The following is a 144,179-nucleotide window of genomic DNA, read 5'->3' as shown; positions in this document are numbered from 1 at the left end:
TGATATATATATCAGTTTATACGTGACAAAATATGAATTGAAAGATTATAAGATTACATATATACTTGCTCTTTACTCTTTAGACTATATAGGCGTCAATCTCACTCCGTGATGCACCAGACTATTAACAATGTCGATTCTGTTTGATGCAATGACTCTTTCAAGCAGTGTTTTAGAAAACTGAAAATAAATATATAGTTTCATTATCAAGTTTGGGATTTATAAATCACAAAAAGTGCTGTTTGGCAGAGGTAAAGCAAAGGTAAACTTATATTAAAAATACATAAAAAAAAATTAATCCAATGTTATGTTCATGTGTATACCGAGTCCATCTAACTTTAGGTGAAACTAAATTTCGTTGACCTAAGACACTATCAAGTTATTTAAATCACAAAAAATGCTATTTAACGGAAATACAGAAAAGAGATTTGGTTAAAGACATAGTCTTTTAAACTATGTCCTTATCAATCTTTGGAGCTGTAATTAGCATGGACACAGAGTAGCTAAGCTTATACTAGAAGTTAAAAAAAATAAAAATATTAATTTTTCGTTTAAATAAAATTATTTGCTGATTTGCTGCGTTACAGTATCGCCACTTGAAACGATATTTTAGTTCGGGGCTTGCATGGCGTAGTTCACATTGATACACTCGGTTGGAATTACTAATATCACATCGTTATTGTGAAATGCGATCGGTTCTCAGCATGGAATAATTGTTCCGCGGCGTGCTTGATTTCACAATAAGTTTTACTAGAACATTTATCAATGTGTTCTAGGCTCAGACCTTTCCTATCAAGATCTATCAAGATCAAGATCCTATCAAGATCGGAGCCTAGAACACATTGATAAATGTTCTAGTAAAACTTATTGTGAAATCAAGCACGCCGCGGAACAATTATTCTATGTCGCAATCTGTTTCTGAATATCAATAATTGTTTTTTCATTGTTTGGTCACAATTAATTTCAAACAAATTTATTTATCGCCATATTTAAACTGCATGATTGCTCTTTTCTTGTCATTGTTATAAACTGCTTGTCTGAGGAAGTCTGATTTTGGTCAGACGAAACGTTACAGAAATATATTTGTGTTAGTGTGCACAGCAGACTCTTGAATTGCATATTATGGTATTTTATTCTTGCTACAGCATCCTTGCATTACATGCATACGGATCCACTAGCGCAAAGGCATAGAGAAAGGATTGGGAGTTAGTCTGGCGCAACCTCTACTGATCGTTATATTAGCCTTTTCGCGTGACTTCTGTATCCGAATGGATCCTGCCAAACTCCGGACTCGACAACTACCACAAAAAAAGAATTTAGAAGCAATACTAAAAAGAATTCAACGCCTTTAAAAGAATCACATTAAATGGACCCTGGCTATCAAGATCTGATCCTAGAACACATTGATAAATGTTAAACACATTGGTAAATTCCACTAGCGCAAAGGCATAGAGAAAGGATTGGGAGTTAGTCTCGCGCAACCTCTACTGATCGCTAATTTATTAGTTGTTGAACGTGTAAGTTCTAATATCTGAGATGAACTGTAGCTAAATTTGCATAATTTGTAGACGGTGTGATAGAAAAGTGCCATAATATAAAACTGTGTTAATTTGAAGGACCCTCGTCGAACCCCTGGAACAGCTCCAACGAACACCAAAAATTCGATTGAACCCAGGTAAAAAAAAAAACTACTGTTCTAGACCAGCGTTTCCCAAACTTTTTCGGCCGCGGAACTTTTACACTTTTTATCTCGCCTCGCAAAACAAAAATGAAAGGGTAAAATTGATAAAGGAAAACGGTCCAATGTAGTGGTTCCAAATGGATAATATTTTGGACATCTTGTGCGATAATTGAAATATTTGCAGCTCTTCCTGACTAGCGGGATTGAACATGATATATATATCGGTTTATACGTGACAAAATATGAATTGAAAGATTATAAGATTACATATATACTTGCTCTTTACTCTTTAGACTATATAGGCGTCAATCTCACTCCGTGATGCACCAGACTATTAACAATGTCGATTCTGTTTGATGCAATGACTCTTTCAAGCAGTGTTTTAGAAAACTGAAAATAAATATATAGTTTCATTATCAAGTTTGGGATTTATAAATCACAAAAAGTGCTGTTTGGCAGAGGTAAAGCAAAGGTAAACTTATATTAAAAATACATAAAAAAAAATTAATCCAATGTTATGTTCATGTGTATACCGAGTCCATCTAACTTTAGGTGAAACTAAATTTCGTTGACCTAAGACACTATCAAGTTATTTAAATCACAAAAAATGCTATTTAACGGAAATACAGAAAAGAGATTTGGTTAAAGACATAGTCTTTTAAACTATGTCCTTATCAATCTTTGGAGCTGTAATTAGCATGGACACAGAGTAGCTAAGCTTATACTAGAAGTTAAAAAAAAAAAAATATTAATTTTTCGTTTAAATAAAATTATTTGCTGATTTGCTGCGTTACAGTATCGCCACTTGAAACGATATTTTAGTTCGGGGCTTGCATGGCGTAGTTCACATTGATACACTCGGTTGGAATTACTAATATCACATCGTTATTGTGAAATGCGATCGGTTCTCAGCATGGAATAATTGTTCCGCGGCGTGCTTGATTTCACAATAAGTTTTACTAGATCATTTATCAATGTGTTCTAGGCTCAGACCTTTCCTATCAAGATCTATCAAGATCAAGATCCTATCAAGATCGGAGCCTAGAACACATTGATAAATGTTCTAGTAAAACTTATTGTGAAATCAAGCACGCCGCGGAACAATTATTCCATGTCGCAATCTGTTTCTGAATATCAATAATTGTTTTTTCATTGTTTGGTCACAATTAATTTCAAACAAATTTATTTATCGCCATATTTAAACTGCATGATTGCTCTTTTCTTGTCATTGTTATAAACTGCTTGTCTGAGGAAGTCTGATTTTGGTCAGACGAAACGTTACAGAAATATATTTGTGTTAGTGTGCACAGCAGACTCTTGAATTGCATATTATGGTATTTTATTCTTGCTACAGCATCCTTGCATTACATGCATACGGATCCACTAGCGCAAAGGCATAGAGAAAGGATTGGGAGTTAGTCTGGCGCAACCTCTACTGATCGTTATATTAGCCTTTTCGCGTGACTTCTGTATCCGAATGGATCCTGCCAAACTCCGGACTCGACAACTACCACAAAAAAAGAATTTAGAAGCAATACTAAAAAGAATTCAACGCCTTTAAAAGAATCACATTAAATGGACCCTGGCTATCAAGATCTGATCCTAGAACACATTGATAAATGTTAAACACATTGGTAAATTCCACTAGCGCAAAGGCATAGAGAAAGGATTGGGAGTTAGTCTCGCGCAACCTCTACTGATCGCTAATTTATTAGTTGTTGAACGTGTAAGTTCTAATATCTGAGATGAACTGTAGCTAAATTTGCATAATTTGTAGACGGTGTGATAGAAAAGTGCCATAATATAAAACTGTGTTAATTTGAAGGACCCTCGTCGAACCCCTGGAACAGCTCCAACGAACACCAAAAATTCGATTGAACCCAGGTAAAAAAAAAAACTACTGTTCTAGACCAGCGTTTCCCAAACTTTTTCGGCCGCGGAACTTTTACACTTTTTATCTCGCCTCGCAAAACAAAAATGAAAGGGTAAAATTGATAAAGGAAAACGGTCCAATGTAGTGGTTCCAAATGGATAATATTTTGGACATCTTGTGCGATAATTGAAATATTTGCAGCTCTTCCTGACTAGCGGGATTGAACATGATATATATATCAGTTTATACGTGACAAAATATGAATTGAAAGATTATAAGATTACATATATACTTGCTCTTTACTCTTTAGACTATATAGGCGTCAATCTCACTCCGTGATGCACCAGACTATTAACAATGTCGATTCTGTTTGATGCAATGACTCTTTCAAGCAGTGTTTTAGAAAACTGAAAATAAATATATAGTTTCATTATCAAGTTTGGGATTTATAAATCACAAAAAGTGCTGTTTGGCAGAGGTAAAGCAAAGGTAAACTTATATTAAAAATACATAAAAAAAAATTAATCCAATGTTATGTTCATGTGTATACCGAGTCCATCTAACTTTAGGTGAAACTAAATTTCGTTGACCTAAGACACTATCAAGTTATTTAAATCACAAAAAATGCTATTTAACGGAAATACAGAAAAGAGATTTGGTTAAAGACATAGTCTTTTAAACTATGTCCTTATCAATCTTTGGAGCTGTAATTAGCATGGACACAGAGTAGCTAAGCTTATACTAGAAGTTAAAAAAAATAAAAATATTAATTTTTCGTTTAAATAAAATTATTTGCTGATTTGCTGCGTTACAGTATCGCCACTTGAAACGATATTTTAGTTCGGGGCTTGCATGGCGTAGTTCACATTGATACACTCGGTTGGAATTACTAATATCACATCGTTATTGTGAAATGCGATCGGTTCTCAGCATGGAATAATTGTTCCGCGGCGTGCTTGATTTCACAATAAGTTTTACTAGAACATTTATCAATGTGTTCTAGGCTCAGACCTTTCCTATCAAGATCTATCAAGATCAAGATCCTATCAAGATCGGAGCCTAGAACACATTGATAAATGTTCTAGTAAAACTTATTGTGAAATCAAGCACGCCGCGGAACAATTATTCTATGTCGCAATCTGTTTCTGAATATCAATAATTGTTTTTTCATTGTTTGGTCACAATTAATTTCAAACAAATTTATTTATCGCCATATTTAAACTGCATGATTGCTCTTTTCTTGTCATTGTTATAAACTGCTTGTCTGAGGAAGTCTGATTTTGGTCAGACGAAACGTTACAGAAATATATTTGTGTTAGTGTGCACAGCAGACTCTTGAATTGCATATTATGGTATTTTATTCTTGCTACAGCATCCTTGCATTACATGCATACGGATCCACTAGCGCAAAGGCATAGAGAAAGGATTGGGAGTTAGTCTGGCGCAACCTCTACTGATCGTTATATTAGCCTTTTCGCGTGACTTCTGTATCCGAATGGATCCTGCCAAACTCCGGACTCGACAACTACCACAAAAAAAGAATTTAGAAGCAATACTAAAAAGAATTCAACGCCTTTAAAAGAATCACATTAAATGGACCCTGGCTATCAAGATCTGATCCTAGAACACATTGATAAATGTTAAACACATTGGTAAATTCCACTAGCGCAAAGGCATAGAGAAAGGATTGGGAGTTAGTCTCGCGCAACCTCTACTGATCGCTAATTTATTAGTTGTTGAACGTGTAAGTTCTAATATCTGAGATGAACTGTAGCTAAATTTGCATAATTTGTAGACGGTGTGATAGAAAAGTGCCATAATATAAAACTGTGTTAATTTGAAGGACCCTCGTCGAACCCCTGGAACAGCTCCAACGAACACCAAAAATTCGATTGAACCCAGGTAAAAAAAAAAACTACTGTTCTAGACCAGCGTTTCCCAAACTTTTTCGGCCGCGGAACTTTTACACTTTTTATCTCGCCTCGCAAAACAAAAATGAAAGGGTAAAATTGATAAAGGAAAACGGTCCAATGTAGTGGTTCCAAATGGATAATATTTTGGACATCTTGTGCGATAATTGAAATATTTGCAGCTCTTCCTGACTAGCGGGATTGAACATGATATATATATCAGTTTATACGTGACAAAATATGAATTGAAAGATTATAAGATTACATATATACTTGCTCTTTACTCTTTAGACTATATAGGCGTCAATCTCACTCCGTGATGCACCAGACTATTAACAATGTCGATTCTGTTTGATGCAATGACTCTTTCAAGCAGTGTTTTAGAAAACTGAAAATAAATATATAGTTTCATTATCAAGTTTGGGATTTATAAATCACAAAAAGTGCTGTTTGGCAGAGGTAAAGCAAAGGTAAACTTATATTAAAAATACATAAAAAAAAATTAATCCAATGTTATGTTCATGTGTATAACGAGTCCATCTAACTTTAGGTGAAACTAAATTTCGTTGACCTAAGACACTATCAAGTTATTTAAATCACAAAAAATGCTATTTAACGGAAATACAGAAAAGAGATTTGGTTAAAGACATAGTCTTTTAAACTATGTCCTTATCAATCTTTGGAGCTGTAATTAGCATGGACACAGAGTAGCTAAGCTTATACTAGAAGTTAAAAAAAATAAAAATATTAATTTTTCGTTTAAATAAAATTATTTGCTGATTTGCTGCGTTACAGTATCGCCACTGGAAACGATATTTTATTTTGGGGCTTGCATGGCGTAGTTAACCAATGCCAAATCGTATAGAATTCACATTGATACACTCGGTTGGAATTACTTATTAGCCAGGAAAAAAAGGATAGTTGTCCGAATCATGATATTATACAGTATTTAGACTAGAGGATTTTCCAAAATAAATTCCATTTGACAGACAAACCAAAGCTGAGCTTATACTCAATATAATAAAAATAATACTTTGCCAGCAGGTTTCCCGAAAAAATTGCAGATATTATTTATTGATAGATATACAAGTAATTTACACGAGACGCGAGATATTCCAAACTTGAACGGCTTAAAATGTTTGTGTTCCACAGGCATTGTGCGTTATATTTACCTAATATTGAGGTCCTCTAAATTAGCCACAGGGATTGTAGACATTCTACATTCATTATAAGAACATAACATATTAATACTCGAAATAAACTATGAAGAAATAGGGAATATATTTCTAGATTTGAAAACTTATGGACATGAGGGGCATGGGTTCTAGGAACACTACCAATGAAGGTCTATACTGGTTATAAGGTATTTGCGGCTATAGTATATCATAGGAAATTTAATTTTAGGACACGAATTTTGGGAGAGGGGATTAACAACTACATTAATACCCTCTGGTGAAAACGGGTTCCAAGATAAAAAAAAAATGGTATATGGTATGCAGAATGATAAGGACATGTTAGCTTTGGTACCTCATGATAAACGATTTGAGTCGTAATATTTGCAATAATAAAGCGTCATACATATTACATACACGCATGAATATAAGATATGAATACTCGCACTTAATAACAGCGCATTAGGAATATTGCCAGCTTCGAACACTTATCAACCTACTTCGAACATTCATAAATATGAATCGTATGATTACTTGGACTACCAAGGATTGCCGGCTTCGAACACTTATCAATATGAACCGTATGGTTACTACCAAGGAATGCCAGCTTCGAACATTTATCAATATGAATCGTATGGTTACTTGGACTACCATCGATTGCCAGCTTCGAACACTTATCGATATGAATTGTATGGTTATTGGTTACTAGGACTACCAAGGGAAGTATAAGTCGGGTGTAAAATTGGCCTAATTTATATATTATCCTTATTGAAAACTTCAGTTTGGGATACAAATTACATGGTTAACCAGTATCGAAGGTAGTAAGATTCACGGTTATATTAATGTACTTGATTAGACTCACTCCAATATTACCAGTATTGAAAATTTATTGCGATTCTGGATTGGAACATGAATGGCATAGTTATTAACTGTTTACTACCAGGTGGTATAAACCAGGGATTCCCAAAGTGGGCGGTTATAATTATATTATAACCTGATAGTTTAGTGAAGAGTTAATCGTTTAACGAGCCTACAATTTAAATATAATACGACGAATGAGAACACGCTGCAATGGGCAGGGGTTCAATAGCGCAGAAAATATTTTATTTAAATGGAGCTCCTTGAAATGCAATGAAATGAGGAAATAAAATCTATATGTTATATTTGAGAAATGCATCGATACGTGATTTTTATAAAGATGTATCTTTTTAATGAAAATCTCTCATAATTTGACAAACCATGCAAAAAAGACAGAAGGCAGAAACCTGGATTCTTTCATTTACGACCTCGTTTGTGGTAGAGAAGGGGTTTGTAACAATGAAACAAGTGCTATCAAAAAAAACATCGCCATTCAATTAGTAAACGGGGTGAGTTGAGATTGGGGCTGACGAAAATGTCACCAAAAATTTAAAAAAAAAATACTCTCTGGAAGACCAATAAGCTTATATATCTCATAGAAAAAAAACACTATAAATTATGATTTACCTTGTTTATTTGTTCTGTATTATATTCGTTTCTGACCTCAAATGTTTTTGTAAACTGGGTGGGTATATATTACTGCGAATAAAAAGTTTAGGAACCACTGATATAGACCATGATAATTTACAGATACATTTCTGCGCTTAGTCGGATTCTTTTTTATAGTATGATACTATTTTGTGAAAAAAAACAAGTGAATTCTACACAGAATATTAGGAACCATGTTGTCAATAAAGTAATACCCATATAAATAAAACATAAGAAATATAGACAAATCCGTGTATTTATTCTATTGGATCATTTATATAGATGTATACACATAATAACCTAACATATTGGTACCTGCAATCAACGATATAGCAATAGGAAATATATTTCTAGATTCAGACAGTTATAAACATGAACGAACTATTACCAATAGGATTTTCGGCTATATTGATACGTTACATCAGTGGTTTTCAAAGTGGGCGTCGTAAATTTTTTTTTTTCTGCGGAATCTCTTTTGCGGCACGTAGAAAAAGTAATAATACAAGCGTGAAAATGATACTAAACAAGAAAAGGCTAAAAACGCAAGTACGACGTAGGCTACATTGACTTTGGATCGTTCAAATAGTAAAATTCCGTGATTTTTGTTGCAACTGGGGATGCGATGATACTAAATGCCGTTTGGGCTTATTAGATAACATGTTTCACTGGCCAAAATCTTGCTTTAACAAAACATTGCTGCTTTTCTTCGTCGTTTTTAAACGAAATCGATGTAAAAAGAAATTTGGATTTTCTTCAGTAAGGATCATCCTTCATTGGTAAAAAACAAAAGCGTTGCGCACTCTGATCCCTTTTGCGATTTCGTATTCATGCGAAGCAAGATTTGCGACCATGGTCGTAATACGAACAAAATATCGATCTCGAGTAAATGTTGAGAGAGAAATGCGTGCGGCTCTCACAAATCTTACCAAGGTTTAGTAACAGTTGTAAAAAGACGCAAGTATTCCCATCCCATTAAATGCAATTTCACTGACTTTGGTTTAGTTTTCTTTGATCGTTTAAATAAAACTCATTGCAAAAAAGGTCCTTTATTGGAAGGTACGGTTTAATACGGTTTCCACGAAAAGTCGCAACTTGAGCATATTTTTTGGAGGGTGTCACGATACGAAGAAGTTTGAGAACCACTGCGTTACAGTATCGCCACTTGAAACGATATTTTAGTTCGGGGCTTGCATGGCGTAGTTCACATTGATACACTCGGTTGGAATTACTAATATCACATCGTTATTGTGAAATGCGATCGGTTCTCAGCATGGAATAATTGTTCCGCGGCGTGCTTGATTTCACAATAAGTTTTACTAGAACATTTATCAATGTGTTCTCGGCTCAGACCTTTCATATCAAGATCTATCAAGATCAAGATCCTATCAAGATCGGAGCCTAGAACACATTGATAAATGTTCTAGTAAAACTTATTGTGAAATCAAGCACGCCGCGGAACAATTATTCCATGTCGCAATCTGTTTCTGAATATCAATAATTGTTTTTTCATTGTTTGGTCACAATTAATTTCAAACAAATTTATTTATCGCCATATTTAAACTGCATGATTGCTCTTTTCTTGTCATTGTTATAAACTGCTTGTCTGAGGAAGTCTGATTTTGGTCAGACGAAACGTTACAGAAATATATTTGTGTTAGTGTGCACAGCAGACTCTTGAATTGCATATTATGGTATTTTATTCTTGCTACAGCATCCTTGCATTACATGCATACGGATCCACTAGCGCAAAGGCATAGAGAAAGGATTGGGAGTTAGTCTGGCGCAACCTCTACTGATCGTTATATTAGCCTTTTCGCGTGACTTCTGTATCCGAATGGATCCTGCCAAACTCCGGACTCGACAACTACCACAAAAAAAGAATTTAGAAGCAATACTAAAAAGAATTCAACGCCTTTAAAAGAATCACATTAAATGGACCCTGGCTATCAAGATCTGAGCCTAGAACACATTGATAAATGTTAAACACATTGGTAAATTCCACTAGCGCAAAGGCATAGAGAAAGGATTGGGAGTTAGTCTCGCGCAACCTCTACTGATCGCTAATTTATTAGTTGTTGAACGTGTAAGTTCTAATATCTGAGATGAAATGTAGCTAAATTTGCATAATTTGTAGACGGTGTGATAGAAAAGTGCCATAATATAAAACTGTGTTAATTTGAAGGACCCTCGTCGAACCCCTGGAACAGCTCCAACGAACACCAAAAATTCGATTGAACCCAGGTATAAAAAAAAAACTACTGTTCTAGACCAGCGTTTCCCAAACTTTTTCGGCCGCGGAACTTTTACACTTTTTATCTCGCCTCGCAAAACAAAAATGAAAGGGTAAAATTGATAAAGGAAAACGGTCCAATGTAGTGGTTCCAAATGGATAATATTTTGGACATCTTGTGCGATAATTGAAATATTTGCAGCTCTTCCTGACTAGCGGGGTTGAACATGATATATATATCAGTTTATACGTGACAAAATATGAATTGAAAGATTATAAGATTACATATATACTTGCTCTTTACTCTTTAGACTATATAGGCGTCAATCTCACTCCGTGATGCACCAGACTATTAACAATGTCGATTCTGTTTGATGCAATGACTCTTTCAAGCAGTGTTTTAGAAAACTGAAAATAAATATATAGTTTCATTATCAAGTTTGGGATTTATAAATCACAAAAAGTGCTGTTTGGCAGAGGTAAAGCAAAGGTAAACTTATATTAAAAATACATAAAAAAAAATTAATCCAATGTTATGTTCATGTGTATACCGAGTCCATCTAACTTTAGGTGAAACTAAATTTCGTTGACCTAAGACACTATCAAGTTATTTAAATCACAAAAAATGCTATTTAACGGAAATACAGAAAAGAGATTTGGTTAAAGACATAGTCTTTTAAACTATGTCCTTATCAATCTTTGGAACTGTAATTAGCATGGACACAGAGTAGCTAAGCTTATACTAGAAGTTAAAAAAAATAAAAATATTAATTTTTCGTTTAAATAAAATTATTTGCTGATTTGCTGCGTTACAGTATCGCCACTTGAAACGATATTTTAGTTCGGGGCTTGCATGGCGTAGTTCACATTGATACACTCGGTTGGAATTACTAATATCACATCGTTATTGTGAAATGCGATCGGTTCTCAGCATGGAATAATTGTTCCGCGGCGTGCTTGATTTCACAATAAGTTTTACTAGAACATTTATCAATGTGTTCTAGGCTCAGACCTTTCCTATCAAGATCTATCAAGATCAAGATCCTATCAAGATCGGAGCCTAGAACACATTGATAAATGTTCTAGTAAAACTTATTGTGAAATCAAGCACGCCGCGGAACAATTATTCCATGTCGCAATCTGTTTGTGAATATCAATAATTGTTTTTTCATTGTTTGGTCACAATTAATTTCAAACAAATTTATTTATCGCCATATTTAAACTGCATGATTGCTCTTTTCTTGTCATTGTTATAAACTGCTTGTCTGAGGAAGTCTGATTTTGGTCAGACGAAACGTTACAGAAATATATTTGTGTTAGTGTGCACAGCAGACTCTTGAATTGCATATTATGGTATTTTATTCTTGCTACAGCATCCTTGCATTACATGCATACGGATCCACTAGCGCAAAGGCATAGAGAAAGGATTGGGAGTTAGTCTGGCGCAACCTCTACTGATCGTTATATTAGCCTTTTCGCGTGACTTCTGTATCCGAATGGATCCTGCCAAACTCCGGACTCGACAACTACCACAAAAAAAGAATTTAGAAGCAATACTAAAAAGAATTCAACGCCTTTAAAAGAATCACATTAAATGGACCCTGGCTATCAAGATCTGATCCTAGAACACATTGATAAATGTTAAACACATTGGTAAATTCCACTAGCGCAAAGGCATAGAGAAAGGATTGGGAGTTAGTCTCGCGCAACCTCTACTGATCGCTAATTTATTAGTTGTTGAACGTGTAAGTTCTAATATCTGAGATGAACTGTAGCTAAATTTGCATAATTTGTAGACGGTGTGATAGAAAAGTGCCATAATATAAAACTGTGTTAATTTGAAGGACCCTCGTCGAACCCCTGGAACAGCTCCAACGAACACCAAAAATTCGATTGAACCCAGGTAAAAAAAAAAACTACTGTTCTAGACCAGCGTTTCCCAAACTTTTTCGGCCGCGGAACTTTTACACTTTTTATCTCGCCTCGCAAAACAAAAATGAAAGGGTAAAATTGATAAAGGAAAACGGTCCAATGTAGTGGTTCCAAATGGATAATATTTTGGACATTTTGTGCGATAATTGAAATATTTGCAGCTCTTCCTGACTAGCGGGATTGAACATGATATATATATCAGTTTATACGTGACAAAATATGAATTGAAAGATTATAAGATTACATATATACTTGCTCTTTACTCTTTAGACTATATAGGCGTCAATCTCACTCCGTGATGCACCAGACTATTAACAATGTCGATTCTGTTTGATGCAATGACTCTTTCAAGCAGTGTTTTAGAAAACTGAAAATAAATATATAGTTTCATTATCAAGTTTGGGATTTATAAATCACAAAAAGTGCTGTTTGGCAGAGGTAAAGCAAAGGTAAACTTATATTAAAAATACATAAAAAAAAATTAATCCAATGTTATGTTCATGTGTATACCGAGTCCATCTAACTTTAGGTGAAACTAAATTTCGTTGACCTAAGACACTATCAAGTTATTTAAATCACAAAAAATGCTATTTAACGGAAATACAGAAAAGAGATTTGGTTAAAGACATAGTCTTTTAAACTATGTCCTTATCAATCTTTGGAGCTGTAATTAGCATGGACACAGAGTAGCTAAGCTTATACTAGAAGTTAAAAAAAATAAAAATATTAATTTTTCGTTTAAATAAAATTATTTGCTGATTTGCTGCGTTACAGTATCGCCACTGGAAACGATATTTTATTTTGGGGCTTGCATGGCGTAGTTAACCAATGCCAAATCGTATAGAATTCACATTGATACACTCGGTTGGAATTACTTATTAGCCAGGAAAAAAAGGATAGTTGTCCGAATCATGATATTATACAGTATTTAGACTAGAGGATTTTCCAAAATAAATTCCATTTGACAGACAAACCAAAGCTGAGCTTATACTCAATATAATAAAAATAATACTTTGTCAGCAGGTTTCCCGAAAAAATTGCAGATATTATTTATTGATAGATATACAAGTAATTTACACGAGACGCGAGATATTCCAAACTTGAACGGCTTAAAATGTTTGTGTTCCACAGGCATTGTGCGTTATATTTACCTAATATTGAGGTCCTCTAAATTAGCCACAGGGATTGTAGACATTCTACATTCATTATAAGAACATAACATATTAATACTCGAAATAAACTATGAAGAAATAGGGAATATATTTCTAGATTTGAAAACTTATGGACATGAGGGGCATGGGTTCTAGGAACACTACCAATGAAGGTCTATACTGGTTATAAGGTATTTGCGGCTATAGTATATCATAGGAAATTTAATTTTAGGACACGAATTTTGGGAGAGGGGATTAACAACTACATTAATACCCTCTGGTGAAAACGGGTTCCAAGATAAAAAAAAAATGGTATATGGTATGCAGAATGATAAGGACATGTTAGCTTTGGTACCTCATGATAAACGATTTGAGTCGTAATATTTGCAATAATAAAGCGTCATACATATTACATACACGCATGAATATAAGATATGAATACTCGCACTAACAGCGCATTAGGAATATTGCCAGCTTCGAACACTTATCAACCTACTTCGAACATTCATAAATATGAATCGTATGATTACTTGGACTACCAAGGATTGCCGGCTTCGAACACTTATCAATATGAACCGTATGGTTACTTGAACTACCAAGGAATGCCAGCTTCGAACATTTATCAATATGAATCGTATGGTTCTTGGACTACCATCGATTGCCAGCTTCGAACACTTATCGATATGAATTGTATGGTTATTGGTTACTAGGACTACCAAGGGAAGTATAAGTCGGGTGTACAATTGGCCTAATTTATATATTATCCTTATTGAAAACTTCAGTTTGGGATACAAATTACATGGTTAACCAGTATCGAAGGTAGTAAGATTCACGGTTATATTATTGTACTTGATTAGACTCACTCCAATATTACCAGTATTGAAAATTTATTGCGATTCTGGATTGGAACATGAATGGCATAGTTATTAACTGTTTACTACCAGGTGGTATAAACCAGGGATTCCCAAAGTGGGCGGTTATAATTATATTATAACCTGATAGTTTAGTGAAGAGTTAATCGTTTAACGAGCCTACAATTTAAATATAATACGACGAATGAGAACACGCTGCAATGGGCAGGGGTTCAATAGCGCAGAAAATATTTTATTTAAATGGAGCTCCTTGAAATGCAATGAAATGAGGAAATAAAATCTATATGTTATATTTGAGAAATGCATCGATACGTGATTTTTATAAAAATGTATCTTTTTAATGAAAATCTCTCATAATTTGACAAACCATGCAAAAAAGACAGAAGGCAGAAACCTGGATTCTTTCATTTACGACCTCGTTTGTGGTAGAGAAGGGGTTTGTAACAATGAAACAAGTGCTATCAAAAAAAACATCGCCATTCAATTAGTAAACGGGGTGAGTTGAGATTGGGGCTGACGAAAATGTCACCAAAAATTTAAAAAAAAAATACTCTCTGGAAGACCAATAAGCTTATATATCTCATAGAAAAAAAACACTATAAATTATGATTTACCTTGTTTATTTGTTCTGTATTATATTCGTTTCTGACCTCAAATGTTTTTGTAAACTGGGTGGGTATATATTACTGCGAATAAAAAGTTTAGGAACCACTGATATAGACCATGATAATTTACAGATTCATTTCTCTTTTTTATAGTATGATACTATTTTGTGAAAAAAAACAAGTGAATTCTACACAGAATATTAGGAACCATGTTGTCAATAAAGTAATACCCATATAAATAAAACATAAGAAATATAGACAAATCCGTGTATTTATTCTATTGGATCATTTATATAGATGTATACACATAATAACCTAACATATTGGTACCTGCAATCAACGATATAGCAATAGGAAATATATTTCTAGATTCAGACAGTTATAAACATGAACGAACTATTACCAATAGGATTTTCGGCTATATTGATACGTTACATCAGTGGTTTTCAAAGTCGGCGTCGTAAATTTTTTTTTTTTGCGGAATCTCTTTTGCGGCACGTAGAAAAAGTAATAATACAAGCGTGAAAATGATACTAAACAAGAAAAGGCTAAAAACGCAAGTACGACGTAGGCTACATTGACTTTGGATCGTTCAAATAGTAAAATTCCGTGATTTTTGTTGCAACTGGGGATGCGATGATACTAAATGCCGTTTGGGCTTATTAGATAACATGTTTCACTGGCCAAAATCTTGCTTTAACAAAACATTGCTGCTTTTCTTCGTCGTTTTTAAACGAAATCGATGTAAAAAGAAATTTGGATTTTCTTCAATAAGGATCATCCTTCATTGGTAAAAAACAAAAGCGTTGCGCACTCTGATCCCTTTTGCGATTTCGTATTCATGCGAAGCAAGATTTGCGACCATGGTCGTAATACGAACAAAATATCGATCTCGAGTAAATGTTGAGAGAGAAATGCGTGCGGCTCTCACAAATCTTACCAAGGTTTAGTAACAGTTGTAAAAAGACGCAAGTATTCCCATCCCATTAAATGCAATTTCACTGACTTTGGTTTAGTTTTCTTTGATCGTTTAAATAAAACTCATTGCAAAAAAGGTCCTTTATTGGAAGGTACGGTTTAATACGGTTTCCACGAAAAGTCGCAACTTGAGCATATTTTTTGGAGGGTGTCACGATACGAAGAAGTTTGAGAACCACTGCGTTACAGTATCGCCACTTGAAACGATATTTTAGTTCGGGGCTTGCATGGCGTAGTTCACATTGATACACTCGGTTGGAATTACTAATATCACATCGTTATTGTGAAATGCGATCGGTTCTCAGCATGGAATAATTGTTCCGCGGCGTGCTTGATTTCACAATAAGTTTTACTAGAACATTTATCAATGTGTTCTAGGCTCAGACCTTTCCTATCAAGATCTATCAAGATCAAGATCCTATCAAGATCAGAGCCTAGAACAAATTAGTAAATGTTCTAGTAAAACTTATTGTGAAATCAAGCACGCCGCGGAACAATTATTCCATGTCGCAATCTGTTTCTGAATATCAATAATTGTTTTTTCATTGTTCGGTCACAATTAATTTCAAACAAATTTATTTATCGCCATATTTAAACTGCATGATTGCTCTTTTCTTGTCATTGTTATAAACTGCTTGTCTGAGGAAGTCTGATTTTGGTCAGACGAAACGTTACAGAAATATATTTGTGTTAGTGTGCACAGCAGACTCTTGAATTGCATATTATGGTATTTTATTCTTGCTACAGCATCCTTGCATTACATGCATACGGATCCACTAGCGCAAAGGCATAGAGAAAGGATTGGGAGTTAGTCTGGCGCAACCTCTACTGATCGTTATATTAGCCTTTTCGCGTGACTTCTGTATCCGAATGGATCCTGCCAAACTCCGGACTCGACAACTACCACAAAAAAAGAATTTAGAAGCAATACTAAAAAGAATTCAACGCCTTTAAAAGAATCACATTAAATGGACCCTGGCTATCAAGATCTGAGCCTAGAACACATTGATAAATGTTAAACACATTGGTAAATTCCACTAGCGCAAAGGCATAGAGAAAGGATTGGGAGTTAGTCTCGCGCAACCTCTACTGATCGCTAATTTATTAGTTGTTGAACGTGTAAGTTCTAATATCTGAGATGAACTGTAGCTAAATTTGCATAATTTGTAGACGGTGTGATAGAAAAGTGCCATAATATAAAACTGTGTTAATTTGAAGGACCCTCGTCGAACCCCTGGAACAGCTCCAACGAACACCAAAAATTCGATTGAACCCAGGTAAAAAAAAAAAAACTACTGTTCTAGACCAGCGTTTCCCAAACTTTTTCGGCCGCGGAACTTTTACACTTTTTATCTCGCCTCGCAAAACAAAAATGAAAGGGTAAAATTGATAAAGGAAAACGGTCCAATGTAGTGGTTCCAAATGGATAATATTTTGGACATTTTGTGCGATAATTGAAATATTTGCAGCTCTTCCTGACTAGCGGGATTGAACATGATATATATATCAGTTTATACGTGACAAAATATGAATTGAAAGATTATAAGATTACATATATACTTGCTCTTTACTCTTTAGACTATATAGGCGTCAATCTCACTCCGTGATGCACCAGACTATTAACAATGTCGATTCTGTTTGATGCAATGACCCTTTCAAGCAGTGTTTTAGAAAACTGAAAATAAATATATAGTTTCATTATCAAGTTTGGGATTTATAAATCACAAAAAGTGCTGTTTGGCAGAGATAAAGCAAAGGTAAACTTATATTAAAAATACATAAAAAAAAATTAATCCAATGTTATGTTCATGTGTATACCGAGTCCATCTAACTTTAGGTGAAACTAAATTTCGTTGACCTAAGACACTATCAAGTTATTTAAATCACAAAAAATGCTATTTAACGGAAATACAGAAAAGAGATTTGGTTAAAAACATAGTCTTTTAAACACTGTCCTTATCAATCTTTGGAGCTGTAATTAGCATGGACACAGAGTAGCTAAGCTTATACTAGAAGTTAAAAAAAATAAAAATATTAATTTTTCGTTCAAATAAAATTATTTGCTGATTTGCTGCGTTACAGTATCGCCACTGGAAACGATATTTTATTTTGGGGCTTGCATGGCGTAGTTAACCAATGCCAAATCGTATAGAATTCACATTGATACACTCGGTTGGAATTACTTATTAGCCAGAAAAAAACGATAGTTGTCCGAATCATGATATTATAAAGTATTTAGACTAGAGGATTTTCCAAAATAAATTCCATTTGACAGACAAACCAAAGCTGAGCTTATACTCAATATAATAAAAATAATACTTTGTCAGCAGGTTTCCCGAAAAAATTGCAGATATTATTTATTGATAGATATACAAGTAATTTACACGAGATGCGAGATATTCCAAACTTGAACGGCTTGAAATGTTTGTGTTCCACAGGCATTGTGCGTTATATTTACCTAATATTGAGGTCCTCTAAATTAGCCACAGGGATTGTAGACATTCTACATTCATTATAAGAACATAACATATTAATACTCGAAATAAACTATGAAGAAATAGGGAATATATTTCTAGATTTGAAAACTTATGGACATGAGGGGCATGGGTTCTAGGAACACTACCAATGAAGGTCTATACTGGTTATAAGGTATTTGCGGCTATAGTATATCATAGGAAATTTAATTTTAGGACACGAATTTTGGGAGAGGGGATTAACAACTACATTAATACCCTCTGGTGAAAACGGGTTCCAAGATAAAAAAAAAATGGTATATGGTATGCAGAATGATAAGGACATGTTAGCTTTGGTACCTCATGATAAACGATTTGAGTCGTAATACTTGCAATAATAAAGCGTCATACATATTACATACACGCATGAATATAAGATATGAATACTCGCACTTAATAACAGCGCATTAGGAATATTGCCAGCTTCGAACACTTATCAACCTACTTCGAACATTCATAAATATGAATCGTATGATTACTTGGACTACCAAGGATTGCCGGCTTCGAACACTTATCAATATGAACCGTATGGTTACTTGAACTACCAAGGAATGCCAGCTTCGAACATTTATCAATATGAATCGTATGGTTACTTGGACTACCATCGATTGCCAGCTTCGAACACTTATCGATATGAATTGTATGGTTATTGGTTACTAGGACTACCAAGGGAAGTATAAGTCGGGTGTACAATTGGCCTAATTTATATATTATCCTTATTGAAAACTTCAGTTTGGGATACAAATTACATGGTTAACCAGTATCGAAGGTAGTAAGATTCACGGTTATATTAATGTACTTGATTAGACTCACTCCAATATTACCAGTATTGAAAATTTATTGCGATTCTGGATTGGAACATGAATGGCATAGTTATTAACTGTTTACTACCAGGTGGTATAAACCAGGGATTCCCAAAGTGGGCGGTTATAATTATATTATAACCTGATAGTTTAGTGAAGAGTTAATCGTTTAACGAGCCTACAATTTAAATATAATACGACGAATGAGAACACGCTGCAATGGGCAGGGGTTCAATAGCGCAGAAAATATTTTATTTAAATGGAGCTCCTTGAAATGCAATAAAATGAGGAAATAAAATCTATATGTTTTATTTGAGAAATGCATCGATACGTGATTTTTATAAAGATGTATCTTTTTAATGAAAATCTCTCATAATTTGACAAACCATGCAAAAAAGACAGAAGGCAGAAACCTGGATTCTTTCATTTACGACCTCGTTTGTGGTAGAGAAGGGGTTTGTAACAATGAAACAAGTGCTATCAAAAAAAACATCGCCATTCAATTAGTAAACGGGGTGAGTTGAGATTGGAGCTGACGAAAATGTCACCAAAAATTTAAAAAAAAAATACTCTCTGGAAGACCAATAAGCTTATATATCTCATAGAAAAAAAACACTATAAATTATGATTTACCTTGTTTATTTGTTCTGTATTATATTCGTTTCTGACCTCAAATGTTTTTGTAAACTGGGTGGGTATATATTACTGCGAATAAAAAGTTTAGGAACCACTGATATAGACCATGATAATTTACAGATTCATTTCTCTTTTTTATAGTATGATACTATTTTGTGAAAAAAAACAAGTGAATTCTACACAGAATATTAGGAACCATGTTGTCAATAAAGTAATACCCATATAAATAAAACATAAGAAATATAGACAAATCCGTGTATTTATTCTATTGGATCATTTATATAGATGTATACACATAATAACCTAACATATTGGTACCTGCAATCAACGATATAGCAATAGGAAATATATTTCTAGATTCAGACAGTTATAAACATGAACGAACTATTACCAATAGTATTTTCGGCTATATTGATACGTTACATCAGTGGTTTTCAAAGTGGTCGTCGTAAATTTTTTTTTTTTGCGGAATCTCTTTTGCGGCACGTAGAAAAAGTAATAATACAAGCGTGAAAATGATACTAAACAAGAAAAGGCTAAAAACGCAAGTACGACGTAGGCTACATTGACTTTGGATCGTTCAAATAGTAAAATTCCGTGATTTTTGTTGCAACTGGGGATGCGATGATACTAAATGCCGTTTGGGCTTATTAGATAACATGTTTCACTGGCCAAAATCTTGCTTTAACAAAACATTGCTGCTTTTCTTCGTCGTTTTTAAACGAAATCGATGTAAAAAGAAATTTGGATTTTCTTCAATAAGGATCATCCTTCATTGGTAAAAAACAAAAGCGTTGCGCACTCTGATCCCTTTTGCGATTTCGTATTCATGCGAAGCAAGATTTGCGACCATGGTCGTAATACGAACAAAATATCGATCTCGAGTAAATGTTGAGAGAGAAATGCGTGCGGCTCTCACAAATCTTACCAAGGTTTAGTAACAGTTGTAAAAAGACGCAAGTATTCCCATCCCATTAAATGCAATTTCACTGACTTTGGTTTAGTTTTCTTTGATCGTTTAAATAAAACTCATTGCAAAAAAGGTCCTTTATTGGAAGGTACGGTTTAAGCGTTTTAGCAGGGTTAATACGGTTTCCACGAAAAGTCGCAACTTGAGCATATTTTTTGGAGGGTGTCACGATACGAAGAAGTTTGAGAACCACTGCGTTACAGTATCGCCACTTGAAACGATATTTTAGTTCGGGGCTTGCATGGCGTAGTTCACATTGATACACTCGGTTGGAATTACTAATATCACATCGTTATTGTGAAATGCGATCGGTTCTCAGCATGGAATAATTGTTCCGCGGCGTGCTTGATTTCACAATAAGTTTTACTAGAACATTTATCAATGTGTTCTAGGCTCAGACCTTTCCTATCAAGATCTATCAAGATCAAGATCCTATCAAGATCGGAGCCTAGAACACATTGATAAATGTTCTAGTAAAACTTATTGTGAAATCAAGCACGCCGCGGAACAATTATTCCATGTCGCAATCTGTTTCTGAATATCAATAATTGTTTTTTCATTGTTCGGTCACAATTAATTTCAAACAAATTTATTTATCGCCATATTTAAACTGCATGATTGCTCTTTTCTTGTCATTGTTATAAACTGCTTGTCTGAGGAAGTCTGATTTTGGTCAGACGAAACGTTACAGAAATATATTTGTGTTAGTGTGCACAGCAGACTCTTGAATTGCATATTATGGTATTTTATTCTTGCTACAGCATCCTTGCATTACATGCATACGGATCCACTAGCGCAAAGGCATAGAGAAAGGATTGGGAGTTAGTCTGGCGCAACCTCTACTGATCGTTATATTAGCCTTTTCGCGTGACTTCTGTATCCGAATGGATCCTGCCAAACTCCGGACTCGACAACTACCACAAAAAAAGAATTTAGAAGCAATACTAAAAAGAATTCAACGCCTTTAAAAGAATCACATTAAATGGACCCTGGCTATCAAGATCTGAGCCTAGAACACATTGATAAATGTTAAACACATTGGTAAATTCCACTAGCGCAAAGGCATAGAGAAAGGATTGGGAGTTAATCTCGCGCAACCTCTACTGATCGCTAATTTATTAGTTGTTGAACGTGTAAGTTCTAATATCTGAGATGAACTGTAGCTAAATTTGCATAATTTGTAGACGGTGTGATAGAAAAGTGCCATAATATAAAACTGTGTTAATTTGAAGGACCCTCGTCGAACCCCTGGAACAGCTCCAACGAACACCAAAAATTCGATTGAACCCAGGTAAAAAAAAAAAAAACTACTGTTCTAGACCAGCGTTTCCCAAACTTTTTCGGCCGCGGAACTTTTACACTTTTTATCTCGCCTCGCAAAACAAAAATGAAAGGGTAAAATTGATAAAGGAAAACGGTCCAATGTAGTGGTTCCAAATGGATAATATTTTGGACATTTTGTGCGATAATTGAAATATTTGCAGCTCTTCCTGACTAGCGGGATTGAACATGATATATATATCAGTTTATACGTGACAAAATATGAATTGAAAGATTATAAGATTACATATATACTTGCTCTTTACTCTTTAGACTATATAGGCGTCAATCTCACTCCGTGATGCACCAGACTATTAACAATGTCGATTCTGTTTGATGCAATGACTCTTTCAAGCAGTGTTTTAGAAAACTGAAAATAAATATATAGTTTCATTATCAAGTTTGGGATTTATAAATCACAAAAAGTGCTGTTTGGCAGAGGTAAAGCAAAGGTAAACTTATATTAAAAATACATAAAAAAAAATTAATCCAATGTTATGTTCATGTGTATACCGAGTCCATCTAACTTTAGGTGAAACTAAATTTCGTTGACCTAAGACACTATCAAGTTATTTAAATCACAAAAAATGCTATTTAACGGAAATACAGAAAAGAGATTTGGTTAAAAACATAGTCTTTTAAACTATGTCCTTATCAATCTTTGGAGCTGTAATTAGCATGGACACAGAGTAGCTAAGCTTATACTAGAAGTTAAAAAAAATAAAAATATTAATTTTTCGTTCAAATAAAATTATTTGCTGATTTGCTGCGTTACAGTATCGCCACTGGAAACGATATTTTATTTTGGGGCTTGCATGGCGTAGTTAACCAATGCCAAATCGTATAGAATTCACATTGATACACTCGGTTGGAATTACTTATTAGCCAGAAAAAAACGATAGTTGTCCGAACTCCGAATCATGATATTATAAAGTATTTAGACTAGGGGATTTTCCAAAATAAATTCCATTTGACAGACAAACCAAAGCTGAGCTTATACTCAATATAATAAAAATAATACTTTGTCAGCAGGTTTCCCGAAAAAATTGCAGATATTATTTATTGATAGATATACAAGTAATTTACACGAGACGCGAGATATTCCAAACTTGAACGGCTTAAAATGTTTGTGTTCCACAGGCATTGTGCGTTATATTTACCTAATATTGAGGTCCTCTAAATTAGCCACAGGGATTGTAGACATTCTACATTCATTATAAGAACATAACATATTAATACTCGAAATAAACTATGAAGAAATGGGGAATATATTTCTAGATTTGAAAACTTATGGACATGAGGGGCATGGGTTCTAAGAACACTACCAATGAAGGTCTATACTGGTTATAAGGTATTTGCGGCTATAGTATATCATAGGAAATTTAATTTTAGGACACGAATTTTGGGAGAGGGGATTAACAACTACATTAATACCCTCTGGTGAAAACGGGTTCCAAGATAAAAAAAAAATGGTATATGGTATGCAGAATGATAAGGACATGTTAGCTTTGGTACCTCATGATAAACGATTTGAGTCGTAATATTTGCAATAATAAAGCGTCATACATATTACATACACGCATGAATATAAGATATGAATACTCGCACTTAATAACAGCGCATTAGGAATATTGCCAGCTTCGAACACTTATCAACCTACTTCGAACATTCATAAATATGAATCGTATGATTACTTGGACTACCAAGGATTGCCGGCTTCGAACACTTATCAATATGAACCGTATGGTTACTTGAACTACCAAGGAATGCCAGCTTCGAACATTTATCAATATGAATCGTATGGTTACTTGGACTACCATCGATTGCCAGCTTCGAACACTTATCGATATGAATTGTATGGTTATTGGTTACTAGGACTACCAAGGGAAGTATAAGTCGGGTGTACAATTGGCCTAATTTATATATTATCCTTATTGAAAACTTCAGTTTGGGATACAAATTACATGGTTAACCAGTATCGAAGGTAGTAAGATTCACGGTTATATTAATGTACTTGATTAGACTCACTCCAATATTACCAGTATTGAAAATTTATTGCGATTCTGGATTGGAACATGAATGGCATAGTTATTAACTGTTTACTACCAGGTGGTATAAACCAGGGATTCCCAAAGTGGGCGGTTATAATTATATTATAACCTGATAGTTTAGTGAAGAGTTAATCGTTAAACGAGCCTACAATTTAAATATAATACGACGAATGAGAACACACTGCAATGGGCAGGGGTTCAATAGCGCAGAAAATATTTTATTTAAATGGAGCTCCTTGAAATGCAATGAAATGAGGAAATAAAATCTATATGTTATATTTGAGAAATGCATCGATACGTGATTTTTATAAAGATGTATCTTTTTAATGAAAATCTCTCATAATTTGACAAACCATGCAAAAAAGACAGAAGGCAGAAACCTGGATTCTTTCATTTACGACCTCGTTTGTGGTAGAGAAGGGGTTTGTAACAATGAAACAAGTGCTATCAAAAAAAACATCGCCATTCAATTAGTAAACGGGGTGAGTTGAGATTGGGGCTGACGAAAATGTCACCAAAAATTTAAAAAAAAAATACTCTCTGGAAGACCAATAAGCTTATATATCTCATAGAAAAAAAACACTATAAATTATGATTTACCTTGTTTATTTGTTCTGTATTATATTCGTTTCTGACCTCAAATGTTTTTGTAAACTGGGTGGGTATATATTACTGCGAATAAAAAGTTTAGGAACCACTGATATAGACCATGATAATTTACAGATACATTTCTGCGCTTAGTCGGATTCTTTTTTATAGTATGATACTATTTTGTGGAAAAAAACAAGTGAATTCTACACAGAATATTAGGAACCATGTCGTCAATAAAGTAATACCCATATAAATAAAACATAAGAAATATAGACAAATCCGTGTATTTATTCTATTGGATCATTTATATAGATGTATACACATAATAACCTAACATATTGGTACCTGCAATCAACGATATAGCAATAGGAAATATATTTCTAGATTCAGACAGTTATGAACATGAACGAACTATTACCAATAGGATTTACGGCTATATTGATACGTTACAGCAGTGGTTTTCAAAGTGGTCGTCGTAAATTTTTTTTTTTGCGGAATCTCTTTTGCGGCACGTAGAAAAAGTAATAATACAAGCGTGAAAATGATACTAAACAAGAAAAGACTAAAAACGCAAGTACGACGTAGGCTACTACATTGACTTTGGATCGTTCAAATAGTAAAATTCCGTGATTTTTGTTGCAACTGGGGATGCGATGATACTAAATGCCGTTTGGGCTTATTAGATAACATGTTTCACTGGCCAAAATCTTGCTTTAACAAAACATTGCTGCTTTTCTTCGTCGTTTTTAAACGAAATCGATGTAAAAAGAAATTTGGATTTTCTTCAATAAGGATCATCCTTCATTGGTAAAAAACAAAAGCGTTGCGCACTCTGATCCCTTTTGCGATTTCGTATTCATGCGAAGCAAGATTTGCGACCATGGTCGTAATACGAACAAAATATCGATCTCGAGTAAATGTTGAGAGAGAAATGCGTGCGGCTCTCACAAATCTTACCAAGGTTTAGTAACAGTTGTAAAAAGACGCAAGTATTCCCATCCCATTAAATGCAATTTCACTGACTTTGGTTTAGTTTTCTTTGATCGTTTAAATAAAACTCATTGCAAAAAAGGTCCTTTATTGGAAGGTACGGTTTAATACGGTTTCCACGAAAAGTCGCAACTTGAGCATATTTTTTGGAGGGTGTCACGATACGAAGAAGTTTGAGAACCACTGCGTTACAGTATCGCCACTTGAAACAATATTTTAGTTCGGGGCTTGCATGGCGTAGTTCACATTGATACACTCGGTTGGAATTACTTATATCACATCGTTATTGGAAAGCTAATGTAATTCTAGCTTGGAACACGAATGACACGGTTAACTGGTTACTACCATGGTCATAGACCATGATACTTTCAAATTACATATATAAGATTAGCCAGATTGGCCCAGAAAATTAAATCAATAAATTCTATGCAAGAAAATAATGACTATGCTATCAATAAAAGAAGGCAATATACATATAAATATGACACAGGATATATAGACATCCTTGTATCCGCAAAACTCAGTGTGTACTCAATTTAATTCATTATACATAGAAATGAGTTTCAATGTTTTAAAATTAATGATTTCCTCTCTATATTATTATTGATACAATGCTGTTCTAGCAGTTAGGTAGACGTTTTCAAGGGAGGATTCAAGGAGAAATCGATAACGAAGTACTGGTACTTATATCTTGAGTATAATTTTTTTTCATAAGTATAGTATAGCTATGAAAATATTTTTTACGAATTGTGGTGATTACAACGTAACTCTTGTTATGAAAATGCTCGCAACAACTCAAAAATAACTAGCTAGCAATAAGCTACATATAACAAATATTATGTTTCATTCAAAAATACCTTGAAAATACGGGGATGGACGGGGATGGAATGTAAATATCCAAAAAATGCACGATTAAGTCCAACAAACAAAAAATAGATTTAATTAGCTACATGCCCCCTCAAAAATTGTCTACGCCCCTGTTGCAAAGCGCGCCCCACCCTTTGAAAACCATTGCCTCAGTGAATAATTGCTGATACTATTAAATTTCATGCCAACGATACTGAGAAATGAACACTGGTCCGGTTCTAAAGACTTTGCCATATAAAATTATTAGCGCGATTGGTGCCTAAACTAACAGTATCACTGCAAACACAAGGAGAAAAGTTCCTTCTCAACAATGACGAAAATTTGACAAAATTTGGAACAAAGTAATGCAAGTTTTATTCCGAATATTGGGCGGTAATATAACAAAAACACGGTTTTTATCGCTAAAATTCATTCTTGTCTTATTCGCTCATTAGCCACAAAAAAACGATAGTTGTCCAAATCATGATATTATAAAGTATTTGGGGGGTTTACCAAAATAAATTCCATTTGACAGACAAACCGAAGCTGAGCTTATACTCAATATAATAAAAATAATACTTCGTCAGCAGGTTTCCCGAAAAAACGGACTTAGTTAACTTTTTATTCATAACTATTATATATGTGTCCATCAGCCCTTTCACGAAGTATATTGTTAATGCTGAATATGTTTTGCTCTTTATAACTAACAAGAGAGCTATGCTCAAATATATGGACACGAAATCCATAACGAAAATTTTTACCATGATTTCCCTGAAAATCATATGGTTTTCATGTCTCACGCGTCCCATGGGAAATACAAAGGTGTGTTATCCCATCCCATCTCACGGCACGTTTCCCACGGACAAGCCTGGACATTAGGTAACTTTGCGATAATGCGTATCCATATTAAGTTTTTGGCCACTCGGAAGCGTTGACACAAAATCTTAATATGGTGAGCTGGAGTGAATATTTAATTATTAGATGCAAACAGCTAATTTTCAAAGAGATGCTAAAATTGTACAATACTCCGCCTAAAACTCAGCTATTAAACATGTACAACGATACTTCAAACACTTTTACGAAAATTTCTTCCCTGGTCTATTAAGGCATAGGTTCTCAAAGTGCTCCGTGGGAGAAACTTAGGAGTTCCGATTACCTAATAAAATACTGACTTGTCCAATTTTGTGACTGTCCAAAGAAGTAATAACACTAATAAAATTTGACATCAGTAGTGTCGAAATATGACAACGAGCGCAAATTCAAATGTGACATTATATATAAGTAAGATCGCAGAGAATAAAAAGTTGTCTCTCGAGTAAAATATTCAATTCATAGCCGGTGCGAGCATTCAAAATATCTTGTCATAGTAATTTATTTGTGTTCTTCGTTACTCAAATTTTAGTCGGGAAAACTTTTACGCTTATTTAATAAATGAAAAATCACTATTTGAAAATTGCACGAAATACGTCCCAAACTGCCAACTATAAGTAGACCAGAATCGTATTTTGAAGTTAATCAAATTTGATTTGTTTTTTCGGCACTCAAAATTATTTTAAAGATATCGACAAAATACGAACGATTGTAATTTAAAATATTGCAAAAAAAAAATGTTCGATATATTTTGCATTAATTATCTTATATATCGTCACATACAGAGAAAAAGTCGTATTGGGCTCCATCGGTAGTTTCAAAATAGACAAAAGGTACATCGCGCGAACAATTTACTGTGTTTCCATTTCAGTTCCTATATGGTATACATTTTAAAGAAATCCTAACATAACACAAATTTACAATGTCTGAAAAGCGTTTTCAATCTGCTGTGGACTGCTAGAACAAAACTTATGGTGATATTTTCCGTTTTAGATTTTAGTTTTAATATTTTATAATGCCGGTTTTCAATTAAGAAATTGGGTTGCGAATTCACCTGGTATTAAGCCTATTAAAATGTTTAGCATTTAAATTAAGTAAAGTAATTTTAACTTATTTAGGAATAGTAATAGATACCAATTTTAAAATTGATTGTGGGGATCCGTGAATAGTGGTGATGAATGTAAATTAGAAAGATTCAAAAGATTTTAATAACATACTTGCTCTTTAGACTCGAGGCAGCCACCTCTCTCAGTGATGCATAATCGGACGAATAACCCCGCATGTCTTTAGATATAATGATGAATTGTCTTTCCCTCTTTCAAGAAGTGTTTCAGAAAGCTGAAATTTATATGAGATAATGAAATGTAGGTAAATTTTGTATGATATTGATTTGAATTATATATAGATGTTCGAACTACGTCATTATTAAGTTTGAGGTTTATAAGTTACAGAAAATGTAATTTGACAGGAGCACAGAGAAACTATGCTTATACTTTAGAGTTTAGATACATAAAAATGAAAATATTAATTGTCAGTTCATTTACAAATTATTCACAGATTTCCCCCTAAATTACAAATATTACTTTGGAATGATTTGTCAGCGTTTAATATTGCAACACATCATATAAAATATATTTATATTCATGAAGAGCACGTTGAAAATACGGCTACATATTCAAAAAAGGAAAATATCGAAAATAAGGCGGGAAAGATAAAATCTAACAAATTTTTCCTTTACGCTCCTCAATAAATTGTCCACGCCCTTGTGATAAGCTATGCTTATTCTAAAGATACAAAGACGACAACTTGTAGCATACTGATATCCATTTACATTCATTCTATATTATTTGCAGATTTTCAATATTATAAATATTACTTATTTTGAATGATCTGTCAGTGTGCTATGTTGTATCTCATTATCTAAATCTTAAATAGTTAATAGTTTATTGGTGTGTTATATTTTACCTTCAAGTTCTCTATAGTCTTTCCCTCCCAGCAACTTCCTGAAAATATAGGTCAATAAATAACTTCAGCCACAGACATTGTAGACATATATTTATATATATATATAAATAAGAACAGGACAGATTATTACTACGGAATAAACGATAAGGAAATAAGAATTATATTTCCAGATTCGAAAAATTATGAACATGGGACGGTATGATTACTGAGACTACTAGCAACGGGGATATAGGCTGACTATAGTAGATTTACAATTTGGTGGGATCTCATGTATATAGTGATCTTTAAACTGGTTATCGAGCAGCGACACCCAAGTTTCTAATATCTAATTAAAAAAGTAAGAATTCCAGAGTTTTGAAACTACTATATCTCATATTGACGGCGTGTGCCGTATAAACGATCCAACTAACACCATTCAGTAGAGATTATAAACGAGAGTTTATATGAATTAAGCTCTTCACACGTGATTAGGCATAACATGACGTGACCCGCACCAACAATAGGGAAAATATGACATATATTCCCATGTCTCTAAATTTAAACAGTCCTGAACATATGAATACTTAGCACTTTTACCAAGGGGATATGGACCAAAAAAAGTTTACACTTGGTTGAATATAATTTACACAGTATTGTTTTTGAAAATTTTAGTTGGGACACGAGTTCTTTAATTAAGGTGTAAGATTAACGGCTATCTTAATACACTTAGTATGACTCACTCTTATAATATCATTATTGGAAATTTGGGGCGATTTCAGTTTGAAGTATAGTTGGGAACATCAATGACATGGTTATCAACTGTTTACTACCAGAGCGTTTACTACCACGATGAGCTACAGTTAAATTTAAGACATTAGTCTGATTACCATTATCATTTGTGGCAAAAACGCTCATCAGATTAATAAAAAACGCCAGGACTACGATTTCAGGGAATTTAGGCATATTATTGTGTATATAGGCACCCCATTATAAACAACAAGGTAAACAATAAGTTTTAATATTTGCATGGTTATTAAGTTGGTGTTGTGTTTTAACCGAATTGCACTTAACGAGGCATAGTTCAAATCCTTTCAGTATCTCTGCAGATATACACTGCTGGATTAACTTATAGTATCACTTTAAAAAAAATTCACTGTTTGTAGTAATCACAACGTGACGCCCTATTGCGATGAAACGCACTTTATTTATGCTGACCCAATGAACTTTACCTAAATTGACATTACAAGATAGTAATTGGTCTTTCGGTTTGGACGATTAAACGAAACAACAGCAGATGGGACAACACAGCAGTTAGCCCCTGAACGTGCAGCGCTATACTGACTACGCCAATATTCACCGGATATTGCTACAGTTAATTTGTAGTACAGAATAGTTAATTTCGCGATTATACTCAAAATATTAAAAGTAATAATTTGTCTGTCGATTTCCCGAAAAAAAAAATATTATTTATTTATAGACATGTAAATTGAAAGATTTCAAATGATATGATTACATACTTGCTCTTCAGACTTGATAGGCCTCCATCTCACTCAGTGATGAAAATCTGACACTTGACGAATTTCTTTTGGTGCAATGATAAATTGTTCTGTCGACTTTCAAGCAGTGTTTTAAAACGCTGAAAATCAATATATAGATCGTGATTTTGTGTAAGTCAATTCTAAATTTGAATTAAACTAAATTTCATGGAGCCAACTATGCCATTTTCAGGTAGTTAATTCACACAAATGTTATTTGACAGAGACACTACAAAGCTATGCTTATGCTAAAGATACAAAAAACCAACTATGTAATTTAATTGAGGTCATTTTCAACTATGTCGCTGATTTCACCAAATTTACATCCTTTAGTTAAAATGATATGTTAGTGTATCATATTGTACCTCATTTTGTATTGTTAAAGTGAGACTCTTTTCTGAATATTTTCTTCTAAAAATATACGTAAGTTTTAATAAAATACGTAACGGGTAAATTTCGATATTTAATTTCATAAAATTTAAAATTTAGAAAGTTTAGACGAATAGACGAATAAAATTTATTCAGCGTTTGACATTAAATTTCAAATATAAACTCTATAACATATCAGGTGTAGTCTTCAAACTGCACAAATTGCAAATATTACAATAACAATAAAATACTCAATGAATTTATTTAACTCTTTCATGGAGTTTATGACTAATTAATTACCTCTGATCAGTAATTTGTAGCATTATCACATTGTTCACGGTAGAGATCGCAAACTGGGGATCGCTATCCAGCAGGGAAGCGCGCAACGAATTTTAGGGGTCGCAAAGAGTACACCAATTTGATACAAGATACTATATTTATAGTACTTTTTTGGACTTCTGCTTTGAAACAATATTATTGAAGCTTGTGCAAAATCGAAATCTCACAATTTCGATAGAATGCACAGGATCAAAAAAGCGGCATAACAATGTTCGGACCTCCTGAAGTATGCGCACCAAGATGGCGCACAACCTGAACTCGGGTTGTGTACCTGGTTAGGATTCAGGTTATGCGACATTTTGGTGCGCATACATCAGGAGCACCCAATGTTGGCTTGCATCAAACCAGTGTTCCCTCTAAGGTGTGCGCGTGTGCGCGCGCACACAGCTTTCAGAGGCTGCGCACACGCATAGATTTACTGCGCACAGACGTATTTGGATGTAATGTGACAATGTTCTCGGTTGGCAGGTTGAGAAAGTTTGTTGTTGGCCCACCCATTACCCAGTTAAAACGCTAAAATTTCTTCATTGGTTTTTGCACAAATATTAGTCATTTCCAAAAAAGTGCGCACACACCAAAATTTCTGCGCACACATACTACAAAAATTAGAGGGAACATTGCATCAAACTATTTAGCATTTTAAACGTGAACGTGGGTCTGACTTTTTTTATATAAATCTTACAATTTCGAGAGAAAACACATGGTCAGATAAGTGGCATAACAATGCTGACTCTGATCGCAAGACCAGAGACGCGGTGCGCTCGCATCGAATTTTTTAGCATTTTAAACAAAAACAGTGGTATACAGGAATCAATAGGCGTCAAATAAAATGTTCAAATAATATTTACTTGTAATATTCCTCGTTCGTTAGTTCGTGTCTTTGAATCTTTAACCTTCAATATTTCTTCATCTGAAAAAAGTTAAGATATTGATAAATAAATTGTCGCAGAACTGTAGCTAGCATAATCAATGGACAGTGGGACTGAATTTATCGGATCTTTTGCACAAAGCTCCCGCCACGTTTTAAAATCACATATTAGTAATTATCCATTTGGGGTTAGGAATGATTTAAAAATTTGAATTTCCAGTGCAATCTGCATTCCTAACTTAAACTGGATAATTACTAATTCTCTTATTTTGAACGTTGGTAGGGTCTTTGTACAAAGATCCAATCCATACACAATAATATATTAAAGTAAAAAGGCTATGGCGAATCTCTATTAAACCATGGATTTTGCGCTACATTTGCGAAAGTTTTGAAAGTGAGTGTATTACGTTTAAGTTTCTTCATGATAAGCTTATGTATTATTTGCGAAAGTTTTGAAAGTGAGTGTATTACGTTTAAGTTTCTTCATGATAAGCTTATGTATTGTCATATAGGTTTTAAGTTTGGCCTATTTGTGAGAAAACGATAGAACCCGCTGTTAGTGAGTTGGATGCAGAAGAGAATCATCCATCAATCTAGACTTCTGTATTAGTTAATAAGTCCAAGTCGTATAGGCCCGAAAACCTCTAATTTACCACTTATACAATAGTAAAATGAAAGCAATATAATAGCAATGAAAACAATGGGTATAAAGAACATTTAACTCACCTGAATATTGTTTCGAACTCGCTGTCCTAACCCAACAGGCAGCCTATCCATACATCCTACACAAAATCAAATCTTATCCTATCACGAACATTTGTGACTGACTGAAAGCGATGTCGCTTGTGGCTTCCCGCGCAAAAATATCTGACGAAAAAAGCTATCTGATTGTTGGTAATCAAATGTTTTTACCTGATTACTTTAATTACTCCAGGTTGTCGTTACGACCCGATCACGCTTCTGACGCCTGATCTCAAAGTTGCAGAATGCAAATGGCGGTTGGATTTGCTTTATTCATAGTATAATACCTAGTTCACAGTAATATTCTCAGGATCTTTTGTAACAAGCCCCGCCCCAAAACAACACCCCGCCAACGCTCGAATTAAATAAAAATAGTACTTATTCAGTTAAGGTGAGGGATGCAGATTCAGCCGGAAATTCAAATTTTCGAATCGTTATAACCCAAAACCCTAACTGCATAATTACTCATTTTTTATTTTAAAACTTGACATGGGTGTTTAGCTCAGATCACACATTTCTGCATCAGTGACGGGAGCTTAGTACAAAGAACCCAGCAATTCCATTATATTTGTCTGTTTACATTTGTCGAGTAAACGCGCACGTGAATGCCATCAAAAATGTAACCGTCCTACAACTCAATGAAAGAATAACCGCGTGTACAGGTTCAGCGTTATATCAATGCATTCTCTGCATTGGCTCATTAACTGGCGCATAGCCAAGAATACTTTTAAGTTTTCTTACTATAACGTGCGGGCGATATCGTTAAAAGAGAGGTCATATTGTAACGTTGTTTCGATGCCTACTATATAGTAATTTCTTCGCCCAAACCAAACGGCGGAGACATAACATCAGCAACGAGATTAATCACGGTTCTATGTGAAGTAAATAATTGACTGCTTAAGACAAGAGCATACCGACGACAACAACTGATGATATATAGATCAACTATTCGAGACCATTCAAATATTTGGTGTTATGGAGCTTGTGAAGAGGTGGACTGTTATTGACGTAGCCCCACAATAAGAACGTAACAAAAACAAATTGTTACTTAGCGATCAATATTGATGGGTGAATTGAAATTACTCTATTTAATACCTCAGATGTATTTGCTGCTGCTTAAATTTTATTAATGCCATTTTGAGTAGACGAATAGATCGCGGAGACCTTAGGTCCGTTTGAAGCACTTTGAGTCTGTCTCTAGATTAGACCTCTTGGTAAAGAACGATCATGATACAGGTATGTAAGGCCGTAAAGAACATTCCTGAGATTTCAACACCCAGGGGAAGGGTATACACGTATTTTAATGTATTTAGTATCTATGTCAGCCAGTGCACTGCAGCTGACTACGTTTGCGTTGAGTGGCGCATCGTGCTAAGCCCTAGGAATGCGCTTGATTTCTAACCTAAGACTACCCCGCTTAGATTCGCAGGTTCAAATCCCGTAGGGGATAATTTAGTACCAGAGGATTGCTGGCGGCTTCCTCCCGCCACCCCTACCCCAAGCCACAGAACACTTGCACTTTTTAGGTCGCTTCGCGGAACACCAAAAATGAAATTGATAAAGAAAAATGATGCAATGCAGCGAGTTGCTAAATGCGCCGCGAATACCTAAAATATGATTGGATATTTTTGTTTGGTTTTTTAATTTAAATGCTGGGTATATGGATTAATAAATTATTTTCACCTTTCTATGTCGATTACTTTTCATTACGTAGTGTGTGCCTTTAATGTTACGTAACAATGGAGTACTTTTATTTATCTGCTCAATCTATTATTATTTATCCACTGAATCGAGTTTAGCAAACATAAGTAATTTTTTCCGCATTTTAAAGTGTAACCAGGCAGAGGTGGAGGAAGAAAAGTTGAACTTTTGCCATTATCCTTTAGGCGTACATGTTTACCTACAGCAAAACCAAAGCTGTAAACTTGATATTGAACTTGACAATCAAAAAGCTAGGCCGACGGTTAACGAAAATGCCACCACCCGCAAAAAGTTTGTCAGCTTTAAGCCGACGGTGACGCGATATTCAACAGTCGTTAGTTGAGCGACAACTTTACGATGACGTGATTGACATGGCGACCAATTTAGCCCTAAGCGAACGCCATATAAAAAAGATGTTTTCTTGTAGGCTTTCCCACTACCGGAGGAAAAAAATCTCATTATGTATAATTTTTGCAGCCATAGATTAAACATTTACATAAAGTCATCAGCTCCACGAAACTAGGGCTCAACGTCTCAACTTCTTAACTTTGGCCGCGAGTAGGGCTAGCCTAAATTTTACTGGTTGGCAAAATTGGCCCGACTTCGCTCAGTTGGATGATTCGTGTCAACCATAACATCGACTGATGGATTTCATTAATCATCTTGCACAATTTCATTGATCATTGGAAGGCTCTCTCCTAACTTTCCAAGCTAAGGAAGAACGCAAGAGAATGGATTCCGGCCCATTACAAGTTGAAGCAGTGAGGAAAGCTTACTTGTGCCTTTATGGGTTTCGCTTTGGGTAGGATCTTCATATAAGCGCGACTGGACTGAGGTCTGAACTCTGGATCTCCAGTTGGATAATGTATATTTAATACACTGACTTGTAAAGATCCATTTGTACACTCAGTGTCCAATGAGCTGAAAAAGCCTAACTTGGTAACATCACGCGCACTCACTCAGAAATACAGGAGACCGATATCTGAGCAAAGATACAGGCCAACACACTAAACTGCCAAGAAAGACTATAAAAAGACATGATATACTCGACATAGTCGACCACATGTTGAAAGTACAGTAAGTTGGTCTCGCGCAATCCAACTCGTAATTCATTTAGATTCGCCAATATTATAAAACTTACGACACTTGCATAAATATAATTTTGTGTCTCCAGTATTAGATTTTCTATATGTAGCCTACTATTCAAACAACTGAACTATCGCACTATTGGATTCCTCGGGCCCCTTAAATGTTCCACTGGAATTATGCTTCACCAAAAAAAAAAAAAATTTCAAAACCACTGGGTTGCATCAATAAATGATTCCATGTTTGATAACTTGACTAACTGGACAGCATAACCGATTTTTAATCGCATAACCCACACGGACTGGTAACCTGGCAAAAGGGCGTGGTACTCAGGTTTGATTACGCAGTCATTTCGGCTTTCATCACCCCCACCGGATTGTGTGTGGAAATGCTTCTTATTAAATTTCTTTTTTTTTTTTGAAACTTCATCGCTTTTGGCAGAATCCAAAAATCGAAAATACCTTAGAAGAGTGAGTAATTTGATACATAACATTATCACATTGCACCAAAATTGTAGGGTCACATTTTTGCCAGAACAGCCATAGACCACTCACAACACTATCACCCTTGTGTGGTGCATACCATATATGTACACACCCTTTAAACTTGACCATTTCCCCGTTTTATAGTATATATGTGGTATCATCACTCAATGGTATTGTACTTACATCCAAATTCTTAATCTTATTACTATATTTACATGCAGTGTGTTTCATGTTGTGTTGTGTCTGTATTTATATATAGAGATGTTGTTTTGTTATACAAACTCCTTTGTACACACAGTTTTGGATACTCCACTCTTACCTCTGTTACCAAACCCACCCACCCTCTTTGCACAACTGTCTGTATAAAGGACCATATTATACGTATTTGATGTACCGTAATATAATTTATACATATCAAAAGGGATGTATGACGCATATTCGTGTTTTAGGCCAGTATGATCTTGTGCATACATACCGTATTCAGTATTTATAATTACTAATTCTTTTATATTGCTTTTACGAGACGAATAAACATACATACATACACCGGACCAATATGTAAATCCTATCCCTTTCTTACAAACTTTTAATAATAATATACAATAAACATATATAACCGCACGAACAAACGCAGCATGTTAATTACCGAATTTGCCTCGAGGAAAATCTGCCTATAAGTAATATTTTGACGGCGGTGTCCTCGTCAGTCACCGTAGCGCAGGGGTAGCGACTAGGTGCCGCTGAGCGTAAGACTTTGGAGGATGAACTGATAGTAAGCCCCAAAACGGCCAATTATCAGTGAATAGCTCTAGAATAGAGCAAAATAGTATTGAAAAAGACGTTCTTACCACTTTGTGTCTAACTTTAAATGCCATAAAATCGTTTGTTTCAAAATTTCGGATCTTAGGGCAAAAAATAAACACACTCGCTACCACTCAAAATTAAAAAAAAAAAAAAAAGATTGCGCAAGAAATTCCAATTTTCAAATCATTCCTAACACTAACTAGATAAATACCAATTTTTAAACGATGCGGACCGTTTGCGTGTAAAGCGAACGTGATGACCACTACACTACAGAAACGCATACGCCGGAGGGTCATATTAAAATGAACAATACTCTTGGGAGACTTCTATATAGGGAAACATATACACCCGTGGTTCGTGAAATCGGCTTGAAACCGACCCTGATGTCTTTCCGTAGTGTAGTGGTCATCGCGTTTGCAAACGGTCCTTCAAAAGTGAGAAACATGTTTTCCTGTTAACATTTCGCTCTAGCCTAAAATCTTTGACGGATCTCGTTCATCGCCGTAAGAAATGGTGCATATTATGAACTTAGGTATCCTTTTTAAAGTATAAATTAACCCTTCGTGGTAGATTTTTACTTCCTCCTAATATCTCGAAATACTTTTAAGATGAAATGAATATTTGCTCGAACAATCGATAATAACCAAATGTATTTTTATCATAATTATCACACATTTAAGAAAAATGGGTTGAAATGCTGAAATTAATCAGTTGTTAAAAACATCTCAAATACAATAAGTAAAAAAAGTTTAACTTCAGTGGGAAGTATTGCGGTAAACTTATAAATGAAAATAGTTGTCAAATCACCGACTTTTTTTTTAATTCTAGATAAGTAATTTTATCCGTTGCTAAAACGTGGAGATAATGAATATAGACATTTCGAATGTCAAGTTGCTCAATTTAAAGCGTAAAAGTGTGGAATCGAGTAATATATGAACCGAATAAAATGAACAGGAGACGGATTAAAATATGCAGTGGATCTTGAGAAGACTTCGAAGTTTTTTAAAAACCCAAATAACACGCATATGTAGTTACCACACACCCTGCCTCTATACACGGCGGTTGTGAATTAAGTATTTTAGGTTCGAAACCTGCTTGGTCTAGCAGTATATTCCTACCAAGCCGCAAGTTTCAGATTTTTACGTAAGAGTTACAGTTTCCGTGAAGCCTCGTTCTGAGTGGAAATACGAAACACCGTGAGAAAATGACCGCGGAGACTTATCATAACTACATTCTCATTCGTCACATATACAAATCGTTACGTTGTTAACGATCCATCCAACGTGAATCTAGACCGCTAGGATTGATATCTAACTTTCAAGTGTTTCCTCTTTTATGTCATTTATTTCGCCGTCATATCCATTGTGCAAGGCTGGCTGCATTCTGCGTTATTGGACACGTTAGTGGACATAACGATCGTTTTGTTATTATGTTGTTGTTGTACTTATTCTTTGTAGCAGAAAAAAAACTCTTTGATTACTGGACTAATCAATTTGAAACTAAACTTTTCGCTAGAACGCTATTACTTTTATTTATTTCAAGTATCCCGGTGTGCTGTATGGGATTCGTTTCTTCGTGTGATATGACGTCATCACAATTTTTCCACTATGTTGCGCTATGTGCTCATAAATTTGAGCATAACTCTCTTGTTTATCGCCATTTGATTGTTCACAGCGTACTCAATTATAAATTTTTACCCACTGTCTAATGAACACAATTGCTACGACACCGTCACTCCCACCACTTCAAGGCAAACCATATGCTTATTTTGTCTCATATTCTTTTGAATGATGTATTGGACTGAAACAAGTGCAGAAACGAAACATTTAGTGAACTTGCAAACAGCTGTGCAGATTATATCTCATATTCGGTAAACAAAGGTTTAGAATTCGAAGTTTTATAAGATTTTCATATTCAGCAAACGAATAATTCAAATTTTACAATTGCGGTAAATTTTGAATTCGACAAACAAACTTTTCAAAATCTAAGTTTTGTGATGAAGTTTTTATTTCGTGTTGCAGTCCTAACCAATTACAATTCTTATTTCTACGCCGTGATTATCTTGTTGAAACGTGTAAAAACAATAAAAAACCCGTCAAAAAGCACTAGAAACCTTGCTAAAAAGTGCAAAAATGTATCAGTAGTTCGCTCAACTTCATTTGTCTCTTGTAACTTTGCTCAGAGATCATTTTTCTATATTTTTGAGTGATGCGCGTAACTTTGCTTTCAGTAAATTTGCTTATACAAACACACACACTTTGCCCTGATTGCATATAGAAGGAATGCACAAACTTCATGTGCGGCGAGCACCCTAATCATCATACACGAGTAGCAGACGTAAATTAACTCTTCGCTATATTTATCTCGGGAACTGAATGCCAAGCCCTGTATTATCCCCAAGATTAACAACTGAATAAAAAAAAAATATGGCTAATGTACTGATTTATATTCTTCGAGTAAAGTTGTAAATTGATGATGTTTTAGCCTTTTTTGATATAATTCGTACACTTTACCACAATTTTCACATTACTTGAATTTCGAATACAATTTATTGGAATGGTCGTGATCACAAATGTACTGATTGACTCGACATGGTTTGCAATACGCTAATCATTGTTATCAGATTTCCTATTTCCAGAGGTAAATAGTATCTTGTGCTACTATAATAGAAACCAGTCGAACTTTACATTTATTATTGCGATTTTGAGGAAAATCCATAACATGCACTGCGATTAATACTTCAGCCTTCTCCTCTTATGGAATTAGTTTGAAACGAGCACGTCAAAACCTGACAAAAATAGCACGTGGTGACTCAGTATTCTAAATTACCAAAATTATGTTGAAACCAATGCAACCATCGAAAATATTCATAACGGTCGGTTGTAAAATAGCAAATATGCAATTTATATATATGTATTCCTATTTTATCGATTTGATCGACAACACGGGGTTATTTTCGTTGTACTTGGGCGACGTTAATATTTGGGTCACATTTTGCTGTCGCACAAATAGTTTGGACTTTATTTTCTTCAGGAGCAAAAAGTGTGAAACTTTTTGTGATTCTGGTTCTTGTCGACAGTTTCTAGGCCCAGCTATGTATCTTGTAGTTGTTTTTGCTAAGTTGGGGCTACAAATATATATCATGATTTCTCTTTTTAGACCCGGTTATCTTTTGACAAGATTTTGAGGATTAACAGGAAATTTTTTTCGCTATCGTATTGTATTCCAATAATTCGTTGGAAACATATCTGGAACTTGGAGTACTGTTATGGTAAATTATACCCTAAATGTGCAAACTTGCAGACTGGACCTATTACGTCATATATAGTATGTATCTGCTTAGTCAGGAGCGATGAGAAGTCGGTTTTAGTTATCGATTCAAATAAAAGATAAATTCAGTCGGATCTTGCTCGCCTTACCGTACTTGGTAAGGATTTCCCATAATTAATCGAATTGGTGGGGATATCTCTTCAAGTGTGCAAAGTATCTCACTATCTAATTATGGCAGCCATGCGAATATATGGAGCAAACATAATAATCCTCTCCAGAGTGACAGAATAGAGTCTTTTCGTGATATTATTAGGAGTGTTTATAGAGTTTCTTTTCAGGGTTTTGCTGATATATCAATTCAATGGACCATATATAGAAACTTTATTATGTTGTTTTGTTCTGCCAGCTAATATTTAGTAAGTTGCATATTAATAGTTTTATTTGAACTCCTGGATATGAATCACTGTTTGCCACAACTTGTGAATGAAGTTGCCAAAGTTCAATTCGTTAATTGAAGGTGAATATAATTTATTGAACAACTATCATAATGTCAAATATTCATTAGTTTCATAGACACCCGATTAGTTTCTGTTTTGAGCATTAAAGATTAAGTTTTTCAAACCAATCAATTCTGTACATTCTAGCATTGCTCAATCAGAAAATTAACTAATAATACATATTACATATGATAACAATTTTTGATTTGGCAACATATTCCATATTCTTAACAACATGCTTGACTATTGCCGACTTTATTTATATTTTGCTTGAAAGCTAACAAAAAAGCGGCGACGTCGTCTCATAAACTGGTACCTATCTATATCGATAAATGAATATGAAACATTCAGTACTCCAGAAGTATGTGAACCAAGATGGCGGACACCGGAACATTGTATGTGTACAACGTTAGGGTTAGGCCATAATTTCAGGAACAAATACTACGGGACTCACTTGGGTATTCCCCGACCTTGTAATAGAACTAAGGAAAATTAGAATACAATTATGGCCTAATCCTAACCTGGTGCACATACTACGTACCGGTGTCCGCCATCTTGGTTCACATATTTCTGGAGCGCCAAACATTCATACCGGTACATTATTATATTTTCCCAAACCAAATCAACAAAATCATTTTTTTGCTGAAGATGCATTTTAGATCAAATAACGTTAGCGTGGTTTTCCTAATCGCAGATGTGGTGATTTACGATGCTAACAAGAAAACAGACAAAAAACAAAGCGCTTTGCTTCCATTTTGAGGGTTTAATATATGAAAGACGTTAAAGCGGTTCAATAAATGATTGAAGAAATATGTGCTTCATTGTACAGTATATAAGATAATTCGGAGTCATTCAAAAACATGTGGAAGGAAAGATGGTATTTGGAGAATGAAGAATTCGGTGAGGATAAAACTAGTAAATATCGCAAGAAAAGTCATATGGTTGATCTGAAAAAAGAAGTTGTTCAGCAAATATCGGAAAAAAGACATATTGGCCAAATATCCACAAACCGTTGGTATGATTGGAAAGGTATTTATCAGCCAAACCCCTCTTGTGCACTATAAAAGTTTATCTATTACCATTCATGAATATAAGTGATATAGCATTGTAAGCTGCCTCTAAGTGAGTGTTGATTCTGAGTATGCCAATAAAACTACAATCGAAATCGGTGCGAGCCTGGTAAAATATGTTGGTGATCGACAAGAAATGTCTTTTTTTAACATTTGTATCTAATTCTCAAACTCAAAATTTATGTACCTATACATGTACCTTATGCTTTATGAGGAAGTGAATAAGCGATTGGTGTGAAACTAAAAGTAAATGAGAAATAAATTTTCTCTTACATTCTCTCTTAAAGATACTCAGGTTATTTTCTAATATGTAATATCGCCCCTCTTTTCTAAGTTTCTGATAATGCATCTTTCAATTGGTTTTTAAATTCTTTAAAATTTCGGCACGAAACACGCGCACCAATTTTTGATCTACATATTGATTTTCCCTTATCTTAAAAATGAAACTAGATTCTGAAACCATGCCCATTTTGGCAAATGAATATAGGTTATTTTTATTCATTTTGTAAAAATTGTTCGAAATACCTTCATAACGTTTCTGGACTTTGAATCGCTGACAACGAAATACTAGAAAAAGTGTGGTGCGTGATATATAGCGGTCATCGTGATATTTATTCTTGATTACTGTGTACTTTTACTAGGATTTTTCCGCATTGTTGTGAACACATAATATTAATTACATTAACTGGCGTAACTATTTTCCAACTATTAAATAAGCAAATCAGTTAATGGCCTATACACTGTGGACTAATTTGGACGCAACCCACTCAGATATATATATTGCCTGAAATTGAAATTCAGATTAAAAAGATCTACTTAGCTCTTGAAATTTTTCTAACGAACTGGAACTCTGGCATATTTAAAAGCTCGTGTTATTCTTTTAGGGACAGCATTCCTAATCAAACAAATGGGGTACAATTTGTTGCCGAGACTTGTGGCAACGCAGGAATTAGAACACGTCTATGTATGGAAAGTCTGAATTGCTCCTGACGATGCCGAGTTATTTCGTTTTCCACCCCCATTCCCTCTGTTCTCCCGTTTTAAATATATAATTATGCAACTTACGGTCATCAGAACACGAAATATTGCATTTATTAGGAAAAGTTTCTGGTAATGGTAAAAGTTTTCTGGAAATGGTAACTATATTTGAAAGAATATATTTTATTTCAAAGAACGGGTAATTATTCAGGTGATGGTTCGATTTAATGGTGGGAGGTACCAAAATACAACGTGTAGTTTTAACTTGCTCATATAAATACTTTCAATTGTTAATACAATAAATTATCGCAAAACAACTTAATATTTATGGCGATTTCAAGACCCTCAACATCATGAATCGATATTTTCTAGTTCTTTTGCCTAAAAGTGATGTAAAGCAAGTGTAATGCACTTATTATAGAAAAATACATTTGAATACAACAAAAAACGACATCGAACGCACAAAATTGAGATAATCGATGAAACCCTATAGTAACTTCGATATGCGATAATTAGTTTTCTAACCCCATTTATTTGCGAATTTAATGCGTCTCTGAAATACCAAGTGATTGGTATTGACATCATTGGTTTTCATCAAATATATCAAAAGTGATAGCCGAAAAAAACGATAAAAAAATAAATTTAAAATACAATTTTTTCGAATTTTATTGATGATAACATTTTTAGCTTTCTTATGTTGAAATATATCCGAATATACTAAAAATTTTAATCCAAATGCACTAGAACAAATTTTCCATTTTGGGGTCCGAGGTCATATAGGTAATTGAAACCACTCCCTTAAGATATAATTATAAAATTCTCACATCGACTAAAGCAAAAAAAAATTAAGTTTGACTGAAAATTCGCTCATTTATATGTGTTTGAAGTTTAACTCACGACTTCGTAACTTTCAGCAATAAGTCATTTAACAGATAATCCAATTTATGAAATTATGGAAATTTTGTCATGTGGTATTCAAAACTCCACTATGAACAACTTTCAAAATATCGCTATTAGATCTCTTTTCAGGTTACACTTTGACCTCAATAAAATAGTCTATTCTATATTTGAAATTGCAATTACTTCGCAAAATATAATTTTGTAGACGATGAGATTTTAGTTCTGAATAATTCCTGAACAATACTTTTCAGTATGTATACTGTCAATTTATTATTTTTCCATGTGTGTCATCTATTACGAGTATAAAAATAATTAAATGAGTAGTCTCATATTTTCATGTGCATGGTCTAATATCGTCTGTTACACGAGAAACTCATTTGTGATTAGGCAACCGAGAGCACTTCAGTTCGAAAGCGCAGTCGGAGTCAGATGTCGTTACGCACGACGAAACTTGATACGAAAGTATATTCGGGGTTTCGGGAACAAACGAACATTTTACAGGGAACTAATCCGTGCCAAACTTGGCAAGAAGGTCTGTCACGATGTCTACAAAACCCACAAAAGTGATCAGGCCAAAGGAAGAGGTTTATTTTTTGCAAAATCGGGTTTTTGGGTTTCGGATGCGAGTACCCGTCAATCTAGTCACACTCGAGTGATTTCAATGTTTACAGGTCATTGAGTTCTGTTTCCGGGCAGAGCGTTTTGCATACTATATTTTTACAAATATATTCGACAGGTGGGCAGTGGCTTACAAGCAAAGCATTTAGGGGAAGCGTGACCGTTTTTAATGATGGACTATGATTAAATAGCCAGCTCGCGGTGTCGACCATATCCAATGATGTTCCTCATTCCCGCAAATAGGCTAAATAACGTAGTCCCTCGGAATTGGGCGACGACGATTGGGCACCAACTCCACTATATTTAAAACAAACTGTATTACTTGCGTAAAATTTTGTCATACCATTTTTTATTGAAAACCGCTAAAAATAACGCTGTGAGTGGCTCACCATATGCCACAGAAAACGAGTAGCCCAGCTGCAGCAAAAAATAACATGTGACCGAAATGCAGCAAATAGATGTATATATATATATATATATATATATATACAATACGTTCCACAGTAAGTGGGCATAAAATTTACGAAAGATTGGTAGGCATATGCTTGCTCAATAAATTAAAATATAACGAATTTGGGCATTTTAGTGTAGAGGTTGCACCAAGGTTGGTAAAGTTAAAGTACCGGGTACTTTAGAAATAGACTCGCTACACCTATAGTTCCTCCGGCTTTTTGGGCAGCCATGGCGACAGTCTACAAACGCGACTACTGGGCTATGGACAGAAGATGGCGAATCATACTGAATACTCCAATCAATGGCTGATGGAAGAGAGATAATAACTAATATATTTACTTTTTAGATATAATTTGAAACCGTAATAGCCTAAAGATTTAATGGTACTTGGTAAGGCATTCCACAGTTTCACACCCGTGTATTTTATGGATTTCTGTGTCCTGCTTGATGAATATCTTGGGACATAATATGAACTTGACGAAGCTGATCTAGTAGAGTATGAATGGGTATTACTCTGCATTCTGAAAATTCCCGCGAATGCCATGGGAAGCTTGTTATCGAAGTACTGGTCCATGAGTTTCAGTATCTCAAATTCATGGATATGACCAAGCTTAATAATTCGACACCTGTGGTACAAAGAATCTAGTCTAGATCGGAAAGGTGCACTACATATGGCTCTAATTGCTTTGTTTTGCAAAACTTCTAATCTGTGGAGTAGAGTCGATGACGCACTACCCCAAGTTATAATGCCATACTGCAGATACGACTGGAAAAGAGAAAAATAAACCAATCGCAGAGCTGGCATGGTGAGGAATTTTCTTAGTTTAAATAATAAACCTGTTGCACTTGACAACTTTCCAGCAATGTAATTAATGTGTGATGTCCATTTCAATTGGTCATCAATGTGGATACCTAGGTATTTGTATGAGTTGACATTTTCAAGTGAAACCTTGTCAATATTAATTTGAAGCCGAATTTTATTTTTTTCATTTATCCTGGGACTAATTAATAAGCATTTTGATTTTTCAATATTTAGGGTGAGTTTATTTATGGTCATCCAGGTTTCAATTTTTTGCATTTCAGAATTCATCCGCAATTCCAAGTCGTTTGGCTAAGCTGAACTTCCAAACAAACCGGTATCGTCAGCGAAGAGTTTGACAAGTAATTTAGTGGCATGAGGAAGGTCATTGACAAATAGAATAAACATTATCGGTCCAATAATCGATCCTTGTGGGATTCCGCATTGTACAGTCGAGAGTTTGGAGCAATTCGAACCAAATTTAACACATTGCTGAAGTGAACTCAAATAGCTCCTGAAAAAAGTCAACGCGTGACCGCGATACTAAACACTTGAATAAATCGGCAATAATGGCATTTCTACGTGGTCAAAATAATATTTCTCCCCGTCCCCAATATCTCGCAAAATTTCCATAGAATACAAAATTTACCAGTCGTACTTATCTGGTTCGACAATTTTAAATTACCAAATTGAAAAATATGATAATTCTTACCCGTAACTCGTTGTAAATTAATATTAATAAATTCTAATTTGCTTTTAAATGCGCTGTTATTTGTATAATTAAAGTGATTGAGTCAGGAATGGAGAGAATGAAATACGCTTTACTGAATTGCAAGTGGGACACCTTTGACAAGTGGGACATGTGTGACAAGTGTTACATTGGTACAAGTGGGACATGTTGTACAAGTGTGGCACGTGGTACAAATGTGACAAGTGGAACACGTGGGACAAGTGGGACACGTGGGACACGACATTTTTGAGACACCCGTTGTCAAACACTGTTGTGTCATAAGGCGAAAATGTCGTCACCAAAACAACTTGCAGACATATTAAGCAAGCATTGTGGTATTTCTCCACCCATATCCAGTCAAAAATCTATTTGAATTGGTCAGCTTTCTTTTCAAACTCATGTTTACAAAATAACTTACAAATAACTGCAGATTGATTGATTACCAAATGTGAGGTACCGAAGGTTTAATTCAGTAACATTAGTGATGTAACGATATGGCAAAAGATTTTTCTGGTTATTTTTATGACGAAACAACAACAAATGTCATTTTTTGTTTCCCCTAATATAATGAAGCGGCGGGCCACTTGTGGCCCGCGGGCATGGAACACCCTGCTCTAGAGTGTGCGCGCGCACACAGCTTTTAGAGGCTGCGCACACGCATAGATATAATGAGCACAGACGTATTTCGATGTAATGTAACAATGTTCTCGGTTGGCAGGTTGAGAAAGTTTGTTGTTGGCCCACCCATTACCCGGTTAGAACGCCAAAATTTCTTCATTGGTTTTTGCACAAATATTAGTCATTTCCAAAAAAGTGCCCACACACCAAAATTTCTGCGCACACATACTACAAAAAATTAGAGGGAACATTGCATGTAACCCAGTTTCAAACTCTGCCCTGAAATATATCTTGTCGACATATTCGATGGTGCTGCTGCTGCTTCTTTCAACAATGAATGAATGATCCCAACTTCCGTCATAACGCTGTTGCCAGAATGTCTGTGATCTCCCAGGTCATTTTATTTTTCACTAATCGTAACTACAGTCGATTTACATCGGAATTTCTAAATTGGCGTCAGCGCCAGTACATTACGCCTACAGTATTCATGGCCTTTGTAGATCAGTAGGCTATTTCGTTTTCTCGCGAGGTCTTAGAATTGCAAGCGCAATGTTCCCCCACTTCTTTTGGCAAAAAACTTGTTGTCTTCACAGATACAATGCCTTCAAAACAGCATTTGAATTATCTGCGAGGGAAAAGGGGATCGGTGCGACGAAACTATTTGCACGGGGTCAAACTAATACATCAATTAAAATCTTTGATTCGCTTCAAGAGTCATGGACAGTTCACAGCTCAAGGTCGATTGCGTCGTTTGATATCGAAAATTGCGACGACAGTGACAGCTGAAGTAAGTATATATATATATATATACATATATCAGAAATATATATGACCGGGCAAATGTTAAATAGCTCGAAGCATGCGAGTTTTAATGATTGTAATCGAGGGTTTTATGGATATGAAGTATACAGGAGTAGAAAGAAGCCTATGTATAACTTTTCAACCCTACATGGCATAAAAGTTCGAGGGTGTATGTATATGTAAATACGCTGATATCCGTGGATGCAAAGATCCATGGGTGCAAATGTCCGTGACGCAAAGGTCCATGGGTGCAAATGTTCGTGGGTGCAAACGTCCATGGGTGCGGATGTCCGTGGGCGCAAATGCCTATGGGTTCAGATGTTCTTGCGTGCAAATGTTCTGGGTGCAAATGTCCGTGGGTGGGAATGCCCATGGGTTCAAATGTCCAAAGATGCAAATGTCCGAGGGTGCAATAGTTCGTTGGTGCAAATGTCCATGGTTGCAAATATACATGAGTGGAAATGTCCTTGGGTGGAAAAGTTTAGTGGTTGCAAATGATCGTGGGTACAAATGTTTGTGGGTGCAAATGTATGTGGGTTCATATGTCCACGGATGTCTATAAGCGGGTATTAAAATCTGAGAATGCGAATGTTCGTTGGTTCAAAAATGTTCATGTGCAAGGATATTAGAGCCACACATCACGTATGCCAGGTACCGTTACGCCATGTCGGAGTACCGCTTATAAAAACGACTACAGATCGCCTGCAGTAGTTTGTGTTTTCGTGAAATTTTGCTATAACTCAGACAAAATACACGACAATGATTTAGTTTTTGAATTTTTTTTCTTAGCGGACATTTCCTATCGTGCGAAGTTTAAAGAAAACGAGAGAGCGATATAAAAATATATCAAAAATATATATGGACACGGATGCCTCAACGAAGTAGTACGGGTATGCAATCCGTCACAGTGGACTACCGCCGCAAGGCGAGCAGTTTATAATTTTTGATGACGTCTTTTTGCATAAAAAACGAATTCCATAGAGCTAACAGAAATTTTTGAAATAAATAAAAGTAATAGCCTTCTAGTTAGTGCAAAACACAATCTCCAACCACTGAAAATTTCACAAAGCGATTTTTTCGTGACAAGAACTTAGGAGTGAAAATCGAATCACATAGGTCATAGAGCATGGGTTGGCAACCTTTAGCATTGAAAGAGCCATTTGACATCTTTTCCATCAAACTCATGCTTTCTCGGAGCCGCAACATCTACTCTAATGTCAGTGGCTATTAAAACTCTCGAAAAAGTTTATTTTGAAAGACTTGAATCACCTTAATCCCATTTTTGCCTCTCGCGATTTCAAGATATACCGCTCGCGAAGTATATATGGTTTAAGACAAGTGTTTCAAACCATCATTTTGATTCAAAACATTTAATAATCTGTCATATAAATTCATTGATCATTTGATTCAGACTCAGATTTCCGAAACACAGCTAAAAAAAACAGTAGTAAGTGCCTGTATATCTGTCTAAAGGAAAAAAGCGTCCGAGTGGCTGCTAATTCGACTACTGTTACGTTACTTATTGCATCTTGCTGATTAGCCAATGTTGCGGGAGCAAAAAGCCGCATGCGGCTAGATATTTCGGGGCGGCCGCCGGGGTAATAGGTGGTCTGGCCGGGGTAATAGCAGGTGGTCTGGCTGGGGTAATAGGTGGTCTGGCCGGGGTAATAGGTGATCACGCTCCGGTTTCGCTCGCAGTTCCACGTCACGTTTTTATTATTATCACAGGTATACTCGCTTTTGCACAACTTAATTCATTTTTGTTACAATTTAATATGTTTTCTCATTGCCAAAATCATTCAATAGTGTTATTGTCGGCACTTGCGAGAAAATTGAGGCAATCAATCTGTATTTCGCGATTTTCGCACAATGATTAATTATTATCGCTAAAAACACTAAATAGGTTTAAAGTTGTTATAAACAATTTTCACCGCTGGGCGTATCTTTTCACGTTATGAATATCGTGCAAGGCCCGAGCATTGTTTGATGGCAAGGATCATAGCATTAAGCATTTACTATTTCGGAACGCTTATTCAACTTTTCAGGCCGCAGAAACTAACGAAAAAAGATAACCGATTTTGTGTTCGAGATCGTCGATTCCACCACGCTTTGGTGAAGTAGTGCAATTTACTAAATTTAATGAAGGTTTCATTGCATCAGTGTTTGAACTACCGCGCGTTTCGAAAAATTACTGACGCGATTACCGATGGCAAGGGTGGGCAAAATAGAATATTACTATCAAATAGGATAATTTTGTGTGCAACTTTCGATGACTCTTAGCACACAAAAAACGAATCTCATAGAGTTCACGGAAATATTTGAATTAAATAAAAGTAATAGCCTTCTAGCAATAAATACAATCCTTAACCACTGAAAATTTCAAAGCAATTAGTCCCGTAATTAAAAAAAGTGCTTTTTTGTAACGATGGGAAGAAAAATTCAAACATAAAGAACAACATATGTATCTCGGGCGGAACTAAAATGCCGATAAGTTTATTTATAAGTATATAGAAGTTTATTTTGATTTTTCCGAAAAAAACCAACACAAAACACACACAGTAAATTTGGAAAAATGACAAAACCTCTAATAAAGTTTAAAAGACATGTGCCAGTTTACCCATATTGCATATGCTCATTAAACGAGTAATTGTGAATTTTATACCTGTTATATTATATTATAATTTAATCTACACGTGTCATACACAAAACAATGAACACACAAAAGATTGGTAAAACTAGCAGAACCTTTAATAAAGTTTGTAACATGTAGAAATACATGTACCAGTTTACCCATATTACAAACACATATGAACAGGCTTCTGTCACATCCCATAGCAATTTATGCCTTTCCCATAACATGGGATGCCCATTGGAATACAATTCAATAATAAAATGCTAAATTTATGTTTAGCGTCTACTGGCTCTACTAAATAGGACTACATGTACAAAGCGACATGCAAAACGACAAAATTTATTGACTTTGTTAACTTTATCGCGATACCTCGCCATCATGTTAAAATCGCATCGGTAAAGACATAACGACAGCTAGTCAGCAGGTATGATAACGCTAACGTAGTCCCCATTATTCGAACCCTTACTTTCGCTACCTTGTTTCGAGTCGACCAACCGAGTTGTTATCGGCGCCGTCTCAAAGTCGTCGACATGTCCGCCCGACACCGCATACTGCCTCGACTGCGAGAAGGCCGTATTGTTTTAACTTGATCTATTTACTGGTGTAGTTTTTATTTAAATCGAATGAACTTCGTAACATACATACTAGATACTACAGTACTAGAAGTACTTGTGGTACGGTACTAAACTACACTAGACCCAAAACAATACACATCAAAAAAGAAGGCGAAGAATCTGAAAAGTGAACAAAACCTAAAACTAGGTTTATAACGCATTGAACGCGTCCACCCATGAAGGAGAAAGAGAAAAAAATTACAACCGACGTAAGAAAATAAACATGAAATCAAACGGTTGGTCATTATTCAGACTATAACTCCATACAGTCATAATGTTTCTCATTTTGCTATCATATATATATTGTATGTGTTTTCTGGAACGATAAACAAAACAATAAAAATTCTCTCTCTAAAAAAAAAAAAAAAAAAAATTACGTGCAATCTACTCGTAAACAAAGTAATGAACTGGATAAGGAATCAATAACAGAAAACCGGTAACCTCTGAACCTAACGTAAGTCAAGTAGCCCACCAAATAATCAAGCAGAATAACAGCCGACTTTTACTGTTTTAACAGTTTTTGAAGTTTCATAAATTTATGAGGCAGGTATCTACAACTGTCTGACTGTACAGCAGGTGCCTATCCTGCTTACTAATCTTTTAAAAATGTACCGGTACTGTAGGTGGCGTGACGTAAATTTATATCGGAGGCGCATCATACCGGTATTGTTTCAACATGGTTACCGGTACGGTACCGGTAACTGAATACCATGGTTTCAAGTTAAATTGGTGTACCGGTATAGGTTCCACTCCCATTTAATTTTTCTGAATGACTCAGAAGCTATTTTCAATTGACATAACTGACAGTATTCCCTTTGCCCTGGCAGCCTGGTGGCCAAAACATTCATTTTTACCAAGCTCCTTTAACTCGTTTTGTAATTGCAGTTAAATCTCTTGGCCTAATATGTATCACTTTTCTTTGTAATCTTGGGTTCCATATGGATTTAATATTACAAAACTGGAGAAAGAGAGACGGACCCCATACTGCCATACCGTAGCTAATTTATCAATGAACACTCATTTCATTAGTTTTGGGTAGGATTTTGACAGCTTAAGTCATGCATAAGGATGAAACTGAACAATTTAACATCATCGAATATGGAAAATATGTGAAAATGGGTGATAAAAAAGTTGTTCTCTCAGAAATACGAACACTCAGGAATAATATTTCCAGTCTTCGAGGGTTTTTGCAAGGTTGTCAACATACTATCAACTCGGAAACTGTCAAGTTGGAAAAAGAATGCTTAGCCAAAATTCAGAGCTTAGAATCCAAACGACTAGATTTAGAGCGAAATTTAACGCTGGTAAGTAATGAACACGATTTGTATGTCAGGATGTACTACAGTACTAATGCAGTAATTGTTCTAGAGAGAATCTCAGTCAAAATGACGAGGTTTTTAACTTTAATCAAATGGTACATCAGCTACAAACTAGTAATCGAGAATTTTTGGAATTTCTTTGAACGTGATAGTGGTTAGCTGTTATTCACTTTAACCGGCCTACTCATTAATGAACTGTGCATGATTCATCAATGGCCAGTACCTCTACTTATATAATTATGAAGAACCATTTTGACTGACAGTATGCCATTGTTAATTGTAAGACATATTAATACAGTAATAGTAATTTTGACTTATTCGAATATTCATAAACATTTTCAACCACTTTTTCTAAATAATTTCAATAATTTTTTATACTTTGCTCTTTTCAAAATATGATGTTAAGTTCTCTTCAACAGGTCAAGGATGAACGCAACAAATTAGTTTCTGATAAATCAAAATGTCAGGAAACTATTACGGAATTGGAAAAACAACTTGTAGAATCTAAGAAGGGGGAATCAAAGCTTAATTTACAAATTTCATTTCTTGAATCCAAAATGAAATCCAAAGTTGAAGAATGCTTATCTGTTAGAAAGCATTTGGAGAAAAATAAGTTCAAATGTCTGGCTCTTGAGAATAAATTGGCTTCAAATCAAGCCTATGTCCAGGTAGAGTTTTTTAACATAGAATTAATCACTATAGTTTGATTGTCCTAAATCGCTAGGTAGATTATAAGTGCGAATATCATAATCAATGATGTTTATATGAAAATTTTTGGTAACTAGAACTTTATTCGACGAAAAATATCAGGAAAATTAATGGTCATTTATTTTAACAATGATATTTGGCAATATATTTTTTTTCCAACTTTCACTCCAAACATAGCTTTACATATGATTTGGATCTGTTAGGTAATGTAAAAGTGTCATGTCTACATAGTATAGCACTACTGCCCAATTTTCACAGTCTTTTGATTTTTGTTAGGAAGTGGGCATGGGTGGAGAACTTTACTAACAAAGTAACCATCAAACTATTGGTACAAAATTTGTTGGCAATAGTGTTCCCCGTTTGTGGATGGATGAAAGAAAAGCATTCGTGGCTTCAATGTGATAACTTACACTCGTTGTCTAAAGTTAAGAAGTTGGGAAAGATTGATTATGGAAAACTATTTGTAAAAAAGTGAAATATTTCAAAATACAAAATTATGTTAATTAAATTGTAGGAGCAAAAAGTAGTTCTACATGAAGTGGTCGCCGATCACAAACATTTAGAGTCAAGTACTACTGATTTGAAATTTCAAGTTGCTGAATCAGAAGCTTATGAAAAGGCATTGGAAGAACATGTAGCCGAATTAGAGGTATTGTAAATGATCGCCATGAATATAAGGATGCACTCAGTCTACCACATTATCAAGTTTAACATTTCCCAGCTAAGCATAATAATTTTTTTGCCAACACATGTCTTGATATGAAAAATATATAATATTTTATTATAATGTACTTGATACCTTGACGATATGAGTGAATGTTTGATAAGTAAAATAATTCCAGATTTAACCGAGAAGTTTCGAGATTAGTTTTCAAACTTCCCCAACTCATTTTTGTACCAACGATTTTTCTCACCATCACTATTTCCAAGCCTGAAGCAAATATATTATTATTGGTCGTATAGCTTTATACTGAATAACTTATGTTGTTTACTTTTATTATTATTGCAATGCTAGTTTTCTGTTTGAAAAAATAATAAACCTCACTCTATCATTGTTGTTCTATAGAGACATTATCTAGGTCTATTATTCAATATTATTTTATTTAAGCATGTTTTGAATTCAACCTCTCAATTGTTTTATGTTAAAATGGCTTGTTGTACATTAGCTTTTCATTTATCAGGTTAAATTTTTCTGATTTATTGAAAAATTTTACCGTTATGAAATTTAAAAATCTTAATTACACAGCTTACACTACTCGATTGTGCAGAATTTACCATCAAAATTAAATTAGAGTTTAATGATTTCAAATATTTGTAGGCAATTTGTTCCATCCTACGTGAACAACATGATGAACAACAAAACTATTTCTTACAAAAAGAGGTTGCGTATAAAAGATCTGCCCAGGAAAAGTTGGATAACATTAACAAAGTAAATAAAAAATTGATTTGTGAAACGCAAGAATTAAATTCAAGATTAACAGAAGAAAGGTCAGTATGAAACAAATCCCCAAATTTGCAACACTAATTACTTATCGATCTTGATCGGTAAGTATGTTGATAGGTATTTGTCTGTTAGATACACGCAATATCTCACGAAAGCGAGGTTGAATCTGCCCCAAATTTTGCATGTGCATTCATCATATCTCGGACCAGAAGCCTATTGATTTTGGATGAAATATGTTGTCTAATTAGCGAGTTATTAATTAAATTAGTGATGGGACACGCAGTGTCGCTATTGAGTCAGAGCAAAGAATACATGCCGCTAAATCGATCGGTGGTCTCTGATCGATATCTCGTTTTGATTCTTGTCTAATTCTGCGTTTCGTCCCAACTACTTGATATATATCTCTAAACCAAAAGCTGGATTCTATCATGCTAACTGATATTGATTTCACTCTTTTTAGTCTCAAATTGAATCACCAAGAAACTATTTGTAAGAATGTTGAAAGACAAAAGGAAGAAGTCGAAACATTATTGGAAAAAACACGCAACAATCTCATGGATGTTCAAGATAAACTTCAGGTCGAGAAAAACACAGTCGATATGCTTGCTAGGAAGTGAGTTATTATTCTTTTCAGACATAAAAATTATTGCATTAAGCACACAAGTTCCTTAAAACTGAGTACTCGTGGACGTTATCCTAAAAGTGAGAAACTTGAAAGCACTGTTTAAAGAATTGAGAAAAAAGTACAGTATTTCTTATTCTCAAACTTTTATTTGATTACATTGGTGAATATTGCTTCAAACTATGATTAGATACCTGCGCTGCTTATAAAGTACCTATTTTAGGGGTGTGCGACAGGCTGGAAACCTGGCCCGTCAAGCCATTCGGTGTGTCCCTTTGTTTGTTAACTTTTTGTCTAGTGCCTTCATTACTGATCACATCTTCGAATCAAACTTTTTCAAAATTTGTTCATATGCCTTGATGTATTTTCTTACTTGTGCAGAGCATTGTTTGAATTAAATAAAATTCTTTTTAGAAACGATGATTTGTCTCACCAGTTAATCCAAGTTCAAAGTGAAGTGCGAAGATTACAAGAAACAAAATGTGAACATGCGCATAATGACAAAGAGTCTGTAGATAGAAAAGCATTAACTGAGATCGGGAACACAGTGCAACAATATTTTGAAGGAAATTTAACAATAGCAAACAAATTTGAGACATCATTGAATTCTAATAATCAAGATAAGGTATGTTTTATATGATTCTTTCTTCATATGCCTATAATTCATGGATGTCCAAAACAAATCAAAGTCAAATTAATTTCAGGTATGCTTTAGAATTGTTCCATTTGAAAAATTATCATTTTGAGCAATTGTAACATAGTATGACCAATTAGGCTTCAATCCAATTTTTCAATTTGAAAAGAAATAGAATTTAAAAACTGCTTATCTGCAGCTTTCTGTATTTCACAAATTATTTGTGCTCATTTTTGAAAATATGCCAAAATGTTATTTTAAAGTGGGTTCTAGTTTCGGCCTTCTTTGTCTATATACTGTATCTTTTGTGATAACACTTTAAAGAAATACATAGTTAGTACTAAATTTAATAATAGTGAAAGATTCGGCTGATTGGCTCTATCTTCGAATTGTAAGTTAAATCATCTTTTCAAAGTTGTAATAACATTCTGGTGAAATTCAGCAATATTTTGCAGTTTGCTTTCTTTTTGTTCAGTGATGATAAACCAAAATTGCGATTGTTTCCATCACAATTGCGTTCTATTATGAAGTGTATTTTTCGGCCACATCAATTGTTATGTTTATAAACCAAACATTGGAACTATTGTTGTTATGTAATAACAATAAGTTTTCTTCATGATTGGAAGATGTTTGTGTTTTGTCGAACAAAAAACCTGTAGATCTGTTATGTTATTTAGACAAATCTAATTTTGGGATGTAGACTTCAGCACCCCATATGTGCTTATAAAGATACTAGTAAGCCCTGAAGTGTTTCAGTCCAATCAATGTGATATTATATTTTAATCAAATTGATTCTCTGTGTCTTATCTGGAATATCATCAAGCTCAATATGGCATTATTAATTAATACTGTATATTAATTTTCTTTTCTACTTGGCAGATTACAGAATGCGAGAAACAACTGGCTTTTGAAAGGCAAAAACGGTTATCAGCTGAAATAAAACTTGAAAATCTCCGAGTAGAATTGGAAAAGGCTAAAGTTGAATCCGCGATTTGCAGAAGTTATAATACACCTCGAAGATCTTATCGTAGCGGACATGCTAGAACATCTAAAAATGAAAATCATAACAGATCAAATGGATTAGAAAAGTGCAATGAATACAGTGAGTTGCTATCTCGTAATGCTGCTGGGTATAATGTACCTGACCCCTTAGTGGACGAGTGCAATGTTTCAGACATCCCTGTCCAAGATGTGGACATTTTATCTGTAACTGATCGTCAGGGAAGGTCTTCTAATCTCAGTCCAGCTCATGAGGAACATTCTGTGCAAAGCTTAAATATGTCTCCACCATTTGCTGCGGAAAGATTTGCTAATTTTAATGGTGGGAATTCTATTTCTCCTAGGGCAACTCAAAAAATGGAAGAAGCTAAGAGAAAAGCTCTTGCTCTTCTCAATGGAATAAAATAAATTAACAAGGCTCAATATCGTAGTGTATGTCCCGAATCTAAAAATCTTTTTAAAAATGGTGTTAGCATACTTTATGTAAAATATATATCTATTACTTATTTCACATTTATGCCATGATTTCCACACAAAAATAAAAAGTGATTTCAGGTATGTTGACATTTCCATTTAGTGATCTAAAGCAGGATGTTCATTTTAAACAAAATTTAACCACACCCGGGTTGTAAGAATGGTTTCCCGTGATTCAAAGATTAGGGTTGTAACAGATCCTGTCGTTCTATATTTCGCAAAATCTGGGAGAATCTTTTTCGTTGCCAATTTCTATTCAAATTTATAAATTATTCAATATTCATTAGTAATTTAACTCCATTGATCAATGCAATCATTTAAGTAAGATGTGCTGGATACGTATTGTACTCGTTTATTTCAACCTCGTTCAATACTCACAATGTACATACTAGGAGTGGCCGCAAATATTTACGAACAGGGTTGCGTTCTGGATATGGTAAATAGTAATAATCATTTTTATACATATGTTTTACTGAAACAATAGACAGGTAGAGCAGCACGCTCTGTAATTTGGGTTAAATTCCCAATATAACCTCTTTATACTAATATCTATGACAACCCAGCACCAACTCCATGGTTGTATGGAAACAATTAACAATTTTTTGTGCTTTTGGTGTTCAAATTAATCAATTTTATCCGCTTTCTGCACACGCGCTATAGTGTCTTGTCATTTATATACACACAGATTAGCCCAGGGCTAGGTGGACTGAATATTGCCTGAAAAATAGATTGATTTTAAAAATCAGTTATCCAAAATTATTCCAGGTTATGTCTAAAAATAAATTTCTTAATGCATCGAATGGTGTACTTTAACCTTTGTAACGATGACCTTTGTCTGATAAATGTAATCTGTTTTATTCACTGAAAATTCTGGATTGAATGAGTACCATACTTATATTCTGTCTGCTATGCGACTGCAATATATAATCCCATTATCAAAAAGATTCAATATGCTACTAACCCACAGTGTGGGAGAACATGTTCCTTTGTCATCATGTTGCCTTCATGTTTCATTGCATCTCGTTCTTATTGATTACGTTATTGTAATTTTGCTCGTTCATTTATTGTAACTTTTCCTCTCCATGTGATTGCGCCAGAGCAATCTTGCATATGGTCTGAAAACATAGTGTCTATAATATAGTAAAATAAGTATAGCGGATTTATGCGGGATCTCGCCCAATGCTCATTTCTCACCAAATTTCTACTTGCCTCTAAAATTTTCAATCATAATTTTGGCTCTTGTAGGTAGCACCCTGAGGATTCATACTTGTGTTTCAAGTTTTGTTGTTTAGTTATTTTCTAGTTGTTATTGCACTTAATTGGTTTGTTGTTGCACAATAAAGATCTTATTTTTTGTATTGGTGTGTACTTTTTTTTCAAATTCAGTACTGGTTGAAGTTAGATAACACTGACTTTACAACACTTAGTTTTACAATTATCATGGACTCATGGTCTCAGATGAGCTGCTATGACATGCACTAACGGGGTTTCAAGGAGTATTCAATCATTGAGGTGATAATATCAGGGAATGTGGCAGTTGCACTCTTCTAAGCTGAAAATCACAAATGACTCCTCCATTTTTACTAATATTATTAAGAAATGCAAGTGATCTCTGTAGGCGATAGAAGTCGTTTATCTATCAGTTAAGAGTTTGTTTATTTCATTTTATCAAACCATGAAAACAACATATGCATACATAAATAATTATCAAATAAGCAGATTTTTTCGGTACATGACTGGGAGGCAACGATACGACCTTTGGGGGTCATCAAATGCAGTTGCCACCCAATTCAAATAAGTATGAAAACTAGAATATCGGTCAGAGACCGAAGACTTATCATCGAAAGTGAGGGGATCCCAAAAAAGCGCTCTTACTCCATAGTGACAACTTGTGTCCCATCACTAATTAATTAATAACTCGCTAATTATACGACATAATTCATCCAAAATCAATAGGCTTCTGATCCGACATATGATGAATGCACATGCAAAATCTGGGGCAGATTCAATCTCGCTTTCGTGAGATATCGCGTGCATCAGACAGACAGACAAATACCTATCAATATACTTACTGATTAAAATCGATAAGTAATAACTCTCATGTTTGTTTACTGTATACAATATTTACATGTCTTTACTATTTTCTTTTATGAAAGAGAACCTGTGAAACGAAGTTTGCCACATTGAAGTTGTATTGCAAAAACATAAAAACGAGAATATCGGTCAGAGACCGAAGACTAATCGATCGAAAGTTAGGGGATCCCCCAAAACAGCGCTCTTACTCCATAGTGACACCTTGTGTCCCATCACTAATTAATTAATAACTCGCTAATTATACGACATAATTCATCCAAAATCAATAGGCTTCTGATCCGACATATGATGAATGCACATGCAAAATCTGGGGCAGATTCAATCTCGCTTTCGTGAGATATCGCGTGCATCAGACAGACAGACAAATACCTATCAATATACTTACTGATTAAAATCGATAAGTAATAACTCTCATGTTTGTTTACTGTATACAATATTTACATGTCTTTACTATTTTCTTTTATGAAGGAGAACCTGTGAAACGAAGTTTGCCACATTGAAGTTGTATTGCAAAAACATAAAAACGAGAATATCGGTCAGAGACCGAAGACTAATCGATCGAAAGTTAGGGGATCCCCCAAAACAGCGCTCTTACTCCATAGTGACACCTTGTGTCCCATCACTAATTATTCAATAACTCGCTGGTTATACGACATAATTCATCCAAAATCAATAGGCTTCTGGTCCGACATATGATGAATGCACATGCAAAATCTGGAGCAGATTCGCTTTCGTGAGATATCGCGTGCATCTAACAGACAAATACCTATCAACATACTTACCGATAAAATCGATAAGTAATGAGCGAAACGAAATAGGTTAGAGCGCAGGTATTCAGAGATACCAACTATTTGGGTGAGTTGGATATCTATGAATAAAAAAACAGAACATGCAATCATGGGTTGTGTTGTATTCTACTCTACACATACTAGTGCAATATCTTTACGGGTTGGATCATCGAAACAAATCAAACTTTTGGTGTAAGTAATACGCATTTTTTTGGTCAAGGCCATTCGTGCAAATAATTTAGTTGTATTTTAAAAGCTGATGGGCAATATTGATGCTAGTTTTTATCCATAAATGCTAGTTGTTTTGCGCAAATTCAAAGGGAAATTTTTCACATGCTATGTAGACGCTTTGCATCTTGACTTCACGTGTGTTCTGTCGTTGTTCTGTCGTTGTTTAATCTTATTAAAGCGGTTTATGGTGTATTTTCGCCTTGCCCGCTTTACTGAGTTTAGTGGGTGAGTGGCATTTGACCTCGTTTGGCAGAATTGTGGTGAAGGTATTGTAGCCGTGGTCTTTTTTACCAGCTTCGTACTCGTTGCTTCAACTGTACATGTTGTTTTTTGAATATAATTCGTACTATCTGCTTCCTTTATTTAGTTCAGTGGTTCAATACCAATCTGATTGTTTCCCATCGTAATACCTGTTCTGCGTAGTAATGTGTAAATCTCGCAGAAGTTCCATATGCATCCTGCTTTTTTTCTTCACCCTAATGAATTGAAAATATAAAATTGTATTACTGTTATGCCTATAATTCATATCTCAATCTATGGTTTTCTTCACACAACACATTATTGTCACTCATAGAACCTTCAATTTCCCTGTGATCTTATCCCCAGGGGCGTAGCCCGGATATATTGCGCCCGGGGCAAACTATAAAATTGGCGCCCCGACCTCCACGTTTAATCATATTTTCTATTACATTTTATTGTATATGTAAAAACAATACAAATTTTAATGAAACATTTCATTTCAAGAAGAAGCAAAGCTATACAAAATATAGTATATGTCCATAACGTCCCACTAAGTTACTGTCAAAGATGATTTACATAGTCTACACCAGTAGTTCTCAAACTTCTTTAGTCGCAGAGCCAAACTTCAAAGTTGTGAATAGCCGCACACAAAAAACGAAAGTATAAATAGAAAAAAAACTTGAGCATGATATAAAATACCAAATCATCGTAACAACATATTACGGCAAAATATTCGAATAACGAATCGAATAATAAAATATTGAATGGCATTTAACTATTCGAATATCCGGTATCACGTGATCTGCGCCGCTTGTACACAGAACTCGTACGTCTCAATCGTGAATTGTGCGAGATTTCCCCACGGCGCTCGCTACCAGAAAAAAAGCGAAAAATTTGAAATGTCGTTGTCTTTGGGTTAAGGTGCGAAATGCTCAATCGTGAATATCGTTGTAGCAATGCACACTGACTAGTTTAATAATTGTTGCGCCAATTATCATTGCAAATGATTACAATTGTTAAATTTTGAAGCATTTGGGCAGTAATAATTAAGGCGTGGCATTATAGGGAGACTGATGACTGAGATGAGTCTTAGGGATAAAGACTATAAACCCTATATATTTAAGTTCGATTCCCGCGTTATTGTTTTGACACGCGTTATGGAATGTGACTCCAATCTGGACTCCTTCAGACGATAATAAGCACACAGTGTTGATGCCAATCGTTGTTGTATATTATTGAATGATGCACCATTCAAAATTCCGAATACAGATAAAATTAAAGCACACTTAACTCTTAACACAGTAACACTTAACGCAGTAAAATTAGAAGTTACATTAAACACAGTAAATCAGGAGTGAATCAAAACAAGATATAATGCAGCTCGCTCGGCAAGCCGGAACGATACGTCATCAAATTGGTCGATACGAGAAAGGCAGCACAAGTAATCAGTAATAAATCAGATAAAATTAAAGCACACTTAACTCTTAACACAGTAACACTTAACGCAGTAAAATTAGAAGTTACATTAAACAAAGTAAATCAGGAGTGAATCAAAACAAGATATAATGCAGCTCTCTCGGCAAGCCGGAACGATACGTCATCAAATTGGTTGATACCAGAAAGGTAGTACAAGTAATCATTGTTGCAACAATAAAATTACCCTGTTTTGTGAGATGGAACACACTATTAAAATGAAAGGGTTAAATACATTATAATCCATAGTTACACAATGCACATTCGTCACAACATAATGAAAATCATTAAGAGTAATTAGATCATCATTCTTTAGTCCCAGAGCCAAATTTCAAAGTTGTGAAGAGCCGCACACAAAGAAACGCAAGTAAAAATAGCAACAAAACTTGAGCACGTATATAAAATACCAAATCATCGTAACAACATATTACGGCAAAATATTCGAATAACGAATCGAATAATAAAATATGTTTAATAATTGTTGCGCCTATTATCATCGCAAATGATTACAATTGTAAAATTTTGAAGCATTTGGGCAGTAATATAATCATTAAGTGAAGTGCTGAATTTGCAAATTCCGTAAATAAAATTGAGCATTACTAAGTACGTATTGGGGTGTTGTTTTGTTTAAAAAAAACGTTAAAACTTGTAGGAATTAGTTTTAATTAGCGCCTGACCTTTTATTGGGCACAAAGGCCTAGAAATGCCTTTATTGTCAATTTATTTAATCTCTATTTTAAATCAACATTCAGGATTCACACTATCGTAGGTTTTCGAGGTTTATCTATCTAATACTAAAATAACACGAACACCATAGAATAGCACGAGAAACTCAAGTTCATTTTAATAAATATCTCTATCTCAGTTTCCGTCACTTTGATACAGGTAAGATTAAATTACAAGCGATGATAAGTAAGATCATAGCCAAGTCAGAGCGGGTTGTAATCGTGGAGGATGCAAGGTGCAGTAAGTAACGGGTTGAGATGATCGCCAGATTTTTCGTGACTATTTTCGATTACTGAAACAAAATTAAAATAATCATTGAGTTATTTGATCTATACTTAATATTCGGAAATGCGACAAAAACTGTGTGAAAATATGTGGAAAATCCACGAAAGCGAGCGAGTAATTAATTTTTAAAGCCTCAACCAGAGCCGCAGGAAAGGTCGTTGACAAAACCCAGTTTGAGAATCACTGGTCTACACTCTACAATAAATTTATTTTTCTTGATTTCACTGTCGCAAACTGGTTAATCACGTCATCAAAATCTGTTTTTTCCAATGTTTCTCTTTCGACACTTAGAAGAGCAAGATCACTGAGACGATCCTGTCCCATTGTTGCACGCGAATACGACAAAATAAGTTTCAATTTGCTGAAAGACCGTTCACAGCTTGCAATTGAAACTGGTATTGTTAACAAAATTTGTAAAGAAATTCGCAGATTGGGGAAAACGTCGTCTCCAAAAGACACAATGAAACCAAGAAGAGCCAAAGGAGTTTCTGGTCGACTTTCAGTTCTGTTACTGAGCAGCATTTTGCAATCTCCAATTTCGGTGAAAAGTTCGTGGCCATTGATGTCCGTGTCGTAGAAATTTGCAAAATCTGTGCAATCTCGCCGAATTGCATCCTCGTCTGTGTCGGATAGAAGAGTCTTAACATCGAGCAGAAATCCAAATTTTGTGTTTAAGTCTTTTAGTCGTGAAAAACGTGTTGACATCTCCTGTTGAAGCCGATCAAATACATTCTTCATAACGCGCACAATTTCTTCTTCTGGTGAAAGTCCTGCATCTCTCTCCAGTTCTCCAGGCATTCTCTTACGTTGCCTAATTCGTCTATTCACCTGAACCCCCCAGACTGTGCATTTTGTTTTGGCATTTTCTACAGCAGCTTGGCTCAAATCATCACGCAGCTTAACAAATTCTTGTTCCAAAGATTCAATATCAGTTGCAGCTTCCTTGAAGTTCATCGTAGGATCCTGTAAGCGCTTCTGTACACGATCAATTTTTCCAAGCACGGTATTCCAGAATTGTAATAAAACTATGATGTTAAACTTCAATATGCAGGCTTGTAACTGCTCTGCACCACTTCTAGTTTCAGGTGTCATAGTTGAGTCTTCTGATAATTTTTCTAGGAGTTGTACCAGTTCATTCAGCCCTTCAAAAATAGCTCTAACAGCTTCTAATCGTGCACTCCAGCGTGTTGCAGACTCTCGTTTTACTGTAATAGGAAGAACTCGTTTTAACTCTTCCCAACAAACCGTTGAATGAGAGAAAAACAAATATATATTTTCAAGTGTCCCAAAAAATGTTACGACAACTGGATCTTGCTTAGATGAGTGTACTCCTGCTAAATTTAAGCTGTGGTTGTCACAGTTGACAAACAGCGCTTTGTTATTTCTTTCACATATTCGTTGTTGAAGGCCAGAAATATGCCCTGCCATAACAGCAGCATTGTCATAACATTGTGCTCGACAGTCGGCTAAAGATATGGCGTCAGACTTTAGTCTCTCGACGATGACTTTTTCTAGGCTTGCTGCATCTTTTGAATGTATCTCGATATACCCCAAAAAAGATTCTTTGATAGTTACTTGTTTAGTTTGAAAATTAACATCCACAAATCTTATAATCTGAGACAGCTGTTCCCGATGTCCTAAATCAGGAGTTGAGTCAAGTAAGATGCCGTAGTATTTGCTTTTCCTTATATCCTGCAGCAATTGGCTCTTTACAGTTGATGCAAGTATGTGGATAAATTCATTCTGAATTTCGGGTGACAAATAGGAAACTGATCCCGGATTCTGTTCAGCATGTTGGACGTGTTTTGCCAGTACCGGATCAAATTGAGCAATGAGTTTGATCAGCGCGAGAAAGTTTCCAACATTTTTATCAGTTCTGGGATTCAAGTTTTCCTCGTGACCACGTAGTGCCAAATTTTGTGAAACCAAAAAGTTAATACAGGTGAGTATTCTTTGCAATATATCTCGCCAACGTTGTTTTTCCGAATGAATCTGCGCTTGAGCAATTGCGGCAATTTCTGTACCGTCAATTAACCGTCTTTCGGCTTCCTTCCATGTAGTAAAAGCCCTGCGATGGCTGAGATTGTTTTCGTGACATTTTAGTTTTTCTGGCTTTCTCCACTTGTTGAAACCGTTTTTTAACTCAAACGAAGCTCGCGAGTTTGAAGGCGATGATGTAAATAGTAGACAACAGAAACAGTAAGCGGCTTTATTGATTGGTGAATACAACAACCATGAACGATTTACTTCTTCTCCATTCGCTAATCGACGTTTAAACCATGCCGACGTAATCGAACGTTCTCCATGTAATGATGGTAGATTGTCTGTGTGCTGAAAAAGTATGGGCCCGAGAGTAATCAGTTCATCGCGAAGAGATTGTGGTACTTTTGGTAATTTTGTCACTTCGTCAAAATCTAGGTAACCAACATCGTGAAACTTTAGTACATCAGGAACCGCATCCGATTGGACATCGTAATGAGTTTTATTATTTGCAGCTTCTCTGCCAGAAATGTTATCTTCCTCGTTACTTTCAACAGGTTCGTCACTATGTTGGGTCTCACGGTCTTCAGTGTTATCGGAGTTTCTTTCTGCACATACAGAAATATCTGTTTGAATAATGTTTTCCTCCGAGACCGCAATGTTTTCAACATTAGCGCCGACATCATGCTCTAAAACAGATGGTTGATAGCCGCCATCTTCTGATTCTAAAGAACTGATGTTTGCAGCTTCATCTTCTTTCTTGCCTTTCTTTAAAAAAGCAGCAAGTAATACACTCGATTTTTTGAATGCTATTTCGGCTTCCCTTTTTCTTTTGCGGTTTTGAGCTCCACTTCTTTTTCTTCCTGACATAGCTTCAAAAAATTCAAATATAAAATATATCTTATTAGATCTATATGACTGAGTGCACTAAACTGAATTGCTGAAACAAAATTTAAGTTCTGCAGGTCCGTGGTAATGAAACTACGGGTAAGCTCTGAATTAGGCCACTGAGTATCGTACCGGTACGTGGTAGCCTAATGTTGAGGTGAAACCGATGCATCAAATTGAGTTGTTGCGACGCCGTTGCAAGTTATTGTTATAAATATAACGCCCAGGTTCCCTCTAATGTGAACAACTGCGCCATTGCGCACTGCCACCAGACCATTCGCGCAGTAAAATATCATTCTCGCGCACTGGCAACCCTCCGACTCATATTTTCTAACTTCTAGCTGTCCGTTCTTTATTTTACGTGTAGTTTGCTTGCCACACTGTTCATTGTGATGTCACATACGTGTCAGTTACGAAAGTCTTCATTGTGATGTCACGCATGTGTCTGTTACGTCCAAGTACTTTGATTACTCTGGAATCATCTGGAACCGACTATTATAATAATTATTAGCCGATCCTACAATGTCAGTGATGGCCGGTCACCGGTGTCGCATTTCAAGGAGCTGTTTGAGTTGAATGTGTACTTGGTTTGCATTCTAATATGTACCGTGTTTCCCCGAAAATAAGACCGGGTCTTACTTCAAATTTCTTCCGAAAAATAACACTAGGGCTTATTTTCGGGGGATGTCTTATATTTTCATTTATCGAAAACAAAATCACAAATTAAAGAATTACAAGATTTCAAATATACATAATCAGAAAACCGATATCTATTTACTTATAGATAACACGTTTTTATTCAAAATATCTGCAAAACATATATTATTATTCATTTAAAACGTATAGGAGAGAGATTTCACGCTATCGAATAGCTAAAAAAATTCGCGCTATTGACTAGGTCTTATTTTCAGGGGAGGGCGTATATTAAGAGAATTCTTAAAATTCAGGCTAGGTCTTATTTTCGGGGAAACACGGTGAGTGGTCTGGCCAAGTGTGCGGTTGGCCATGTACTAAGTAAGACTAGACGTCTGACGCCGGTGCAATCTTGCTTGTGACCGTTTTTTTACCCTTGTTGTGAAATTTTTGCAAGCCCCATTTTGGCGCCCGGGGGCATATGTACCCCACTGCCCCCCCCCCCCCTCCCCCCCCTACGCTACGCCTCTGCTTATCCCTCATATTTTATCATGTGTAAGCACAAAAGAAGATTCAGAAGAGATTGAAAGTGTAAATTAATATAATAAATTTGGTATGGAATTCTTATTTTTTGCTTCTCTCTATTTAAAATTTATTTAAATAACTTCCTAATCCCGATTAGAAATTTTTCTCATCTCTAATTAGATATCATTTTTTTTTACATAGTGTATATAGTTTTTTTTCCATATGTATATACTGAGAGTGTAATATTACAGAACCTGTGGTATTAATTTATTTATTCATGTGCTTGCTTTGGGTGGTAACCGACTCAGATGACTGTTAATGGTCGTATCGTTACCACCCTGTCATCTACCGAAACCTAATTTTTCTCATTTTGCTATCATATATATATTGTATGTGTTTTCTGGTTTGACGAAACAATAAAAAATTCTCTCTCTCTCTAAACCTGGATTCGCTCGAACCCCAGGGGTTCGACGGGCCTCTGAAACAGTTTTATATTTTGGGACTTTTCTATTACCTCGTCCACTAATTATGAAAAAATAACTATAGTTCATCGGAGATATTCAAACCGAAACGTTCAACAACCCATAAATTAGATGTCGCGCGCTTTGGTGTTTCTACTTATCTATGATAGTGCTCTTAGCTGCTTTTGCCCATCGCTTTGAAATATCTTGGGTTATCATGACAAACCAAGGATTTTTAAGCTGAATATTTGCGTGAACCTTAATCCACGGTACTAATAAAATATATGAACTCAGTTTTACAGATGAATCGAAGATGTAAATAAATGAATGCTAAATCAGAGCGTATTTGAATTTCACTTGGTGATAAATTTGCAACAAAGAATACTTCATTGCAGAGTTTTGCTTAAAATTATCATCATCCGTTCAGGACAACCTCGATATAACGCCGAGTCATATCGTATATAAATAGATATACCTATTTCTGTAAAATAAAACACTTGGCAGAAGCTTTTATCCGCATTCCAATGCAGTTTGAGAAACAAATGACCTGAACTACTAACGTTTTTGAGAAATATCATTTTATTCGTTCCCGCCGTTTCACTCACAAAAAAACTAATACAACAAAACACATCTACTTTTACCACCGAATTCCAACCGTTCAGTACGATGGGGTTCGGCGGGAGCATGCTCGGAAAGGTTTCAGTTACTATTTTTTTTTAATATTCCCATGAAGTAATCGTATACGTTTGCCCTCGGTTATTTTCCATTAACCTTCTGGTCATGTATTTTCATTCTATTTACAGTCAACCGTCTTTGCATAATAAACGTGTAAAACAGCAGGGGTGGCCAACGTAATGCTATCGACTGAAATCAATATAGCTCGCGATCAGCAATAAGTTCATACACAAAATGAACGATTGCTGAACATGCAGATAACTGCCGCCGCTAAAATCGGTTCTTTGGGCGCATTCTTAATAAATACGCCACGAAAATCTGTATTTTTTATGTTCTGTGATCTATTTAATTCGTTAATTTGATTACGGTATGTAATTGTATCCGGAGTGAATGTTTCAGTATTTATTTAAGATTTATTCAAATCATACATTTCAGATCAAAGACAGGACTATTTCTTTTGGTCGTTACTGTTGAAAATTTCTAAAAAAAACATGTATATATTATTTAAACAGCGAAAAATCACTACTCCTAAACCATAGATTTCACACGACTGCTCAAACTTCAGCATTCAAATTACAATTTCCTCAGAGTCCAATTCCTCGCTCGCTTGGAATAAGAAAAATGGACATTCCGATTCCACTGCTACCGCTGCGAATAAAATTTGTCACACTACTTTTGGAATGTGACAATTACTTTCTCACACTGCAGTTTGTCAAAGCACACGATATTCGTTAAGTTTAATTTTAAACCTAGGCAGCGGCGAAACTTGCATTTGTTACGTAATAATGATATGCTCTATCGGTCTTGCGCAGACTCAAATCATTGATACCTTACCTTTGTTAAGTCATCAATGCTCAAATACTACATGTGTATGTCGCATTTTTTCCATGCACGGTACTGCATTATTCCTGTTATTAAAACACACAACATGAGCTCTAATTTTTAAAGGTATGTTAATAAATTCATTCAACATCAGACGCGATCGAATACTCGAGACGTAGCGATCGACGTATTGGCCACACTTGGCGTATAAAATGGCCCATTTTGTGCAAAAATTGTCCAAGCAAACTCGTGGGACTAAACAGTTATGAAATGTATACACTATACACGTTATTACATTGGCTGTGCAACAACCAGAAATTTATTTCGATTGTTGAAGAAGGATGGCTAACAACTAGCTTATACAGAAAGTTTAATAAATCTCTGGCTTATGTCAACTTGAACATGATCTAAATTCAGATACTGCTTTTTTATGACTGGGAACTTCAGGTGAAATGAGAACAACTTCTGGGAAATTTCCATTAATTTGTAATATCTTCTCTTTGCATGTCAGTCTCAAGTTATCTATCGCTTCCTCCATTTTATTGATACAATTCTCAAGTCTATCACTTTCAGACAACGGAATGATCTTCTCCACACCATGTCCATGATGGTCAACTGAACTAACGCTGTTACCTGGAAAGAAATTGTATAAAATTCCATTTTGGAAGAGTTTCATTCTTAAATGGTTTTCGAGAGCATAGATATGAGTTGAATTTAAAAATGGAAACAGTTTAGATTTCATCAACTACAATATGATCATGACCGGAGAGAAATAAGATTGACCAAACACAACCATTTTACTTTAGGGTGAAGGAAAAAATGTGACAGGGTATCAACAATATTTCAGGTCTTCAACAATAATGAGCCGATCAAGTCGTTGCAACAGCGTAGTATAAATAAGATCTCCACAATTCAGAATATTATTCTACCTTTCACTCGTCTCAACTTTGGATGACGACCTGCATCTCTTATCAATGTATTCAACAAATTGATTTCTTTATCTATTTCTGCTCTTTGTTCTGGTTGTAATGAAGACAAAAGATCGAGTTTCTGTAAATAACAAGATGATAGAGTGTTAAACATAGATTCTTTTTTTTATTCGAAAATTTTTTTGTGGCATTGTTCTGAATTTCCAACTAAATACATATAAAAATGGTTCGAACATTTTAATACTTAGCAATAGCGTGGTATCCCATATTCTCAAGTAAAACAACCAAGTTAAAACTCCACTCGGTTCATTTTTAACCCAGTACCAACGGTTTTTGAGAAGGTGACGCGATCGAAAGATCTGTACATTTGTGAACATACCTTAATAAAACATCAATATATTAAAACTTTATAATACGACTTCTGCATCCACTCAAAAGCTGGCTGTAATAGCACTTCAGATTCAAACTTTCTAGTGGCTTCATATTTTAGCCCACTTGATTTATCACCTGCAATTTGACAAAGCCCACTGGAAATTTGAATGGATATGCATAAGTGAGCGGCATGGCACCAATTTGATGCTTATGGAATACAGATATTCATTACATCTTTTTACATTCAATCTTTGCTTTACCCAACAAGGAAGACTATATAACAAAAGGCTGAAACTAACACAACAATGAAAGACTACCTCACTCGTGTTTTTAACGTTTTTCTCTACTTCAGTCTGTAGACATTTCATCTTGTCTTTGAACACGGGAAGTAAGGGTGACTGACATGTTGACTGTACATCAAAAGTAGAATTGCTTTTCGATTCTTGACATGGAGCATTGCTCAGAACACTATCCTTGTTTTGAATTAAACATATTTACAGTTCATAAAGGCAAAAGCTGAATTGAAATCAGACGCTATATAAAAATATTTAATTTGAATAAAACTACTACAACATTCAGAGGGGCCATGAGTGCTAGGAACCTCTGGAAAGGGGCCACGAGTTATGAAAAGGTTGGGAACCACTGATATATAGCTTTATCTATATATGAGCTGCTGATCAGCCCCCTCCACCATACAGCTTATGGAATGTTAAATTGGTTACTACACACTGTTAGGCCAAGGGCGAGTCGTTCAAAAACAACAAATAATTGTGTAGGTGTCGCAGGCTACACATGTCAGGTTAAATCCCATGCCCGCTGTGTAATAAATTGGGTCAGCAATGCCGTAGTAGCTCCTCCCATTACATTAAATGTTAGAGCTTGTTCAGTCAGGGCTATGTTCAGAGCGTAAGGCGCAAATATGCGATGTATAAAAATATTCTGTTTCTGATCGAAAGATTGTGGTTCAACATACTTAGATTAAGGTTTGTTGTGTTCCCGGGGAATCCCTTTTAACCTTGTCTTATATTTTTTATTTAATATTATATATTTGAAAGAAATATTATTTGATATTCGAATTTGTCTGAACTTACCATCCAAACCCAGAAAACGTTTTGAAGACTTTTCCATTTTATACAAGATTGCAATAGTAATACTTTTCTTTCCAATCGCCTCTCAAACTGATGAATATAAATTCAAAAAAAATTGCAAGTCATAATATGATAAGGACCATTTTTAGCTAATTGAGCATGGAGCAAAAATAAGGGTGAAGTATAAAAAGTTGATGTTCTTGAATGATGGCAACCAAAATTTTGAAAGCCAACCAATTTCTTACTTTGTGGGTAAGCCCAAGTCATGGAAATCTGATAACAATAGTATGAAGAGCTTATATATGCATCAGAATAATACATCTTTACTAACTGTGGTAAAAGACCTTCTTGTCGTGAAAAAACTACAAACGCCGAATGAAATAAAAATACATTTACCTCAGTTTGTAATGCTGGATAACGTAGCACAAGTATTAAAAGCGGATCTTGTTGGAAACTACTTATTGTATGTGATGTTATCTGTGAAGAAAAATATATGAGGAAGTAATACCATATTTTACGCCTGACCATTGAAATGTTTATTTACTCTTGTTCCATATATTAACATTTATGACTTTCTGAAGCCAGGAGTTGAAACTTCCCAGTGAACTGATTGTTTTGTATAAAAATTTTGTTATCCCACAGTTGATAAAAAGTTAAATTTTAAGAATACAAATTCAAAAAATGAGAGTTATATAAAACAGCTATCTAAAATTACAAGGTTCAATGGAGGGATATTCTTATACAAAGTACGGTAGGCGGAATAATAGATTTTAGTAAAATTAAATTCTCTAATTCAAAGATCTCAAAAGAACCTCTTAAAAAGGCAGAAATTCCGAATTAAACTGAGAATAAAAATAATAGTAATACAAATTCAAACCTGAAATTTTTTACACTGATTCCCAGACTCGATTGAGATGATTTGATTACTGAATGACCTAATTTGGGAAACCAGCCATGAAATATAGTTCATTTTGTCTTCTATAGAAAGTTGGTCCATATTACTTGTAGATTTTCTGTCACAAGTCTTTGGAAATTTCGATTTCTTTGTTAAAGTTGATAAAATGTTTAGAATATCTACTGGCTCAGAAGCTTTATTTCTGATGAAATCAAATGTTCTTGCACAATGAAAATACCAAGATATAGCGAGTAATATTTCACGACTTGAATGGAATTTTCCTTTTTCATCAATGAGAATTGATAATCGTGGATACCTGTGAATAAAATTCTATAGTGGAGATATTTATTTCAACGAAAAAGAACAGTTCGACGATACCTTTAAAGCATTATCAATATCTTATTCTTATCAATATTTTATTTTTAGTCGTAAATAAACAAGATGTATAAAACTTCATATTAACATATAAAATAATTAGAAACCCCACATAGGATCTCATCAGGATGAATCTCTTACCATAAATGTTTTAATTTGTTGACAATAATCTTTGTTTGCAAATTCTCACCGACTGATGATTGATTTGACTTGTCATCATATTCAATGATGGCAAATAGAACTTCAACAAGAGTGTTTACCTGAATATAGAATGAAAAAATACTGCTCTTAGCAAGGCCTCATAGTTAGCCATAAGTATATTGGGATTGACTCTTCGGTTCGAGTCTTGGATATTACAGTGCTCAAACCAACGCAATACATAGCCTAGAATTATCTAGTCATTTCAATTTGTAGTAGCTCCTTACTTTTTCGTGGTTCTCCTTCAGAATGCTGTTAAATACTTCAAAAATGAAATATAACCTGATTGAATTTCAGTTAATGATTAGATTCTTCAGGTTCAGATCCAGGTTTTTATTCGAAATATATAAAAATCTCTGTTTTTTGTGTATCGTTTTGCGTATCGAAACACTTACAAGACAAGGATATAGAAAATTCTAAATTGCAATTTAGATTTCGATCAGTATCATTTAGGTATGTGGTTATATATATCCTCATTATTTATCTGTTGAATATATAGTTTCTAGAAAATATCACTATTAGTACAGGTCATTTGTTCCTCACCACTTCAGGCTTATCAAACTTTGCTTGTCGAATGCTATCAGGTGATAAGTTGTGATAAATGTCTGAATATTTCAACATTCTACAAATAATTGTGATGCTCTCCCTCACATCAGTTGTGCTTTGACCCTTTTCTTTCGACATTTTTCTTTAAAGGCTCTGGTGAAACACTTAGTTCAGTAGTTCAACAATCACAATACATTCCTGCACTCTGAAATTGAATAAAATACTGATCATCAAATTCACATGACCAAAATGGGATGGCACGGTTGCACCAGGATAAGGTGACATGGATATCTGATAAGGTCATTAGGAGTCTATGACACAAAGTTTAAAACGAGTCAAAATAAAAAAAAAACGGACAAAAATACAAAAACTTAAGACTTCAAAAATTCAGCGGCAAAGTATGGACACATCCTGTGTAATTGGGAAAAATGGATATAAATAATTGAGACACATTAGTTTTAAGAAATGTGCCTAATGCTGCCTCATTAGAAACTACAAAAATGGAATTCACACAGCAATACTTGAAAACACTGAATTCACTGTATCATTAAGCTGTATTACTGTATTTATTCGCAAATACGCCGAGTTTAAAACTAGAAAAAAAAATTGGCCAACTAAGGGACCGTCTTTTTCTCGCATAACTCAGATAGCACCAAAAAATCTCAGAATAATACTCCAGCATTAATTCTTAACAATAAAACTGTAATTTCAATCATTTTGAACAACCATTTACGGTAACTGAAAGGTTGAAATAACATATGAATATGGTGTGATAAATACTGCGCTGTACCTCCATTGGTTAGGCTGTGTTTTCCGTTTTTTCCTGAAACGGAAGGGTCATAAATCAATCACTTTATTTTGTGGTAGCCGTTTGCTTTCCGAAGTGCCGTTATCGGGCAGGGAGAGCTTCATTGCACCGGCCACGTTTTTGTTTTTAGGATTAAGACAAATAACAGCTGGTATACAAAGTCAATTAAATAATCGGCAGACACTTTGGCATACATTATAAAATATATCAGCTCATATAATGACGCTCACACAAATCATGTTTGAGAAGACTTGCGAAAAATAACCAAATTTATTGCCATGTCCGCTCAGGATATCTCGACTACCTTAATACAAAATAATGATTGTAAAATATTTTCAATCAAAAATGTCCTCATGTTATACGTTTGGTACTTCAAGTCAGCGCTGATTTAATTCCTTTCATGTTGGCAGTAATTTAGTTGTGCCGCAAAGTGCTGTCTCCCATTACGATAAAACAGAAAATATAATAATCGAAAATTGTTTTAATCAAAATGTGGACAGCGGCGCTAGAATGTGTGTGCCATAGGCTATACAAGAAGGTAGCGGATCGCGATATTTGAATATTAAATTTGAATTGAACATCATTGACTGTAATAGATGCGTGCGCCGTGTTAATATTTCTGGAAACGGCGTATATGCGAATTTTTATAAATTCACTATTTTGAAGCTATTATTAGGGAGTCGGCTTATCTGCGTGATAGGCGTATAGTCGAGAAAATACGGTAATTTAGATGGATAAACACGTACCACTTCCTCTTGGCAAAACCTACCATCTTATATTTTGTACGTTATAAACCTTATCTAAGGTTTCGTTCGCTCCCCTGATTTCATAATCAGTTTTTATTTATTTGTTTTTATCTGTCAAATGTATTGTTATGCTGATTATGGAGTCGAAATAAACTTATACTTATATCCAGGGCCGGATTTAACATTAAAGCAAGATACCTAGGGGGCCTAACATTCAATTTTGAACTTTATTCATTTCAATGTCGTTTTTGAATTGTAAAATTTTATCAAAATAAAACCGGTTTAAATTATATAAAATTGATATATATTTGTTTCATTTATTAATAATAATTCCAAATATTTGTCGAATCTTACAGACACCTTAATCATAATATGCTAGTAAAATGTAAATCAGTCTTAAGGACAAGTTGAAGATAGGAATTAAGTGCACATAAATGGGATTAAAAACAGGTTGTGTTTGAATTTCAGCAAGTGATAAATTTGTTGCATGAAAAATATTTCATTACAGAGCTTTGCTTAAAATTATTGTCATTTGTTCTGGACAACATTTGGCGCGGCGGTGTGGCTCAACGGGCTAAGCGTTAGGAATACGCTCGCCACCGCACCTCTAATTACTCTGCGTGGGTTCGCAGGTTCGAATCCCATGCAGGGATGGTTATGTGCGCGAGGATTGCTGGACTCCTCGCCGTCGTTGGGTGGTTCACGTAACCGCTAGTCGGTTACGGCTTCCTCCACCACCAAGTCCATGCTTCCGAAAACAAACAATACAGTAAAAACTAATCCCATACCCGACTTGGAATGGTAACCGGACGAGAGGCCGTGGTTCGCCATATGGATAAGCCGTCTTATCGGCTTTCCTCTTCCCCGGGATAAATATGTAAATCCTATCCTAACCTCAGTATGATGAGGAACATGATATCTCTATTTCTATAAAACAATGGGCAAACGCTCTTATCCGCAGGATTCAGAAGCAAATGAGCCACCAGCTTTTCAAGGCATCAGAACCATTCCAGATCTCTAAAGTTGCGATTTTTTCTATATAGGTATTTCGTACACCAGCATAAGGCATGAAACAAAAATATCTGCAAATTTGTGACACAACAATGATGATTTCCACACAAATACAATGCAGCAGTGTATTGGCATTCAAGAGTCAGAGGTTATAATCTACCACAACAATCATTTTCTATAACCTTGCACATAGAATTAGCTTACCCTCTATAAAGTTCTGATTGCGCTTCTAGGTTCAACCGTTCAATATAGCAATACTGTGCGATGTCCATAAATAAATCTCCAAGCACCTTCCAGCAGTTAGAAAAATCACAGTTGAATACCTCTATACCTCGGTTCCAACGGACTAGACTAGACTACAAATATTAGGTATTTTTTTAGTTTTTGACGAGAGATTCTTGACGATTAACTGATTAATGAATATTCACATATAAGATAGCTTTTTTAGAATATTAGATTTGCAATTAAGCTGACTTATAATGAGTTATATTTAAATTTGAAACAGTCACTCGAAAACAGTCAAAACATCATTTGGCTACTGTATTACAAATTTGAATCTGATATCGATACCGGTCTTTTTTGCCTTTCTGGCATCAATTCATCAATGAACGGGGGATTTGCCACAAGGGGAATTCCCTCAAGCGGCTGTTGCACTTTTTGGTAGAGGGTTATTGAAAAATCACGCTTGCGGCCTTCTCAATACAAATCGAAAATGTCTGATTCCTTACCGAAGCCTCTTTCTGCCAGATATAAAGAGTAAGTTGATTATCATATACTGATGTACTGTTGAAGCTGTACAATGATTTATATCAATACATTGTTACCTTATGGTATTGTTAACGTTACCGTATATTTTACTGTTTTCCGTCTTCAAGATTGTAAAATGCTTGTATTTTCTAATAATATGTACATTCTCTTTTAAGGTCCTTTGCTTATGAAACTGTCAAGGATCGCATGCCTGTTATTTTGACAAAAGCAATTGATGCGTGTCACAAACAAATAGAACCATATCATGAAAAGTGTGGAGAGGTAAATACTGACATTTAACTGTTTAATATTTCTGAAATTGGAATATATTTTGTGTATTGTTCTGATATATAATTTCAACATGAATAAAATGCCTGTAACTAACTTATCATGAAGAATTTTACATGAATTTAAATATTCATCGCATTAGCTTATTTTTCTTTATCATTTGCACAAGGTTTTAAAGTTTGAGAACTCTTTCATATTGTCATAGGAGAAATTGCCCAAAGCGATTTCATGTGCAGATTGTGTCTAAAGTGAATAGCATATGAAAATAGGGCACTTTTTCGTTTGTTACTCCCGAGGTATACACACATCGTGGCAATGCAGTGAACAAAGTGTAAACATACCCCTTAGCATGCAGTAAACGATGCACGGACAAACAAGGACCATTCTAAACAACAACTGAGCTCAGGGTAACACACAAAAATGCGCCAGAAAAAGAGCAGTATGCTGCATGTGCATTTGGGAATGCAGCAATTCACAAGAAATGCTCGAATGTTGATAATAATTGTCATGTGCGTGTTACTTCTCTTTAGTGTTCAGTTCTAATTTGGTTGGATGATGAACATGTTTTTAATTTTATCTCAGGATATGTCAACCTGTGTTTATTTGTATTTTTTGTGCTTGATATTGTCATGTTTTATACATGGAAAAAAATGAATGACCGATTTTATTTTTTATTTTATTGTTTACAGAAAGGAGCAGAAGATGTTAAAAAAGTAATTGGTCAGATGTCAAAGTTACGGAATGAATTGATGACAGATAAACCATTTGTTGAATTGGATGATGATTTGAAGGATGCAAGTGAATGGAATGATTGTTTGAATGAACTTAAGTCAGTATATGAAGTTTGAGAAAATTTATAGCCTAAAACAGAAACATTGCAAAAGGACTGTGATATGTCAAAACATAGTGACAGTAGATTATATAGAAAAATGGAAATTGATTAGTGATTCAAATGATGATTGTATTATAAAAAATGAAATCCACAAAATCAATATTAACATGGATTCTGTTTTCTCAATTTCGATTAGTTTTTGGAACCTTTTTTTCTACTTTGAAATATTGAATGTGTTTTAACTAAATATTCTCAAAGTAGAGTCTATATTTTTCAATAGAAACTTGAATTATGAATTCTATGAGTAGGTAATAAAAAGCGTTGATTAAATTCCAAGTTATCATATTTCTGTATCATTTTGTATTTGACTATCCAAATTAGCTATTTTGTCATGGACGTACTGAACATTTGAAACTGGTTAAACTATGTTTGCTTTAGAATTTCATGTCCCAGTGTAGTCTACTTGTTCTCACAATATTAAATCCTGGATAGGGACTATTTGCTGATTGTTTAGTCGTGTCTGATACAAAAGTGTGAAACAGATCTCAAGTGTGTAGCTAGATATGTTGCCTACTCTCTTTTATCCAGGACGTATAAAGCTGTTTTTTCTGTGTTATATTATGACTCTATATATAGCGCATTAAATATAATTTTGTCAAAGAAACTTTGTGCTGTATACAATAGCATGCCATAAGTATAATAAAGATGAAAGCTAAACCTGGTGTAACAGTGTTTTGCATGAACAATTTTGTATTGTAACAGAAATTCCCAAGATGAAAAACCTTCTTACTTCACATCTCCATGGCTGTTTTCAGAATGCATGATGTATAGAAGAATTTCAGGAATATTACAAAACAGGTATAAAAAAAATTTCAGTGCCATGTTATATTCATATTTAGAATGAATTAGAAGGACTCTGTCGAATGTCACAATTATAGCAAAATTGGGTTTGTCGTAAACAAGTCTGATTTTCCTCAACCAAATATTGCATTTTTGTGTACAATTATGATTGTTGATCAATGATTGGTTGATCAATGGTTTTGCTCCATATATTGCTTATAATTATCCATGTTTGATGATGGCAATTTGATTCAAATTTTTATTTCAGTGATTTCATGAAATCGTTTGATCCTTACCAAGACCAAAAGAGAGTGGCATTAGACAATGCAATACCTGGTCTAATAACTATGGCTGATCATTTAAAAAAAATTTCGGAAGAAAGGAATTTAATTCAAGATACTGAGTTATTGAAATGTTTTCAAACATTTCTTAAGGTTGTATTGCAAGCTTTGAAAAATCTTTAAATTACTGTTACTGTGTGCATACTTGTGCTAAGATAGTCTGCAGTTGGTTCACTTGCAGTAAGTGAATCAGCTGTAAATTTCTATTAGTATGGCCTAAACAAAATGCGGGCCGACTCCAACCTGATGTCTTGTGCTCGAGTGTCTCTCATTTTCGGCTAGTTTGGATTTGGATAGATTTGTCACATTCTCCCAGCCAACATATGATAAAAGGCTAACAGTGTTATTGTTTATATTGAAATTTGTAAACCGAAAGAACCAGTTCTGCCAATTGTAGGGGCTCAGTTTGTCAATCTTGCTGAGACATTGTGTTTAAAAACATGCGGAAAGTTTTATATGTGCATATATGTCTTAGGCGAATGAGAATCAAATATTGTGATCTTTTTCGTAAAGGCATCATTGTGGAGCAATAGGTTTGATTTATCTTTAACTGCTGGTGAAAACAAAGATCATGAATCTCATAACCCGGTAGAAACATTACAAGAGTTGGAATCTTACTTACTCGCTGATAATTCAGAGGCAATATTCAAACATCTTTGTAATGTTAAACAATCTGGCAACAAAGTGAGTAGCAATAATTTATTTTATAAATGTTATTGGTATATTTAACACATTTTTCTCTTGAATTATATGCTCTGTCAAAGCACAGTTAATTATGATGTGGTTTCTTTTGGTGTTCTGTAGCATGAGACTGATTTTGATGTTCTCTTTCATAACAGACAGCAACTTCTTTTCAACATTAGAAAAGTTAATTTGGAAGCATTTGGGTCTCATAATTTCTAAATGTGATCCAACGAAATTCTTTGAGTTCTATCAAAAATATTTCTACTGGAGAATGCCTGTTTTCGTTTCATTCTTGCAAATAGCTCTTGTTGTTTAAGTTGCTCATGTGTCATATGATTGAACATTACCTCTATTTGAAGTTTAGTCGGCGAGACAGCTAAATTATATGGCGAATTACAATCCCTCATTCTATACAAGTCTAGGTTGTGTATAATATTAGCCATTTGAATTTTTGAGAAAGGATGTGTCATCTGTCAAGTTTGTTATACTGTTAAAATACTGCAGTTTAATTCAATTTTATTTGTCTAGTTTTTAATGGTGTTTATTCATAAATTTTGCTCTGAACAAGGCCCTGTGCAAGCATCTACTGATGTCTAACAATATGCAAGGAGCTCCTATTTTTGGGAGGTTTGAAATCTCTTCGGTTCCTGATTGGCTGTCCAATTTATTACACTCTGAACCTGAGATATGTAACCTCAGATTTAGTGTAACATTTTAACCTCTACAAAATATTGTTTTAACTTGGATTAAATTATTTCACAGATAAGAGTGGACATGGTCATTGATAATGCTGGGTTTGAGTTTTCATCTGATATAATGTTGGCAGAATTTCTACTTGAATCGAAGATTGCTGATTCTATTCAGTTTCATGTAAAATGTATTCCATGGTTTGTATCAGATGTTACCTTTGAAGATTTTGACTACACACTCAAGACTTTGTCTCAAACTGAAAACAAGGTTTTGGCTAGTTATGGAAAGCTGTGGCTCAAGAGATTACAAGATAGGACTTTCCTAATTGCACCGAAAGAGAATTCTCAATTTTGGACACTCTCAAGGCCTTATTCAGAAATGCACAAACATGATCCGAAATTATATCAACGATTGGAGTCATCTGCACTTATTATATTTAAAGGTGACATGAATTTTAGGAAATTGGTAAGCGATCTTGCTTGGGATAGTGAGATACCCTTTGCCACCTCAGTCCTGGGCTTTAGTCCTGCCCCATTATGTACTCTTAGGACTTTGAAAGCTGATGTGGTAGTGGGATTAGCACCAGGTAAAGCAGAAGATGCCGCTAAAAAGGATGAAGATTGGATGGTTTCTGGAAAATATGCAATCATACTTGCTCATTTAGACGCTTAGGAGTGTATTTTAACAGGATTATGATTACTCCCATTATATGTTCACTTTGACAAATCATGTTCAGTTTGTGATTTGGTGAGTCTCATAATCAATTGAAAGTGATCAAATCATGTTTTGGTCTTGCCAATATCTGTCGTTAACAGTTACATTATAAGTAATAAATTATAAGATTGGATGTGGGATTTTTTGTAAAAAATTGTAATTTGGAACAAAAGAAAATAGCTTCTACCCTCTGTTGATGAGTGATTACTGGCTGAGATGGTAATCTGCTTAGATGGTAGACAAATTCCTTTCATGGTATCAATAAAGATAGCAGGCTAAGGCTCCATAGAGCAACATTGGTCTATATACTCTTTCTTGCAAAAATTGTAAGGATTTTGTTATTCATTCGAATTTTTCATCTGCTCCACGATAGTCGGCCATAATAGTCGGCCATAATTATGTATAAATATAAGCACAACCACATAGATATTGCAACAAATAATTCATTCAATCAATTGATGACAGAAAAGCGAATCTCCATCTAATCCATTGAATAACTTCAAATAATTAGTTGTTGGCACTGACTTGAGAAATTGTGCTAATCAATTGAATGTAGAAGATGCGCTCTGTCTTTCAGATCCCTTACACCTGGCCTTGAAAACTAAATTTGTATCTTCATACCACAACCTATGTCACCCAATGTTCAATCTAATGATACAAAGTCTGTTATATTTTACACCTTTTTATTTTGTTAACCTTCCGGCTTTTAACAGTAAATGGCAATAGAAACATAAAATAGGATAATCAATCAATCTCCGTTGAAATCAAGAAACCTCACTCATTCCAACGTTCAAGAGTATGAATTCATCATAATCAACGGATACATTATTTTCATGTCAGCCTATTTCAAAAGTATTTTTTCACATAGGCCTTGTTGAGAAAACTAAATCTTATAAGCAGGCGGGAAAAACACCGGTCAATCACACAACTACATTGCATTCAAATATGTAAAACTGAAGAAAAACAGTTTTCGAAGACATGATTTCTCACTCATGTTGGTCCGGTCAAATAACTGAAAAGTCTGTAAAAATTTCGCACTGCTGAGCATGAAATATTCCAGTCAGAATTTGTTGAAGAAGAAGGCATTGGTAAAAATATTAGTTTCATATGATTAGGGTTTAATATGACTTTTGCGATCAGGCGATTTGTATCAATTGCGACAGTTGATAGAGTTTGCACATTTTAATGATTTAACAATGCCCACATTGAAGATGGAGCTAACAGAAATTTTAGTGGCTCCAGCTCCCAACTATCTACTATTTTTTCAAATTCATAATTTTCTATTATCTATCCTGTTGAGCTTTATATATATATATATATTTTAATTCATTTCCAATATTAATTCATAATTTCCAAATTAAATTTGTATATTTGAACCTTTAATGATAAGTTTTAAAATTAGGCTTGTTTTATGGTAGCTGGAGCCTTTGTGATTTTTAAATAGCTCTCTAGAAGTATCTGTTTTTAAACACAAACATTATAAACCCAAATATGAGCGTATCACTGTAGACTGTAGTACAACTCATGTATGTCCCATGCTTGGAAATAGCATGTCTGTTATAAAGTTAAAACTGCAACACTCTTGGATTGGCGATTGCTAAAGCATATTAGATCAGTCATCAAGTTATTGAAACAACCAAAAAATTAATAATAATAAAGAATTGAACAAAGCATTTGATGTCTCGTTGTTGTACACACACAGTGGTTGTTGGGAGATTTTATCAACATTAGGGATATCCAGTTATTAGTATCAATAATTACTAGTATGAATAAGAAGAGAAGTAATAAACATTTTATCAAGCGTTTTTTATAAATGCTCCCATTTTTGGCTACATACTAAGATCACCAATGCTGAGATTTTTAATAATATATGTCGGTGGTTTTCAACCTTTTTTAGTGGAGCAGTAGCCCGATGAAACACTTCAATTGATTATTTTTAATCTCATAAAATATGCCAATCAAAAAAATATGCGGAACACCTGAATGGGTCTCACAGAATACTACTGTAACATACTTATTATATTATACCCATGTATTTGAATATATTTAAACGATATACGTACATATAATAATATGGACCAGTGGTTCCCAAATCAAAATTAGAAGCAGAAGAATATTCCCACGCTGTGAGAGGAGAGCACCCGCAAGAGATCGGGGCAGAGGTACGTATAATTAAGATATTGGTATAATTGAATTGTTACAAATATACACATGCTTAACTGTGATAATGACGTATCAATTGACAGGTATCTAAAACGTATATAAAGAGTCGTAGACTCTCGGGTGAGCTTGCAAAACCCGGGTTGAAAACCACTGATATATGTAATAATAACCAGACCCCAAATAATGAACCCTGCGCTTCAATCCCAGGCGGTAAAACAAACGAAGAAAAAAAATCACACAAAATTTATAATAGTCGTAACAGTGACAAAAAAAACGGTACAAAAATAATTGAAAGATAAAAATAAGTAATATCATGCTATCCATCTAACATTGGCTGCCAAATTAATTTAACAAATCCAGGATCACCTTCAATTTGGGTTGCACAAAATGGACAAGCGGCATTAAAAGCTTGAGTTCCGTGTGGCAAAGGGGTTAATGCCCAAAACCTGTAAAAAAAAAACACAGATTAAAATTTGGCCATTAAACCATATTATATGTAATTTTTGCTGAAACTACAAAGGAGAATAGAGAACTGATAAAAAGTTTATAATTGTTTACTTACTTTGCCGTAACTTCTGAACAAACATGTCCACATGGTACAAGACAATGTGTTGGGGGTCCACGATCATTGTAAAACGCTGGTTCATTGCCCATCCATAAGGGGACATATTTGCCGATCTAAATATATTAAATGTTACCAGTTAGGAGAATTTCTTTCCTAAAGTGGAATTAAAATAATGGAGTTTATCAAAAAGCATTTTAATGCAAATGACTATAATGTCTATAAAACTACCAACATTTTTACATTTGCACTGGTTTGGAAAATGCCCACGCCAGTTACAAATAAACAATCGAGAACAAACTATAAATTAAAATTGAGTTGGGTCGCGAGAGAACGTTACAGAAATACATTTGTGTTAGTGTGCAGCTGGATTCTTTATTAATTGAATAGAAACTATAAATTGTTTGAAAATCGGTTACAAAAAAGTTTGAAATGTACATGAATATATGCAAAAAAACAATGGAGGCCAAAAACGTCTTAATAGTGCAAAAGAAAATATATTTACCGTTCTGCATAGTGGGCACATTCTTTCTTCGCCTCTTCTTCCCCAATCTATTCTTCCGTGTACATGACCACATGCCAGATAAACCCATGGTTGTTTTTCGCTAGGTCTGTTAGCATGTGAACGTCGAGGAAAGGCAAGAGTGGTCAGACCGACTGGACACTGTGGTCTTTCAAGGTTGATGTCTTCAATCAAACGATCTATATGTCGAGGTGTCTGTTAATAAAGATGACATCAGTTAATGAGCTATTTTCCTAGGAATGTTTTTCATAATTCAGACAGATCGGTTTTGTCCACGCAAGATCGAGAAGTTATTAACTAGTAAACAAGAGCGGTAGGTCTTGGTGGGAATACAAAATACATAGGTAGATGCAAATTTATCAGAGAAACTATCATTAGCAATGACGCATTTGAATTTGAAGGTTGCCGATAATGTGTTATAGAATAGGTAGAAAGGCTTTTTCTACCAACTTTGTCACACTTTCATTCATTTTTTTATATTTGAAATATTCATATTCTTTCCGCTCTGAACATGACTGCAAATACAGCCACTATTAGGTAAGGAGCCAATATAGTTCAGAAGAACAGGATTCGTTCGTTTTGGCATTGCCTACCTAATTCATTATACCATAGGTGTGTTGTTGGACTGGGATTTGAATCTGAGATTCAACCTGTGGTGCCATTATAGCTAGGCCTACTGCTTTTAATCACTAGCCTGTGCTCGATTCATACATTGAAACATTATACAAACATGATAGGGTAAGTTTGTAATCAAATGTAATAGTTAATAAATTATTTGATATTTACCGGCATACGTTGCATACTAGATGCAGATCTCCATAATAACGTAGCACCGCATAAGTCAATTAACGTTCCATCCTCTAATATATTATCTTCATCGGTAATCTGTGGCACAAGAATTGAAAACATTTAATTATGTGGCAACAAATCATACATTTTTCAAAGCAAAACTATACACGCTAGGTAAGATTTATCACCATACCATGTCTGACTGATTATTGCAGAACAAAGTGGAAGGATTAATTTGATAGACTGTCATTAATCATGTGTCATATGATGTTTATCCCATAAAAGTATATTAGTGAGTAAATATAGGGTTGCTGTGATAATTGTCAACTAAAACATTCCAGGCTATGATTTCAGAGCGTTTGTTTTAATGGACACGAATAAAAGTTATGATATATTAGTTCACAAATACCAAAGCAAGCGAATGAACTCTTTAATCTTCGAGAGACAAGTGAGTTGGTTTGATACTAAGGAAAATCTCCCATGTATACTTAAGAAAATCTTCGATTTTTTTGTTTTTTTCAGTAATGACCAACTAAACTCAGAAAATTTCAATAGGTGTGGTATTATGACGAAGAGGGTAAAAATAAATTAAATATTCTATTACACATAAGAAACATGACATTTAAAATAAAAAAACTTCCGTTTCAATTGGTTAATGTACCCTTAAGTCACAATATTGAAATTGACAATAATCAACGGTCAATATTTTGTATTTAATCCAACTTTAAATAAAAATTGCTAGCTAGTCAATGAACGATGATGAAGCCTTAACAAATTTATCACTAACTGTGATGTACATATTACATTCCATTTTATGAATGGTTGATCAAGAAATATTGGATGAGAAATTTTTTTTTTCCAAGGAATTTGTAAGATAATATTACTTATTGGCATTGCATTAACATTTGGTTTGAGTGGTCATGAGTCAGTCAGTCCATGAGCACCACTCCAAATAATATATAACAATACAGTTTTAGCTATCTTTGATTTCCAAACCACATTTTAAGAACAGAAGACACAAATATTGAAGCAATAAGTATATTTGCATTTCAACTTACAGGTAGCCCAGGATGCTGTGCCGACCTTGTTTCTCGTAATCTGTATATTCTACCACCGACAGAAACTTCTTTCCATCCTGCTGGTTCTGAAGATTGCCGCGACATTGAACTTTTCTTTGGTTTCATTAATAAAATACCGTTAGTTGTTAGACCATCCATCAACCCATCGGTCTTCCACTTTGGAGCTTTTTCCTGAAATCAATGTGAAAAATGGAACCATAAACATATATACAGTGGTCGATTGCCGAATATTTTCAGTGATGTGGTGGAAATAAATAAAAAAGTAGCTTCTTGAATAGCAATTCTCCCATGTACATCCCCAGTGGGAATAGTAGTATTCACTGCATAAAATATGTCAATGTGTAAGATGTAAACAAACTTCATAAAAATATGGCTGCAGAATATGATATACAAACTATGAGAAGTTATTTTTGCAATTCAATATAATATGCAATATTGGGTACTCCCGTAGTATGTGTACCAGGTTAGGGTTAGGCCATAATTTTAGTCTGATTTTCCTTATTTTAGTTCTATTACGAGTTCGGAACTGTCTGTTTTAGCCAAGTGAATACATTCCCTGCACATAGCACACATCAATCCCTGTACACAACTTGATGTAAAGTGGGCAAACAAAATTGGTTACCTCCATATTGGTACACATACTTCTGGAGCGCACAATATTGTGGGTTCGTACAGATAAAATTATCAGAATTGATTTACAAACTACATAGCAAGAATGAGAAAGTATCATGATATTTATAGTCCATACTCAACAATCATATAATACTTCAAGGAAACTAAGTACAAACACAAACCTACCCCTAAAATAATATTCATAGAAGTATCAAAACCAGCAGCATATATTCTCGCTGTATATGGTGGTTCTCGTTCACAAAGTATTCGACAAGAGAACCTGAAAAGAAGATGATATATTAAAAATTTAAAAAAATGGCCTATGGATTCAAATTCACACTAGCAAGCAGAAACTTAACATATAGCAAGGTTCGGCTTCTAAGTAGTTCTACTCAGATTCGAAATGAGATGCAAAATTTACAGATTTCTAAATTTAATAATCCATTGTAATGAGTTTTGCTTCAACTGCAGTACCACTTACTGCATCCAGTCATGATAATCATTCCCTTTTTTATAGTAATGGTCTTTGATCGCACCATAAAAGTAGAGTAAAAGCTCCAACGATACTCATTATTTATTTAAAAGCGCCATCTATGTCTAAGAAAACAGTTTTATACTACAGTTTGCATAATAAAATTTGCGGTATTTAATGTGCATTGAAGAGAGGGAGTCGACACCTAATTGTCTCAGTCTAGACTTAGTTTGATTACTGAAAATGACCTACAAAAACTGACAAAGTCAAAACTGTGGCTTATAATTCCTTCCATTGGTAAGGAGTATGCAGCCTATGTATTTGTTATTCTTAAAATTGAGATCCCATATGATTTTCAAAGTAAATTATTTTAGTAAATCTGTCTAAGTCCACAAAGTGTTTTGGAAGCCAATTTCTTCAAAAATAACAAAATTGTTTATTCTCATTAATGTATACATACACAAAGAGTTATAACTTAGAGATTAGTAGATAGACTCAGTATATAGCCTACTATATATATGTGGAAATTGCAGATTAGAAATATCAAATTAAACAATATCACACAGTCAGGGTGTGAGCAATATGGTTCATGTTTTAAACCACGTGCAAAAAGTGCATGTGAAGATACAAACACAAAAGGTGTCTTTCATTAATTGGTCCGGGAAAATAACCATATAGGAAAGTTATACACCGATTCAAACACCTATCAGGTAACAAGTTTGATTTTCATTTGTATACAATCATATATGGATTTATAGGACATTTGTGCATAGTTAGAATTGGGGTAGTCGCTACTGTGGTGAATATTCCCAAATGTCCTACAAATCCCCACATATTTGTATATTATTATTATTAAACAACTCCCAAGGCTACTGCAAATCAAACTCATTACTCAAAACATCGCCTTATGTCACCTCAAGGACGGAAAAGTTTGATCCAGAAAACCTGTGTTCTGAAAAGTCTGTAAACCGGTGTAATTACTAGGAACATGCCAGTAACAAAAGACAGTGTGTAAAAAGTAAAGACCCATGTATATCCATTCAATTCATTTCTCAATAAATCAGAAAGTATCCCATATATATATATGCCGGTAAATTAATCATTTGGAAATTTCATTGAAATAAGGTTTTTTCATGTGTAACTATGAGTGGGAATAAGGGCAAACAAAGGAAATACAGCCCATGAGTTGAAAGATCTCAGGATATGTTTTTAACTTTATTCACTTTTTGAGTATTTTAATAAAATAGGTTTTTCCTGTGTAACTACCGGTAAAGATAAGTCCCAACAAAAGACACACATTGCAGGAGTTGAAAGATCCAGGTCTATCTAATACATCATCCCATCTATTCTCTGTAATATATTAAATTATAAATGGCACTTCAGGAGCATACTTCATCCATCAATTATTATTCTGATAACAATTTCAAATAGCTAACATTCAGTAACTGATATTATTCATTTAAAGCTCGTGATTTAAAAATGATTTTAAGATATGAAAAAATCAAATAATAAGAATTATTTTTATTTGCAAGTGACCTAAAAGGCGCAACAAACAAAGAAAATAAGTCATTTGCCGCCAAAGTAAAAGGGTTCGTTATTTGCATTGAGAATTTATCTAAAATGTATAACAAAGAGTCTGTGGAATGCGGGATTATATTCAGACTTTAAATTTGCTATGCCTACTGAAATCTTTTGATCCGTTAGAATAAAACCATTGTTAATGTTACATTTCATAATCATACCTAATGTTTCCATATCTAAAAATCCATTTCTTATTGAAGTCAGGCTTCAAAAACACTAAAAAGCACAAAATCATATTTGAATCAAGTCAATATCTGCAAAAATTACTGAATATGAGCTATTGCTACAATTGAATTATGAACATTAGTTCAATAATAATGTGGGAGGCGTGAATATTTCACATATACATAAGTTTAAAGTAGTTGAATAAATTACTCATCATAGAAGGTTTCATAGAGTAGTATGTTAAAACACAATCAAACGAAATTTCAATTCAAGATCGCAGATTCTAGAGTAAAATAAAATATTTTTAGTCATTGTCAGATTTTATCAATACTTAAATTTATACATCCCTACAGAATGGATATGAGAACCAGAATCTAAATTGACAAAAACCAATTCACTATTCAGAATACATTTTAGAATAATATTTTCAACAGGAAATTTGGTCGTTTTAACAGAGAAATTAGTATAAATCATTGTAAACTGATATAATTTAATTTGGCAGCGCAGAATAGATTAGACATAGACTACATTGTTTTGATTAATTTTATAATTTTACAGTGCCAGGCAGTTCAATGTAGTATATTTCATGTCACATTGTTTGTTGACCATACTCTTTTGAATACAAAACGCTGACTATTTATGACAGGAAAAAGATCATCTTGTCCCTAATTATTAATCAACACCATATGATATGAATTACCAGCACTTCCTCTCTACATAATTGTTTGTTTATAAATACGTAGCAATAACAAGCAGCATTTGACCATTCAAAATAAGCAAAACCCTTTATAAACAAACTGAACAATTTAGATTAGTAAAATATGAGAAAGACATAACAGTTGATTGTAAAAAACGTTCACATTCAAATAGCTCTAGACTCATTGATGCAATCAATAAGAATGAAACCAAATTAAATGTGAAAAGCGATTAAAAATTCAACTATCATAAAAATAAACTTCCTTAGGCCAGGTATAGGGGAATAGCTAACAGGCCAAGCTATAGACCAAGCTAACAGGACATATTTGAGTGCTATGCAAATATCAAAGACATGAATTGCAAACTATTTTGTCGTGTATGATCACAGATAAAAAAAACACATAAGAGACGACATAGACAAAGAATAAATTCCCTTTTAAATGGTGCTTTGTCTCATTCAAGCACGCATACTGGGTCTCAATATGGGGCGTTGACAAGCAATCTTAAATCCCTCTTCATGTTAGCAAAGAAAGCACTTGAGCCATGCCGATTCTCACAAATATTATAAATATGATTAATAGAAGTAATTGGGCATTGCAAAACACTAAGACTAAACAAGGCTATTCGGTTTGTAGCCTAATGCTCAATGTAGAGATGTTAAATTTCAATATTAATCAAACATATTGTTTCAAATAAGCTAAATTTCATTAGTAAATTAATAGCCTACTCCTATTTTGAAGAATCTACTAAAAATTTAGATATCAAATGAATTTAAAATTAATGAAGATACTCCAGTCTCAAAATAAATGAATTTATCATTCATTCTAAAAAAAAAACTTTTTGTAGCGTAGTCTGGTTGTAAAACACAGAATATATCTTCATTTCGCTGTATAAAGTAACGATATAACCTTGATTGGAAAAAATTATAAGGAAGAATTATGCTTCAACAATTAACTGGTATACGTGAGCAATTTCACTATTCGTCCCAATAGGTAAATAATTTACTTGAAAATTGCTGATAAATGATGTTTACATCTGAACCATGTTGTCAAATCTATCAGATGATAAGATATATTACATTTACTTATCGACTATGTGTTTGTTATCGCAATTTCTTGATAAATTTGACTAAAACAAACTAAAAATTTGAAGTGGTTACCTTGATATTGTACTTTGCTGTGGTTGGTGGCTTTTTAACTGATTTGATGGGATTGACGCACCCGGTAAAATATCCATCACAACAAAATCGATGGGGTCTTCTGTTGATCGACCAATCTATAATTTACAAAAGAAGAGATAATTTCAATTTGATTATCACATCAATATAATTAAAATATGTGTTATCTTCTTGCAGAGTGTTGATTTTACTTTTCAAAACCGGATATTTGGTTTCAGAAATCAGTATTGGATTAATAATTGATTCAATGTATATTAGGTTAAGTCTAACAATTTTAAAAGTTTCAGATAGGATCGATAAGTCGCTGGTTGAAAAATAATATAATTTGGCCGAACCTGTTTAATAAGTGAATAGAGGGGAATGGAATGTTTTATGTACAAACAAAATTAGGTCTAATATCTAGTTGACTAACAAGATATGCTGGAGAAATTATAAGCAATTAGGATAATCTTTTAAATTCCATTACGCTGCCTAATATGTTAGGATTATTATACTATTAACATCTCCTTTTATATTATTTTTAGCTTTATTTCAAGCTAGATCAAACATTAAATCAATTTTTTCTTTGAACGTGGTTCTGAGGTCGCAAATGGCACCTGGTAGGCGGCGTTTATAACGATAAGAAACTGCCAACGAACTGACGATTTGTGAATGAATAGAAATTTGATAGCGATTGCGTTTCAACCCCTAACTGTAAGCAAGCAAGTTAGTCACATTAACACACCCACACAATAGAAGATAACCGAATGCGTTACGTTCGCACGGTTGTGTCTTCGGCCAAAGTTTTGTAAACTAAGTGAATCTATGATATGATGGTTGGGTAGAATTGCACAGATAACGTCAGTGTGCACATTCATTAGGCAAAAATATAAAATATGGTGATGTTTTGTATTCAAAATAATAAATGCAAGCAAGCTTGGAACGTCGCTCAGAGTCAGCATTACGTCATTACCATATTTCATACGTGTGGGCTTATTTTCATACCAAAGTAAAAAGTCATAGCAATTTTATTTTCGAAACATAACAAAGATACGAACATGAAGAATTCTGAGAGGGGCTGTAGAAAAGAAAAAATAGAATGCCACGTTTGGCTACGTAATTGCGGCCTGAGCACATTTCAACTCGAGAGGAACGCGCTATTTACTACAGAACAGACGAATATCGTACAAAAACAAACGTATCAGCCAGCCGGCAGGCGAAAAAGGCTTTATCGGACAAGCTCAGACCTGCCACCCTCTCATTTGCCGCGCTTCGCCAACAGCCAGACGCTGTCAGACGATAACCCGGCGAGTGTCGAGTTTCAGCAAGATACGATAGGTTTAAGCGTGGGCAATTGATAAAACAATCACGCAAGATATTTTATAAATCTATCTCGCCTGGCGTGTTTAAATTTGTGTACTATGAACGTCGAATCATGCAAAATCGGATATGATCGACGCATGGCCAACATATACAATACATTTCAACAAACAATTTATCATCTGCCGAGTAAGAGCAAATGCAGATTCGCGCGTTGAAAGTGTGCTCTCAAAAAAACTCGCGTTGCATTTGAGCAGAAACTACCCTCTCAATATGTGTGATTTTTGCACCTATAGTAGTACTCTACGGTTGGACAGGACCGACTTTTATCTATTACAACATAACATCACAATTTTTAACAGCGCTATTTTAAATATCCATAAAAATACGAAAACTAACCTGTGTCGCGAAACCATTATTTTATAATTTGGGAATACACATTGCAATATGTTGATTGCAGTTTCGATATTAATCAACGAGAGTACAAAATCGCAAGATGGCATTTTAATGTCTTCCTGCTCAGGAGAATATTTGGAAGCCATATAGAACGTTAGTTTGATATAAATCTAATATGAGAAGAATAGTGGGATATAACTAAAGACATATTAATGGCCCGTCGTTTTAACTTTATGATTAATCTTCGCAGCCACATACGCTGTATTTAATACTAGCACTTTCACGATAGCGAATGGAACTCAGCAAAGTAATCTTCCATTCATCGTCAAAGTGCGAAAAATGATACGAGGGCGTAACAAATCTTACTTTGACAGCCATATTACGTAATTTTTAAAAAAGATATTGCGCTACTGTGTGAAAAATTGGTTTTTACTTCTCGCAAACACTATATGAGAGTAATTTAAAGTAGTGTAAACAAATGTACACAACTGACCAACACGAAACCTAACGAAAGTAAATAAAAATAAACAATCATTCAACAAATTCAACAAATGTACCAAACACGGCCCATTGAGTTAAGTGGAAATAGGTACGAAATGACTGGTAAAATATTAGACTAGAGGTGTCCATCCCGTAATAATTTGTTTTTCTTTGAAATTGTAATGTAACATTTGTAGAAAAATAAATAGTTTTATTTATTCTACTTGTTAAAAACATACTTTTAATACCACTGATTTATATAAACCATGCTATTTGGCGCCCACGAGTAAGATTCTAATATCAGAAAACAGTCAGAAAAGCCCATCTAATATTTTCAAATACATCAGGCCCAATCAGCTCTTACGGTGAAGTAAATTTAAATTAAAGCATTTTATATTTAGAATATTTGCATGAATCAACCGTGGACCATGTAAAATCCGCCGCAGAATTGTATCGTGCCAAAAACAATACTTGGAAATCAATATAGCGTTGGATTGATTTACAGAACCGAAACGAATAATAAGGACATGCGCTTCCCCGTGAAATTGATTACAATGGAATCCCAAATTTGTATCCGCCGGCCACTCTAATCAATGTAATATAATGCAACGAACGGTCCGATATTTGCCTCGCGAAAATTTTTTAAACGTGAAAGGGGGAGGGGGTCTACCGAGAAGTCGGTCACGGAAGTCTTCCCTCAAAAGACGCCGGACATTTGACAACAAGACATGGTATTTTTGCGTATATGCAAAACAGCGTCTTTCGAGTAAGTAGAAACCGAAATCGTTTTACCACAATGGCACGAGGAAGAAATAGATATTGGATGCAGAAGAAAACAAAAATAACCCTGACTAGAGAATTTTATGTCGATAATATTTACTGACGAACAAAGATAACAGTGTTGGTAAGTCAACATGTTCAAGAAATAAAAAATATTATTATAAACACAATGTGTTCTTCCATATTCGGCAACAAATATTGGATAAAGTAATGTTTTTTTTATCGATATCAAAATGTTGTCGTTCAACAATTTAATACCCGTTTTTTAGGAGGTTACAAAGTAAAGTTCGGGGTACATGGACGACGTTTCTGATTGGGAAAAGTATTCAAAAACAACTTAATTAGAAAGAAATCTTTCAGTAAATATTCATGTCGGGGAAGATAAAATCAGTTATAAGCAAGCATCGTTGATTTCAAAAGTGATCAGTATCACGACCAGCGATCGGATACACAATACTGAAGGAAAGAGAACAGACGACTAACCGGATGCGAAGGCGACAATCACAATTAGACAGAACGGAAGCAACCACACACCTTCGCTTGCTCTAAAGAGAAATGCCAATAAATATATCAGTATACCACACGCGAAATTGTATAAAAAAAAGCGTAACCACGATTAAAACGATCACAAAACTCGCCTACATGCTCGATATTTTTACAATGTGCGACAACTACCGCAAGCCAAGATCGAAAAAATCCATATGCTATATTATACGCATGAACCACTTTAAAAAATAAAATTGATTTTTGAAGATTGTGGCACGTTATACCTCGCAAAGAACTAACTTTAACTATTTTAACAACGAATAGCAGACGGCAATGCATAATCGAAATGGAAACATACAATGGCATCGAAAATCAATATTTCATGTAAAGTGAGAGCAGCAAACATATGCAAATACTGAAAGAACTTTGAGACAGCTAGATGGTCTCGTTAAGTTACAGCACCGTAACCTTATTTTTCAATTTTCACATAATTTAATTTTCCCACGGCACATTTAAGGACAATATTCCGCAATTGCCGGAAACCCGAATGAAATTACATAATAACGACCAAACGCTAATATCGTTGGAAAGAAATTTCTAATAGCATGTGGTTAATAGCTGCAACATGAACGAGTCCTTTTTATCCTTGTTTAAGCATAATCTGAATCTAGAATATGAAAGCATTTATTCAACATGATATGTTTTATAATTTATCATTTTTTATTTTCATATAGTCAGATTATTTGATGGAAATGTGAAATTAAGGGACAATAACATTAGAAAGTCAATTTGGTAAAAAAATATGGTATTCGAAATTGTTCATTATTTTCCTCAGATTATTTGATGGAAATGTGAAATTAAGGGACAATAACATTAAAAAAGCTAATTTGGTAAAAAATACGGTATTCGAATTTGTTTATTATTTCCTGAAAATTTCAACAATGAGTCATAGGAATTCAATGCAAAGCCAACTTGAAAGTGCACCGGGTCTGGAAAACGCCCCAGGGCCTAATTTTGAATGGAGGCCAAAGTACAGTCGGTCGCATCCTTTCCGATTCTGTCTGAGGTTGCATACATAAACCATATCAAATCTCGAATGACGTAATCGCATACGTAGACGGATATTTTCGTAAACGCAAATAGGGAAATACCCACTTGACCGTATGCCATTTTCCTTTTAAATCGGACGACATGTGCCTTATCAAATATTCATCCACATAAGAAAATAAGGCATAAAATTTTTTAATGTCAAAAAATATGATTATATTTACAACATAAAATTCATCAATATATTTGTGGTACAGTCAATGGAATGCAAAACGCATATCATCTCGATTAATAAAATTAAATATCATGTCAACTATTCACAAAGGGTAAACATGTCAATAGAAACCATACTAGATAGTGATACATTTGCGTAGAAAAAAATTGATGTAGCCTACACACACAGGCACAGGTACATAGTAACACACTAAACATCTACCCATAAGACTTAATCAAACAGAATCAGACCACACAATGTTGAATTCTCAAACTCAAATAGACAAGACCAGACATGTTTGGTCAAATTTTTGTCGTAAACTAATCATACAATATAATGGGCCATATAAAAATGTATGTTATTCATACTCGCTCCCTTGGACAAATTCTTGCCACAGACATCTTCTGCAAGCCATGACATGCAAAGCAAATACATGTATTGACTATCCAAGAGTGTGGCATGTCATGACTTGCAAACTATATCTACCACAAAAGATAGCAACAGTGTTCTGTTGCTAGATTGACGCCTGTGTGGATTATTGTCAATAATCTTCTACTGTCGTTTTATTCTCAGAACTGTTTGTTATATTGCTGTGCAGGGTACAAAATGTCACAGATAATGATAAATACCATTCCCTGGGACAGCAATATTCTATTTAAGAACCAAAGAATAAACAACTTCACCCAACACAGACATACTGAGGGATTCAAAATGAAATTAAACTCCACAGCATTCGTCCATCTGTCGAAATGTGAAAAATATAGAAATTACATCATTGGTACTAATAACTTATATTTAAGATGTCATAATATACTTCTTTGTCTGTGTTCATGGTAGTGTGGTTCTTGCATTAATATTACTAGGCCACATATTTCCTCATGAGTTGTCTGACCCAGACATATTTAGTCATTCAAGTGGTAAAAGAAAACAAAAGTGCATCGCAATGCTATGAATAATTCATATTCTGTGAAGGTTGAGTTAGATCAGACAAAAAACTGCACAAAACACCATGTTTGGCTAGAGTCATGTAACTGGAACTGTACTTTTCCAATATCCGTCATGACTTGCTGAAAGCAGAACAATGTTTTTCAACTGGGATTGATTTCAACATATGTGATTTTGAGAATTTTAAGAAAACTGAACTACGATATACAACAACACTGACTACCACATGTGAGCCAAGAGTCCAGCTGCACACTTACCACATAGAACCGATATCAAACGTATTTCCTGACATAAATGGCTTAAGCTCTTAGTTCATAGATAACATTCTCAATTGGACTTTGTTTTTATTTTTTTTTCCTTATTCTCCAGCATTTAAAAAGCAGTTGGGAGATGAATCGATGTAATTTTTGAACAGACAAAATTTTACAACAAGATAGAAGGCTAAGATAAGTCATATCTGATAGGTTTTTTACAAAAATGAATCTCAATTTATATTTCAAAAAACAGTCGAAATAGAATATTGTTCAGATATCGATATCACACATTTTCAATCATGATAAAGTCACCAAGTTTCTTCTTTCAAGGTTCCTAAAAATCATCTACACCTACCAATCAATAATGAATAAGACACTCACTTGAAACATGTCTGTCGTTGAACTGGATTCGTATGTGACGACAATGACATTGCGAGGTAGAGTATAGGAAACACTATGATGTTCTTTACTCATGAATGCCTAAACAACAAAGTTTAATTATCAAAAATAGGAGAGTAAATAGCAAAATAATAGTTTATCCTCAATGGCTTAATGTTAGTCGAAGAATTTGATTGAAATCTTAGTCTTATTGAAGTTGAATATATCGTAATACTTAAAATCCCTATGAAAAGACTTACGTCTGAGTGTGTCGGCTTTTCAAAAACTTGTTGCTTGTTTGATGGCTTGACTCCATTGGGTTTGAGTCGTTTTTGTAATGTAAAACTACTTTTTCGACGGCCTCTATCCCCGCCAGGCAAGCACCCATTAGTACTGAAAATAAATATGACAAAATAACATTTTTCCAATCATTCCAGTCAAGATTTTCGCAGAAATTCACATCGACAACTTCAAAAAAATAATATTGAAAGAATGTTGGATTGAAAATGAGTTATTAAAATGAAAGCGTCGATTAAAGTTTTGGAAACTTTTGATAGATTTTAATTGTCTATATAAAAAATTGCAGTAAAATAGATACTTCCATTTGAAGCAATTCCACTATATATGAATTTCATAATTTAAATGAGAAAACTAAGCGAATGATATCATTCATTCATCATTCACAGATTCAAGATCAAGTTGAAAAGAAAAAACACTCACCCTAAAACAATTAATTCTCCATAAACAATAGGGTCATCTTTATGAGTAGATGATGCAGATTTAAATATTTCTTCATGCTTCGATGTTGATGCAAAGTCCATGTCAGAAAAATCATTTGCTTTTATATCTTTAGGTAAACCATTAGAATCAAAAAATGTGTCACAACTTTCTTGAGTTTTTTGATGATGAAATGTAGAGCTGTGCTCTACATCCATTGGCATAGAAGTCTCTTCCATTTGTATATTAATATCCTTCATTCAGTATTGATTATTGATATGAATTTAAAGCTTTATTAGTTCGTTGACTTGTTCATTACCAGAATGATGTGCATATAACTATATTTTTATTCTGCTTTCTTCTACGATTAGATTGACAACTACCGGTACTTTTGAGGTATTAGACTAATACTAAAGAGAGAGAATTTATTTTTGTCATCAAACCAGAAAACATGACGATACAATAACAAATAAATAATAAAACAATACATAGGCCTAATGCAGTTTTCGGTATATGACTGCAGACTGGGTAATAACAATACGACCATATACAGTCATCTGAGTAAAAAGCATGAATATGTAACAAAGTGCATCCATATCTGTATATGCTTGTAATACCATGAACAGTTACCGTACACAGTCAGACAGTAATACCGATCTGCCGGTACCAGTACCGGTATTGCAGTATTGTATTTAACCGTACCATCGTACCGGTACGGTATCTGAACAAAAACATCATGCATTGTATCACCATTCATCCATGTCTCCTTAACTGACAGATTCAGAGATTGCTGGAATGAAATGATATATAGACAGATTGAGAATGCCAATACAGTAACTCTCGTACCGAAAAAGTTGGGAACTTACGGACTTGACTGGCTGATTAATGAACTAGACTACTTCCAGACTTCAGTACTTCCATGCTTTTACAATATTTTTTTGACAAAGCTTTATTTTCAAGTGTTTATTTTTATTACCTGTAGATTTTAATCTTGTTTATCAAATCTAACTTATAGCCTATTTTATATAACTTACGGTAACTTAACTGAACTGTATAACTGTGTAACAAGGAGGAACAGAATTACATAAGTTAGGTAGGCCTACCTAACTGAGTTTCTTTTAGCAGCTCCCTGGCAAAACTCAGAAACGGTTCCGTAACGGTACGGTTACTCAGTACAGCAGTAACTTCTGAACTGCTGCATGTTACAACAGTACAAGGAAATACGGTACTGATACCGTACTCCTGTACTCTAAACACCCTTCTAAGTTCCAACACTGACAAGAGTACAAGACCACACAACTGCATGAACTGTGTGTACACTACGACTACATCCGCTATATACAGATAGCGGTGGATCAGCGGTGTGGCGCAGCGCTAAGCGTCAGGAATACGCTCGCCACCTCGTCTGATTCGGTATATATGGGCTTTGGTCTGATTATCCTGCGTGGGTTCGCAGGTTCGAATTCCATGTAGGATGGTTATGTGCGAGAGTATTGCTGGGCTCCTCGCCGCCGTAGGGTGGTTCACGTAACTGCTGGTTGGTTACGGTTTCCTCCACCATCAATTCCATGCTTCCGAAAACAAATAACTGGCTAACTAATCCCATATCCCTCATGAACTGGTAACCGGACGAGAGGAATGATTAAGCCGTCCTATCGCCTTTCCTTTCGCCGGGATAAATATGTAAATCATATTTATCTAGTATAGGCCGCGAACAAAGGGCATTTATCTCTTAGTTTCGTAGCGCACATAAGGTAACTACCTGACTTCCAAAAGACCTACCCACTTCCAAAAGTATTATTAGTTCAGTTATTCTATGGATGTGGTTAAAGGGTATAAGTAAGATATTAAACACTTGTATATCCTTACCATAAATAGCAATTTTAGTTGAGCACTAGCTCATAAGACGTTGTTAAATAGGTAGGCCTACGGTGCGGTAACTCCAAGGAAGGCTAGACCTAGTATAATATGTCACAAACAACGATATTTTCTGGCTTGCATGAAATGTTTATGATTAATTTAATGACTCTTCTTGACTATTCAGCAGACTTATACTACTATATAGGCCACATCATATTTGGAAATAGAAATTATTGGATGTTTCTTTAATGCACGGTTGTGTGAAAGAGAAGAAAATAATCAATTTTACTAATGTCGGTTGGTCTAAATCTAAATTCATAGAGTCGACAAGAACCTGAGAAGCAATGATGAGTAATGCCGGGGTGGAAAGAAAGTAGCATTGGAAACGATTGAGAGGTGAGAAATCAAGTTGTAGACAGACAGTTGATGTTTTGAAATATAGTCTATAGTTCATACTCATCAGTGGCGGCGCGTGGTCATTTTGACAACCGGGGCAAGCTACTGCGGGACCAAGTCACCCCCATCTACGGGGACAGGATGAGCGCTGTAAGTTCTCCCATCATTTTATGAGTATAAAAACCATTCCATCAGTAACAACCAATCGGAAAAAGCGACAATTTTTAACGATAAGAAAGTGTCTTTAAAACCGGTCCAAGTCAAGGGATTAATAAATATAGACATAGTTTATTTTGAAACCTCTTTCAAAAGGAAAGGCAATATTTACCCAGATAAATACAATGACATATTAACAGAAACTTCGGGAAAGCAGACAAAACCTAAAATAAGGTTTAAAACGTTACTATGAAGAAAGGAAAGGTAATGCAAAGATAAGGACATGCGTCGCTCACTCATAGATATATATGCTGCTAGACTTCTACTGCTTGAACATATATGCAACACGCCACAACACACATATATGCAACATTTTGCTTTCTTGGAAGCAAAATGCTCAATAACGCGCTGATTAAAGTCATGCATCCCAGAAATAACGTCTCTGTGAATGGATAAAACAGCCAAGGAATTTAATCTAGCTTGCTTCATTGTGTTTCTGAGATACGTTTTAATACGCTTCAGCGTGCTGAATGTTCGCTCTGCGTCGGCGGAAGAAATAGGCGTCGTCAAAATGATGTCCAGAAATTTTGCAGACGCCGCAAAGGTAGTTACTAGAGTGTTATCTATGAGGAACCCATAGAGCGCGCAAGTTGATGTGATGTTCAAAAAAGTTTGATTGGTGTATATACATCGCAATTCATTTTCCAATTTACCCACGTTTATCATGGGGTAAAATTTGGAGACAGTAGCCAACAAATGGATGGGAAATTGACGTGCAAATTTTGAAAATTTTTGGGGTTCATCAAAGAGAACGCGGCAAGGTGTTCAGTGCGCAGACGATCGCCTATTTGATTCACCAGAATGTCACAGCATTCCTTTGCAGACAAAATCAAACGCTGCGTTGTTTGCCCGCGGCGTAAAGAAGCACTCCATGTGTCGTCGTATTTTATTGTTTCCCGGATACGAGATACAGCATCGCAGAAGTCTGAAATACACGACTGCACAGACGCTCCATCCATTAGCCTTGACTGCAATGCGCCGTATAATACATCCACGTGATAGAATATTGTGGAGAAAAAAGCGAGAAAAAATGAAAACTCACCATCGCAGACGCTTTAGACCTGCCGCCTCCCTCCCAGAGCGTTCGTCCCAAACCGGAGAGCATGCCATTGAAACACTCAATGAGCTCAGACCTAATTTCGGACACGCCCTGCACCACGCGTGATTGGAAGTTCCAACGTGTTGATGCACAAGCTGGGAGACGGCGGCTACATATCTGGCGAAGGAGGTCAGAGCGCTTCGGCGAAACGGAAAAAATGAAGAAAACCCCGAAACATTTGCAAAAAATATACGGACGAGAGGGGTATCAAGACACATATTTTTAATGACGAGGTTAACTCTTTGAACTCTGAATCCCCAGAACGATGCTACTCTCTCACCCTGACCTCCCACGGCGTCGCATCGATTTGACGCGTTAAAAAATTGTAATATCCCTAATTTTAAATCAAAATAACTTCTAAACCATTAGATATCAGATGGTCTGTAATATTTCATATAAAAGCTTATCTAGTCTTTTATTTTTAACTGGCATTATTTTTCACGAGATGTTTTGATGAGATGTGTAAGCCTTTTTGTAGCCCCATCTACTATTTTTTTGTATTTTGGTAATATTTAATACATTTCTTAGAAATGTATCATCAATATAAGTACAATTTTGAAAAGTATACAAAATTACCTTTCGGAGAATATACGTATGACTTTCTTAACATACGCATAACTCATTTTATTGCAGAATTTGTACTATCGATTCAAATGGTTTGCGAACAAAATTTAAGGACGCAAAGGGCGACGACGACATTGTCGTGATAACGTTCATGCGACGTATCGTGCGTAACTCTTTGCGTGAGGTATATTGCGCAATTGCACATCTGGTCGTTCACAGCTTGAGTGCAGATTGTGGCTTCATTGCATTAGTATCATATCCTCGGCCGCAGATAAAACCCTTTCAGACGAATTTTGATCGAACATAGTAAAATTGCTAGAATATAAAGGCCATTTTATATACGTTTACTATTTGGATATGGGACGAAAATGAATGGCCAAAACGAAATATATATTTGATCCTCATGAATTTATGAGGTTCCGCCGGAAACATCAAGGCTAATTATTCACCGTTGGATATCATGAAGATTGAATAGAAAAAAACTGATAACGGGTACACGGAAGACATGGTGGCACCAGTAGCTCACCTGGTCAGTGTTTTACATTTTGCAGCCTCATTAGATTTTCGAAATTACTGCATATACGCTACACTCCTGATATCGCTATATTTACAATGGATTTTAAACGAAAGCTTTGTCTAGATGAAATATTGGATAGTATTCATCTATCGGAAGAAGAAAATATGGCACAATAAAACTCAGCAATGGCGCTAAACAATGCATCCATCGATATGTTCCATCATTCTGTTTTTAAAAATCCTTATTTTGGCTATTCGTATTTTTCATATCTTTATGCAATTAAAACGGCAATAACACTGCGTATTGTGTGTTTTAGTCGAACCGATGTAATGCGTAAATTTCCCCGTGTATCGTTTACAAGTCGTAAGTCGCTTCACGAGTACGAACTTGAGTAAATGACGTTACGAGCATGCGAGGAAAAGTGTTTCTCGTATGAAACGTAAACGTGCTACGTGCCAACGTAATTGCTTAACGTCGCTGCGTAACGGCGTAAATGTGTTAGGTCGTTATTTACGTCACCTTGACGTCGCCTCGATCTCGCGACAAACAAAATCACGAATAAAAATGCTTCTAAAATTTGAATGGTGCAACATAAGTTCAATCTAATGGTATCACTGGAAAGCTATCTTCAAATTCTACAAATTTTGTCGATAATGTACTAGGTTTAATCGAAAACAAATTTAAGTTTTGTCAATTAAATTTGAGCAATTTTCAGAAGTTTTTTATGCTTTTTAATTTTGCCAATTTTCATAAGATGATCACAATATTTTATCTCAATTTTGAAATTATACTTAGTCCTGTAGATTATCTTTCACACGATGTAAAACTTGTCTAAATATAATAAATGGTTCGCGAGATATGAGGTTTCAAAGTTGCATACCTCTTACGGCATGCGAAAGCCGCTAAACCGGCTTTCAGCGTCAGAAGACTTTCTCGGGAAAGCCGGTTTAGCGGCTTTCAGGGTTCAAAGAGTTAAATTGGTGTGCATAACAATGTAAAAAATGCGCATGAGGAAAATCTTCTTTTATATAAACTTGAACACCATGTTTCGACCCACTCATGACTGCCGCGCCGTCATAAGTATGAGCTATCAATTTTGACTTCACGTTGTAAGGCTGTAACACTTCTTTCAGTACAGCCGATATCCCGCAAGCCGTGCGATCAACGATTGGTACAAAGCTGTGAAATCTCTCGGTAGGTTTACCATCTTTCACAAACCGAAAAATCACAGCACGTGATGTCAGTTGTCTCGTCAGACTGAATCGAAAGGAACTGGCAATTCTCAATTTCCAGAGCCAAATGTTGTAAATAAATTTTATACATTAAGTCAAGCAAATCATTTTTGATATCCTTAGATGTCCCTTTCGAAACAGTTGCGGCATCAAGATGATCTCTCAATACTGTATCTAGGGATGCGGTGTATTCCACCATATCCAAAAATACCCCTCTATTAGAAGAGCCAGCCCGTTCATCGTGCCCACGGAGGGACAGCTCGTGACAACCAATGAACTTCAAAACATCTATCAATCGACCGAGAACATGGCGGTTTTTCTCGACGTTTTGGTTGTGCCGACGAATAGAAACCGCGCGTCCTTCATCCAACTGTGCTGCAATATTAACATTTCCGAATGTTCGGTATTTTACTGCATTGCCCAGATGCTCCATAGAATATTGATGATCCCTGGCACGCTCGGAAAGATGTTTAAGATCTCTAAAACCAAATTTACACCAACGTGAGTCACGGGCGGTAGCAAAAAGTAGGCAATAAAAACAAAAAAGTGCATTTTTGTCCTCGCTGTAACACAACCATTCGTGTTTTTTATACCAAGTTTCTGCGCAGAATGTACGCCGACGCTTTCCTCCGTCATGGGATTGTTCCAGTGAACAATTTTTTGGTTGATAAGGCCCAAGACGTTGTACCTCTAATTTTTGTTCCAGCGGCAGCTGCGAAAACGGAGTGCGAAGTAGTGCATCAACCTTATTCATTATGAGGTCTAAGGCTAAGAAGTGCGAAGCCGGAAAGAAGTGAGGAGCTCAAAAGGAATGTGGAAAATCGAAAGCAAATGGACTAAAGGTCTCTAACTGATTAAAATAGCGAAACAAGCGACAAAAACGAAGGCGAGGAAACTATAAACTCTTCAGGCAACCAACGAACGAGAAGGAATGCGTGAATATGTCAACACCTTGTTGTAAGAAACGTCGTCATTGTGTCGTCATAATTTTGGGGCTAGCCCCGATAATTTAGTAAAAGAAACAGAAAACAAACGAGACAAACGCGGCGAGTGGAAGACAAAAGAGAGGATACGATATACAATGAGCAACCGGGGCAAAATCGGCGTCGCCCCGTCGACGTTCGGCGAAGGCTTTGCGAGCGAAAAATGAACCATGTAGGGAGAATATGGCTAGTGTAGACAGTCTGTGCAACCGATATTGAGGTATTTTTCGAATATTTTTTATTATATCGAAAAAACAACCGGGGCATTGCCCCGGTTGGCCCTATTGACGCGCCGCTACTGATACTCATACTGTCATAGGGCATTTCAGACTGTGATATATCAAAATTTAGTGTAGATATAGTCTAGTAATGGTATGCAAACACTGCTGGACTGTAGTAGGCTACATGCAATGAGCATATATACGCTCATTGAGTACATCAGATAAAATGCATTATGTATTCAAGGTATTAGTTAGTATTTAGTGGTATTTTTACACTCATGCTGTTCCAAATATGATTTTCTTCCTCATTTTAGATACTGTACTACAAAAAAAACGGCAATGTTCCACCAATCCGACCTAACGACTTTTCTGCAATTGAAACTGCCCATCAAACTCAGGTTGGAGACTTCATTGAGGTTTTCAATTCACTTTTTTCTCAACTATGAAGATCTTTTGAGGTTAGCGAGGCATTAATAAATAAAGCTGAGGAATTTGTTTGTTCACTGTATGAAGAAGATATGAAGAATGTAAATGATACCAGGGCACGTATATTTAACCCTGGCAAACATAAGGATAATACTTAGGCTTACCATACGTCCCGCTTTAGGCGGGACAGTCCCGCTTTTCAGCGTTTTGTCCCGCCGTCCCGATAAGTCAGCCAAAAGTCCCGCTTTTCCAGCTTAATACACAAACATGTTCTCGTTACTGTTGTTTCTGTGTAGCGCAGCGCTAGCCTATTTACTGAAGGTGAATGCGTTCTTTTCCCGTCGATTCCCATTGATGGCAGACGTATCGCATGTAAAACCAATACTAATAAATTCGAATTATTTGTACTGGTATCGTTAACGTCAATTCCTTCCTATTTTTCGAACTGAACCCGATATTTTGACAGAGAATATGCGCATGAAATTTCGATAACAATATAGTCAATGAAGACAGCCGAGACAGCTTTAAATGTAGGAATGTAGGCCAATGTAGTGAAATCGGAAAATGTGAAGTTATAAAATCACAGTTAAGGGGTCGTTGTCTTTCGAGGCGTCCCGATTTGAAGTCACAAAAATATGGTAACCCTAATTATACTCTTTCACCCAACAATGATTCATTGAAGAAGCATGTGGCCCTCAAATCAGTTCTTGAGTTGACAAACTGCAAGTGTAAGAAAAATAGTCAAAATAATTTATGCAAGTGTGCCAAAATCAACTTGAATTGCACAGATTTTTGTTTTTGTATTGACTGCAAAAATCACAGTACACTTATAGAAGAAAAGTCGATTTTCGAGATAGTGGATTTCGAAAACAATTCAGAAGAAAGTGGATTAGATATTGCAGTTGATTTAATAAGTATCATTTATTTTTTTTTTCCCGGACATTTGATTGCCTTTGTTCAAATACATAACCACACAAACTAAAAAAATATTAATTTATAGAAATAGTAATATTTCTGTTCACTATGTTATGTACATATTGTACATTCATTTAATTTTCTTGACTTTTCCGGTAAATTTCTAAGTGAAAAATAACTGATTAATTTGTGTTTTCGTGCTCACGATGTTAATTTGTGACTTCATTGCTTAAAAAGAAATACGTTTGATAGCTTCTATAAAATGGATGTAGCTTTTTATGCTCTACTTGTTGTAAACTGCTCGTGGTTACTACATAAAATTTATTCGCTAATGTAAATCAGCGTTGTTGGTGTCGCTGCTTTCGAAGTCACTCGCGACTCCTGTCACACAATTAAAGTATTTTTTGTTGTTGGTTACATGTATGCCATATTTTTCGTAATCTACCTAATAAATTATGATTGACTGAAGGAAGTCCGATTTTGGTCAGGCAAAACATTACAGGAATACATTTGTGTTAGTGTGCTGTAGGGCTCTCGAATTGCATAGTTCTTATGTATATGTTGTAAACTTATGGTTATTGAATTTCCAGGAACCGGAATAACTTACTTATACATTTTTCAACAACGTCTTAGCATAACTTAACTAATAACAAGAGAGCTACGCACAAATATATGGACACGTTAGACAAGAGCGAATCAGTCCTTACCGGTAACTTTGGCGCTACCGGTACCCTCAAAAAAGTTCTGAATTTCCAGTAGCAAGAATTTTGCAGAATCAAAACGTACAGCCAGTCATGACACTGACTAAAATCCGTGTTCCCATGGATAAAAAATAATACAGCAAAATTTTAGACGAAATATCAAATTTCATAGAATTCACGCAAAATTTTGAAATAAATAAAAGTATTAGCCTTCTAGCAAAAAAATTAATCTTTAACCACTGAAAATTTCAAAGCAATTGGTCCAGTATTCGAAGAGAAAAGCGACTTTTTAAAAACGTGTCAAAGAACAAGAACAACAACAACATAATATTGAAACGATCGTTATGTCCACTACGTGTCCAATAACTAAACAGGGCTATGGAAAGGCTGCCCAACTCAACGCAAGGTCGAGCAGTAGTAACTAATATTCATCCGCTCGCTAACAGCTGATTCGATTCAATTGTTACGTCATGCAGAAGTCATTGTTCATTGCCGAAAATGTAGAGAATATAGGACAGATCGTAGCACATATTTCATGTAGTAAAAGCGTCTTTTCCGTAAAATGTGCAACTTATGGAAGTGGGAACAAGGCAATATTTGTTACTAAATTTTTAAGGAACATTTTAAATCATTTTCAGGTAGTTACCTGATGTGCGCTACGAAACTCACCTTTAGGCGTTTTTCAGGGCCTCGGCTCGCAGCCTAGTAGTCGACTGGTTTGTTAACGCACACAAACCACACAGTAGGCCTACCTACATTAACCATTCTCCCACTTCCTTTATCTTGGGATTGAAAATATCTGAATATTGCCCTAACCAGATGTTCGAAGTAGCCTTACAGAACTACCGTAAAATTTCATGTCTGTTAGTGAGTTCTGATCGCAATCACCAAGCCAGATCGTAAATAATTTCAATCAGTTTCTTCCTGGTATCATAAAATAACTACGTCCCATATTTCCCTACTAAAATGGCTATGCCCCTACCAAACTGGCTATGTGCGATATGTCCCTACTAAAATGATTTGTCCCTATTTAAATGGCCATGTCGCTACTAAAATGGCTATGTCCGCTATGTCGCCACCAAAATGGCTTTCTCCACTGTGTTCACACTAAATGGTTATGTCCCTACTAAAATGGCTATGTCCCCGCTAAAATGACCATATCCAATATGCTCGTACTAACTAAATTCCAATAAATCATATATTAGAAAATTGCTTTTCAGGGTGCAGGGAACGCGGAAAACCAATACCGGTTATCGAGCAGCCGCACCCATTAAATAAAAAGTTTAACAGAACATGATAAAAAAAAGAGAAAAAATCTAACTATATATATATATATATACCGAATACAAGAGAGCTATGCTCAAATCATTTGCGGTAACGGCGACAGCACATTTGAACCCACTTACATTTGCACCCGTTAACTACACTCAGGACATTTGTACCTGCACACTATTGCACCCATGCATTTCCACCAATAGATTTTAGCACCCGCATAGGCTATAGATTGCATCCGCGGACATTTGAACATATGTACATTTGCACCCGCAGACATTTGCAACCATGTAACCTACATTTCCACTAATGGACATTTGCACCCATGCACATCTGCATCCACGGACATTTTTACCCATGACATTCTTACGCATATGCATGCGCCTCATAAACGCACACGTAGTCATGTTCGCGGATAAACGTGTTCCAAACAAATTTTAATTACCAACTATAAATATCTATATATATATATATATTCGAAATGAAGACGGATTACAAATTTTAAGTATCCCATATTCTTGGTGAGGGTCGCTACGTTTTTACTGTCATTGCGAGTTATATTCCTTTTCCACTTTTATCGGTCATTTTCTTTCGATGAAACGCAAATGTAGTCGAATGTGCGGTGGTTAGTAGACGATGGGGAAGAAAGTGGTCGAACACGAATTAGTCAAGTCAGTGTTAAATCAATTGTACAAGACAAGAGAGAGTTGCTTCGATAAAGACGAATAGATAAGAGAAAAACAGCTAGAGAGCAAGAAAAATGGATCGAAGAAGAAGTCTTGAAAAAAAGCGTAACGGTATATGAGAATCATTACAGTTGCAAGCAGCTTAGATCGGCTATTTATATTGAAATACTTTGGCATCAAACTGATGTTGGAGGACTCGAAATTCATTGAGTTTTATCTCAACTATGAAGATCTTTTGAGGTTAACGAGGCATTAATGAATGAAGCGGAGAAATATGTTTGTTCATTGTATGGAGAGGATATGAAGAATGTAAATGATACCAGGGCACGTGTTTTCAAAACTGACAAACATATGGATTATTCTCTTCCACCCAACAATAATTCTCTATAGAAGCATGTTCGGAAGGCAAATTATCAGACAGGAATTCATCACTGTTGCCTAGAATCAAAGCCAATTATTTCCCCATCTATTGGCTATGGATTGGTTCCTGCGCGCGTGTCAAAACAATCAAAATTGCACAGAATTTTGTTTTTGTATCGACAGCAAGAACCACAGTACACGTGTGGAGGAAAAGTCGATTTTCGAGAATGAGGATTTCGGAAGCCGTCAGAGGAAAGTGAATCAGATATTGAAGTCAATTTTATAAATATTATTTATTAGTTTTTCTCAGATATCTGTGAGTGTCGAAAGTCCTGTTTCTAAAAATAATATTGCATTTGTTTCAAATACACAACCACATAGACACTGATTGTAATATTTCTGTTCACTATGTTATGTACATACTATATTCATTTAATTTCCTTGACTTCTCCATGTAAATTTCTTAGTGAGAAATACCCAATTTATTTGTGTTTTTGTGCTCACGATGTTTATTTGTGACTTCATTGCATATAAATGAATGCGTTTGGTAGCTTTTATAAAATGAATGCAACTTCTTGTGCTGTTCTTTGTTGTAAACTGCTTATCTAAGGAGGTCTGTTTATTTTTATCAGACGAAACGTTTCAGAAATACATTTGTGTTAGTGTGCAGCAGAAGACTTGAACTGCATGGTTTTTATGCTGTGTTGGTGTTAACCATATGGTTATTGATTTTCCGGGGAATCCCCTTATAAGGGAATATATCCCTGAGGAATTATATAGTCCCAAGATGTGCGCTACGAAACTCACTCTCTGGACGTTGTTAAGCGCCTCGTCTCACGGTCTTTTCTGAGGTATGCAGCATTCAGTGCTGCGGAGTTTGGTTCAGATTTTTTCCTCTAGTTAGTCAACTTCCTTTACCACAGTAATTTTCATTTATCAAGTGGAGAACTGATCTTGAACTTTAATATTGGAAGCATGGCGCACCAAATGTAACTGATGATAGTCATTTACCAATGAAGACAATAGAAAAGAGATATCTTGTGGAATGAGAGATCTCAGAATAGTTGATACAGTTCGTTTAGGCTATATTAATGCATGTTGTTATCATTTATATCATAAAATGCACCATATATTAGGGTTAAGCAATTGATGAGTAAGATGATGTTGCCTTAAGTCACACCAGCGACAAAGATAAAAAATAAATAATTTTGTGCAAAGGAGACTTATGTCCAAAACAGTGTTAAAAAAATAAACGAAGAATTGCAAAAAAAAGAAAATTCTAGAAAAATGCAACAACCAGATTAAACCAAAAATTTTATGCAGATATGCAAAAATAAATTCGTTTTAATCAAAAATTTACCCCCCGAAAAAAACTTTAAAGGCTATTTTCTCAGAATGTCAAAATGGGACATACGTCACTCTTGTTCTACATCAGCGATATGAGTGCTCAGAACATTTTCTGTTTGTTTGGATATATAGAATCTATTGAAACTACACATAATTACCAGACCGAAGCTGCTAGGCAAAACGATGACCCATGGGCGATTGGATAGTCACCACCCATGTAAGAAAGATATCATACGGTTGACTACAGTGCCGACTTCGAGTCATTGAGTTTTGTATCTTCAGGCTTGTGCATGGAAATATGGGATGGGACAGCACAAATTTGTATTTCCCATGGGACACGAAATAGCGTATGATTTTCAGGAAAATGATAGTGAAACATTTCGTTATGGACTCTACTTTCGTTACGTGTCCATATATTTGTGCATAAACAGCAAAGTCCATTTCAACATCCACAATATATATATAGATATATTATATATATATATACTTTGTGAAGGGACTGATGGACACATAATTTAATAGTTTGAGTTTAAAGTTAACAAAGTCAGTAAATTCTGTTGTTTCGCATGTCTCTTCTCCCATTTAGTAAACGCTAAACCTAATTTTAACAATTTTCATTAAATTTTGTTCCAATGGGAATCCCATGGAATGGGACAGGCATAAATTGCTATGGAATGGGACAGAAAAAAAAAATATATGTCTCATGGCCATGGGCAAGTCTGCGTATCTTGTATTGCTTAAATGAATCCTGGGATTTGTGTGAAAACGTTCTGGGCGAAGACAACGAAAACCTACTTTTATGAGAATTGAGTTTATCGAAAAAAGATTTGTTAATAAAGCGAACGAAAAATTGGCTCGGTGGTGCGGCGCCCCTGATTACCCTGCGTGGGTTCGCAGATTCGAATCGGCGTGGGATAATTATGTGCAAGAGATTTGTTGGACTCTTCGCCGTCGTACGGTGATTCAAGTAACCGCTTCCTGTCGGTTACGACCTCATCCACCGTCAAGTACGTGTATATGAAACAAATACCTGGCTAGGACGATAGACAGTGGTTCACCATATATGCTTTCATCTCCCCCGGGATGTAATTGCTATCTTATCATACTTTGTGCCAAGTAATAAGAGCATTCGTTCAAAATTCATTTTTAAACACGAAAATAAGAGAAAACAAATAATTTATTAAATCCAAATTCTTCTGGTTGTATTAACTACACCGCCCCCTTCCTCAATATATTTCAGTGCTTTTTCTGTTTTCGCAAATATAAGTCCTCCACAAAAAGTTTACTATTCCTCCAAATATCTAGAATAAAGAGCTATGAATTTAAATTTCATCCGCGAACAGTGTGAAATTCATAAACGGTGATCTATGTTCGTATCGCTTCCACAAGTCTGCACCGGAAAGTATTGATGAACGAGTTGCACTCACGCGACAAGAAATATATATATATACATGGATTTATCCTTGTGACAGATGCATGGAACAGCTCAAATCAAAACTATCAGGGAAATAGAGTAGGTTGAAAGAAATTTAAAAAGGCATAAGTTCTTGTAAAATAGAAAGTATACAATATATATAGCATTCTTAGTTCTGCTGGACTCAGCAATTGCCTTCCGAGAAAAGTCAAATATATATATATAACTAAGTTGCAGCGTTACTATTAGTAAGATGAAATCGTACAGCTGTCGGAATTGGGTGTCCAATTTTGGAGCTTATACTCGAACCTTTCACTTGAAAAAGGGTTGCCAAATAAGAACATTGGAGTGCTCAGATTTGTCTAATGGTGCTGAATACCTTGTGTTAGCATGTGTTTGTCTTTTTGATCTAATCTAGAATGTTTCAGAAGATAAGCTAGTATACGAGTGCTGAAATTATTTTTTGCCAGCACAAGAGCATCATGTTTACGGCCTCTGCCTCGTTTTGTTCCCTGCCCGTCCCCACCCTCGCGAGAAGAAATGGGAACCAGATTCTGACCTGTTTTTAGCTATTTATCAGCTAAAATTTCTTAACTTATTTGACTATTTTCTCTGCCAAATTTTAATATTGTATATTACGTGGTAATTATAAAGGAAAATATCAATCAAATTTTAGTGGATTTTCCAATGTGTAAAATACAAATGATCACATCATATTGGCCCAAAATCCTGCGCACGCAACTCAATGTATTAGTTTAAGCGGATAAGTACACATGTGTTTTTTTACCATTTATAGTAGTTTTCTATTCTAACACTGATATTCCTAGCGTTGGTACACAATGCATCTGGATCACAGACATGAATTTCTCGTGTTCTGGAATATATAATACATGTTTATGCACTGAATGTGCACTATAAATATCACCCACAGACTACTATTTTATCCTGTCTGTCCTGGTAATACTCGTACATAGTATCGGAATATTGGCGTTTTTCGTTGGTATCAACAAAAAAGTAGTATAGGCGCTTTTCTAGTCTATATATATATTAAAATGAATGAATACTCAATGTATTAGGAGAGGGTGGTCCGAGGTTGCGAGGTTGGAGGGCCGCAAACACTTTCGAAGATGTCTCGCGAGCCGCATTCGGAGAAAACCCAAAAGTGATCAAAACATCGCGCATTTACCCACTTTAAATATATTTAAGAATGAGAGTTTGGTGTTCTAATAAGTTTTTAAGGAAGATAGATTTTAATTTAGATTTTGTTTTAACATTGCTTCCCGAGAAATACCGTGGTATTTTCGGTATCTTATCTCGTATTTGGTTTTGTATTGTCGCTTAAAATTATATTCCTTCGTGACAGACATTATATTACTTGAAAAGACACCCCAGACACGGTGGTTTACCGTTATTGTGGGTAGGGGAACACGTTTCTTCCCAGTTTACCTCGATCACCTTTTTTACACACTTTGTACGATGAATTGTTATATTTGACTAATAATCTTATTACTTGTAGCGTGAGAAAACTTGGCGCTATCGTCAAAGAACAACCAAGTCCGCCTAAGTTGGGACTCCGGACCCAGCTAAAAAAAAATGGATTGTGCGGCGATAAGTCAGCTCGGCGTTTCGTCACTACTGTTACATGGCGAATGCATAAAAATAGAGGAGTGTTTTTACTAAAATAAAGGTCTCTCCAAATGTGGAGTTACTTGACGCGAGCTTAAGGTACGAAGTTTAGATAAAAAGCGCGACTCATCTCATCGGCCTGGTCCTGTCTGCGCAAGACAATTCATTCTTCGTGTACCGATCACAAGACGTCATTCACATATTGACGTTTATAGATACAACATTGAAATTCCGTGACTTCAACAAACGGTTACGGCAGTTTGAACCACCCTGTATTAGGATATTGTATATATATTAAAACAATACTGTATATATTAAAATGTCATAGGTCTCTTCCAACTTTCTATAATTATATTTGAATGTTTTGGACATTATATTACTGCTATATATTGATTGCCAAGTTAAATATGGAAAGATAAATTTCAGTAATATAATATGCTTTAAATCTTATCTTTTTATATAATTGTTGAATCTGTGACAATCCAATTGTTTTTTCATTAGTCCCTGTATTTGAGCCCGGTGAATATTTCAGTACAAAAACAAAATTAATATCGCTGTCTCTCCGACCTCAGAACTTCGCAAGATGGCCTTTAGGTGAACATCTTGCATACGAATCCAAACAAAATAATGATCAACCTCATACTATCAAAATACTTTCCGTTTTGACTTAAATGTACCATAGCATTGACTTTGTTTGTAATAATAAAATCTCCCTCTTACTTAAATTTCGAAAGACTGTAGGTTAGTTTGGTATTATAATAATGAACTGAAGAATGATTAAAACGATAGTATTACATGCGCGAAGCGCCATTACTTACGCTCGAAAAGTATTCGCATGCATTTCCCACAATGTAATCTTTCCGCTAAAATCAGCTATGAATACCTTATTTTGTATAACATAAATCCCAGACATTTAAATTAAAACACTTGCTAGTTATTGAAATTGTTAACTTTTTTAAACACATTCAACGCGTATTTTGAAAAATTGATTTGAATCGCTTCGGAATTCTGAAACTTGCACCTTTAATAAAATAGAATAGCCGCATGTCTCGATTTTTCTTCTGGTTGCGATAAGAAGAATCCTTTCATACTGAATACGCTTTGTAAACTAAGAGCTTTTCCACTCATTTTGTTACACAACTATTTTCACAATTCAAATGAGGTGTTGTGACAATTCGTCCAAACTTGAGATTGATCCTTCCTCGGCGCCTTCATCCCTGGCTCGCTTCTTTCCGCGATCCGCTTTGACATCGATGATGGCATGTAACTTTTGGCTCAGCATTATTTCCAAGTCATTCGTGTTTGCAACTTCAAACATAGCAAAACAGGTGTTGCGGAAAAGATTGCTTGAACTTGCCGCGACAATCTCACGAATTGATGTTGTGGTGAGAGAGATCGCATTTTCAATGTTTTCAACTTTGCGAGTTTCATCACTTTGGGATTGGTACGATTTCAGAGATGCTTTTACTGACTGCAGGAATGACTCATGAATTACAACTTTGTTAAAGCGGAATATATTCAATAAATTTGATTGTATAGTCTGCGACAAAAGTAACCTTTCTTTAATTGTTTTCTGAGATAGAAAGTCTTCGTCAATGATTAAGTAAAATACCACCATTATAGCATTCGGGAGCTTTTTTGAAGAAAAAGACTTGACAACAACGTCAGGCGTCACCAAGCCCTCCGGTGTCGGTAAGAAATTAATATTCAATATATTCAGTTCCAGTTCGTTCCAAGGTAATGCGGAACATATTTCAAAACCCTTGATTTTATCACCAAGTCCGTGATCGTACATGCCAGTAAAATATAGATTGATATCTACATGCTCCGACGTTTCTCCATTGATATCAATTGGGGATGCTATACAAATGTGAAAGAGCTTGTTTTCACAAAAATTAATTTCTTCTGGACATACAAGGGGGCGTGTACGGCTTGGTGTAAAGTGCATTTCATACATATCAGACAAATTCTTATAATAATGCTTACCTCCGGATAATAGTTTTGCCATTTTGAATTGCGTAAAGTCGCCTTCACTGTATCCAAATGTTGTTGAATATACTAGTTCGCCTACGTAGGACGAGAACGAAATAAAGACGTTTGGTGAGAATGCTCGTATTTTGTACAAAAATTCGTGCACTTTCACGCATATTTCTATCATCGCACTTTGTTCATGTGTACATAGAAATTGAATAACATGTTTCATACCATCTGGCCAAATTTTATTTTCAGTTTGTTTTTCCTCCACGTGAAAATTCCCAGTGCTTTTCTGGTATGATAAAGTTTGTAATGCAGTCAATTGGGAATCGAAATGTACGGTTTCCATTTGAAGACATTTACTAATGCCATTGCTGTGATGTATATTCTGGACCGTTTTAATTATTTCATCAGTATAGTTTAGCGACAGAAGTTCTGCGATTCCATTGACATTTCCATAGTTCGTCATGACTTTACAGTGATAAAATGTGGATTTATCATCTATGTGTGATTGTTCTTCAATTGCAACGACTAATTTATCTTGCGTTGGTGCATTTCCTGCGGCAAGCAGGATCCGGACGACTGCTTTAATTCCGTTTAAAAAAGAAATGCTTGTCATTGAATCTGATTCAGAAGTATCATACTCGCCAATGAAACTAGACGAAGGCGGTTCCATTTTATCAAATAAACATCGTATGTTCAGGTCTCGATTGTAGCTTTATTTAACTGCGCATCCTGAACGAAGCATAGCTAATATAAAAAATTAATATCTCTTACTAAATTACGAAAGAAGTCTTTACAATATCCAGAGACAATATTTGTAACTTTGTGCAAAAATGGAGATAAAAACTCACTGAACTCTTTTACTGGTTGGATAAAATACACTTGACTTGACTATCTGGGGATAAGGCGGCCCGTATTTGAATGATACATGCAGTTCGCACATAAACACAGGGTGGTTTTGGTTGCTTACTCCCTGGGGATATTACGATAACGAAAAATCTCTTTCAAATATACATAGGCTAATTGTATTCATAATCTTCTATTGAGGTGTTCATCACAACGATGAATTAACTTACTACAATGCGAGGTCGTCTGCATACGGCGGTGTGGCTCTTCGTGCTAAGCGTTAGGAATACACTCGCCACTGCACCTCTGATTACCCTGCGTGGGTTCGCAGGTTCGAATCCCATGCGGGGATAGTTATGTGCGAAATGATTGCTGAACTCCTCGCCGCCGTAGGGTGGTTTACGTAACCGCTGGTCGGTTACGGCTTCCTCCACCATCAAGTCCATGCTTCCGAGAACAAATAACTAACTAATGCCATACCCGACATGGAATGGTACCCGGGCGAGAGGCATTGGTTCGCCATATGGTAAAGCCGTCTTATCGGCTTTCTTCTCTCCCGGGATAAATATGTAAATATTACTTACTTACTTCTAGCAGTCAATACAACGCCCTTGATGTGCGAGTATGTGGAATCAGAAAAAGTCATCGTTCAGCTGTTGTTTCTCATATTCCTGCACACTCATCAATTATTCCCACAAATCTTACACAAACGAGCGATACGTTTAAATACTGCCCTGGCCTGAATATACGATACCCATAGCCGGCACGTTATCATCTCGCGTGAACTTTAGACTTATCTATGCAATTTTGTCGTCACAAAGGCCAACGTGTTGCTAAGCTGGAGTCTGTCTGAACTTCCCCGGGATAATTATGTAAGATTTTTTTCTCATTTTTCATTAGTTTATCCAGAGTGGTGTATCATGGATAAGATTTCTATTAGAAATAATTTAATATAAAACCGATCTCTCTCTAAAACTCTTCTCTTACAAGTTTGTGACTTTTGCATACCGGTATGCTTCTGCTGTCCCCAACTGGCTGCATTCAGGCCGGGAAATTCGACTTGGAGTCGATGCACTTATCAGTTTAAATGCTTAAAACTCGCTTTGACCGAGAGTTGAGAACGCCATATCAGCAAGAAAGCCTTTGTTGTTCGCTGCAATAGGAGTGAACATATTATGTCTGTATGTCAGTATGTGTATACTTGTAGAGTAATACTATACAGCTATACCAGTATATAGGCTAGTGCCAACTGTAAGACTGTAGAAAGACGAACCGTACTGCATGGACCTACTTTTTAATTAAGAGCATAACATACGACACACCGTTACACGCTTCTGCATTTAGTGTGGCTCTGTGCCTGCGTTTATTTTCTGTATTGAGGTATTTAGGTATTGCTGGAATTAAAACATTCATATACACTTGTATACAATGACCTGGTAATTTTATATTTTATTTAACGAAAGCTATAATAAATAACAGCTTTATCTATAGATCTTCTTGTCTTCACTAAATCATATTTCTGTATTCTGTTATAGTTATATCTAAGATCACCATGGAGAATGGGAAGAACAAAGAGGAAATGCTGTTGGAAGCAGATGATAATGTCTTTGTTGAATTTAAAACCAAGAAAAAACAAAAATCACACCAGGGCCATCCTGAAATACGATTATATAAACGACGGTTCTTGATGCTAGGGATATTTTCTGTATACTCTATGTCCAGTGCTTTTCAATGGATAGAATATGCTATTATAACAAACATTATTACAAAATATTATGGAGTTAGTGAACTTGCTGTACAATGGACCTCTATGGTTTACATGGCATCATATATCCCACTTATGTTCGTAGCAACATGGATGTTGGATCGCTGGGGTCTAAGAAAAGTTGTGTTATTTGGAGCAACCTTGAATGCAGTTGGGTCATTGATCAAGATTGGGAGTGTTCAACCTCATCTATTTGCTCTTTCATTTATAGGTGAGGAATTTGCTTTATGACACGCAGATCCATCTTGACTTTTTAGATAGAAATGAACAGCTAAACTACCTGTTGAAATTTTGTTTAATACATCATATTTATGTATGTTGTATTATTATTGTTTACTTTGTTCAATTTAAGGTCAGACAGTTGCAGCCTGTGCTCAGTCATTTGTGCTGGAAATTCCTCCTAAAGTTGCATCTGTGTGGTTTGGTCCATCAGAAGTTTCTACTGCCACAGCTATCGGAGTTTTTGGAAATCAGGTATATGATGCTCATATGCAATGTTGATAATTTAATATCTTTGTTATAAATGTATCCATTTCCTGAACTAAAATATGTTATTATTACACAAAGCTTGGTGTTGCCATTGGATTTCTTCTGCCTCCTGTCATTGTTCCTGATTCAGATGACATGGAATTGGTTGGACATCAATTGAGAGTTTTATTCATTGGTAGCGCAGTCGTCTGTACAGCAGTGTTAATATTAGCTTTTGCTGGTAAGTATATAATCAAATATAATTAGGTTTAATTAATTAATTCATACTGTTATACCGCTATATGTTATCTACTATCTCAAAAAAATATGTTTCATGTTAGATAAGACTACTATATTTGACCGAGTTTAAGCAAGAACTGACTTCCATAAGGAAAATTCAACACGAAACAAACTAGCGTCACCAATGTGCTAAGTCTATAGATATTGATTTAGCACTGTGGTAAAGAAGATGCAACCAGACTATAATTGACACAAAATGTAGATGTATCATTTTTATAACAACCGACAATAAAAATATCAATTTTTCTTCAGAATGAATTTATATTATTAAGCATCAAGCCCCTAATTCACTGAATGGATTAACTATAAAACTCACCTTATTTTTATTAACCATTTTTAAATCTAGTATTCATTCTGCGAATACTAATTGTCTTATGTGTAATTTAATATGTCTTGGATTGTTCCTAATGCTGAGTAAATTTGATACCTTTGATTATGTCAATCTTTATCTGTGGACTCCCATAATTGAGCCAATTTAACCGCAAACCTATCATGTGTACATTTAATAGCATTGCCGAAGATCTTTCCTAAGTTATTTCATAATTGCACTTAAATTTCAGTATTTCGTGACCATCCTCCTCATCCGCCCAGCATTGCAAGGAAGTTATCAGTAGCAGCTGAACTCTCTAATAAAGAAGCGCATTCAAATTCACTTTCTAATTACAAACGATCATTGGGCGTTTTACTGAAAAACGTTCCATTTTTGTTACTTTTGGCAACCTATGGTAAGTCCGTACATTTCTGGACAGAAATTATTTTTTTCTATTTCATCTATTATGACTGTTGTATTGACCAATCGATCAGCATTAATATTGCAAAATCATATATGTTTTGACACAAATTAAGTCTTCAAGATTTACTTACCTAGCAATCTAGCATATTTTTACCAGGATTGAGTTTTTTAATTTTAAACCTGATTTAATACGGTAATAACTGTGTTTTGGGTGTATTCGATATTAGAACCTTGCCACTTTATCTTTTAATCACAGCTGTATTTGTATTGTTTTTCAATGAACCCAGCAGCTCGTGCTTGGGCATGGACTGTCCAAAAAATCACTGGAATTGTGATTTATTATAAATATTTGAATACTGTTTCAACATCTTTAATTTCCTGTAATATCTGTAATTCATTTAATATTATTCCAGGAATAAACACAGGAACATATTACGCAATTGGAACACTGTTGAATCCAATTATGTTGCCTTATCATCCGGTAAATCATTGCTATTATTATCACGACTATATTTTTAATACTGTCAATGAAGTGGTGTTTATGTATAGAGAAGTCAATCTTGTGCAGACCCAAAGCAAAATATAAACAAACCATTTAGTGAATCTTGCACAAAGATATACAACTACTAAAACTATACTGTATGTAGCACTTCTTATTGTAAGATTCATAAAGTTAAGAGTGTAAACTTTACGACGTATGTAGTGAATTGACTAAAGGTATTTTTTAACAGGATGCTGGCAAAGCTATTGGTGAAATCGGTTTAACTATGGTAGTTGCTGGACTCGGAGGTTCTGTTCTTTGTGGTTACTTTTTAGATAGAACTAAATTATTTAAGTAAGTGAATTATATTTATTTTCTAAAATAGATAATTGAATTAGGATACATAATATTCACATGTCTCATTCAATTAAATTAGATTTAATTTGACCTTTGTTCTGTTCTTGTTTGAACTTTACTCTGCAAACAAAGAAATTTACTGCGTCTTTGTTTGTTGTCGAAACTTTTACCACAATATTTGAAATTTGTATTTGATTGTCTTTTACAGCATGATTTACATGATTTATGTGTACTTTGTAATCAAATGGAATGATTTTTACACTTTTGCACCATAAGTGTTTTATGTATTTGATTTGGCAATTACCAGTTTCCTATGACAAACAGTTCAAAGTCCAAAAATCCAGTAGTGTTCAGCTTGGAAACAATAGATTTCGCAATCCCTTTTGTAATCTCGAAATTGGAATTCTTGTCTGTGTATTTGCATTGACAAAATCTTCATGATAATAGCATACAATTACTTCTTGGCAGATGCTATAATATTAATAAACTTTTCACATTGTTCTGTAAGTTAGTAAGAGTGAAAAATTCAAGGCTACTGTAGCCCACATTTCAATACCGAGGATATTTAATGGTTGGTCAGCTCCTGTTGTTGCCTGAAGCCTATTACACTAGAAGCAGTTAGTTATGTAATATGATTTCTTTATTAATCCTGTGTTTTGGATTTCAGAGTTACAACTGTTGTGATCTATGCACTGTCAATGGCTTTTATGTTTGTATTCACTTTCACTCTTCAACTCAAATTATTATGGCTGGACTATTTAACCATTGGAGTTTTAGGGTAGGAGTATTTTCATCTTTTGAGCCTTGCTATTGAACTATGAATTGTAGTTTTCTGTAATATTCATTATGTTGTCCTATTGTTTGAATTTTGAGAACTTAACCGTTCTTACTGATTGTTAAAAAATAGGTATGTAGGCAATGGGTAGTCTTAATTGCCTTGCTCAATAGTGATTCACAATGCAACAAATTTGAGTTAATTTTATCTAGCCCAGAATAGACCTCGTCTCGATCTCAGTTAATATCAATAGCCATAATTAAAAATATATGCTGTTGTATTTAGATAAATAAACCGAGTTATGCTATTGATTTGCAATATTTTTTAAGTCAAATGCATTGTGTGGTAAAATCATTATATCCATAACAAAAATGCAATACTACTTAATAATACGGCTGGTATGAATCTTGTCTACAATAAATCCATGGTCTCACTATGGCATTACTATTTGTATTGTGTGTTCAGGTTTTTCATGACGGGCTATCTGCCAATCGGATTTGAATTTGCTGCGGAAATCACGTATCCGGAATCGGAAGCTACTTCTTCCGGTTTTCTGAACGTTTCTGCACAGGTATTGATTATATTTTTACATATCTTCACGTAGAAGTTGGTAAATTATGCATTTGAGCGATCGGTAAATGAGGAAAGAAATACGGGGATTAATCTTAATTCACAATTGTCCATATCTATAAATATACAACAGTGCCATATTTTTGCCGGTATCAGTTTGTTGATAACGACTGGCATTCTTGAAAATGTAGATGGTTAATATGGCTTTACAGGGTAAAATTAAAACTAAATTGACTGACCCGGCCGGGCCAACTGGAATATTCACCAAATGTTCTATTTGAAGGGAGAAAACGCATTTGCATACATTTGTGTAAATGCAGTCGCGCGTTTCCATGGCTTCTCTCAATGTGTTAGGAACCTAATTTTATCAAGTTGTAATGAGTAACAGTCAAATCTTAATCCATTTTATATTTACATATTTTTGGATGCAATACTGACTGTGAGAACCAAAATATTATCTCGAATCGTAGTTAATAAGTAATGTCGGCGATATCATAATATTTTATTGAGACATTTTTGTGGTTGTTTTTGACTCCGAGAAGTCGGCGTTATATCGTTTAAGCGACATTCATTGAATTGTTTGTTACTAAAAATTAATTCCATCGCCTTTGTGGTTAAATAATTTTCAATTTTATACTTAATGAGTACGGGAGCGGGCATAGATAAATTTGTCACTCGTGTTATTCTGCAATATATGTACACATCGCAGCTGCAAACGTCGGCATTATTGTAGAAGTTAATTATATCTTATCTAGTTTGTGGATAAGATAATTTGCCTAGTACTTTGTATCGTAACTAAAATTATTTGTACAACTCGGTTTTCTTGATTAAATTGTTTACCATCTAGGTATTTTGGTAAATATTTTCAAGCCTGATAGAAATGCTCGATAAAAAGCGTTTACTAAGTCGTTTATACAATTGACCAAAGTCTGTACTCAATAGGTTTTGGTGCACAAATAATTAGTAAGAAGCACAAAAAAGTTTGAAGACTTGTGGGACCCATTATTGCTTGTCGTTCACGCAAAATCGATTTGCGTTAAGTGGGATTATAACTAAGATACTAACTCCCATTTCGTGCTTACCACGAATAACATATTCGGCTAAAAAAGAGTTACAATCATCGAAGTGAAGACAAAGTTATTCTGAAAAAGACAAGTTTGGATTGAAGTAGTTGTAAACCCATTTTCGATAAAAACTTACAAATCTGAAAAGCACGCTACCTAGTATTTTATGGTAAATGTTGTGGTAGGCACATCGTAAGTATTTTGCAGCTGTGTTAATATGGTATTAAGGTACCATCATCTATATATATAAATGTTGTCTGCAAAGATGTGTTCGTGTTCGACCGCTTTTCACTCTCAACAACTCTCTGTACAAGCAATCACAAATGAACGATTTTATTGCCGCCGAGTTTCATTAGCACAACTGACAAATTTTTTGATAATTTTTTTCAGTTCTTTGGTATCCTGTTCACTTTGGCAGCCGGTGAATTAATGAAAAGCAGCATTTTAACAGCAAATTTATTTATGTCTATTGCACTGTTAGTGGGCACGGTGTTAACAGGTATGATATGTATTTTCCGTTTTACTAACCATTATTAAAAAAACCTAAATTGTTTCCATTCGACTATGTGTCAATTCTGACATTTTACCGCATAGTTGTTACGTATGGTCTGCGAGCGATCATAAATAAGTAAATAAAATGGTAAATTATCCTTGTATAAGAATCGAACTCGTGCATTAATATCTATTATTTATTGTTGTATATATACAGATGAGATGTTCCCATGTAGATATCCTGCATAGTTCACCCGATCGTACTAGACCACCGTTAATAATAGTTTAAAACTGGAAATCTTGTTTGCGGGATTAATTTACAAATACCACAATAAGCCGTAAATGAATTTATTCATGTGCATACTAAATATCCAATTCAATAGTTTTGTTTTGCCATTTGTGGTATAATGTAGGATATGGAATAAAAACCCTCCAACAACCAGCGGAAATGAACTTCGATATTCGCAAACTGAAAACTACATGTTAACGCGTCTCGCAGTGAATTTGCTCTTGTATATATATATATATATAAATTATTTTCATAACGTGATTATCGATTATATTCCCAATATCAATTCCATAAATCACTATAGTCTTGTTTATTAATTACAGTTTTATTGGAATATAACTACACCATACTCCCAGCACAATACTTGAATAAATAGTTGCCTTGCTAGTTGCTATACTAGTGTTTGAATTATTATCGATCCTATGACTATTTTGTCATTATTCTTGTCATTATTATATCAAGTGGATGCCATAGTTTGCCGAACCCAATTTAAAATTTCTTCATTCAGTTTTGTGTATCCTGTGTAAGTGAAGGTTTCGCCACAAGCATTACCGAGTCCAAATGAAACCAAACCTACAGCGTAATATCTTCCGTTTTTTTCCTTCTTCATGACAAATGGTCCACCGGAATCGCCTTCGCAGGTACCCGCACCTCCTTTCGGCAATCCAGCGCAAAACATATTGTCCGTGATAACAAAATCTTCAGGTAATCTAAGGTTCTTCTCTTCACTGACTGATTTCAATTCGGCGAGGCATTCGTCTCCACCTACTACAGGGAATTCGGCATGAAATAAGGTGTAAGCGGCATTGAAACCGCTGTAGAGTCCCCAACCAGCAATTTCTCCCGTAGATCCCGGATGTACCATTTTAAAATCTTCTTCAGTTGATGGAAGGCATATAGGTCGATACCTCGCAGTCATAGCTACACTTTCAGAAAGCTTCACCAATGCGACATCATAGTTACCGAAAATTTCTGTCCGAAATTTTGGATGTTTTATCACTTTTTCTGCCAAAACGTAATTCACTTGTTCATAGTTTTTCTCTTGCCTATCGTGTACGCCTAACCATATATGAATGTGATTTGCAAACATTAGTCCTTCTGGGTAATCTTCGTGGACAACACAATGCGCTGCTGTAAGTACGTAGTCCTGGTTTATCAAACTTCCACCACACGTGAGGTGGTTGGACTCCAAATTCGGATCTTCTCCACCGTTTAAAAACACGAGCCACGGCCATTCGTTTTCGGCTGACCTTTCGCCTCCAGATATATGCATCGACAACAAAGATCTGTCTGTTCCGCCTTTTATACCACACGCTGGAGCACATATTGGTAAATTCTTGGGAGGGTTCGGCTTATTGAAAACAGCCGTTCGCCATATCCCGTCGTCTCCACATTTCCACTTTTCACCACCAGCTACTATTTCATACCATTCATCACATTGAATTGTTAACTTTGCAAAATCTTCTGTCAATGTGTAATTCACGACATGACCGTTATCGATAGACAAAAGTTCTATCGGATCTTCGCACTTCTTCAAGCTCCTGCTCAAAACACCAGTAAATATGAGTCCAATAAACGTGAAGACTTTGATCGTGTCCATCCTTACCCATTTGATTAAAACTAGTTATAGATATAATATTGATATAATTACTATTATACATTCTTGAAACGAGGAACGACGCCGAAATGTTTCCGCTTACTGACGCCGCTGTGAAACTGATATATCCGGTTGGGCGTTTAGTATTATTGCATAACAGCGATGCTAGTTTCCCGCACTCTGGGGAATCATGCCCGTTTGTAAACAGCGGTTTATAACTGAATATATTCTTCTAATAATTCAATTCATAATTATGCAACGGTTTGTTAGTATTCTACACTCGGTGAACTTTTGTCACAGTGTAATTTTTGTTTTTCGAAATGCTACAAATTATGGATTACACTGCGCCCTGTTAGCCAATTTGTAACATTCGTTCATTCAATGCCACCATGTCGAAGAAATATGTTGTCGTAGAAATTAAATGTCATTGTTTTTATTTAATGTTTTGTTTATTTTAGCACTTATCAAAGAAAATTTGAAACGACAAAAAGCGAATAAAAGTTCGATAGAAAAGGTGAGACATACATCATGACTGACTACAAGTCAGCATATACTCGCTGTTCAGTTTTACTTGCTTCATAACTATCCATTCTCCCAACTCTCCTGAAAATCTGAAATACAGTCGAGCATCGTAACAAAACGTCATTTCGGGTAATAAAACCTTCCTAATAATTGAATAGCCCTATTTAGACTTAGCCTATTATGCTCCCTCTGCATATTGATATTACGTCCATTCAAAAATTGTATTAAAATTGATTATTGGACACTTGTGAACCAATGGATCAATTGCTAGGTTGTTTGTTGCAATTTTTATGTTAGGGGAGATTGTGTTCATGTTGTTTTGCGGAAAAATTATTCTTAGTGTTGACCGCTGAAACAACAGGCGAGCTGATTTTCCTAATGTTTGTGCTTTTCAACCTCTCCTTTCTGTACAAAGCCAAATATGGTAACGGAGCTCAATTCCAACCTATATCAATTTTTCATACTTTCAGCCCGATACGTCGTTGAGCACACATGCAGAAAATGGACAATTGCCGACGAACCAAACATCCAGCGCATTTCTTGGTGACGAGGACGCTCTTGTTAGATTAACCTCGAACAGTTCTTGCTACAGTACAGGTGGTGATTGTTAGCAGGCGCGCTAACAGTTACCCATTTGGGTTTTTCAATTGCCTTTGCTAAATTTCCTTATGCATGTCCATTTTATAAAGTTTGGGTAACATGCCCATTTTCGAAATGTCATATTTTGATGGAATTCTTTCAATTGCCTTTGCTAAATTTCCTTATGCATGTCCATTTTATAAAGTTTGGGTAACATGCCCATTTTCGAAATGTCATATTTTGATGGAATTCAAATTTTATTCTGGGCCAACTTATAGTTGCATACGTACGTCTCAAATATTATTTCACTTCTTCATTCACAAAATCGATTACCGTATTTTACCTTCAGTCGCCAACTTATCCCAACATCAGCGATTTCTAAATATAGCTAATGACTAGATTTAGTTATTTTTGTTCAAATTTGCCTGGTCAATCGCACCCAGGGATTTATGTGACGAATGAATTGAAAATGATTTCGTAGGGCTCTAATTGAAAGAAAATCAGTTTTGATGAAATATAGCGGCCATGGCGTTCCGTGTAGTAGATTTTTGCATGGTCAATTCTTCTTATTTTGCACTGACACATATTCATGGTAAATTGCCACTATGATCTGAAAGATTTGATGATGATTTGACTCCATTACCATTCCTTCAGTTCCGCTATCAACGCGGAATGACTATTTATTTACATTTGCCGGTTATACTCGTTCAGGGACAACCTGAGTAATAACGAAAGTACAGTTTCACGTGCTAGACAACAATTATCACGTCAACGTCCTTACAGGTTAGAGTAAAATTTTAAGAACTATGCATGCCCAAAATAAGCATACTGTCGGCGCAAAAACCTAACAGTTTATATTTTATCAATGATATTCTCACAGAAGTAACTGCAAAGCATCGTGAATGCTGTATTTGACACGAACTTTTGTTTACTTTTTTGTTGCAGAAATCCTGTACAACCATGGCATTTTGTTTTTCTGATGAAATATTTTTTCACTCTTTGAACTATCTGGTGCCACGTATATGAGTTTTTTTTTGATTATATTTGTCATTACTGTACTTGGTCTACATTCATATCCCTGTTCATGTTTTCGTTATATGCTGTGATTAAGTTGATGCTGTTTTCCTTTTATCCATCGTGCTATTTCGAATTAGCCTATTTTTGCCTTCAAAATTTAAATAAATTAATAAGATCTCGATTGCATTTATTTAATATTTTGTTCGTTCTCGGCAGATCAGATTTTTGTCTTGAAGTTATACCAGAAATTATTAGGGGTTATGTCTTCAGGCCATGTTGAAGGTGCTATCTGACTATCTATATCACAGCGTTCCCCACACATTTTCGAATTGCGCACGCTAACAACAAAAAGTCGCGGCAGACTTTTTACAATACATTTTTTTCAACCTTTTTATCCGCAAACATTTTATACGTTTCGGGAGTATGTAAGATTACGATAAGATTTCGTAGGTCAATTGTAGCAAGTCTTCATCGTTTCTATCTTTTAATTACTGTCAGCGCAGAAAATTAATACTCGCAGAATCATGAAAATGCAAATGGAAAGTTATGTTGTTGATAGGCTATATTTATTCTAATATTCTTGAACCCTCGCTCGCTGAAATTAGTTGACCGAAAAAAATTTCCCCATAGGAAGCAAATATTTCAGGCTGTCTGTCCCACGGCAAAATCAGGAATGCACATCTACTCGCCAAAGTTATGAATATTTTATAGTGGACTGACGCTGAATAATATTAGAAGGTTTGTCGAGTTAGAAAGCCAAAAGTAGAAAAAAAAACGGAATGGTTAAATTTTTGTTTCAAGCCCCAAAACCAATTTAACCTTGTACAGCTTGCGTCGCTCTACACTGCCGTTGTCCGTTTGCGTTGTAACTCACCGAAGGGCGGATTCAAACATTGGACCGTAGACCTGATGCCGACTATAGTACGCGTGTGAGAGCTGATTTTCCACTGTGCCACCTGCCCTACTTGAAGAGGAAAAATAAGCGAACATTTCGAAGTCGAGTCGTGTGACGAACTCGTTAATTTTATCAATCACTGATGCACTATCGAAGATTTTGCTATAAAAATCTCTGTGGTTCCCCTCCGTTGCTCGGTGCCCTTTTTGCTCAATGGTTAATCTAGCGCTGCCCGAAAGCATATATATATATTTGTCGCGTTTCATCTTTCAAGTGTCTGTGATTGTAACACATATATATAGATATAATTATAGAACTTATATATATATAATAGAATATAATATACAATAGAATAAATATATATTAAAATATATCTTTAAACAATGCAGAAAGAAATATCAAAAATTTCTAAGACGATATATCTGATGGTATGGTTTTAATTTTATTTTAAGAATAGTTAACTGGTTTGAATATTTGAACAATCGGTCACATTTTGCGCTTACATTATGTGGGCTGTAAGAGAAGCATATTTGAGGAAAGCAAGTCCCCTGTAATTATCTATAAAAGAGAAAAAATATATATATATAGTTAAGATAACATGATAAGCTTAAATGAATGCTTAAGAAAGTCACAACTTTCGTTTTATAAAAATCTGAAAAAATTGTGTAATGAATCAGAGATTAAACATTCAAATGGTTTTGAGTCCTCACTTTTATTCGAATAATTTAGTTATTCTCACGTCGTTGGAAGCAGGTAGGTTGATGACCGTACCATTTGCTGTTTTAAATACAAAACACGTGGCAGGAAGCTCCCAAATTGTAGCATCGGATCTATCGGTTGTGTTCTCAAGGTCTCCATCCGTTGGCGGACCACGAATATAATTGCATTATTTAAGTTCTGCAATGTGTATCCTATTCCAATATTCGTGAAGCAGAAGTATCTGTTATAATGTAATGTTGTTTTGTGCGTTACACAAACCTATATCTTCACAACGCCTAAACAATGTATTACAAATATTCTAACTCACTCGAGTAGTAGACCAAAATGCAGAGTGGATAATACCGCTAAGTTTCCTGTATAAAACCCCATATTCACACCATCGCTCCCCATCGTCCATGACTGTACAGTATCGGTTCGTACTTGTTGAACAGGATAATTCACCACATGTCCCGTCGGCAAACCGTTCTGATCTATGCTATTCACTATTTGCATCGTGAATCATCATGTAAGTTTGCTCGAAGCCAGGTCCCAGGCACTTAGTTAAGAGTCATCGCTTTGAGAGTCGCAAAAAGCCCCAAACGCTACTTATTGATATATTGTTATGAACTTGGCTCGTCGGTGTGGCGCATCGTGCTAAGAATTAGGAATATGCTCGACACCCAACTAATTGATTACGCTGCGTGCGAACACTGGTTCGAATCACTTTGGGCATAATTATGTGCGAGACGATTGTGCGTTATTACATTGTACAATGCGTTGCCGTTCCCTCGGTTTATGTTCGTTCACATTTTTGTTTTCTACCTTGGTGGTCTTCTTGTCAAAGCATCCACAAGAACTGAACATATTACCCCTTAGTCAGAAATTAGAGAACGTAGCTAAATGAATTCACCAAAATTGAAAAGCGTGACATTTTTTTGAAAAGCCTTCGAATTAAATAACGAAAACTTCAATTTGTCCTTTTTTTTAACCTGGACATTGTTTCGAATGATGTCATTAGATTGAATTTATCGTGCATGAGTAGAATTGTATGAGCTATTTTATTCAATGTTCTTCAATTCTTCACATGTCTGCTGCGCGTACTTGGAGTTAAACAACCTAACTACTTAGTTACGCAGCGACGTTTCGCAATGACGTTGCAACGTAACAGTTCTGCTTTCCTTATGAAAAACACATATCGCCTTCCCTCGCAAGTGTGAAACGTCATTAACCTGAAGCAGGGATCTCCAACACGGCCGGCGTTATGGTTGAGATTTTTCCAGAAAAAAACTGAAATAGTACGATGTCAACTATGAGTTTTATCGTGTTATTTAACATCATGAGTCCGGTACGACAAACTGTAAAAAATAAAACAAAAATTTCCAACTGTTATTCCACTTTAACGAGTATTTATTGTGACGAAAGACTCTAGTTTTGGTCAGATCAATGACATTAAACAACATGATGCGCAACTCCGGCATTTTTGGCCGAAGATCGTATCCGATAGCACGCTCCAATGCACATACTTGGCGAGACGAAAACGAGCGGATGTGTGCTGCTTTCAAGGCATAGCACGAATGGTGTTCGTGCCTGCTTTGACAGTTGTTGTCGATTTTAATGATATTTTGGAAAGTTGAGGTAAAAAGAAATCGAAAAATGGGAGGTAAATACTATTGTTGTATATCACACCCGGGCATCGCACTGTTGAGTACATGTGGGAAAGCCAGCCTTTGTCAAATACTACGAAGTTATTAATTCAGTACGGTAGGCTACGTAGTTGCCCATTTGCCGAAATTGCATATCCACTCACCCCTTATGGTTTCAAACAGTTCATGCACCTCCATGTAGATTTTTTTAATCGGTGAGGATATATACTCATTGCTGATTGCTGTTCATTGTAACACACTATTGCGCATTCACTTTTATTTGCGTATTGAATCAAAGTGTTAACAAGTTCACCTAACATTTCACTCATACCGGTCTATATTGTATAGTCTGATCTCTCAACCATTTGGAGCCACGAATGCTTGTAATTTCCTGACTAAACCCTTTTATTAGTTGGTTTATATACCAAATTCAGTAAAACTTTTTTTACATAAAACATGAGATATTGGATTTATTAGCTTTTCCATTCTAAATCATATAGACTGCCTTATTTATTCTTAACGAAAATTAATAAATCTCCTCTCTTTCTTCAGATGTGAAAGTTGTGGACAAACCTGTCTAAGCATTGTGAGACTCCTGCAGCACAAGAGGCAATAGCAAAAATAGTAAGTATATCAATCAAGAAATTAAGCCGACATAAAGCAAAACTTTCAACTATTCGTCTAATCTCAATTTCCTATTATTTATTTACAGAACAACTATAGCAGAAGGGGAGATATCAGAAGCCTGGCGACATATCAGTGACAGTGTGATTCAAAGAAATATAATTAGAGTTCCATAAATGTTTGCAATAAAAAAAAAAACCTATAGAGGCATGCAAAGACATTTGACCCTCCGGTAGAGTTGTGTATGGGCCCCACATCCTGCAGGGCTTGAGGAAAATAACTAAAATTTCCAAAGCGTAAGATTGCATAAGCGGTCTTATTTGTAAAAAGGCACAAAACACGCCAGACATAATTAAAACAGCTTTGGAAAATGAGGATTACGGGTAACTCACTGCACCTGTGTTATATTTGGTTCATCAACTTTTGGTAGTACTATAGAAGAAATTCCAGAAGGTATAATCATCTTTCATGATAAAATACTGTTATTTATATTTTGGACAACTTCAATCTAGACCAGGTATGTCAAACTCGCGGCCCCAGAGAACACTTCCAGTGCGGCCCTCGAACGCTTAACAATAATTGTAATAGTATTTTGGAAGTTTTTTTTTATCTGAATGTAATTAGTTAGAGTTGGTACTATAAAATCATTTAAGCCTGGCTTTAGTATGCTGGTGACACAAAAAAGATGCCAAACGTCAGGACAAATGTAATTAAAAAAACATTGAGTATATACTGTAGAAGTTTTGTTAATTTTAGGTTTATATATTTAGATTAGGTCATTTTTAGTGTATGTATTATTCTTTCCTTATCCAAAGCTTGTTCAAAAATGATTTTGATGGTTGTACATAGAATTTTATGATTTTTTATAATAAATACAGTAACTTGCAAATGTTGCAATAATAGTGGAATGCAAATATTAATATGTAATTGTATATGTCACAAACTAAAACTATCTTAAAAATATCTTTCAAGTATACATTATCAAATACTGTTTGCGGCCCTTTTTACAATTTCCAAAATGCAATGCGGCTCTCGAAAACCCATGAGTTTGACACCACTGATCTATTCTAGACGATTCAAGCATTGCTTTGGGAAATAATATCACTTCAATTAAATTGAAAAAAATCTCGCTATATCAAATACAAAATCGTTGCTATCATAAAGGTAAACCAATTCAGCCACTCGAAATATATTGGCCTTCACAAAGCAATGGAGGCAAAATTGAGAGTTCATGAGCTATGAACATTTGTTCTTTTCTTTGTCTTGAACTTTTCATACTCCACAGCCCCTATTAATTTTTTTTAATTTTAATCACCCTGTGATGGTCATACATATCTTTAACTTGTATTTTCTGTCATGATGTAATATCTCAATGTGTCAAACTATTAATTAGTGTGCATATTTTGCTTCCAGATGACATAAATTGGTGTATATAAAACCTATTTCAACATTACTACCACGTTATTTTTTTTACGTCCACATTTTCTGTTACAATGGTCTTTGCATTAAAAATTTCAGTTGAATCGTTTATTTATTTAACAAACTGATAGCTTAACATTAATTTTTTAAGCACGTGTACCTGCAACTTTACGTCTTATTATGGGTAACCAAAAAGTGAAGAACTACCGCTGAATGATGCTCATATCATGATATTTCTTTACATCTACCTTACGTTGCAAGTCGTTTTTCATATTTCCATCAATAGCCGTTTTAGCGTTTCTCTAGGCGTACCACACTACCCCAATTCGTCAACGAACATGGCCTCATCCTATAAAAATTAATTTGGCGATGCTTCCTTGAATAATAAAAATGTAACGTGAGGAATGATAGTTTGCACCAAACTCCAATCTGACTGGTCTGTAGAAAGTTTACTACAATTGGCCAAAGAATAGTTCACTAAGAAAAAAAGATTCTCAATGTCGCCTTTTTGCTGCCTCACATTCTCACGTTATCACAATAAAGTGTTGTGGGGCTTTATCTCGTGGCATCATAGATTGCAACCTATTTTATGTATGCGACTGACATTGTACGAATCGTTATGCACAAATAACATGTAGCGGCTTGTCACTAAATGATGCTGATATCACAACGAGAACCGAACCGAAGAGTTATCGATTGGAGTCAAGGGATCCCCAAAACAGAAACTGCGGTTTCGATTCACCTGCTCTTACTTCATAGCGACCCCGTTTGTATTCAAACATAGCCTAGCGATATTTTGGTGCGGAATTTTGCAACCCTGAACCGGATAGAGGGATATGGACATTGCTTAAGGAGTAATTACGAGAATATCGGTCAGAGACCGAAGACTTATCGATTGAAAGTTAGGGGATCCCCAAAACAGAAACTGCGGTTTCGATTCGAAAAATTCTGCAAACCCGAACTGGATTGTTTTGATTAGTTTTCAGCCAATATCAAAAATGTAGCAAACAATAGCCAACTCCCCATGTCGTCGTCGAAATACTACTCGAGGAAATACTTTTATGAAGAATTCTGCAAATCCGAACTGAATTGTTTCGATTAGTTTCCAGCCAATAGCCTATTCACCAATCCTATATTTTGTGTCAAATACAACGGCGCTAACCCGGGTTGCAACGACTATTCAAACACAGCCTAGCGATATTTTGGTGAGGAATTCTGTAACCCCGAACCTGATAGAGGGATATGCACATTGCTTAAACTTTAACGAGTAATTATAAGTAACGAGATACGATCTCGCGGCGTGTATCCTTCGCTCTGACTCAATAGGGTGGAAAATTTCTCGAAGGAAACTTGCGCATCGCGACGATGTCAAAGTAACAAGAGAGATATGGACAATGCTTAAAGATTAATCACGAGATACGATCTAGTGGTGTGTATCATTCGCTCTGACTCACTAGTGTGAAAACTTGCGCATCGGACACACACACACACATTCAGTGCGTCTCGAAAATCTCTCGCTCTGTAAATATCCAGATCTCTTCATCACTAATTAATTAATAACTCGCTAATTATACGATATAATTCATCCAAAATCAATAGGCTTCTGGTCCGAGATATGATGAATGCACATGCAAAATTTGGAGCAGATTCAACCACGCCTTCGTGAGATATCGCGTGCATCTAACAGACAAACAGACAGACAAATACCTATCAACATACTTACCGATTAAAATCGATAAGTAATAAGTAACGAGATACGATCTCGCGGCGTGTATCCTTCGCTTTGACTCAATAGCGTGGAAAATTTCTCAAAGGAAACTTGCGCATCGCGGCGACGTCAAAGTTACAAGAGGGATATGGACAATGCTTTAAAGATTAATCACGAGATACGATCTAGCGTTATGTATCCTTCGCTCTGACCAAAGTGACCAAAGTTATACTGTTATAGTCACTTTGGCTCTGACTCACTAGCGTGAAAACTTGCGCATCGCACACACACACACTCAGCGCGTCTCAAAAATATCTCGCTTCGCAAAAATTGTTCTCTAGATTTGCAAAAATCCAGATCTTTTCATCATTAATTAATTAATAACTCGCTAATTATACGACATAATTCATCCAAAATCAATAGGCTTCTGATCCGAGCTATGATGAATGAAGGTGCAAAATTTGGAGCAGATTCAACCTCGCTTTCGTGAGGTATCGCGTAACATACGAAAGTGTCTAACAGACAGACAGACAAATACCTATCAACATACTTACCGATCAAGATCGATAAGTAACGATCAAGATCGATAAGTAACAACTTTGTTCTTGGTTGGTGCCAAATTTAAGTCTACAAAATGGACAATTTTCAAATTCAAATATTTGTTTGACATGGCTTTTATGCCTGGTTTAAAAAAATCATTAACATATAAATCACACCCAAAAAAATAAAAAGGGGTCGTGTTATGCCCCTGAGTAACTTTCAAAATATTGGGTATTTTGTTTAATGATTCCTTCTACCGTTTTTATCTGACAAGTCAATCAATTTGTAAAATAAAGTTCAAATCAGATGTGATGAAAGTAAACTGCTCATACGTTAAATCCAAATCCAATACATTGCGCCACTTCCTTATAGTTTCAGATGAATCTGGTTTAAGTCAATAACACATTGTTGAGTTCTTTGACATTTTTACATTCAAACAGGCATGTGAAAGATTCACTCTCCATCCAAACTATTTAATATTCGACAAATATTTCGGAACTTTATTTTTCTGGATGGGAAACTCAGGGTAAATGAATATTTTGCCATCGCGTTGTAAGATAATTCCCATAATCTCTAAATCCCAAGATGTCGAGCCTGCTTCAGTTTCGTAGAAACGAAGCTCTCCATTGTTTTCTGGAGCACGTACATACTGGCTATTCGCGGTACACTGTAGACTAACTCCATCTCCATAGCCATTGAGTTTAAAATTTCTGAAATAAAAATAAATTCAAAAACATAATTAATTACAGTAATCAACAATACAATATTTGCAAAATCTATACCTCATAATAAAAATGTTCAAAGAATGAACTTAAATTATAATTTATATATGTTTGTTAAGTGAGATTTTATTCGATTTTTAGTCAGTTTACCTTAAAATATGTCGCATTACTAATATCTCAACCATTGGTCGTAATGGTGACCGATGATTAACATATTTTTGAGTTATAAACGCTTGATCTAAATTCTAAACGTACGGATGAGGACTTTTTGACTGATTAAAACTTTGAATGTTGAGCAAACAGCAAACCAATTCACTGGTAAGTGAGATGTACTGCAATGAAATCAAGTATTCATTCCCACCCTTTTAATTAATAACTATGATATTATTATATTGCGTAATAATTTGCTTTAAAGGCGGTCCATGCAGAATCACAAACGTCTTTGTCTCTATTAATACTAGTACCAAGCAAAAAATGATGATTGATTGTTGGGCGATTACCTCTTGTATTTTTTAGCATTGACGCGTACGGAAGGACAAACGGAAATCAAGACCTTTTTTACGCTTAGATGCAAAGTGTTTTTTAGGCCATTATAAGTTATAATCCCCACATCCATCCAGTAATATGCTGAACCTAAAAGTTTCAAATTTTCATCACTACTTGTATATATTCTCTTATTATATTCTGCGTCCAAAAGTTGCAAGTAAATTGGGTTGTAAGCACACAATTGAGCTTATCAATCAAGTCCATTTAGGATATGGTTCCTTGTTCTATTTATTACTCACGCTGCCACTGTTCCAAATTGCAGAGCATCATTGGCCTTTAAAGTTGGAGTCGCAAACTGAAATTTCCCATCGTCAGTACAGTTCACAGTCCAATCCTGATCTCCACTGAGCTGTTGGGTTTGAATTGGATCATTCAGTTTCGCTCCAACACTCACCCACTCACCCATTTCTGAGAACTGTACACTTGGTGAATTTGAATCATGAAAGTATCAATTTTTCTGAAGAAAATATAAAAACTCTGAATTTGTCTATTTGTAATCAGGTGAAAACAACTTTCATCTATGCAAAATTTTTTTCTCAAAATGTCCTGAATGATGTTTACGCTGAAGCGCATGCTGGTGAGATAGGATTTAAACCTGATATTTAAATATATGTATATATGCGTAGGCACGAATTAATAATGAAATTAAAATTTTCGAATTTTTTCTTTGCACATCGGCAACAGTTCCATAAAATCACATTTCAAGTTAGGCAGTAAAATAGAGCGTGATAATAAACTCATTTCGTGAACAAATGATCGTAAGCTTCACCATTTCGTCCAATAAGGAATCACCTAATTTGCAGTATAAAAATAACCACACCTAGACAAATAGTCGTTTATAGTTGTGGTTTGGATTTGAAAGCGGAAAACCAAATTTTCCCCTCCAATAATCAATATACATTGTGCAGTGCAGATGACAGACTGCCAAGAATTATTATAAATTCTAAGAAACCAATTGGGTAATTTCAATATTCAAGCACAACTACACAAGGTCTTAGACTTAAATGAAATAATTTTAGACAAATTCGCGCAAACATAATCCTACAAATAGTTAAAAATGAATACTAACAAATCAATCATTTCAAACGAAGGTGAAAGGAACCAGTGCATTGCAAAGGTTGGGCTCGCGGTTGTCACCATTTCCAACTTTCCTTCGTTATTGTACAGATATCTGTTTGTGGTCTTTTCAGCCCGCAGAAACAGCCCTCGATCAGGTTGAAGAAGCATCGAAAAATATCTTTAAAAAATAAACCTAGTCAAGTCGTATTTCAATTGATGGTGATATATCAATTCCAAGGAGTAGACTGCATACCACATACACTGCAGTTTTTACATGCACACTATACAGTCAGTCGAGATCTGGATTCAGAGTCGATTTTCTCAATTCGTGGTTGAGAGGCAAAAGAAGACTATAGATCTTCCATGTTCCAGTGACTATAGTACTTGGGAGACCAAGCCTCTTCCCCCGTTAACAGCAGCGTTCTTTCAGACTTTAGTACCAACAATATTGGCAACGTAGATTAGATAAATATATTTGTTTTTTCCATATAATCCTCCCATTCAACAATGGTCTAACGTTTTTGATTTGGTCGCAAAAAGTTAGTGAAGCGTTTGAAGAAAGTGCAAAAGTGCAAGTTACCATCTCAATAAATGTATTTCAATTACTATAACAATTTTTTGGCTGTATTCTTCATCAGAAAATGAAACTGTTATTCCAATGGGATTTAGATTAGATCATTTCCGCAAAATCTCTGTATTTGCGTCACATCTTTAGGCTATTATTTTGGCAATACCAATGCGAAACTGCATGATCACGATTTTGCATGAAATAGCGTCTTCGTGTACTTGAACCAGACTAAATGACCAGGTGGGAATTAATATTATAACAATAATAATAAATTTCAATCACTGGAATGAATCAATAATATTATTTTTTTTACATTAGGTAATTTTACTTTCAACATCTTAGATGGTGGATATGATTTATAAGGAAAAGATGTAAACTTCTTGCAGTGATATTTGCAGAGTATATCAATAAAAGTCAAATTTATCTCCTCACCTCCCCTTCCCGTTATCGTCCGCGATATCGTCATCATATTCAAGTGTAACATCGTTGTTGCTCTCGTTAAACGTGACGTACATTTTCTTATTATTCTCTGACATAATATGAAAACTCCACAACAATTCGTCGTTAGCTTTCTACAATCTCCAGCCTTCAACACCTTCGGGACTTAGTTGGACAGGAATATTGTCATGTAAAGATCGGTTGCTAGAAATCCATTTTCGCCCTTCCTTGTCCGCTAATTCAAGTTCAATATAATTCTGGCTATCACGATTTTGTTCCATCTTGGATTTTATGAGATTGCATCCACAAATTTTCGACACTATTCTATTATTGTATTTCTTAGAAAATAAAATAAAAATTGATAAACTAGAATTTCCGGTTCCGATATAGAAAAATACAGATGTACGTATTTTGTCGATATCACACTTGGAACGCAGACAATACCAATTACATGATTTGAGATATTAGATAATAATTTTTGTTTTGAATTTTGACGTTAAGGTATCTATAATTTTTATTAATCCAAAAGAAAGTCGTCTCGGGTTATCGACAAAATTTCAAAATCAACGCTGAATGATTCGTTTTGAAATATATGAATTAGGTTTCATAGGATGTGAGTCATTATAAATATTTATATTTTTCTCGGTACGGACAGGAAAGTGCCCACGGTGACTAATACCGCCATCATAATGCTAAATGTACATTGTGTGCAATCGTACTCTATATTCATTTTAATTTCTTCGGAATCTACAAGGTCTCGTACTGAACACATGCAACCATCACGTTTCTTTATTTTTCTACCTCCCTTTTGAAAAATAATCCCGCACAAAATTGCTCTGGCAACTGTCACCTGTAGAATTATTTGCTTTCACTTCACTATGCCACCAATATATATTTTTTTAGACATTCCTAACCTTTTCTTATATTGATTTTGGTCTGGCCTTAACTGTTGCATTTTGCGATTGCAGTCAGTTAAATTACAATTGCGCTTTATGGACGAATTATCTACAGAACGTTCACACATTATTTTTCACTCATTATGCATTTTAATTAAGACAAACTTGCGATTCTCATACTAACGTAAACTGGAAATACAATTTCAGCTCCCATTATTTTAACTATTCGCTCCATAGAATACTTCCTTATGCACATATTGAAACCGATCCCAATTAGTTCCGTTTGGCTCAAGCGTCGGGAATGCATATACTTGGCGTGTTCTGAACAGCAATGCCGCAGTTTATACGTTTTCAGTCGTTAAAAATAACTGGGAATTGTGTGCTGTGTACATCCATAGCCGAATTCGCGGTGCAATTTGAAAGAGAAATACACTTGTAGTCAACAAATTGGCGGTATCGCGTAATCACATGGCCGATGCACATTTATAGATACTCTGTGACGAATAATTTCTCATCTTATGATGAATTACGGCATAATATTTAGATACTGATAAAAAATTTATAAACTCTGGAAAATCGAGTATTTCAATTCAGTCGTTCATCACATTTCCCAGTAATAATCCTTTATTTGTCCAACACATTTTCAACTATAATATATATATATGACATAGACTACATCATTTTATTCAGTGGAAGCGCTTCGTCACATTTTGATACAAAACTTTCGGCAGTCTGCCTGGATCAAAACAATACCTTGCGCCATGCCCTGCGCACGTACTTGCGGAAGCATTTCCTGTTAAATCGCCTACTATAGCTCGTATAATGCAGTTTATCCTCCAGATCAAAAAATAAAAGTTATATAGAAGCAGCATTACGAGTATGGTATCATCTTTGATCCATAGTTGTCAGTGCTGAACTTCAGATTCTGAGATGACATTCGTTACCTGATTTGAATTGTTTTAAATAGGTTAACCCATAATGAGTAAATAATTTAGTCGCTTTGTTCGTAGTATCGGTGTACCTGCGGAGGAATGGAGATTTCCTGATTGACAATGACTTACGCTTTCATTCTGCGCTCCATATGTTTCTCCATATAAACGAATCCGTAGAAAAGTATTCTCGTTTACTAAATGAATTCTTAATGTTGCGAACAAAGTTTTGGAATTAAATTTATGAAGTTTAATTGGATTGGTGAAGCTGTTGAATAACCAGGTATGCAGCCGATAACCAGCCAACTAAGATCACGTTAACAACTGACGACGAGAACTGGCGTACAAAATCTGCGACTGAATCAAAGCTATTTGGTCTAAACCGAGGTATCGGCCGTAAACATTTAAGAACCCTTATGCGACTACAATATAGTATAAGTAGATAATAAGGAATATTAATTTTCGTGATAGCAAATACGCGTTTGTCATATTTATCGTAAAATATTTAAAATTCCTATGAAATGTATTGAGCGATTGTCGTTTTTCTAACAAGTTCATTTGCAAAATACCGGGCGATACCGGGCTTCTATGCCGCGATACCGGGCTTCTATGTACTCGTATATTGAGCTAGACAAAAACGGATGTTTAGCGAATAAAACGATGCGAGAATGCATATTTACGCCAGTAAAATTTCAGGAACATGCAGTTAGCGCGAATCGATTTTGATAAGTTTTTAATTTTGGGATTCAATTATATATACGTACTGTCTGTGCTATGCGCTGACTACCGTACTTATTACTTGTCGATTTTAATCGGTAAGTATGTTGATGTGTATTTGTCTGTCTGTTTGTTTGTCTGTCTGTTAGATGCACGCAATATCTCACGAAAGCGAGATTGAATCTGCTCCAGATTTTGCATCTGCATTCATCATATGTCGGACCAGAAGCCTATTGATTTTGCATGAATTATGTCGTATAATTAGCGAGTTATTAATTAATTAGTGATGGGACACAAGGTGTCACTATGGAGTAAGAGCGCTTTTTTGGGGGATCCCCTAACTTTCGATCGATAAGTCTCCGGTCTCTGACCGATATTCTCGTTGATATATTATTACGAGCTCGGCTCATCGGTCGTTCTAGGCATTAGGAATACGCACGCCATCGCTCTTTTTGATTGCCTTGCGTGGGATTACAGGTTTGAATCCCATTAGGAATAATTATGTGCGAGAGGACTGCTGGGCTCCTCGGTGCTTTCTCCACCACCGAGTTCTATGCATCTGAAACAAAGAACTGTCTGACTAACCCCGTACCCGACATAGACTGGCAACCGGACGAGAGGCCGTTGTTTATCATATGATAAAGCCGTCTGATGCTTGTTGTTTGCCCTTGGATACCAGTAGGCTATCATACAATATTACCTTCGACATAATATAAACGAAGGTATAATGAACCATCGCATATCCGTACTCGGGTATCAGTGTCATCATTTCAAGAATACCTTCATCAGTTCTTATTAGATAGCGATTACTTTTGGAATCACCTGCTCGAAACAACATACTTCTGTCATTTTGCAACAATAGCGTGAATAGTCTGATGAAAAATTGAAATAATATGTTAGTCTACACTCTACATAGTAGTAGCACTGGAAAACATTAAACTTTGAGTTCTGTCAGGATCTAGCTTTTGATAATCCGATTATTTTATCACGTATATAATTTATTAATACTTCATAGATTCCAGGCTTTTTAAATTGTACCCTCTATTATCAAGTTGAAAGTTTCAAGTTAAATTTCAATGTTTGAAACTGGTAAATAATATTGCAGGCTAAATAATGAAAAAGTAAATTTAAGGGAATGAATGGATATGGAACTGCCGATGACGTTGCGGCAGAAGTAGAGGCGAATACGACAACGACTTGCGCATTGAAGAGGCGCGAATGCAATGAGAAAAGCAATAGTAGGCATACGAAAAGAAAATATACCAACAGTTTTCTGCGTACCGACATGTGTAACGTCGTAGCAGCAGCAATAACATGATTTACAGTCGGATTTCATGCGAGAGTGCAATCTGCAAGTGATACACCTATTACTTTTCACCACTGTATGATTCATCGAGAGGCCCTAGTAGCTAAAAATTCTCCTGATCTAAATGCATTTGTACAGGATGCTATGAAAGTTATTAACGTCAGTAAGAGTCGCGCACTCAATGCCCGGAAGAAGCCCTTCGCCTCGACGTATTTATGCGAGTCTGTATTTCAACTTGACGTCGATCAAAACAAAATACACCAATTTTTATTGAAATTGAATAAATTATGGTAGGCAGTGCATACCGCAAACAGTACGTATATATAATTGAATCCCAAAAATTGAATACTAATCAAAATCGATTCGTGCAAACTGCATGTTACCGAAATTTAGTTGGTATAAATATGCATCATCTCAGCATTTTATTCGCGAAACAATCCGTTTTTGTCTAGCCCAATTTACATAGAAGCCCGGTATCGCGAAATTACCTTTTGTAATGTACTTGCTTAGTTATTTGGTTTTGAAAGTATTCACGCATGTGTCTACCACCAAGAAGAATGCATAATGAGTTCAAAATTTGTAACAAGTAAAATTGCAATATATATAATATTAATTGCAATATAATATCAATTTTACGATGCACAAAAATAGTCTACACTGTTGGTACGGAAGTAAAAAGCATTAACAAACGGAGTTATTAGTCATGATGTAATCTTTATGATCGCATATCTCAGTGTTTACTCAACTAAAAATGTCCCGTGGCATATTACCCTGTAGAACGAGTGTACTGGAAATCCACAAGTTATATTGGGAGAATGTGGTATCTTCAGTTATTGGATCTCATTCCTTACGTCGCAGATAATGAAACTTGAAATAAAACAGGCGATGGAAAGTACGCTAATGTGAAACTAACAACAAATGTTTGAATCGATAAATGAATGCCAAAGTCGTGTACTAGGAAATGAGATTTTGTTGTAAAAGTTAGTTTTGAAAAAGTTTTCTCTCGTCTTCAAATTTTCCCATTCCTCGGTATCTAACACAATAATTTTACTTTAATAGCTCTCTCGTGAATTTTATTAACATTGTATGCTCACAACGTTTATTCCCGTATTTAATTAATACCATGATAAAATTTATCTAAACCGTAGAAAACATTACATTTTTTCACCGCATACATCGTTATGATTTATATATAATATTCTTCAGTCTGTGGTTATGAAATAATTTAGTTTGAAGCGCTCAAATAATGTCTTCAATTTAATTCAAGAGTTGCATCGTGGCAATCCTATTAATAAAAGATTAATCGTTGCTATTACATGCAACACAGAAAATAAACATAAGTTCCTTCGTTGAGATTTCGGTCGAGTAACTTTATGTTGCGCAAGTTATTGCCAATTTTAAACCCGGCAGTCTGCCGAAAGTTTTGTATCGAAATGTGACGAACTTCTTCCACTGAAATATATGTTGTACACCATGTCATTTGTATCATAGTTTAAAATGACATTGGGCAA

At 35.1% G+C, this 144,179-nt stretch overlaps 9 protein-coding genes and 1 long non-coding RNA gene across 14 annotated transcripts; 3 read left to right on the top strand and 7 right to left on the bottom strand.

The window, feature by feature from the left end:
- Positions 1 to 30,966: 30,966 nt before the first annotated feature.
- Positions 30,967 to 33,585, bottom strand: LOC144419913 (uncharacterized). Its single transcript, XR_013474374.1, has 3 exons — positions 33,282 to 33,585; positions 32,536 to 32,597; positions 30,967 to 31,080 (listed from the first exon to the last, which is right to left on the bottom strand). It is a non-coding gene; the product is annotated as an uncharacterized LOC144419913 (long non-coding RNA).
- Positions 33,586 to 51,844: 18,259 nt separating this feature from the next.
- On the top strand, positions 51,845 to 58,910 carry LOC120336412 (uncharacterized). The gene is made up of 7 exons (XM_039404083.2): positions 51,845 to 52,656; positions 53,091 to 53,339; positions 53,894 to 54,028; positions 54,698 to 54,867; positions 55,284 to 55,436; positions 55,860 to 56,070; positions 56,959 to 58,910. The coding sequence occupies exons 1-7, from the start codon at positions 52,411 to 52,413 to the stop codon at positions 57,484 to 57,486; spliced, it is 1,692 nt and encodes a 563-aa protein (XP_039260017.2). The 5' UTR covers positions 51,845 to 52,410; the 3' UTR covers positions 57,487 to 58,910.
- A 2,131-nt stretch (positions 58,911 to 61,041) lies between these two features.
- Positions 61,042 to 66,239, bottom strand: LOC144432127 (zinc finger MYM-type protein 1-like). Its single transcript, XM_078120219.1, has 2 exons — positions 63,994 to 66,239; positions 61,042 to 61,141 (listed from the first exon to the last, which is right to left on the bottom strand). The coding sequence occupies exons 1-2, from the start codon at positions 66,237 to 66,239 to the stop codon at positions 61,042 to 61,044; spliced, it is 2,346 nt and encodes a 781-aa protein (XP_077976345.1).
- A 2,961-nt stretch (positions 66,240 to 69,200) lies between these two features.
- Positions 69,201 to 76,705, bottom strand: LOC120336403 (tubulin epsilon and delta complex protein 1-like). The gene is made up of 9 exons (XM_039404071.2): positions 76,546 to 76,705; positions 73,774 to 73,981; positions 73,174 to 73,292; positions 72,640 to 72,973; positions 72,159 to 72,239; positions 71,766 to 71,852; positions 70,992 to 71,147; positions 70,303 to 70,423; positions 69,201 to 70,006 (listed from the first exon to the last, which is right to left on the bottom strand). Exons 2-9 carry the CDS (start codon positions 73,912 to 73,914, stop codon positions 69,765 to 69,767), a joined length of 1,281 nt encoding a protein of 426 aa, XP_039260005.2. The 5' UTR covers positions 73,915 to 73,981; positions 76,546 to 76,705; the 3' UTR covers positions 69,201 to 69,764.
- Positions 76,706 to 76,848: 143 nt separating this feature from the next.
- On the top strand, positions 76,849 to 81,607 carry LOC120336401 (damage-control phosphatase ARMT1-like). Its single transcript, XM_039404069.2, has 7 exons — positions 76,849 to 77,097; positions 77,265 to 77,370; positions 78,066 to 78,205; positions 78,971 to 79,066; positions 79,317 to 79,482; positions 79,903 to 80,073; positions 80,836 to 81,607. The coding sequence occupies exons 1-7, from the start codon at positions 77,054 to 77,056 to the stop codon at positions 81,433 to 81,435; spliced, it is 1,323 nt and encodes a 440-aa protein (XP_039260003.2). The 5' UTR covers positions 76,849 to 77,053; the 3' UTR covers positions 81,436 to 81,607.
- A 536-nt stretch (positions 81,608 to 82,143) lies between these two features.
- Positions 82,144 to 98,721, bottom strand: LOC120335463 (E3 ubiquitin-protein ligase pellino homolog 1-like). The gene is made up of 10 exons (XM_039402965.2): positions 98,296 to 98,721; positions 97,836 to 97,968; positions 97,579 to 97,677; positions 91,279 to 91,394; positions 87,392 to 87,485; positions 86,573 to 86,764; positions 85,512 to 85,610; positions 84,708 to 84,920; positions 84,203 to 84,318; positions 82,144 to 84,086 (listed from the first exon to the last, which is right to left on the bottom strand). Exons 1-10 carry the CDS (start codon positions 98,550 to 98,552, stop codon positions 83,957 to 83,959), a joined length of 1,449 nt encoding a protein of 482 aa, XP_039258899.1. The 5' UTR covers positions 98,553 to 98,721; the 3' UTR covers positions 82,144 to 83,956.
- A 16,318-nt stretch (positions 98,722 to 115,039) lies between these two features.
- LOC120335521 (uncharacterized) lies at positions 115,040 to 117,678 on the bottom strand. Of its 4 annotated transcripts, none has more exons than XM_039403037.2 (2): positions 117,539 to 117,678; positions 115,040 to 116,851 (listed from the first exon to the last, which is right to left on the bottom strand). In XM_039403037.2, exon 2 carries the CDS (start codon positions 116,775 to 116,777, stop codon positions 115,281 to 115,283), a length of 1,497 nt encoding a protein of 498 aa, XP_039258971.2. In that variant the 5' UTR covers positions 116,778 to 116,851; positions 117,539 to 117,678; the 3' UTR covers positions 115,040 to 115,280. The 4 variants fall into 4 exon arrangements, with proteins under 4 accessions (XP_039258971.2, XP_039258969.2, XP_039258970.2 ...); XM_039403035.2 differs by having other exon boundaries at positions 115,040 to 116,836; XM_039403036.2 differs by having other exon boundaries at positions 117,535 to 117,675.
- Positions 117,679 to 117,683: 5 nt separating this feature from the next.
- On the top strand, positions 117,684 to 127,746 carry LOC120335518 (choline/ethanolamine transporter flvcr2a-like). 2 transcript variants are annotated; one of them, XM_078110033.1, is made up of 12 exons: positions 117,684 to 117,822; positions 118,486 to 118,926; positions 119,068 to 119,189; positions 119,283 to 119,424; positions 120,044 to 120,208; positions 120,630 to 120,697; positions 120,948 to 121,051; positions 121,722 to 121,832; positions 122,295 to 122,400; positions 123,854 to 123,962; positions 126,300 to 126,355; positions 126,834 to 127,746. In XM_078110033.1, the coding sequence occupies exons 2-12, from the start codon at positions 118,503 to 118,505 to the stop codon at positions 126,972 to 126,974; spliced, it is 1,548 nt and encodes a 515-aa protein (XP_077966159.1). In that variant the 5' UTR covers positions 117,684 to 117,822; positions 118,486 to 118,502; the 3' UTR covers positions 126,975 to 127,746. The 2 variants fall into 2 exon arrangements, with proteins under 2 accessions (XP_077966159.1, XP_039258966.2); XM_039403032.2 differs by lacking the exon at positions 117,684 to 117,822 and adding an exon at positions 117,931 to 118,386.
- On the bottom strand, positions 124,305 to 125,859 carry LOC120335519 (complement C1s-1 subcomponent-like). Its single transcript, XM_039403033.2, has one exon. The coding sequence runs from the start codon at positions 125,842 to 125,844 to the stop codon at positions 124,702 to 124,704; it is 1,143 nt and encodes a 380-aa protein (XP_039258967.2). The 5' UTR covers positions 125,845 to 125,859; the 3' UTR covers positions 124,305 to 124,701.
- A 7,889-nt stretch (positions 127,747 to 135,635) lies between the features above and the next one.
- On the bottom strand, positions 135,636 to 139,156 carry LOC120336398 (uncharacterized). Its single transcript, XM_078110199.1, has 4 exons — positions 138,815 to 139,156; positions 137,825 to 137,992; positions 136,995 to 137,212; positions 135,636 to 136,197 (listed from the first exon to the last, which is right to left on the bottom strand). Exons 3-4 carry the CDS (start codon positions 137,159 to 137,161, stop codon positions 135,957 to 135,959), a joined length of 408 nt encoding a protein of 135 aa, XP_077966325.1. The 5' UTR covers positions 137,162 to 137,212; positions 137,825 to 137,992; positions 138,815 to 139,156; the 3' UTR covers positions 135,636 to 135,956.
- Positions 139,157 to 144,179: the final 5,023 nt, after the last annotated feature.

This window comes from Styela clava, chromosome 2 (assembly GCF_964204865.1).
Source record: "Styela clava chromosome 2, kaStyClav1.hap1.2, whole genome shotgun sequence".
Lineage (NCBI taxonomy): Eukaryota > Metazoa > Chordata > Ascidiacea > Stolidobranchia > Styelidae > Styela > Styela clava.
The sequence above is the reverse complement of the archived record's forward strand: the minus strand, read 5'-3'. Positions and strand labels throughout refer to the sequence as shown.

Bases quoted from the DNA above. Each gene is read 5' to 3' on its own strand.
- LOC120336412 (XM_039404083.2), top strand. From the start codon at position 52,411: ATGCATAAGGATGAAACTGAACAATTTAACATCATCGAATATGGAAAA. The intron at 54,029-54,697 runs GTATTGTAAATG...AAATATTTGTAG, and splicing joins AACATGTAGCCGAATTAGAG to GCAATTTGTTCCATCCTACG. The intron at 56,071-56,958 runs GTATGTTTTATA...TCTACTTGGCAG, and splicing joins ATTCTAATAATCAAGATAAG to ATTACAGAATGCGAGAAACA.
- LOC144432127 (XM_078120219.1), bottom strand. From the start codon at position 66,239: ATGTCAGGAAGAAAAAGAAGTGGAGCTCAAAACCGCAAAAGAAAAAGG. The intron at 61,142-63,993 runs GCGAGATTGCAC...TCAATTCATTAG, and splicing joins ACAGACGAGGATGCAATTCG to GGTGAAGAAAAAAAGCAGGA.
- LOC120336403 (XM_039404071.2), bottom strand. From the start codon at position 73,914: ATGTCGAAAGAAAAGGGTCAAAGCACAACTGATGTGAGGGAGAGCATC. The intron at 72,974-73,173 runs GTAAGAGATTCA...TTTTATTCACAG, and splicing joins AACAAATTAAAACATTTATG to GTATCCACGATTATCAATTC. The intron at 71,148-71,765 runs GTAAGTTCAGAC...ATTCAAAACAAG, and splicing joins ACGTTTTCTGGGTTTGGATG to GATAGTGTTCTGAGCAATGC.
- LOC120336401 (XM_039404069.2), top strand. From the start codon at position 77,054: ATGTCTGATTCCTTACCGAAGCCTCTTTCTGCCAGATATAAAGA. The intron at 79,067-79,316 runs GTATAAAAAAAA...TTTTTATTTCAG, and splicing joins TCAGGAATATTACAAAACAG to TGATTTCATGAAATCGTTTG. The intron at 79,483-79,902 runs GTTGTATTGCAA...TTTTTCGTAAAG, and splicing joins GTTTTCAAACATTTCTTAAG to GCATCATTGTGGAGCAATAG.
- LOC120335463 (XM_039402965.2), bottom strand. From the start codon at position 98,552: ATGAAGGATATTAATATACAAATGGAAGAGACTTCTATGCCAATGGAT. The intron at 97,678-97,835 runs GTAAGTCTTTTC...TTTGTTGTTTAG, and splicing joins AAAAGCCGACACACTCAGAC to GCATTCATGAGTAAAGAACA. The intron at 85,611-86,572 runs GTAAGTTGAAAT...CTTGTGCCACAG, and splicing joins CACAGCATCCTGGGCTACCT to ATTACCGATGAAGATAATAT.
- LOC120335521 (XM_039403037.2), bottom strand. From the start codon at position 116,777: ATGGAACCGCCTTCGTCTAGTTTCATTGGCGAGTATGATACTTCTGAA.
- LOC120335518 (XM_078110033.1), top strand. From the start codon at position 118,503: ATGGAGAATGGGAAGAACAAAGAGGAAATGCTGTTGGAAGCAGATGAT. The intron at 120,698-120,947 runs GTAAATCATTGC...ATTTTTTAACAG, and splicing joins TTATGTTGCCTTATCATCCG to GATGCTGGCAAAGCTATTGG. The intron at 123,963-126,299 runs GTATGATATGTA...TGTTTATTTTAG, and splicing joins AGTGGGCACGGTGTTAACAG to CACTTATCAAAGAAAATTTG.
- LOC120335519 (XM_039403033.2), bottom strand. From the start codon at position 125,844: ATGGACACGATCAAAGTCTTCACGTTTATTGGACTCATATTTACTGGT.
- LOC120336398 (XM_078110199.1), bottom strand. From the start codon at position 137,161: ATGGGTGAGTGGGTGAGTGTTGGAGCGAAACTGAATGATCCAATTCAA. The intron at 136,198-136,994 runs GTGAGTAATAAA...TTTTTATTTCAG, and splicing joins CAATTTGGAACAGTGGCAGC to AAATTTTAAACTCAATGGCT.